Source organism: Carassius carassius, chromosome 6, assembly GCF_963082965.1.
Source record: "Carassius carassius chromosome 6, fCarCar2.1, whole genome shotgun sequence".
Taxonomy (NCBI): domain Eukaryota; kingdom Metazoa; phylum Chordata; class Actinopteri; order Cypriniformes; family Cyprinidae; genus Carassius; species Carassius carassius.
The window spans coordinates 17,702,237-17,846,415 of record NC_081760.1 but is presented as its reverse complement, the minus strand read 5'-3'; the positions used below and the strand labels follow the sequence as shown (position 1 = coordinate 17,846,415).

Sequence of the window (144,179 nt, the reverse complement as noted above, 5' to 3'; positions counted from 1 at the left end):
AGATGTTTCAATTGTCAAAGATTAGGCCATGTAGCAGAAGTATGCAAGGGAAAGAAACGCTGTTGTAAATGTGGGGGCGAACATGGTTATGGAGAATGTGGGGAGCTAGTAGAGCCTAAATGTTGCAACTGTGGAGGTCCACACAGTGCAGCATATTTAGGATGTGTAGCGCAAAAACAAGCTGTGGAAGCAATGAAGTACAAATCAGAGCACAATGTTTCCTATGCACAAGCAGTAAAGAAGGTTCAAAATGAACAAGGAAATAGAAGTTGTGAGATACCTCAGGCAAAGGAAACTCCAAACAAGGGTACAGAAAGGTATAAAACAAATGCTGATGCAAGTATGCTTATGATTAGCAAAGTAAGTTTCATTGCATTTATTGCTGAAGTCATCAACTGTACAGCACAAACAAACAAACGAACAGAGAAATTGAAAATCATCATATCTGCAGCAGCTCGTCAGCTGGGAATAACAGAAGTAACAGTTGAGAAAATTCAATATCTATTAGGACAAGCTGAGAATAATGCAAGCTCTCAGGAAACCCCAGATAGACAAAGACTTAATATATGACATTTAAGATAGTACAATGGAATGCTAGGAGTCTGACTGCGAATGGGCAAGAATTTAAAAAGGTTGTACATGAAATGACAGACCTTCCTGATTTAATATGCATTCAGGAGACATGGCTTAAATCGCACTTAGACTTCGTTATTCCAGGGTACTTATCTATTAGGAAAGACAGATCAAGAACAGCAGGTGGAGGGTGTGCTATATTTATTAAAAATGGGGTGGCATATAGGGAAGTAAAGGTAGAAACACAATATGAATGTATTAAGGTGGAATTGTGGACATCATTAGGAAAAGTAACAGTAATAAATTATTATAACCCATGTGAACAAATAGCTTTAGTGGAGCTGAATAACATCTGGAGTAAAGAAGAAGGGATAGGGATATGGTGTGGGGATTTTAATGCACATAGTGTGGTATGGGGAAGTTTAAACTCAGATAAAAATGGCACAGTGGTAGAAGAATATATGGAAGATAATTTGTTGGTTTGTTTAAATGATGGAAGTGGGACGAGGTTTGACATCAGGAAACAAATAAAATCATGCGTAGATTTAACAATGGTTTCAGCATCAATAGCAGTAAAATGTCAATGGGAGGTGTTAGAGAAGACATCAATCGGGAGTGACCACTTCCCAATAATTTGCACGGTGGGTTTGGAAATGCAAAGGAGTATGATGATAAAACAATATAGATGGAAATTTGAGAAAGCGGACTGGGAAAAGTATAATAGAATATGTGAGTCAGAACTAAGGAGCTATAGTACAGAGGATGATATTGATAAGGGTACAAAAAAGTTAAGTTTGATTTTAGTCAAAGCAGCAGAAGGAAGTATACCTAAGGTTGAAGGAAATGGGAAGAAAAAAGCTGTTCCATGGTGGAACGAGGAATGTAGTAAATCAATTAAAAACAGAAATAAAGCATTTAAAGTGCTGAAAAGGACACTGACACCAGAAGCAGTAATAGAATATCAAAGGGAAAGAGCAAAGGCAAGGAAAACAATTAAACAGGTAAAAAAGAAATACTGGAGAGATTATTGTAGTTCTATAGGGAAGGAAACTGAATTAGGAGAGGTATGGAATATGTTAAAGAAAATGATTGGAATATATAAAACCAGAAATATGCCAGTACTTTCAGGAGAAGGAAGGACAGCTGTTACAGAAAAGGATAAGGCAGAATTATTAGTCAAAACCTTTCAGAAAGCGCATAGTAAAGAAAATCTTGATGAAAGTTACAGAATAAAAAGACAGGAAATTTTAAATCAACATCAGGACATTTATAATAAATGACCTGATGGCGAAGGAGCATTGGATACTGATTTTAAAATATGGGAACTTAAAAGAGTAGTACACAAAATAAAACAATCAGCACCTGGACAAGATGGAATTTATTATATTATGATTAAATATGCAAATGATAAAATACTTAAAGTATTATTGGATTTATATAATAAGATATGGATAGAAGGAAGAGTGCCGAAGTCATGGAAACATGCAATAATAATTCCTATAGCTAAACCAGGTAAAGATGCATCGATAGCAGGGAATTACAGGCCAATTGCACTTACATCAAATCTATGTAAATTAATGGAAAAAATGATTGTAAATAGATTAAATTATATACTTGAGAGTAAGGGAGTATTGGCACCTAATCAATATGGTTTTAGGAAAGGTCGATCAACATTAGATGCTTTGGTAAAGCTGGAAACGGATATAAAAAAAGCTATAGCAGTTAAAGAGGGATTAGTGGCAGTTTACTTTGATATGGAAAAGGCATATGACATGTTATGGAAAGAGGGGTTACTTATTGAAATGAAGAGAATTGGAATAGAAGGAAGAATGTTTAATTGGGTTTTAAGTTTTTTATTTGACAGAACAATTCAAGTTCAAGTCGGTGGTGAAGTATCTCAGATCAAAAGTGTGGAAAATGGAACACCTCAGGGAAGTGTAATTAGTCCTATATTATTTAATATTATGATAAATGATATTTTTGGAAATGTGGCACCAGGAATTAGCACTGGATTATATGCAGATGATGGAATCATGTGGAAAAGAGGAAGGAATATATCTTTTAATACAGATAAAATTCAGGAAGCCATAGAAATAGTTGAAAAGTGGTCAGTCGAATGGGGATTCAAATTTTCAATATCTAAAACGTGTTATCAGATATTTACTAGGAAGAAAATTAAAGGGGAGAAAAGGTTAAAATTATATGGGGCTTCTTTAGAGAATGTGTCAAAATTTAAGTATCTAGGATTGTGGTTTGATGATAAATTAACCTGGAAGGATCAAATAGATTATATATTAAAGAAATGTGCTAAAGTTTTAAACCTAATGAGGGCAGTAGCAGGACAAGACTGGGGGGCTGACAAACAGTCATTAAAGGGCATTTATGTTGGTCTTATGCGATCAACACTAGATTATGGATGCATTGTTTATGAGTCAGCATCATCAACGTTGCTAAAAAAAACTAGATGTCATGCAAGCTAAGGCATTAAGACTTATTATAGGAGCAGTTAAAACCACGCCAATTGCAGTATTGCAAGTAGAAACATCACAAATGCCATTATATATAAGAAGACAGAAATTAGCTATGGCATACTGGATAAATCTTCAGGGACAAAGGGATAATCATCCTGTAAGGGAAGTCCTGAATGACTGTTGGGAAATTTTAAATGTAACCGGTAAAGGATTTGCTTGGAAAATAAAGGGGTGGGTTAATGAAGGTGGTTTAGAATTGATATCGTTTGCTCCAGTAGTGATAATGTCCCCAATTCTACCTTGGCTAATAGCACAACCTGAAATAGATACACAATTACACGAGAATAGAAGGGAAATGAGTGAAGCTGTTAGTTTAATTACATATGTAAGTGAATATATCAAAAACACACATTATTCATTTCTTCAAATATACACAGACGGATCAAAGAATGTAGATAATGGCAGGACAGGGGCTGCCGTCTATGTTACGGAGTTTGAGGTGAAAAAGGCTGGAAGAATAACAAATGGTACATCAATATATACGGGTGAGATGATAGCGATTTTAATGGCACTTGAGTGGGTCTATGAAGTTAGACCTGATAAAGTAATAATATGTACTGATTCAATGGCTGTTCTTAACAGTCTACAATCCTTCGAAACAAATAGAACTGACATTTTAATAGAAATCATGATCAGGTTGTAATATATAATAATAATAATATATGTAATAATAATAATTCGATTTATGTGGGTACCAGCACACGTGGGAATTCAAGGGAATGAGGAAGCAGACAAAGTAGCAAAAGAATCATTAAAAATGGAAGAACCAAATATAAACATATCACTCAGTAGATCAGAAGGTAAACAGTTAATTTTAGAAGCGTGCAATAAAAAATGGCAGACAGATTGGGATACATGTCATAAGGGGCGGTATTTTTATAGGATTCAAAAAACGGTAAAGAAAAGCAAAATAAGTCTCAATTTAAGTAGAAGAGAACAAATTATTTTTTACACATTTACGAACAGGACATTCTAATTTAAATTACACTTTACACATTATAGGGAAGCACAACACAGGTTTATGTGAGGTTTGTTTGGTAGATGAGATGGTAGAACATGTTTTTAAGGAATGTAAAGCATATGAAGAAGAAAGGAGGATTCTTAAGGAAGATCTTCAAGCAGTAGGTTGCCGGGAATTCAATATAACTAATATATTAAATGATAGTTCAAATTCAAGGAAACAGATAAATGTAGTCATAAAATTCATCAAGAAGTGTGGGTTATATTATAGGATATAGAAATTAGTTCATTCTTTTCACACTCCATCACAGTAGGTGGCGGTATGCACCTTTGAAGTTGGTTCGCAACCCGCCATAAAACCAAAAGAAGAAGAAGACATTTTACCGAGCGTCGTTGTCCAGGTGTGTAAACTATTTTATTTTATGTTTTGTTCTTTAATGTACTGTTCTGATTCTCTGCAATTAATGTCAAAGTAAGTGCAGTTTGACGTTTTCTTTTCAAATCTGTTGCGAATGGCAGTGAACGAATGTGTGTCAATCACAACGAATGTGACCACAACACTTACCATGTTATTTACCATGATAACTGTTTTACTGTGGTATTTATAGTTAGAACACATTAACCACAATGCCATGGCTTTAATACCTTTTTGTAATGTAATTGTAATTCAGTGTTTTTTTTATTTTCTGTTTTGCAGTTTCTTCATATCACACACATCTCCAGCTCCTATAACAATATTAGCGGGGTCATGTTGGTTTTGTTTTCGATATTCGTGACACATTCAGCGGTAAACGCCAATAACTCCAAAACGAATTGCCCTAAAAAATCTAAACAGTGTGACCGCCAAAAGGGCAAAGTTGATCATGTTTCACAGCCTTCTTTTTCTATATTTTCCCTCGATATAATAAGCACGGCCCCGTGTAAGCCGTCGCAATGTGCAGAAAGCCGGGAGAGAACGCTCTCAGCAGAGCCCTCAGTTGGGGACCGTGGGGAAAGTGCAAACTTTCTTCGTTTTTTGATATAGCTCAGTAGGCGGTGTTTTTGTAATAGTTTTTTAGTTAAAGGGCATATAGACATGATAACAGTGTCAATCAATAGTGGGGAACCGTGGACGTTTTTCACAACCTCTTTTTTGCCCCTACTGGTAGAAAATTGAATTGCATGTCCAAATTTAACCTTCTTTTTGTAATAACTTTCTACAGCAGTGAGACAGAGACATGAAACTACTGTCAATCAATACAGGGAGAGAGTGGACATTTTTCACAACCTTTCATTTTACCCCAAGTGGCTGATTAGGGAACTGCATGTCCAAAATTAACCTTCTTTTTGTAATAATTTTCTACAGCAGTGAGACAGAGACATGAAACCAGTGTCAATCAATAGTGAGGGACAGTGGACATTTTTCACAACCTTTCCTTTTACCCCTACTGGTAGAAAAGGGAATTCCATGTCCAAAATTAACCTTATTTTTGTAATAACGTTCTACAGCAGTGAGACTAATACATGAAACCAGTGTCACTAAATAAAGAGGGACAGTGGATATTTTTAAAAACCTTTAATTTTACCCCTAGTGGCTGATTAGGGAATTGCATGTCCAAAATTAACTGCCTTTTTGTAATAACTTTCTACAGCAGTGAGACTAATACATGAAACCAGTGTCAATAAATAAAGAGGGACAGTGGATATTTTTAAAAACCTTTAATTTTACCCCTAGTGGCTGATTAGGGAATTGCATGTCCAAAATTAACTGCCTTTTTGTAATAACTTTCTTAAGCAGGGAGACAGAGACATGAAACCAGTGCCAATCAGTAGAGAGAGAGAGAGAGTGGAAATTTTTCACTTCATTTAATTTTACCCCAAGTGGCTGATTAGGGAATTGCATGTCCAAAATAACCTTTTTGTAATAACTTTCTACAGCAGGGAGACAGAGACATGAATCCAGAGTCAAATCAATAGAGGGAGGGAGTGGACATTTTTCACAACCGTTTTACCCCTACTGGTAGAAAAGGGAATTGAGTGTCCAAAATTAACCTTATTTTTGTAATAACGTTCTCCAGCAGGGACACAGAGACATGAAACCAGTTCAAATCAATAGAGGGAGGGAGTGGACCTTTTTCACAACCTTTCTTTTTACCCCTACTGGTAGAAAAGGGAATTGCATGTCCAAAATTAACCTTCTTTTTGTAATAACGTTCTACAGCAGGGACACAGAAACATGAAACCAGTTCAAATCAACAGAGGGAGAGTGGACATTTTTCACAACCTTTCTTTTTACCCCTACTGGTAGAAAAGGGAATTGGATGTCCAAAATTAACTTTCTTTTTATAATAACTTTCTACAGCAGTGAGACAGAGACATGAAACCACTGTCAATCAATAGAAGGAGAGAGTGGACATTTTTCACAACCTTTCTTTTTACCCCTACTGGTAGAAAAGGGAATTGGATATCCAAAATTAACCTTCTTTGTGTAATAACTTTCTACAGCAGGGAGACAGAGACATGAAACCAGTGTCTATCAATAGAGGGGGACAGTGGACATTTTTCACAACCTTTTTTTTTTACCCCTACTGGTGGAAAAGGGAATTAGATGTCCAAAATTAACTTTCTTTTTATAATAACTTTCTACAGCAGTGAGACAGATACATGAAACCAGTGTCAATCAATAGAGGGGGACAGTGGACATTTTTCACAACCTTTCTTTTTACCCCTGCTGGTAGAAAAAAGAACTGCATGTCCAAAATTAACCTTCTTTTTTTAATAACTTTCTACAGCAGGGAGACAGAGACATGAAACTACTGTCAATCAATAGAACAAGAGAGTGGAAACCTTTCTTTTTACCCTTACTGGTAGAAAAGGGAATTGGATGTCCAAAATTAACTTTCTTTTTATAATAACTTTCTACAGCAGTGAGACAGAGACATAAAACCACTGTCAATCAATAGAACGAGAGAGTGGACATTTTTCACAACCTTTCTTTATACCCCAAGTGGCTGATTAGGGAACTGCATGTCCAAAATTAACCTTCTTTTTGTAATAACTTTCTACAGCAGTGAGTCAGAGACATGAAACCAGTGTCAATCAATAGAGGTGGACAGTGGACATTTTTCACAACCTTGCTTTTTACCCCTACTGGTAGAAAAGGGAATTGGATGTCCAAAATTAACTTTCTTTTTATAATAACTTTCTACAGCAGTGAGACAGAGACATGAAACCAGTGTCAATCAATAGAGGGGTCAGTGGACATTTTTCACAACCTTTCTTTTTACCCTTACTGGTAGAAAAGGGAATTGGATGTCCAAAATTAACTTTCTTTTTATAATAACTTTCTACAGCAGGGAGACAGAGACATGAAACCACTGTCAATCAATAGAACGAGAGAGTGGACATTTTTCACAACCTTTCTTTTTACCCCAAGTGGCTGATTAGGGAACTGCATGTCCAAAATTAACCTTCTTTTTGTAATAACTTTCTACAGCAGTGTGTCAGAGACATGAAACCAGTTTCAATCAATAGAAGGGGACAGTGGACATTTTTCACAACCTTTCTTTTTACCCCTACTGTTAGAAGAGGGAATTGCATGTCCAAAATTAACTTTCTTTTTGTAATAACTTTCTACAGCAGTGAGACAGATACATGAAACCAGTGTCAATCAATAGAGGGGGGCAGTGGACATTTTTCACAACCTTTCTTTTTACCCCTGCTGGTAGAAAAGGGAACTGCATGTCCAAAATTAACCTTCCTTTTGTAATAACTTTCTACAGCAGTGAGACAGAGACATGAAACCAGTGTCAATCAATAGAGGTGGAGAGTGGACATTTTTCACAACCTTTCTTTTTACCCCTACTGGTAGAAAAGGGAATTGGATGTCCAAAATTAACTTTCTTTTTATAATAACTTTCTACAGCAGTGAGACAGAGACATGAAACCAGTGTCAATCAATAGAGGGGTCAGTGGACATTTTTCACAACCTTTCTTTTTACCCTTACTGGTAGAAAAGGGAATTGGATGTCCAAAATTAACTTTCTTTTTATAATAACTTTCTACAGCAGGGAGACAGAGACATGAAACCACTGTCAATCAATAGAACGAGAGAGTGGACATTTTTCACAACCTTTCTTTTTACCCCAAGTGGCTGATTAGGGAACTGCATGTCCAAAATTAACCTTCTTTTTGTAATAACTTTCTACAGCAGTGTGTCAGAGACATGAAACCAGTGTCAATCAATAGAGGGGTCAGTGGACATTTTTCACAACCTTTCTTTTTACCCGTACTGGTAGAAAAGGGAATTGGATGTCCAAAATTAACTTTCTTTTTATAATAACTTTCTACAGCAGGGAGACAGAGACATGAAACCACTGTCAATCAATAGAACGAGAGAGTGGACATTTTTCACAACCTTTCTTTTTACCCCAAGTGGCTGATTAGGGAACTGCATGTCCAAAATTAACCTTCTTTTTGTAATAACTTTCTACAGCAGTGTGTCAGAGACATGAAACCAGTGTCAATCAATAGAGAGGGGGCAGTGGACATTTTTCACAACCTTTCTTTTTACCCCTACTGTTAGAAGAGGGAATTGCATGTCCAAAATTAACTTTCTTTTTGTAATAACTTTCTACAGCAGTGAGACAGATACATGAAACCAGTGTCAATCAATAGAGGGGGGCAGTGGACATTTTTCACAACCTTTCTTTTTACCCCTGCTGGTAGAAAAGGGAACTGCATGTCCAAAATTAACCTTCCTTTTGTAATAACTTTCTACAGCAGTGAGACAGAGACATGAAACCAGTTTCAATCAATAGAGGGGGACAGTGGACATTTTTCACAACCTTTCTTTTTACCCATACTGTTAGAAGAGGGAATTGCATGTCCAAAATTAACTTTCCTTTTGTAATAACTTTCTACAGCAGGGAGACAGAGACATGAAACCGCTGTCAATCAATAGAAGGAGACAGTGGACATTTTTCACAACCTTTCTTTTTACTCCTACTGGTAGAAAAGGGAATTGGATGTCCAAAATTAACTTCCTTTTTGTAATAACTTTCTATAGCAGTGAGACAGAGACATGAAACCAGTGTGAATCAATAGAGGGGGACAGTGGACATTTTTCACAACCTTTTTTTTTTACCCTTACTGGTAGAAAAAAGAACTGCATGTCCAAAATTAACCTTCTTTTTGTAATAACTTTCTACAGCAGGGAGTCAGAGACATGAAACCACTGTCAATCAATAGAACGAGAGAGTGGACATTTTTCACAACCTTTCTTTTTACCCCAAGTGGCTGATTAGGGAACTGTATGTCCAAAATTAACCTTCTTTTTGTAATAACTTTCTACCCCTTACGAAAATTAACCATGGTTTTACTACAAATAAAACCAAAAAACCATGGTTACCATAGTTAAACCATGGTAACCACAAATTAACCATGGTTTTGCTATATTAACCATGGTTTAACCATGGTATTTGTAGTAAATCTGTGGTTATACAAATGGTAGTCAACACGCCAAAAAACTATGGGTTACTACAGTTTTACTATAATAAAACCATGGTTATTTTTCGTAAGGGACAGCAGTGAGTCAGAGACATGAAACCAGTGTCAATCAATAGAGGGGGACAGTGGAGATTTTTCACAACCTTTCTTTTTACCCCTACTGGTAAAAAAGGGAATCACATATCCAATTTAACCTTCTTTTTGTAATAACTTTCTACAGCAGTGAGACAGACATGAAACCTGTGTCAATCAATAAAGGGGACCGGTGGACATTTTTCACAACCTTGCTTTTTGCCCCTACTGGTAGAAAAGGGAATTGCATGTCCAAAATTAACTTCCTTTTTGTAATAACTTTCTATAGCAGTGAGACAGAGACATGAAACCAGTGTGAATCAATACAGGGGGACAGTGGACATTTTTCACAACCTTTTTTTTTTACCCTTACTGGTACAAAATAGAATTGCATGTCCAAATTTAACCTTCTTTTTGTAATAACTTTCTACAGCAGGGAGACAGAGACATGAAACCACTGTCAATCAATAGAAGGAGAGAGTGGACATTTTTCACAACCTTTAATTTTACCCAAGTGGCTGATTAGGGAACTGCATGTCCAAAATTAACCTTCTTTCTGTAATAACTTTCTACAGCAGGGAGACAGAGACATGAAACCAGTGTCAATCAATAGAGGGGGACAGTGGACATTTTTCACAACCTTTCTTTTTACCCCTACTGGTAGAAAAGGGAATTGCATGTCCAAAAATAACCTTCTTTTTGTAATAACTTTCTACAGCAGTGAGACAGAGACATGAAACCAGTGTCAATCAATAGAGGGGGAAAGTGGACAATTTTCACAACCTTTCTTTTTACCCCTACTGGTAGAACCCCTACTGGTAGAAAAGGGAATCGCATGTCCAAATGTAACCTTCTTTTTGTAATAATTTTCTGCAGCAGGGAGACAGAGACATGAAACCAGTGTCAATCAATAGAGGGGGACAGTGGACATTTTTCACAACCTTTCTTTTTACCCCTACTGGTAGGAAAGGGAATTGCGTGTCCAAATTAACTTTCTTTTTGTAATAACTTTCTACAGCAGTGAGACAGAGACATGAAACCAGTTTCAATCAATAGAGGGGGACAGTGGACATTTTTCTTAACCTTTATTTTTACCCCTACTGGTAGGAAAGGGAATTGCATGTCCAAAATTAACCTTCTTTTTGTAATAACTTTCTTAAGCAGGGAGACAGAGACATGAAACCAGTGTCAATCTATAGAGGGGGACAGTGGACATTTTTCACAACCTTTCTTTTTACCCCTACTGGTAGGAAAGGGAATTGCATGTCCAAAATTAACCTTCTTTTTGTAATATCTTTTTTTAAGCAGGGAGACAGAGACATAAAACCAGTGTCAATCTATAGAGAGGGACAGTGGACATTTTTCACAACCTTCCATTTTACCTTCCATGAAACCACTGTCAATCTATATAGAGAGAGAATGGATATTTTTTCGTATGACTCGTGCGTTATATTCTGAGGCTTCACAATGGAGTTCAGATGTCCTGAAGAATTATTTTTGTTAGTAACTTTCTACAGCAGGAAGATAGAGACATGAAACCAGTGTCAATCAATAGCGGGAGAGAGTGGACATTTTTCACAACCTTTCATTTTAACCTTTTAGTGGCTGATTAGAGAATTGCATGTTCAAAATAAAAATAAAAATTATTTGCTTGTGTTCATGTGAAGAAAGAAAGTCATAAAAATCTGGGATGACAGAGGTCAGTAAATGGTGATAGAATTTTCATTTATGGGTGAACTATCCCTTTGAAGATGTCAGGGCGTGGTAGAAACGGAGCAGTGGAAAGAACAGGGTCTGGGTCCAAGTGCAGGGAAGAAATTACTTTTTTATAAATGAGAACTAAAAGGCCAACAAGGCAAAACAAAACAGAAACAAATCACGGAGACAAGAGCAGACGCAGCCAAGATGCAAAAACAAGAGTATCCAGGAACACTTACAAATCACAATTTACATTACACAATTAATACAGCCTGACAGAGTGGTGTGAGAGTGGAGAATATATACTCATTGACAATGGGCACTAGGTGTGTGTGTAAGTGTGTGAGTGGATGAAACAGCTGTGCAGAGTGAAGGTAATGAGTCCGGGAGCAATTGAGAAACACAGGTGGAGCAACTAAACAATAATGAGGTAACAAGATGGGTGGGGTCAAAAAAGACAGGAGAGAGCACATGGCACCAAACAAACACAACACTCACAGAAGACAGTGACAGAAAGACACAAGACTGTGACAGAAGAGCAAGATCTGATGGAGAGGCTAGAAATATATTCCAAACAGAAAACAAGAATGTGTTCAATTAATGAGGAGAGTCATAGAATTAGAATTAATACATACAACATTTTTAAAGTCCACTTTATTTGTGTTGTCTATTCAGCGTCACTGTCTAAAAGGACAATTAATCTTTACAATTTTTATTTTGGGCATTTATACAGTAGTTTTTTCCTAGCAAATATTGATAAATTGTTATTTGTGACTAAATAGATTAATGAGAAAAAAATCCCACAAAAATATTAGTAGCATTTAAATTCTCATCACAGATTTTATTTGCACTATTTTGTGTATTCAGTTTATCATAGCTAATGGCTCTATCAAAACAGAACAAATAAGGAATAAACTTTTTTTGTGGGGGAAACGCAACTTTGCTACCTCAATATGCTCCCTCAGATTTGATGGTGAACTTTTGAAGCCAGACATTTACCTGACAAAAGTAATAATTAAAGTAGAAATGTGTGTTTGATGCATGAAAACAATGATTATTAGTTCCCCTGTCAGGCACACATGTTTGACTTTCTGTTTACCATATTTAATGTGCATAAGATAAAATAAAAATATAATGTACTTTTCAAGATTAAATAAAATTGTAAGGAGTAAAAAGCACTGTTTTTTTTCCACAGAAATGTAAACAAGTAAAAGGACAAGTAGTCAGTTTAAATTGTATTTGAGTAAAGTACAAATCCCCCAAAATAATCCTTAAGTACAGTAATCAAGTAAAATGACTCAAGTATTTTACACCGCTGTTAATATGTGCTTACTACTAATAAATGGCTAATATTCTATAAATATGCATACTTATAAGCAACTGGTTAATAGACCCTGAAATATAGTGTTACTAATTATTTTAATTAATTACATGTATTTAATTTGCATGAATGAATAGTTATTTTATTGTGGTTTGGTTACTACATATTACTAATAAAGTGTTTTCACTTGAAACATGGTGATGGTAGTTCTTAAGATCTTAAACTTTTAAAGAACCTTATATTTTGTAGTTTCACACTGAAGCTAGGTTGTAGAAAAAGGTGCACATGGGAGAAGATTCAGAAGGTATTTATTCCACATGACATAGGAAAAGGGTATCCACAGATAGCAGTCATGAGGTCAAAAACATTACCCGACAAAGTCAAACTAAAAGGACAAGAACGTAACTAGACAGAACAAATGAAATAATTAGCAACACCACAGGTGAACTTATGTAATCAAAATGTGAGACAAAATATAGGTCAAATGACAAAGTATGAAAGACAGACTAAGTCCAAACTAACAAATTGTGATAAGTAGAGTTAAGAGTTCATTATGCTTACAAAAACATAAAGGATAGACATAAACCATACACTGTTGACACAATGACAGGAGTTTTGTGTAAATATACAAATTATATGCCAGGTACATGTGGATGGGATAAACTCCACAAATTCCAAGTATTTGTTATTATTATACTTCACCATCATGTTGCTTTACTTCACTTCACTACATATAGTACAATCCTTGTCAACAATGTATGGTTTTATGTCTATGCAATTACAAATAAAGGTACCTGAAAAAAAATGTTATGAGACAACATTAAAATACATCTTTCTGATTTAGTGGATAGAACATGCTATCCACTTATAAAGAACACTGTTATATGTACCTATTTTATATTTATGATGGTATTTAGATTTATTTAGATGGTAGAGTCAGAATTTGGCATAAACAGAATGAGAACATGGATCCATCATGCCTTGTTACCACTGTGCAGGCTGGTGGTGTTGGTGTAATGGTGTGGGGGATGTTTTCTTGGCACACTTTAGGCCCCTTAGTGCCAATTGGGCATCGTTTAAATGCCACGACCTACCTGAACATTGTTTCTGACCATGTCCATCCCTTTATGACCACCATGTACCCATCCTCTGCTGGTTACTATAATGCACCATGTCACAAAGCTCGAATCATTTCAAATTGGTTTCTTGAACATGACAATGAGTTTACTGTACTAAAATGGCCCCAAAGTCACCAGATCTCAACCCAATAGAGCATCTTTGGGTTGTGGTGGAACAGGAGCTTCGTGCCCTGTATGTGCATCCCACAAATCTCTAAGATGCTATCCTGTCAATATGGGCCAACATTTCTAAAGAATGCTTTCAGCACCTTATTGAATCAATGCAACATAGAATTAAGGCAGTTCTGAAGGCGAAAGGGGGTCAAACACAGTATTAGTATGGTGTTCCTAATAATCCTTCAGGTTAGTGTATGTCTGTCTGTCTATCTGTTTGTCGATACACTGGTCGGTCTGTCTGTCTGTCTGACCAAATGGTTAAAATAAAACTTTGATTTGTGATATTGTATTTTCAGTATTTAACCCCAAACAGCATTGCTCCCTGTGTGGAAAAGAGTGTCCAGTTGGAAGCATGGCTCCTTCATTGAGAAATTAGTAATTAGTGAAGTGACATGACATTCAGCCAAGTATTGGGACCCATACTCAGAATTTGTGCTCTGCATTTAACCCATCCAAAGTGCATTTAACACACACCATGAACACACACCGGAGCAGTGGGCAGCCATTTATGCTGCAGCGCCCGGGGAGCAGTTGGGACTAGGCCACAACTTCCCCATGAAGATGAGGTATTATACAATCTGTAGAGCTGAAATGTTAAATTATTTCAACTAAATAGATAATTATTATGCCGATAATTAGTATGCAGTTAATACAGAAATGACTTTACATCAAATATTAAGTAGTATTTTGTATTAGGCCAATACAGATCAAAAGGTTTTATTATTTTTACTATTTGTTCAATTGTCTATATTTCAATTTGATGATTTTAAGCTGAAATTACAATTAATATCTTAATAATGGAGTAATAAAAGAATGAATTACAGTTTATTTTTAACTTAATATGTTGTCACGCTGTCTGGTCTCTGTTTCCCTGAGTCTCCACTAGTGGTCTCACTTCCCCATAGGCACCTCACCACAGGCACTACAATTCCCACAAAGCCTTGTCCCTTCATCACAGTAATTGCACTCCTGCTAATTGCACTCAGGTGTCTTCACTTGATAGTCATTACCCTGCCTATATTAACCGGTCTGTTTCTGTTTGTTTTCATGGAGTCCTTTATTTCCGTCACCCAGTTTCCTCGCCTTCCGAGTTTCAAGTTCTATTCCTATTCCTGTTCCTGTTCCTATTCCTGTTTGTTTGTTTGGATGGATTTTTGGTTTTGACCCCTGCTTTTTGGATTCTGAATTTGGATTACCCATTAAACTCACAGTGCGTTTGGATCTCTCGTGTCCTGTGTTTCCCTGGGTTCCCGAACATAACATATGTTCAATATAATTAAAAATTAAGTTTACTTGTGACAATTTTTATTTCCACTAGATTCAGTGCAGCAACTGTAAAAAATGGTACCACTCTGTCTGTCTCGGAATGAATTAAAAAGAGGTACAAAAATGGAAGACGAGAAAGTGATTGTGTGTTTTCTATAAGTAAAAAGTACTTTACAAGTGTAGGTGTTAAAATATATTGTTTACTCTTGAATGTTTTTTTGTTGTTGTTTTTGTTTTGATCAGCTCCTTATAAATGTTAAAATCAGTAAATTTTAAAATCAGTATACATTTTTGATCAGTGTATAAATACCAGTTCAGTCAAAAAGGCTATTGTACTGTTGGCTGTTGTCATTTTAAATTAGTTTACAGTATTAACAGGATCATTCTGCATTACATAAATTTCGTAATTGTCAGGATGTAAATAAGGTTGTGTAAGTTGATCACTGTCCGCCTCTATTAACTGACACTGCTTTACATCTCCCTGGTGGAAAATGCCATTACTAAATTAAAGTACAAAATGCTTCAAGCTGCAATGACGAGCCCAAGTCACTAGTGCAACCACCATCCTCTAGTGTCATTGGGAAAGAGGTGTGCATGCATTGATATTAACCGTTTGGCAGTCTGGTTTTAAGGGTTACAGCAATGAAATGGTTAAACACCATGCACACAGACAACAAAATATAAACCTTTAATAATGGTTTACAATAAGGTTTAAAGGAACACTCCCCTTTTTTTGGAAATATGCTCATTCTCCAACTCCCCCAGAGTTAATAAGTTGAGTTTTACTGCAGTGATATCACTGTGACTGCTGCGCTCATGTTATGGCTGCACCGTTCCTTGATTATTACACCGGAATGAGTATAGTTTTTAATCATATCGGCCTAGAAAATCACAACTTTACATTCTCCACCGGTCTTAGTACACAATATAACTACAAAAGAGGAAAGTTTTAAATAGGAAAAATATCCATACTCTTTGGTCATTTCTGAATGCCATGCTGCTGGTCTCAAAACCTGAGATCGGCTGAATGGATTCAAAAATGGTATAAACTGGGAGTTTGAGAATGAGCCCATTTCCAAAAAAGTGGAATGTTCCTTTAATATGTTTACAGTGCATGTTAACTTGAACAATATGTTTTATAGTATTAATTCTATAATTACATACTAAAAATACATTATTAACTTTCAGTTGTGTATCTGTTAACATCAGTTAATGTACCGTGGATCAACATGAACAAAAATAAATCAAGTAACATTAAAACATTAAAAGATTGATAAATGCTCCAAAAATATATATTGTTCATATTCAGTTAATGTATAGTAATGCATTAAATAGTGTTAACAAATTAGACCTATTTTTAAAATACTACCAAAACTTGTAATTATGTAAAAACATTATTTAAATTATTTTAATGATCTAGTAGTGCAGTAATAATACTATACTTACAGTACATACTAACATAATTTATGTATTTGTTGGTCATTGTATCTTCTTGAATTTAGCAGGACCTTGCTCACCTTTCTTATCCTATCCATCTAGTGAACAACTACAGTATCACAGCCTTCATCGGTCAACTAAAATGTCTGATATGAATATGAGCAGCAGAGAATTGGTGCCAAGTAATGTCCCACAACCAAATAACAATTGAAAAATGCATTTAAGTATTCAAACATTAGATATTTACCAAGATCCTTGTGTTATTTATTTAAACCCCCCCCCATAAAATGTAAAATATCAGTAAACTTAAAACTGTATCATAATTATAATTTTTTGGGTACCAATTGGCAAATGTTAAATATTTTTTTATTTTAAAAACAAATTTTGGATTTTTTTTTTAAATAGTGATGTTCGAATATATATATATATATATATATATATATATATATGTGTGTGTGTGTGTGTGTGTGTGTGTGTATGTGTGTGTGTGTGTGTGTGTGTTTATCTTTTATTTGTAAATTTGCAAATGTTTTGCTGTATTGGCCGAGATTGATTTTAACTACACCCCTACATTTATGAACAGGAAATATTAATGTGTCCCTCTCTCTTACATAGCTACATTTTGATTAGATATGTCCCAAAAGTTTGAGGCACATGATTTCAAAATCTTAAAATCTGTGTCTAACTTTAATGTTACTGCCAAACACCTGTTTTTCTCCAATTAAGCTCTTTTTTGGTTTTTATTCAATAGCTTTTAGCTTTTATATATGTTAGACTTTAAATATTGTAAAATGTTAATAGTTATTGATATTGATTTACTTCTAAAAACATTTTAATAAAATAGAAAAAAGAGTAATGTATGTATATATACATATATATATATATATATATATATATATATATATATATACACACACACACATACACACAAATGCGATTTTCCAGATAATAAATAAATAAATACAAATAATGTTGTGTTGCAAAAAAAAAAAACTACTAAAAGTTAATGAATAAAACTAAATAAAAATTTCTGTCGTAGTGTTAAAGTATGTTTTGATCAATAGAAAAAAGAGTAATGTATGTATATATACATATATATATATATATATATATATATATATATATAAATATATATATATATATATATATAAAAATACACACACACACATACACACAAATGCGATTTTCCAGATAATAAATAAATAAATACAAATAATGTTGTGTTGCAAAAAAAAAAAAAAACGTTAAAAAAAAAAAAAGTTAATGAATAAAACTAAATAAAAATTTCTGTCGTAGTGTTAAAGTATGTTTTGATCAACCGGTATGTTGAAACAAAACTGTTGAAGTAGGGGTAAAAAGAAAGGTTGTGAAAAATGTCCACTGTCCCCCTCTATTGATTGACACTGGTTCCATGTCTCTGTCTCCCTGCTGTAGAAAGTTATTACAAAAAGAAGGTTAATTTTGGACATGCAATTCCCTTTTCTACCAGTAGGGGTAAAAAGAAAGGTTGTGAAAAATGTCCACTGTCCCCCTCTATTGATTGAAACTGGTTTCATGTCTCTGTCTCACTGCTGTAGAATGTTATTACAAAATGGAGGTTAATTTTGGACATGCAATTCCCTTTTCTACCAGTAGGGGTAAAAAGAAAGGATGTGAAAAATGTCCACTGTCCCCCACTATTGATTGACACTGGTTTCATGTATCTGTCTCTTTGCTGTAGAAAGTTATTACAAAAAGAAGGTTAATTTTGGACATGCAATTCCTTTTCCTAGCAGTAGGGGTAAAAAGAAAGGTTGAGAAAAATGTCCACTCTCTCCCTCTATTGATTGAAACTGGTTTCATGTCTCTGTCTCACTGCTGCAGAAAGTTATTACAAAAAGAAGGTTAATTTTGGACATGCAATTCCCTAATCAGCCACTTGGGGTAAAATGAAAGGATGTGAAAAATATCCACTCTCTCCTTCTATTGATTGACACTGGTTTAATGTGCCTATCTTCCTGCTGGAGAAAGTTATTACAAAAAGGGGGTTAATTTTGGACATGCAATTCCATTTCCTAGCAGTAGGGGTAAAAAGAAAGGTTGTGAAAAATGTCCACTGTCCCCCTCTATAGATTGACACTGGTTTCATGTCTCTGTCTCCCTGCTGTAGAAAGTTATTACAAAAAGGGGGTTAATTTTGGACATGCAATTCCATTTCCTAGCAGTAGGGGTAAAAAGAAAAGTTGTGAAAAATGTCCACTGTCCCCCTCTATTGATTGACACTGGTTTCATGTCTCTGTCTCACTGCTGTAGAATGTTATTACAAAAAGGAGGTTAATTTTGGACATGCAATTCCCTTTTCTACCAGTAGGGGTAAAAAGAAAGGTTGTGAAAAATGTCCACTGTCCCCCACTATTGATTGACACTGGTTTCATGTATCTGTCTCTTTGCTGTAGAAAGTTATTACAAAATGAAGGTTAATTTTGAACATGCAATTCCCTTATCAGACACTTGGGGTAAAATCAAAGGATGTGAAAAATATCCACTCTCTCCTTCTATTGATTGACACTTGTTTCATGTGTCTGTCTTCCTTCTGTAGAAAGTTATTACAAAAAGAAGGTTAATTTTGGACATGCAATTCCTTTTCCTAGCAGTAGGGGTAAAATGAAAGGTTGTGAAAAATGTCCACTCTCTCCCTCTATTGATTGAAACTGGTTTCATGTCTCTGTCTCACTGCTGCAGAAAGTTATTACAAAAAGAAGGTTAATTTTGGACATGCAATTCCCTAATCAGCCACTTGGGGTAAAATGAAAGGATGTGAAAAATATCCACTCTCTCCTTCTATTAATTGACACTGGTTTAATGTGCCTATCTTCCTGCTGTAGAAAGTTATTACAAAAAGGGGGTTAATTTTGGACATGCAATTCCATTTCCTAGCAGTAGGGGTAAAAAGAAAGGTTGTGAAAAATGTCCACTGTCCCCCTCTATAGATTGACACTGGTTTCATGTCTCTGTCTCCCTGCTGTAGAAAGTTATTACAAAAAGGGGGTTAATTCTGGACATGCAATTCCATTTCCTAGCAGTAGGGGTAAAAAGAAAAGTTGTGAAAAAATGTCCACTGTCCCCCTCTATTGATTGACACTGGTTTCATGTCTCTGTCTCCCTGCTGTAGAAAGTTATTACAAAAAGGAGGTTAATTTTGGACATGCAATTTCCTTTTCTACCAGTAGGGGTTAAAAGAAAGGTCGTGAAAAATGTCCACTGTCCCCCACTATTGATTGACACTGGTTTCATGTATCTGTCTCTTTGCTGTAGAAAGTTATTACAAAACGAAGGTTAATTTTGGACATGCAATTCCCTTATCAGACACTTGGGGTAAAATCAAAGGATGTGAAAAATATCCACTCTCTCCTTCTATTGATTGACACTGGCTTCATGTGTCTGTCTTCCTGCTGTAGAAAGTTATTACAAAAAGAAGGTTAATTTTGGACATGCAATTCCTTTTCCTAGCAGTAGGGGTAAAAAGAAAGGTTGTGAAAAATGTCCACTGTCCCCCTCTATAGATTGACACTGGTTTCATGTATCTGTCTCACTGCCGTAGAAAGTTATTACAAAAAAAGGTTAATTTTGGACATGCAATTCCCTAATCAGCCACTTGGGGTAAAATAAAAGGATGTGAAAAATATTCACTCTCTCTCTCTATAGATTGACAGTGGTTTCATGTCTCTGTGTCCCTGCTGTAGAAAGTTATTACAAAGAGAAGGTTAATTTTGGACATACAATTCCCTTTTATACCAGTAGGGGTAAAAAGAAAGGTTGTTAAAAATGTCCACTGTCCCCCTCTATAGATTCACTCTGGTTTCATGTCTCTGTCTCCCTGCTTAAGAATGTTATTACAAAAAGAAGGTTAATTTTGGACATGCAATTGACTAATCAGCCACTTGGGGTAAAATGAAAGGATGTGAAAAATGTCCACTCTCTCCCTCTATTGAGTGATACTGGTTTCATCTCTATATCTTCCTGCCGAAGAAAGTTATTACAAAAATAAGGTTATTTTTGGACATGCAATTCCCTATTCAGCCACTTGGGGTAAAGAAAGAAAATTGTGAAAAATGTCCACTCTCTCCCTCTATTGATTGACACTGGTTTCATGTTTCTGTGTCCCTGCTGTAGAAAGTTATTACAAAGAGAAGGTTAATTTTGGACATGCAATTCCCTAATCAGCCATTTGGGGTAAAATGAAAGTATGTGAAAAATATCCACTCTCACCCTCTATTGATTGACACTGGTTTCATGTCTCTATCTTCCTGTTGTAGAAAGTTATTACAAAAAGAAGGTTAATTTTGGACATGCAATTCCCTTTTCTACCAGTAGTGGTAAAAAGAAAGGTTGTTAAAAATGTCCACTGTCCCCCACTATTGATTGGCACTGGTTTCATGTCTATTTGCCTTTTAACTAAAAAGCTATTACAAAAACACCTACTGAGCTATAGCAAAAAACGAAGAAAGTTTGCACTTTCCCCACGGTCCCTAACTGAAGGCTCTGCTGAGAGCGTTCTCTCCCGGCTTTCTGCACATTGCGACGGCTTGTAGGGGCCGTGCTTATTATATCGAGGGAAAATCAAGTAAAAGATGGATGTGAAACATGATCAACTTTGCCCTTTTGGCGGTCACACTGCTCAGATTTTTTTTAGGGCAATTCGTTTTGGAGTTATTGGCGTTTACCGCTGAATGTGTCACGAATATCGAAAACAAACCCAACTTGACCCCGCTACAATAGCGAGTGTCCAGCAGCTCTTTATGAATCTCTCTCTCTCTCTCTCTCTCTCTCTCTCTCTCTCTCTCTCTCTCTCTCTCTCTCTCTCTCTCTCTCTCTCTCTCTCTCTCTCTCTCTCTCTCTCTGGTAAATGGTAAATTCACCATTTAATTTTGTGAACAACACATATAATCACAATGGTTGTTTTAAGTAAGACATTAATATTTAGTCATATTAATGAAATTCAGTTAGATGAAGAGCTGGCAGAAAGCTGCATTAGAAGAGACTGCATGGACTTCATGCACAACTGAAGGAGATGAATCAAGGAAAGATCAACATGAATCCTGTTCTGTATTATAATGAAGATGATCATGCACATTACTGATGTCTAGCACCTGAGCAGGACAAAGATGAGACATTCTTTACAGAGATTTATGAATTAGGTCTTCTATATTATGATTCTTTGCATTGCATGAATTGTATGACTTTTGCACCATAAACTGCACACTGTCACACATTGTCTTACTGAATGACACATTGGCCTTGTACAATAAGTGTCACAATATGTATTTGTTGTCTTTGTTTACTGTCAGCACTGTATTATTGCCCTTAATCTAATGACATAAATTGAGCCTTTTCCAAATGGGCACTTATGTAGATTTTCTGATGTCTTAATACTAAGATAAGTATGACGTCCAACTTACATAATGGTATGTTTTTGCTAAGACAATCTAAAAATGTGTCTCAACAGTTTGTTGCCAATGATGAGAATAGAGAATAATTTTTCACAATATAGCAATACATCATTGTTAACTGAAGGTATTACTGACGTAATAATAACAGCAAAAATTACTTTGCAACATTAAACGAATTTTTTTTATTTGGGTTAAAAGAAAGTCCAATCACAGAGAGTCCTGTGAGTGCTAAGTGTACTTCAAAGCCAATGGCAACCCAGTTGAGCAGAAGCATCACACTTACTTGTCCATATATGGTCATCCATGACAGGCTCTTCCAGGTTTTTGTGGTGAATGGAAAGGTTCAGTTTATTTCCCCCCACTAAATATAAAACTAAAACGACAGATTTGCATTGTGGGGTAAACCTGATTCAGCAATAGATTTTTTGATTACAGTTATTTATTTTCAAACAAGGGCCTAATATTTCCCATTGTACACATTCTTTACACTATTAATAATTAATGTACAATATTTAAGCTCAACATTTTTGCATATAATGTATAAAAAAATATTTTTAGTGTATTGAATGTATACATTTAATCACTTCTGTGTTTATTGGAGATGTATGTCCGATCTTGCCATTCTTAGCCCTACCAGTTGAACTATAGGAATAAATAGTAAAATAATAAAAAAAAGAAAAATAAATCAAATTAAAAAAACACAGGCATACAAATTACACACATTTGTAGTAATTTCCATATTAGTGTTTATTTATATGCCAAACTTTTCAGACAAACATAATGCCCATAACACCATTCTCTCTCTCTAGTTTTTGTGTCACTATGAAGAAATAAAAACAAAAAAGTAGTTATTATAAAAATTATATTATAGTGGATAAACAACTTTTAAAAAGTACTGATTGATAAAGTAACTGATAGGTACAGACAGGAATATGTAACAGAAAAACCTCTTTAAAACAAAATGGCTTAATATTGAAAATAAATAAATAAATACAAATTTTCAATTTGTTTGCAGAGAATGTAAGATCATAAGATGCCAAATAATATTTTTACAAACCCGATTCAAAGGTTATTTGGTGACGACACACCCAACAAACGAGACTGTCATAAGGCCGCTAGAGGGCGCTTGTTGCTTGCACAAACGACATATGTGGTCGTTTTTAGGACAGTCTTGTTATTTAGATGAAATGAGATGAAATATATGTTACATTTAAACCAAAGACTATAGAATACCCATATGACTTTGACTGCATTCCAGCAAAAAATCCAGTCAGCATAATCAAAGCATGATTGGTGTGTCGAGCATTTACAGTAGGCTATTATTTACAAAAGTATTCAGAACGTTAAGGAGATCGAAATGAAGGTGAAAAAAAATATATAAAAAATATAACCAATAATAATAGTGTAATAATAATAATATAGAAATAATATGCGGGAAAGACGATCAGTTAGTTAATGGACTCACAAGACAATGATCAAATATTTTACTTTAAGTCTATTTTATATTATGCACTTTATATAACATTTATTCATGATAAACTTAATTTGAATGCTGACGATCGCATACAGCCGGTAGACAAGGCCTATGGTCATTATAATAATTTAAAAAAATTATATATTAATATAATAGTCTTAATTCAAAATAAAACATTAATGAATCCAACTCTGACAATACCTTGTTGTTATGGTCTCGCAGGTTTGTTTACGCATGAAACTCGTGGCCATGACATAATATCATTACATGGTGCTACAGAGGTAATGTTAGATAGCAGCTAAAATTAACAACAACTGACATCATGTAGGCTAAACTGTACCACACCACTGATCTATAATAGAGAGTGTATCAGACACATTTCTTTAATGAAGCTTAACAACATACAATTAAAACGTGTCGTTTAAACAACATAACATCCCTCATTATGACTGAGTGGAAAATATATATATATATATGTATGCGGCAGCCATGCCTCAGGCTACCGTAATAGCCCATATATAGCGGACAAAGCATTACAGACTCCTGCCCTATGAAGTGAGCACACGCTTCCGACGTGCCATTTTGAAAACACTATGAGAGCGCACGTTTCTTTCGCCTGTTTGGATACTTCAAAAGACGTTTGCACCGCCAGTTTGGTTGACCTGTTTACACGTTCAAAACGCGTGTTTTGTCCGACTCAAAACGCACGTCTTGGACGCCCGTTTCTATTATGATAAACGCACGTCAAAAACGCGCGTCTTTGGTGACTCCAAAGCGCACGCTAAGAACGTGCGTTTTTACAGTAAATCACACGTCAAGGACGCGCGTTTGGATACACCAAAACGCGCGTTTCTGGCGCGCGTTGTCCACAATCCCAAAGCGCACGCTAAGAACGCGCGTTGTTATGGCAAATCGCGCGTCAAGGACGCGCGCTTTGCTGTTAAATCGCGCGCTTTCGACGTGCCAAGATGCAATCAGACGCCCGAGCAGGCGTTAGTGACTACTTTGGCTTTCCATACTATCTCTCTCTCTCCATCCATGCTTTCCTTGCATTGGCATCTATGACTACGTTTACATGCAGTTAAAATTCGGGTTATGGTCGGGTTAAGGTCAGTATTCGAGTTTCTGAAACACTCGGGATAACCCGTTTACATGCGTGAGCAGAGAGAGTTACTCCTGTATGCATGAATGTGTAATCAGTCGCCAACCCCGATGTAAACGGCGACGCACGGTTAGCGTCTGGACGTACGGACAACAAGACGCAATATGTGTCATTTCCGATTCTTCTTCCTGTATCCAAAGACAACAACAACAGCAGCAGCAGCAGCAGGCGGATAATGAATAGTTTGGGGCAGATGGCGATAGTCTTTGTTTGCGCTTTGGCGCTGGTACTGATCCACCAGCAGCACTTGACACTACTGTGCCTCTATACTGCACGAGGGGTTTTTTATGCGCCGTCTCTACTCAAAAGACCAAGATTCCTTGCGAATAGAACATGCGCAGAACACACATTTTGATGGGGATATGCCGAAACGCGTTTACAAGACCAAATATTCGGGTTAGAAAAGGGGTACCCCAGGTATAATATCCCGGTTTTTAAAAACCGGGATATGAGCATATCCGGGTTTTTGCCGGTGTTTACATGGCCGTGCGCGACCGGGTTATTGCTAATATCCCAGTTTTGAACGGGTTATTGGCTGCATGTAAATACAGTCTGTGTTTAATGTGTGTATGTCTGTGTCTAGTCAGATGTTACATGTTCCCCTGTAGTGTAGTTTAATAAACACCCATATGTATTCACACTTGGTTGTCTGTGTTTGCTGCTCACGGGACGAGGTCACTTTAACTTTCTGGTTTTGTTACATGCTCTGGGGGCAATGTATTAGTAGTAAAATTATTTTTCGTGGGCAGAGAAATAATTTTACTTAATAAACGATTAACACTGTCTGCCCTGCAGACGAACAAATAATTTTATTGTTCTGTTAATGCTATAATGCTACAAGTAATTCCTGAAGATGAATGTAATTAAAAATAATAGTAATTAATAATAACCCGTTATGATTATGTCCATCTCACTTTGAACTAATTGATTACAAACCTTGTTACAAAAATTAGGATCGAGTCGGTGAGCAATACCCAGGGTTCACACAAAACAAGGGGAGCATACTTTTAGCTACCATGCCTCCCACAGTTAGAATCAGCTTCCAGAAGAGATCAGATGTGCTAAAAAATTAGCCACATTTAAATTACTCAAAACTCATCCATTTAACTGTGCTTTTATTGAATGAGCACTGTGATACATCTGAACTGACTGAACTGTATTTTATATATAATCATTTCCTATTTTTAACTGTTTTAAATTCATTTTAAATCCATTTTTAAATAACTTAAAGTTTTTAATTTCCATGTTTTATTGTTGTTTTTTATGATTAATTAACTTCATTTTATGTAAAGCACTTTGAATTAACATTGTGTATGAAATGTGCTATAAAAATAAACTTGCATTGACTTGCCTATTGGGCTTTTAATATTCCTTCTCAATATCAAGCACATCCCTTGACATCTTTCTTTATGCAATTACAACCAACAAACTCCATAGCTGCTTGTATCTGTGCAGGTGTTGTAATTGGCTTCTTTTCTGCAGAAAGGTGAAATCTGGTGATGTGTTTAATGTTTAATCCATCATTTCTTGATAAAGGATGATAGACCTGGTGAGCCACATGCTTTCTGTTAAAAGATGTAGTTTCCCAAATGCTGCTTTATTCTAACGCGTTTTGAGCCGCTGCAGCATGAAATAAAAGTTACAAAAAGTACAAAACAGTGTGATGTTTATTTGACATTCAATAACAAAAGAAAGTGAACATAAAATTAGTTCTAAAAGTTGTGAACTAGCATGTTTGACAGGATTGTAGAGGAACAGGTGCATTCCGGTAGCGGATGGTTAGGATACACTGGACAGTGGAGGAAACGGATTCTGCTTGCTGACAACCAGCTTCTGGTGCTGATGGGAAATATAACCCTTGATGTGACCCTGAGATAGAGAGGAACACGTTTTCCGTATTCAGAATCACACTCATAGACACATAGCAGCAGTACTACAACATGTTTAATCACTGAAATAAAGCTGAAATAAAATACAAATAAAATAAAAAATTTGATAAACAAAAATCTAAAACTAAACAAAAATCAGAAATGTTGCCTTGACAACAAACTGAGATAAGTGCAAGTTAAAACACTAAAATTACTTTCACCATTAAAATAATTACTTTTATTACAAAACAATTACTATTATTTTGTCGAAAAACAAAAGTTAAAATTTAAATAAAATGAAAAAGTAAATTAAGCATAAATATAAAAACTAATGCCAAATATGCCAATTCAAAAAATGAATAATTTGGCATTAAATGGCACAATGTAACTTATTAACGCACTGTAACTGTATCACAGAATTGTACACTCTAATGCTTTAATCTGTAACTATTTCCCGTTTGTTTAAGAATTACATTCAGTGTCTAATGATCAACAAAAAGTGACATGTGCATCTTACCATGTAGATGAGGTTGGCAAGGATGCATTGAACCTCATCGATGTCCACATCATCCACCTTCATCATCTTCAGTGCCACCAGGAAGGCATCCAGAGGAAGCTGATGGGTCTTCAGCAGATGGTACCTGCAGATGGACAGGCGAACGGATGTCAAAGAAACCACACAACAGATCAGAGCTGTTTGAATGAATCACTCACACTTTCTTGAAGAGGTTCCTGTAGGTGATGATCTTCAGCTTCTCCAGAATGAGGAAGATGCCGCAACGGATGAAGAAGGTCTCATGTTTGACTAGAGCTTCATTGAGGAGCAGGAGGTTCCCCTCGCTGACACACACAAACAGAGGATGATCATGGTGATCTACTGAATCTTCACTGTAAGTGTGACGTGTGTGTGTTTTACCTCACGGCTTTGGTGACGTCAGCAAACTGCATAAGGTCGTACTTCTTCAGCAGCTGATGTGTAGGCATGTGACCCTGAGAACAGAAGATCCAGAGAACGTTGGTCAACACTAGGGGTATTATCAGTGACTACAACCGTAAAATCGCTTTTTCATTTAGCTAATATGTCAAGACAAAATTTTGAATTTAAATTTATTTTAAGCTGATGTAATTAAATCACTAAAACTTTTTTTTTTTAAGTAAAATGTTTTACAGTCAAGGAAGATAAAGGAAATTCTTCTTTCAATAAATATACATGTGTAAGTCTAGTATGAAAAAATCTACATCTGGTATATATGGTCTAGTCATCTGTATTTTTAAAATAAAACCATCTGTCAAATATAACTGGATATAATTTATGTATATTCATTCCATTCACCACTTTTTGTAAATCTAACTTCGTATTAGTTAATCATATGATAGGTTCTTCATGATCAGCTTCATCTGCCTGTTTATTTCCAGCCAGACCCACATGTATCCCAAAAAGAAAACTCAATTCTAAAATCTAGCCTTTAAATGGTCCAGAAGAAGTGTTCATACCAGCAGCATCTTGACGGGCAGCAGGTAGATGAGGATAAGCCTCTTGTTCCTCTGACAGGAGCGATGGCAGTGCGTGAAGGAAAACGACAAATACTCCTCAGCTGGACACACGAGAGACAAGCGTTCTTCATTAATGACCTCACATCATCATCATCATCATCATCACTGTCATGTACCTGCAGAGTCTCACCTTGTTTAAAATCACTGTCAAACATGGCTTTCCTGCCCACATAGTATTTGTATGTGACACGCTGAGCCGTGCTGTAATCATCCTTCAGGTTTGAGCTGTCGATGGCGCGGATCAGTGGCTTACAGAGGTGCAGCTTATTAATCTGAGACAAACATGAGAACTCCACAATAACCTCATCATTTAAAACGTGTCAAATACAACAACATGGAAATATTTCATGAAAACCTAAACTAAAAGAGAACTAGAAATGTTTCCTTGGTAACTAACTGAAATATGTGTTAGATGAAGCTCTAAAATTATTATCTGTGAATAAATAAAAACTAACACTGAAATAAATGTAAATTACACCTAAAAAGTAAAAAAAAAAAAAAAAAAAGGGAAAAGATAACTGAAAATAATTAATAAATATAAATAATATATAAAACTATATATGACTATTATATAACTATTATATACACACTATACTCACTATATATATATATATATATATATATATATATATATATATATATATATATATATATATATATGATAAAAATTATTTCCAAATTAGTTAAAGCTATAATATACAAGTATATAACTATAGCATAAATAATACTATATACGAATCTATAGTATATAACAACAACACTGGACAGAGGCAGATAATGGTTAAACCTAAAACCATAAAAAAACAATTGTTATTGAAATAAAAACAAATGTTAACTGAAATAAAAGAATAAAATATAAAAACAAACTTATTTTATTTTAGATAGTAGTCTAGGCAACATTTTTAATTTCCATTAAGACATATTTACAACCAACAAAGACGAATAAAAATGACAAATACAGCAAAATTATTCAGAACCAGTTTTGTTCTTTGAAAAGAACCGGAACCGTGAGCAATTTCTAAGTTTCGGTTCCGAAAACGGTCCTGTGCAACACGTGACCAAGCGCTGTGAGCAGCCTTGCGCCGGTGTTCTGAGTATTCAGCGTTTCCCGTAAAGGATGTCATGAACCGAATAACAGACACGCCTCCCTGCCTCTTTAATTACTGTGCACATCGTTTTGTGTGACTGTACATCTAACAGCAGCGCGCTGCACCTGCCGCCACTAAATGACATTTTATTTGTCCCATATTGTCATTTATATACATACTGGCTTCTACTTGGACCACTAAATAAATAGACTGCTATTGTTATGCAAGTATGAGGGTTAGATTATTTAGTGTACAGGTCATTTCAAGAGTGATAAGCAAAGTGATAGAAAATATTTATTTAAATGCATTTTAAATGTTTAAAAATGTGGAAACCACTCATTGCATCACACCATCTCCTGACTGCATTATTATTTGTAAAAAAGGGACTTTATGGAGAGTGTGTATACGTTTAACCGTTTATATTTCATTAATTAAGGGAAATTAACAAGTGTCTCAGCCCTCAAGGGACTATTTGGGCAACAAGCTTATTCCTGCTTGAAAAGCAAAACGTTATTGATAGTGTAAAAACATCTTTGAAACACTTACTTACTACCTTCCAGCAACGCTACATTCAGTGAAGGTAAAATAGTAAAAAAAAAACATAATAATAGTTCATTTAAATGGAACCAAAAGAAAAAATACCCAACCCTAGTTATGAAGATCTGTACACTGTAATATATGTTGCAGTTTGACATTGCCAACCTTTAAATTAAGTTGAAAGTAAGTAATAAACAGTATTGAGCATTGAGTAGTTGAGTATTGTGCATTTTTCCTTACCACTATTTCTTAATAATAGTTTAATGATTTTAATGGAACCAGAATCAGAACCGGAACCATTAGGTGGAACCGGAAAATTTCTAACGATTCCCAACCCTAAAAAATTACTATAACTAAGATTAACATGAAAGCAGAAAACTTAAAAAAATAAAATATTCTAAATATTAACAGTATCCCAGTGATACTCAAATAACATGGGTCAGAGGTCAGCACTCCAGACTCTTACTTTGAAATAGATCTTGAAGAGCTGATTGATCAGGAACAACATTCCCCATTTCTTCGAGTCATCGATCCCAGCGCGACTGAAACACACAAACACGGCACATGACCATACAGACACACCACTCAGACTTCTACAGCACAGGGGTGTCAAACTCAGTTCCTGGAAGGCCCTGCAAAGTTTAGTTCCAGCCTTGCTCCAACACTCATACCATGTAGTTTTCAAAATAAGCCTGAAGCACTTAATTAGTTGGATCGGGTGTGTTTAATTAGGGTTAAATCTAAACTCTGGAGGGTTCCGGCCCTCCAGGAACTGAGTTTGACATCCCTGCTATAGCGCTTTATACAGTCCAGATCTATTCAACAGCTGGATAGCTGACAGTGTAAATGACATGATGGGATAGAAATTAATTACTTATTTACAGTACAGTTCAAAAGCTTGAGGTGAGTACAAGTTTTCTTTATTTATTTTACTTTATTTCCTTTTCAAGTTCTATTGAACTTTCTATACATCAAAGAATTTTGAAAAAATAAAATCATGATTACCTAAAAAATATGAAGCAGCACAACTGTTTTCAACATTGATAATAATCAGAAATGTTTCTTAAGCAGCAAAACAGCATACTGAATGATCTCTGAAGGACGCTAAAGACTGGAGTAACAATACTGAAAATGCAGCTTAGATCAAAGGAATAAATTACAATATGATCACATAGAATACAGCTATTTTAAATTTTAATAATATTTAACAGTTTTTACTGTATGTTTGTGCTTCTTGTGTATCGTGATCAGAATCAGCTGTGGACAACAGTCAGAGGTGTGTGTGTATCACTGTGTGTGTAACTCACTTGTCACTGGCACACACTCTAAAGCAGCTCATGAGTTGTTCAGCTGCTTTCTCCAGCATGTCTCCAACCTTCCCCTTCCCCTTCGACTGCAGCTGCTGCTCTGCCTGTCCATACACACACACACACACACACACACACACACACACACACACACACAATGACCCGCTGCTGCTCTTACAGATCCACAGATGAATGATAATCTACTCACATTATTGGCAAATATCCTAAGGTCAAGCGTCACAGCAAACATGATCGGCAGTGCCCTGAAAAAACACAGTGATCATCAGCAGCTGTCGTTGTGTTTGTGGTTTAAAGGGTCATGAAACACCAAACTACTTTTTCTGAGATTTTAGCAGAAGTTTTGCATATTGTAGAAGACAATGTTAGCATCCGTTAATTGTAATTGTTGGAGAAAACCTGGTTAAGTTTGTTCTTTTTTGTGCCATTTTCATTTTATCGGCTTAAAATCTACATCGTGTTGACGTCACAGTCTGTGACATAGCAAAGGACTGTACTACTTCAATGACACGTCAGTGTCTCATAATTATTCATGAGACTGCATGTTCTTATCCTATGCAACAGCGGGTTCATATATTTTCGATGCAGGGTCCAAATGCAAATGGTTCTGCATTTATTTGTGTTTTTAACTCAATGGGGGTGAAACTAAACTATCTGAGAAAAAAAATTGTGGTGAGAACTAACCAGTGCTGAATCGGGGTTTCACGACCCTTTAATACAAAACAAACAAATAAGCCACATCTCACCAGTTCTCCTCTTTATGAGCCTGAAATGCTTTCAGAAATGATGTTCAGCTGCGTTAAAGATCAAACACTGAACAACTGCCCATCTAACATACAGTAACACCAGAAGATCCGACATAAAGGATATTGAACGACCACCGTCTGACATTTGTAGGCCTCTACAAAGTCATGATTGGACACAGCGAACGTGCATCTGCAGAGAAAGAGACGAGACATCAGACAGTGAAGATGCAGTGGATCACTGCATCATTGATGAGGAATCAGTACCTGAGATGAGCAGCCACCATCTCATCATACGGTGGCTCCAGCAGCTGCTGACACTTCTCCTCTGGACTGGACAACTGCAATTGTTTAGAGAAACAGGGTAAAAATAAATAAATAATAATAAAAAAAAAAGAGTAAATAAAATATCTAAATAAAAAGAAATATAAAATAAAAATTGTGTAAAAAAAGTGTGCTTATTATTAAAGATTAATTTATAATAATAATAAAAATATATTAAACTACATATCTAATTTTTATTTTTAAATGATGTGTTTAATAAAATTTTCACATATTTATCATTTTAAAGTTTTAAGGTATCAGTTGTGTATTTATATATGAAAACACATTTTAGATGGGGGTTTGGATTTGGGCATCTGAAACACTGAAACATCCTTCACAGGACAATGGGGTTAGTGGTGTTTGTCTGAATACTGCAGCGCTTGACCTGTAGACGAGGGTTGGCCACATGTGGATGTTTGAAGGACATCATCTCTGCACAGAACGCCCCGTCTCTGCTCTCTATGGCCTCCAGAACCTTCAGGAAACACACACAAGAGTCACATTACATACAGAGGAGAAAGCATACAACAATACCACAGCTATGAAAGAATATATGAAAGATAACAGACAACAGCTCGTTTACCTGCTGCAGATACTGATTCAGTGTGATATGAGCCATCCTGATCTCCACAAACACCGCTATGATTTCTAACGTTAGTGTGCTGCCAACCGAGAAAACAGCAGCACGATTGAGACAAATTGACATCTGACTAAGCAGCAGAACATTTAATTCACATCAGAATAGGAAACAAAACTAACATGGCAGTTAATTACTATTTAGTGCGTGCTATTAAACGCTAGTATTTGAAATTAGCTCTAGCGCAGCTGCTACTTTATTTATTAATTAATTATTCGTTTCAGTAACCCTCATAATGCTCATGAAGCATTATAATTAAAAAAGTGATATATATATATATATATATATATATATATATATATATAATATAATATAATATTTTTTAAGAAAATCACTTGTATTTATTTAACGTTACCCAAATGAATTCACATCACTTCGCGCGTGTACCTCACTGCAGAGCCGCTGACGTCAAGCAGCACTTCCTGTTTACATCTGTGAACACACAGCTGTGGATTCCAATTTGCACTTTCCATAAATGTAAATATTACTAAAATACACGAGTTAAAGCAACATGAGCCTTTGCGTAAACGTATTGCATTTTAGAGTCTCCACATCGCACATTACAGGGTGGTTTATAACTATTCTACTAGGTAGGTTTTTGTTAATGTTTGTCAAAAATAAAATAATGTCAGCTTTCTTTTTTGGTTTCATTTACAATTGCAGACATATACAGACATTTACAATTTGCTGTATTCTATATATAAAGTAATAAAAGTGTCACACTGAGTTATATTAATGTAAAATTTTCTCAGTGGCATGTGAAAATTAAAGTACTTGTGTATTTAGTTTATTTTTATTCTTACATATCTAATGATGATAGATGTTTTGTCAAAGAAGTATGATTTTATTAATTTATCTATTATTATTGTTATTATTTTATTAGCACCCATTAACCTGAGGTGGCTTAGTTTTATTTCATTTAAAATGTAGGCTCTATTTGTTTTATTTATCATTTTATTATTTTTATTTTTATTTTTTGTATTTGTTGTTCTGTACAGAATGTGTAGCTTTAGTGTGTGTGTGTGTGTGTGTGTGTGTGTGTGTGTGTGTGTGTGTGTGTGTGTGTGTGTGTGTGTGTGTGTGTGTGTGTGTGTGTGTGTGTGTGTGTGTGTGTGTGTGTGTGCGTGCGTGCGTGCGTTGCGCTGTCTGCTGTTCCTCCGGCGGCAGATTCGCTGTGGGTTTGCCATCTTGTTATGGTTCTCGATGCAGTCAGAGTGAATATGAAGTTTATACGATGAATTCGAACAGTATACGATGAATATTTTCGGATATGTCTGTAGGCGTGTGTCATGTCAATCCACAGCAACAGCTGAACTCACTCCATGAGGTTTGGATCCGGTTCCTTGGTTCTGGTTTTGGTTTAGAGCTAATAGCTAACAGCTAAACTCTCTGCGTTTATTGTATTTATTTTGTGAATTTAAATGCACTGAGATCAAATCTTACTCATGATGGCGGAAGACATTCAGAAATCAAACTTTAATGGACTCAGCAAATCAGCCAAATCAGGAGCGTCTAAGAAACTCGTCATAAAGAACTTTAAAGGTGAGATGAACACAACACTAACGTTACAGCTAGTACACAAACGACCAGCAGTGAATCACATGTCTGTGTGTCAAAACAGTGAACTTCCTACACAGCACAGTTATGTAGAGTGTGTTCATTTGGCAGATCACTGGACTTATTATTATTGTTATATAGGTATGTCTATTCAATAATATTATAAATAATATAAATAAATGATGTGTGTGCATTTTACAGACAGACCGAAACTAACAGACTCCTACACTGAAGATACATGGATGAAGCTCAGAGATGCTGTTAGTGCCATTCAGAACAGCACCTCAATCAAATATAACCTGGAGGAGCTTTACCAGGTGAGACCGCAGTAAACCAGATCATGAGTCCATTCAGATTAAATCCTCATATTAACCACCTGAGAAATGAGGATTTGAGATCCAGGTAGTGACACAAGGTCAATATGTGCATTCACCTGTTAATGAAGCACTGCTACTTAAAATTATTATATAGACATACACTACTGCTAAAAAGATAAACGTCTCTTTTGCTCACCAAGGCTGCATTTATCCAGTAAAAAATACAGTAAAAATCCTGGAATATTATTACTGCAGAATGTCACCTTTTTTTTTTGGGGTGATTCAACACATACATGTTTTGCCAGCTAAGAAGACTAGCACTTTTAGAGTTTCATCCCCCATGTGATGTGAGCATAAGTATTGGGACAGTTGACTCACAGGTCTTTTTAAGTGATCAGCTGTGTCCTGTTGCATTAATTGCTCAGATATTAAAAGCAGGGAATGTGTTTTATTAGTTCTAGACATTGCTTCTGCATTCCAAGTCTTTCATTTGATGATGACACACACAAACCAGGAAGAAGACAAGGGAGCTGACTTTTGAGAGAAAAGCAATTTGGATTCTGAAAGAAAAGAGGAACTCAATTAGAGCTATGTCAAAAACAGTGGGCATGGAGAAAAAACAGTTTGAATATCCTGAAAAAGAAAGAAACCACCAGCAAATACAGCAACCAACAATGACTTGGTCAGCTGAGAAAAAAACAACAGTCGTTGATCAGAATCAGAAAGAGCTTTATTGCCAAGTATGCTTGCGCATACAAGAGATGACAGACAAATCATGAAGGCTGTGGAAAAGAACCCTAAAATAAGTGTCTGTAAAATCACCAACCACCTCTAGAAACCTGGAGTGATGGTCTGAGTTCAAGAAAATGCCACAAGACCCATCAGAAAGTGCTTTATATTGCAACAGGAAAATGACCTAAAACACCCTGCTAATTCAGTCAAGCAGTTTATCAGGGCCAAGAAATGGAAGGTCTTTGATTGCCCAAAACAGTCTCCAGATTTAAATACTATTGAACATGAATTTCACCAGCTAAATAGGAGACTAAATGCAGAAACTCAGCAACAGTTGAGTTGCTGTATTAAAGGTTGGGAAAAGTATTTCAATGGATGAAACCAAGAGTCTGTTGATGTCTATGGGTGGCAGACTCACTGCTTTGATTGCATACAAGTTGCTTTAAGTTCAGTTGTCCTAATACTTATGCTCACATTAGATTAGGGAATTAAATTCTAAAAATGTTGTCTTTTTTTATTTGGTAAAACATAAATCTGTTGAAACGGCTAATAATAAAATGAGACATTCTGCAGTTCTGTCTCATATTCATATTTTAATCGGAATATATTGTGATTGGAGGCTGGTTTAGGAATGACAGAGGAATGACAGACACATGCTTTGCATGTTCACTTGTTTACTGAGTGCCCAAACGTATAGGGAAAACTCACGTACATACAAATGGGCGTGGCTTAACATACCAGTCAAACAGCACTTCTATTACACTCCTTCCCTTTAAGATTTAAACATCTTTTTTAGAAATATATATAAAACAATATTACACATTACATCCTTCAACATCTAAAACTATTACACTGAAAACCAAAAGTATTAGAAAACAACTACTAATAAAGCTAACCTTTTTAGGGCAGCACGGACCCTCTTAGTTATCTATGAACAACCTTTTCTGAGAGTGTGGTGTTCACTGGACTTTTTGGAGTCAGGTTCTCTGTATTTCCAGTAATCTCTGGCTCAAAAACTGGCATAGGGTTGCCACCGACAGAAGGAATGTTCATGGCTCCATGTCATCAACATTGACAACTGTCTTTGGTATCTCTAATACACCATGCACAAGAGATCTTTCTGCAACATTTCCCGGCAGCATATGCAGGGCTCCAAACTGCGACTAAAACGGTCGCATTTGCGACCATAAATATTAAAATGCGAGTGAAGTTTTTGCTGAGGTCGCCACTGGCGACTAGGCCTATTTGTTGACATGCTATCTCTTAAAAAATTGCATGTAATGCCTTTTTTCCTTATTGTTTTGCATTCACATCTTTTGTTATGTTTGCGCATTGAGAGAATGCGCATCGAAGTTTTAGTGGGAAAAAGAGTTTTAAACAGTCCTCATCTGCCGCGCAGCAGCGCTGACACACACCTGATAAACGCGCGCGAGAGAGAAATGATGGAGACTTGAAGAGAAAGTGCAGAAAAACAGCGTCTATTTCGTTCATAACTTGAACCAACTACAACAGGTAAAGCTGTCATCTGTGTGGATATTGGTAATATCGTTAACTGTTCTCGTTTATAATCATAATGTCACAGTGTCTGGGTTGTGTTCCCTGGGGTTCCACTAGGTGTCCTCAGTTCCCACGGTGTTTATCATATTATCACTTCCTGTCTCCTTATTTGGACACCTTCCTCCTTGTTTAGTTAATTGATTGTTCCCCACCTGTCTCCTGTTTCCCCATTATCCTTTTGTGTATATAACCCGGTCTGTCTTAGTATGTGTCACGGAGTCGTTGTTTAATTCATGTCCGTCATCTTGTCGTGCTCTTGCCTTGTGTCCTTGTTTGTTTATGTTTGGTTTGGTTTTGTTTGGTATCGACCTCTGCCTGGACTGTTTACCCTTTTGGATTGCCCTTAATAAAAGACTTACTCGCAATTGGTTCTATCTCCGTGCCTCATTGGATCCCTGCCGTGACAGAACGACTCCGTCCTTCTAGGAACCAGCGGTATGTCGTCTTTCCGTTCCCCAGCCAAGATGGCGGAGCGGCGAGCCAAGTATCTTCGGTTGATCGCCCTCCGCCAAGAGGGAAATGAAGTGGGTGCCCTGGCTCAGGTGTTCTGGTCCCTGGCCGAGGGCATGGGCTACAATGATGCGGCCCTCAAGGACTATTTCAATGGCGGGCTGGATGATCCAGTGACTCAGGAGGAGATGGCGCAGTTAGAGACACTGGAATTCTGGGAATTCGTGCGCTACCTGCAGCATCGGCTTCGGTGGGATGCCCCAGCCACTTCTGTCTCTTCCGGCGGGGTGGTCGTCAGCCCAGCACCACTGCCCAGGATGGCAACCAGCCAAGCGCCACAACCCAAGATGACCGCCAGTCCAGCACCACTGCCCAGGATGGCTACCAGCCAAGCGCCACAGCACAAGATGGCCGCTAACCCAGCGCCAATGCCCAAATTGGCCACCGTTCCAGCGCCACAACCCAAGATGGCCGCCAGTCCAGCACCACTGCCCAGGATGGCTACCAGCCAAGCGCCACCATCCAAGATGGCCGCCAGTCCAGCATCACTGCCCAGGATGGCTACCAGCCAAGCGCCACAGCACAAGATGGCCGCTAACCCAGCGCCAATGCCCAAATTTGTCACCGTTCCAGCGCCACAGCCCAAGATGGCCGCCAACCCAGCGCCAATGCCCAAATTGGCCACCAGTCCAGCGCCACAGTACAAGATGGCCGCCAGCCCAGCGCCAATGCCCACTTTGGCCAACGGTTCAGTGCCACAGCCCAAGATGGCCGTCAGCCTAGCGCCACAGCACAAGATGGCCGCTAGCCCAGCGCCAATGCCCAAATTGGCCACCGGTCCAGCGCCACAGTACAAGATGGCCGCCAGTCCAGCACCACAACCCCAGATGGCCGCCAGCCCAGCACCACAGTACAAGATGGCCGCCTGTCCAGAGTCATGTCCCAAGATGGCTGCTTGCCCAGCGCCGCTGCACAGGATGAGAGTCTCAGCTGACCCTCCAGAGTCGAGTCAGGTGCCCGTGGACCCTCCGGAGTCGAGTCAGGTGCCCGTGGACCCTCCGGAGTTGAGTCAGGTGCCCGTGGACCCTCCGGAGTCGAGTCAGGTGCCAGGGGACCCTCCGGAGCCGAGTCAGGTGCCAGTGGACCCTCCGGAGCCGAGTCAGGTGCCAGTGGACCCTCCGGAGTCGAGTCAGGTGCCAGTGGACCCTCCGGAGTCGAGTCAGGTGCCAGTGGACCCTCCGGAGTCGAGTCGCTGATCCTCCAGAGTCAGGGCTAGTCACCGCTGATCCTCCAGAGTCGAGTCAGGTGCCAGGGAACTCTCCAGAGTTAGGGCTTATCACCGATGACCTTCCAGAGTCAGGGCTTATCACCGGTGACCTTCCAGAGTCAGGGCTAGTCACCGATGACCCTCCAGAGTCAGGGCTAGTCACCGATGACCTTCCAGAGTCAGGGCTAGTCACCGATGACCTTCCAGAGTCAGGGCTAGTCACCGATGACCTTCCAGAGCCAGGGCTAGCCACCGATGACCTTCCAGAGTCAGGGCTAGTCATTGATGACCCTCCAGAGTCGAGTCGGGTTCCAGATGACCCTCCAGAGTCAAGGCTAGTCACTGTTAACCCTCCAGAGTCAGGGCTAGTCACCGCTGATGCTCCAGAGTCAGGGCTAGTCACCGTTGACCTTTCAGAGTCAAGTCAAGTCACCTTTGACCTTTCAGAGCTGAGTCAAGTCACCGGTGATCTTCAAGGACTGAGTCAAGTCACCTCTGATCTTCATGATAAAAGGCAAGTCACCTCTGATCTTCATGAACAAAGGCAAGTCACCATTGATCTTCATGAGCAAATGCAAGTCACCAATGATCTTCATGAGCAGTGTCAGGCCAGCACCGATCTTCTGGAGTCCAGTAGAGACACCATGGAATTACCAGAGTCTCGTCCTCCCGTTGATCCGGCCGCACGGAAGTGGTGGGCTTCTGATCCGCCCTGGGGGCTTTGTGCATCGACCACAGGGATGTGGTGGTCTTCTGCTCCGCCCTGGAGGGCTTCCGCTTTGACCACAGGGGGGTGGTGGTCTTCTGCTCCATCCTGGGGGCCTTCCGCCCTGACCACATGGTGGTGGTGGTCTTCTGCTCCGCCCTGGGGAACTCTGGCCTCGACCACAAGGTTGTGGTGGTCTTCTGCTCCGCCCTGGGGGGCTTCCGCTCTGACCACACGGACATGGTGGTCTTCTGCTCCGCCCTGGGGGGCTTCCGCTCTGACCACACGGACATGGTGGTCTTCTGCTCCGCCCTGGGGGGCTTCCGCTCTGACCACACGGACATGGTGGTCTTCCGCTCCGCCCTGGGGGGCGCTTGCCCTGACTACACGGTTGTGGTGGTCTTCCGCTCCGCCCTGGAGGGCTCTGGCCTTGACCACAAGGGTGTGGTGGTCTTCTGCTCCGCCCTGGGGGGCTTCATGTTGTTTTTTTCCTTTGGTTTTTGTGTTAATGTCTGTCCCTGTTCCTTTCTGTTAGTCTGGCCCTCCGTCCCTCCCCCTGAACCTCCTCCTGTCCTCCTCCCTCCTGGTCTTTCTGTGTTGTGTTTACATTCTGGTGCCTGTTCCCCATATTTTTCTTTTCTGGCCCTCCGTCCCTCCCCCTGAGCCTCCACCTGTCCACCTCCCTCCTGGTCTCTGTTTTGTGTCTGTCTTGGAGCGTCTGGGAGCCGCTCCGTAGAAGGGGGGTACTGTCACAGTGTCTGGGTTGTGTTCCCTGGGGTTCCACTAGGTGTCCTCAGTTCCCACGGTGTTTATCATATTATCACTTCCTGTCTCCTTATTTGGTCACCTTCCTCCTTGTTTAGTTAATTGATTGTTCCCCACCTGTCTCCTGTTTCCCCATTATCCTTTTGTGTATATAACCCGGTCTGTCTTAGTATGTGTCACGGAGTCGTTGTTTAATTCATGTCCGTCATCTTGTCGTGCTCTTGCCTTGTGTCCTTGTTTGTTTATGTTTGGTTTGGTTTTGTTTGGTATCGACCTCTGCCTGGACTGTTTACCCTTTTGGATTGCCCTTAATAAAAGACTTACTAGCAATTGGTTCTATCTCCGTGCCTCATTGGATCCCTGCCGTGACACATAAGGCTTCTTCTTAACAAGATCTTAGTCCATACTGTGTTCTGTTAATGCATGAACTTTATTATTTGAAGTGCACTTGCCGTCCAGTAATCGCAAAAAGCTTTGGGCTTTGTTACTTTTTAATTTACAAAGTATCAGCTTTAAAATTATTCAAAATTCATAACAAAATTCAAACAATAAATACAGTTGGTGCTCTTTAAGCGGCCGTTCACATATCGCGCCTAAAAACGCGTGGAAAAACGCTAGGTGCGCCGCTTTCTGATTTTTTTCCAAAAGCCTTAGGCCGGGTTCACACCGCAAGCTGCAGCAGAGCAGAAGCAGCGCGTATTTTTTTCGGTGCCTATGTTAACAGATGAGAGCGTTCACACCGCACGCAGAGGCTGCGCGGCAGAGCGTAGCAGAAGCAGAGCAGAAGCAGCAGTGCCGCGATCGTTTCGGCGCTGGGTCTATTTTTGCTGCGCTGCTGACGCTCAGTTAAAGTGAAAGTACACATTTGATGGACAAAATAAATATGATTTCACACAAAAAGTGCTCTAAATGCACAAAAAAGCACATATAGGGTGTTTTAACAAGAACTGGAGTATGTTAGGAAAGAAAATTAATATAAAAAAATATGTATAGAAGATAAAGTGACAATGATCATGGCCAAAATACACATGTACAGAAACGAAAAAGGATTAATAATTAATGATATCTACTGTGTTTTTTTAGCAAATTACATAAAAAATTTATGATATTTAAAAACACATTTTTCTATTTTTTATTATAATTTTTATTTTTATTATTTTATAATTGGTTTTTTTTTTTTTTTTTTTTTTACAAAATCTGTTAAAGTACTTACAGTTCTATCCAAAAATATTTTTTTTTTGCCAAAATACAAATACAAAAACAACTTTAAATAATTTATATTGCTAGTTTAGCCTTGGAGATTTATTTATTATTAGTAGTAGCTAATGGCAGAAAAACGGATGTCGTGCTGACAATCATAAACAACAGCACGTGGTGTCACAGGCGGTGGTCTTCAGAGTGCACCTGGAAAGACAATAAAGGACGACACTCGTCTCATCGTGAAAGTTGAGAAATATCAAGTTCTTTATGATCCACACAATGTACTTTACAAAGACTTGCAGGAGAAGGAAAAAGCATGGGATGAAGTTGCAGCGGCTCTTATTGCAGATGATAAGTAATTTTATAGTGTTTTTGATGCTTTCGCTGGCACACGAGCGAACAACTCCTATTTGATTCAAAATTGATTCAATTGGAACCATTTATTTACAATTTCTAAATTACACAAGCACACAAATAACAAAAGCAGGTGATACATATAATAAACAAGTAAATGCTGATTTCAAGATGAGCAGGAAGTCAAGGCTGTGAACCATTTACAATATACACATACTTTAAAACCGTTTATTAAATTGGTTTTCAGGGTGTCCTTTGGTAAATTTGATTACAAACAAACCCAGTGACAAGATGGTAATATGCACCATGTTCTCTCGTCGGTTAATGGGATGAACCCAAAGTATGCGTCTTTTTAGTCTCCTTAATAACAAATATAGCGCGATGGCCTTTCTTCTATCAACAACACGTACTGCACGGAAAACAAAGACAGCAAAACAAAGATGCAACAAAAGTAACAATGAAATTATTCATTAAAAAAAGCTTCTTGCCAAGTGTTTTTATTTAAATGGAAATAAAGCAATGCGAACGTACCCATTATAGAGTACTCTGACCAAAATCCGCTGTTCAGTTGCGCGCTTCCTCCGCTGCCGGTGTGAAAGCAAAATAGGCGCGCGCTGCTTCTGCTCTGCCTACCTGCTGCTAACGCGCTGCTTCTGCTCTGCTGCAGCTTGCAGTGTGAACCCGGCCTTAGGGCTCTTGCGCTCCTGAGATGTCTGCCGTTGCTAAGCAACCATGACCTGCTCTCTCCATAAATATCAGCAAAGGATAAATGGATTTGCAGCACTAAAAATCGCTTGCAGCAGCTCTGTTACTAAATTTATTTTAAAATGGCAATCCATATACAGCTATGATCAGCTGTTCCTTCATCTTGGCTGAGCTTTCAACGTTGGTACTGGAAAGGATAAAGCTGATTGGTTGGTTCTTGTCACATGACCTGCGGTGCGCTTGCGGGATTCTGAAAAGTTGAGATGTTTTTAACTCGATGCGGTGCGGGCGCGCCTGGAAAAAAACGAGCGCGTCGCTTTCATTATGAGCACGCACGCATACCGCGCGCCTACATTTGAAATAACGAACTTGAGCGCGCAAAAGACGGGACATGTGAACGGCCCCTAATGCGGCAGGCGCGATCGCGAGTAGTGCCTCAGTTCAAGCAGCACGTGAACCTATCATACCTTGCTCTTTACTACTAGAGTACATAATGAACATGAATTAACATCAAAAGGTAGGCTATTTTATAAGAGATTCTACAGTACAACACTTTCAAACTGCGGTAAACGTGTAAAGCTTGTAAACATTGCAACGTAATATTAACCTCAGTAACCTTTCGGTGTCCATAAGCTCATCATTCAGTTAAAAAAATAACTATAAAGAGGAGCATTTTGCTATATTTATCAGCTATTGAATTTTTTATATTTTTACTTAACCTGTTGTCTACATGATTCAACTCCTATAAAATGTAATTTTACTATTTAAGAAAAACAGACTGAAAGTGTGAAAGACATGCACTCTTAAAAATAAAGGAGATTAAAAGGTTCTTCACAGAACAATTTTGGTTCCACAAAGAACCATTCAGTCAAAGGCTCTTTGAAGAACAATCTCTTTCTGACCTTTTCATAATCTGTTATTGTCTTCAAATGTTAAAGGTTCTTTATGAAACCATTTAGACAGGCAAAAAGGTTCTTCTATGGCAGGGCTATTCAATTGGCGGCCCGCGGGCCACATGCGGCCCGGAAGCAACCTCCAAATGGCCCAGCCCGTGGTCCCGCCAAAAACGCACATCCCTATGTAAACTCATTCAGTAGTACAGACCGAGTAGCCTAGCAACAACGCAAACAATGCAGAGCGCGTGCCGGTAATGTTAGTAGCCTAGATTACTATCAATATGTCTTTCTCAACACTGAAACGTAAAATTGCCAATGAAAACCGCCAGTTTAACCCTGTCTGGACTGACAAATACTTGTTTATTTTGCCGCCACATCCAAACGCCAAACCGATGTGTTTAATTTGTAACGAGTGCGTCGCAGTATTTAAAGATTACAATGTGCGGAGGCACCACGTTGAGAAACACCAGACTTTCCGCACCAATTTTCCCGAGGGATCTCAAGAGAGGGCAGCAAAAGTGCAAAGTTTGATTGCATCTTACAACCGGAGCAGTACTACCATGGTGCGGTCATTTACTGCCCAAGAGAGAGCTACCGCAGCATCCCTTCGTGTTTCCTGGATTTTGGCAAAAAAGAAAAGGCCATTCACAGACTCTGAAACCGTGAAGGACTGTATGCTGGCTGTCGTGGATGAGGTGATAAATGACGATAAAATCAAAACGAGCGTGGTATCTGCTATAAAAAACGTACCCCTGTCAGATACTTCCAACATTCGTAGGGTTGAAATTCTTGCTGCAGATGTGTATGAAACACTGTTAGGAGACCTGGTGAAAGCTGATACTATGTCTATAGCAGTAGATGAGTCCACAGACGAAACTGATACTGCTCAGTTGTGCATATATGTCCGTTTTTTTGACAGCAAATGCTTCAGAGAGGAGCTGCTCTGCCTACTGCCTTTAGAAGGACACACAACTGGCGATATAGTCTTTGGGAAAATTTCTGCTTTTTTTAAAGACAATGGTCTGGATATGACGCGTGTGTGCATGCTTGTGACAGATGGGGCTCCATCCATGACAGGGAAAGTGAATGGTTTGGCAGCACGTTGGTCCGCTGTTGCACCTCAGTTGATCTCGTTACACTGCATTGTGCATCAGGCGGTGTTGTGCGCAAAACTAAGCGGGACGCTCAAAACGATCATGGACAACGGGATGGCTACAATTAATTTTATTCGCTCCACATCAAGCCTCCAACACCGCTTGTTCCGCATGCTGCTGTCAGAAATGTCTGCTGAGCACCACGACCTGCTTTTGCATAATGACGTGAGGTGGCTGTCAAAAGGCAAAGCACTGGAGCGTTTCTGTGGTCTCAGAGAGGAGATCATAACTTTTCTCCGCAACAGCAAGCAAAAAAAGGCAGAAACGCACTTGAGTCGCATACTGGACGACAACTTCATGGCAGATGCCTGCTTTCTGAGCGACATATTCAAACACCTGAATGATCTCAATTTGGCACTACAAGGCAGAGACAAAACTGTAATCGACCTTGTGGAACAGATGCGCGCATTCCCAGTTAAACTGGACCTTTTCGCAACAGATTTGAGCACAGGCCAAATGCTGCATTTTCCGACACTCCGCAAATGCATCTCATCCCCCACACAAATCACGGATGTGATGACAGAATTCATTGCGAGGTTGAAAATGAACTTTGCTGCTCGATTGGATGGACTTGTTCTGCCCACAGAGATGGCAGTTTTTGTCAGAGACCCGTTCACTGTTGCAATAGAAGGGGACTTATCCGCCAGAGCAAAGCAACTGGTTCCTTCCATTGACGAGGGGAAATTCGCACTCGAACTTGTTGACATGCGGTCATCTGTAACCATGGCACAGGAGCTTTGCACTAACGGGCCTACAGTGTTTTGGACTAATGTCAACGTACATCAGTTCCCTAACGTTAAGAAAGTAGCGATCGTCATGCTCAGTATGTTTGGATCAACTTACACATGTGAGTCAAGTTTTTCACACATAAACTCCATAAAAAGCAACTCTCGTTGCTCCCTGACTGATCGTACTCTCCACCAATGCCTTCGGATTGCATTGACAACTTACGAGCCTAAAGTCACTGCTCTCGTTCAAAACAAAAAATGTCACTTCTCCCACTAAATTAGGTGGGTAATTGTAGCCTACATTAATATAATGTTGGATGTGTAACAAATGCATGCCTAATCACAAATGTGGAGATTTAAAATATGTTCCCTCTGTATGTGCAATATGTGCAGTAGTCCACCTTGTATTCATGTGTTAGTTATAGCCTAGTTGTGAATACTGTGCACTTTTTATTTTATGCACTTTGAGATGTTCCTGGGTCAAATGTGAGCAAGATGAGTATTTTGTTTCAAAAGGAAACTTAATGTTATTGCTTATCTACTACAGTGCAGTATTTTTTTTTTTTTACTTTTTTTTTGCACTTTGAGATGTTCCTGGGTCAAATGTGAGCAAGATGAGTATTTTGTTTCAAAAGGAAACTTAATGTTATTGCTTATCTACTACTGTGCAGTATTTTTTTATGCACTTTGAGATGTTCCTGGGTCAAATGTGAGCAAGATGAGTATTTTGTTTCAAAAGGAAACTTAATGTTATTGCTTATCTACTACTGTGCAGTATTTTTTATTTTATTTTTTTTGCACTTTGTGATCAGATAGGTCAGATATGTAGCCTAGGTAGGCCAAGGCAAGAGATGCTTAGGTCAGTTTTTTTTTTTTTTTGTAAGTGGAAAAATTAGGGGCTACCTCAGATTCTGTTCAGTTAGCTCTTTTATTGTATTTGTATGCACCTTTTGATATGCAAACTGACCAAAGTTAAAAGAGAAACAATGAATAAACCTTACATGTATTCAATACATTTGTTTGTGTTGGTTTTGAAATGTGTCATTACGAGTTTATTTCGCCGCTGAAATAACTGGCCAAGCTAACCTTCTTGGTTTGAAAATCTGGCCCAATTGAATTTGTAATTGAATAGCCCTGTTCTATGGTATCATGAAGCACCTTTATTTTTAAGAGAGTATGACAACATTTACAGGATGCATTGAGGAGGACCCCAAACTATACTCAGGGGCCAAGTGATGCTTATGGTCCATGATATTGGTACAGATTTTGTGTAATAAACAATGCATGACTGTATGTTTCAAGTTGGAAAAGACATTTAGCTCCCACTTTAAGTGAACCTTCATTCCCAGGTCATCTACAAGATGGATTAAAATGCTGATAAAGTCAAGAAAAGATGAGACATAAACACGTCAGTATGATTAAAAAGTTAAAATGTAAAAATAATTTAAATAAAACGCATAAAACATGTTTATTCTGTGGCACCTAAAAAAATCATTTGGCACCTAAGTTTTTTTCTTATAGGAGCCAATGGCTCCTTACTCGATTTTTTTGTTTGGAGCCCTGATATGGTCCACAGGCACAGTGTGCTGCCTTTGACCCTCCTGTACCAAATAATTTATAGGACCCTTCCGCTCAGTTGAAGACATCAGCACCACCCCTAACCATTTTGAATGACTGTTGACTTTTTCTGCAAAATAAATGTGGATTCTCTACCATGGCCACTCTGGCCATCTCCACGGGGGAAGGGGTGCCACTGCAGGGGGCAATAGCTACAGCTCCTCACTCTTTCTTCAATGCAGCTAATCTAAGGTAACAAGGCCACCACAGGTAGCTGCGAACCAGGGCCTTCTTACGGCAAATTCCCAGATGCTCATCATAGCTCGTCTAGTAATCTGGGTCTTTATTTGGGTGGAATTATGACATGCATACCCAATAACAAAGTCAAAGTCAACTTTATTTATATAGCGCTTTAAACAAAATACATTGCGTCAAAGTAACTGAACAACATTCATTAGGAAAACAGTGTCAATAATGAAAAAATTATAGTTAAAGGCAGTTCATCATTGAATTCAGTTATGTTATCTCCGTTCAATTAAATTAAATTAAATAACACACAGCCTTGGTCCTTTGACAATTCATTTCAGAATGTAAAGTATGGTTTCAGCCTCTTCTGAGCCTCTCTCTGACATTTACAGTATAATTCCACACTTTGCATAGTGTTGGATCTTTCTATGTTGCTTGTCCTATGTGCTTAGCAGACAAAGGGAGCTCATCCAACTGGGAAAAGTAGAACACACTTCCTTCTTCTCCGATACAGTCTTTGCCCGTAGTTGGTAGTCTGGACATTGCATCAGCATTCATGTGGTCCGCTGTTTTGTGGTACTCAATATCATAATTATAAGCCATCAGCACTAAAGCCCAGTGCTGCATTCTAAGGGCTTCCAAGGTTGCTATTGCTGCCTTCGGTCCAAGTATTGCAAGCAAAGGCTTGTGGTCGGTAATGAGTGTGAACTTCCGTCCATAGATATATTTGTGGAACTTTTTAACCCCATAGATGATGGGCAAGGTTTCATGTTCTATTTCGGCATACTTTTTTCTCATTTTCAGTCAGTGTGCGGTAGGCAAATGCTATAGGGCACTCTTCAGCATTGTCCATAATGTGCAAGATCACGTCACCCATCCCCTAAGGCACAGTTACTCATTGCGCGGCTTGCGAGCCGCATGCGGCTCGTCAAGCTATAACTGGTGGCTCGCATAGTAGCTTACAGTATCACACTGCCACTTGCCTTCAGAGCATGTGAGGCGGGAGCGAGCGGGAAGCGAGCGGGCGGATCTTGGACAGAGCGCAGAGCGGCAATTTCAAAAGGACGGTGGACGGAGCGTCGCATTTCCCGCTCCAATTTCACTCTGCTCACACCACAAGTCTGAAGCATGCTCATTCAAGCCTGACCCTGAATCCATTAGTCTTGCACAGTCATCAACAGTAGACTATTTTCAAGCAAAACTCGGCTCAATAATGGAGTTCAAAAAGTAAAATGAGAATTCATACAGGTGTAGCCTATCAATATAAGTCGCTCCGGAGTAGCCTATAAGGCGAATCAGTCAAAAAATGCGCCATGAAGAAGAAATAACATATAGGCCTAGACTCGCACTGGACTATAAGTCGCATTTATTTAGAAATGTATAAAAAAAAAAATCTTAAGGACGGGACAGTTCTCCGTTACGGACGTGAGCGCTCTGACAGCGGCACTAAGACTGCTTTAAAACTTTCACTGAGACCTCAAACAGAAAGCACAAAGCCTGTCTTTAAAATTTGATTTCGTTTTGTATTAATTGTATCTTAATTTTAATCAAGGTTTCATCAACCAATTGTCTGGATTTAATAAGAAGTAAATAGAAAATAGATAACCACGATACGAAGGAGCCGGTGTGAACCTGGAGTTTGTCTCATGAATGAACCGAAACTCAGCGTATAGCCTACTTGCCTCACAGACCCGACAAATAGGCTATATATAAAGATTGAAATGTCTACTTTTAAACAAAACAATTCAAAACGAAAGAAAACAGACTGCTCTCCCTCCCGTATAAAATGTGCATTTCTCTCAGGTGCGTTCACTACTGCGAAGATCACGAGTCAGCATCTTTCTAGCCGACAGACATAAAAAAAAATTAAATGTCTTCTGCTATATTTTACATATTCATAATCATTAATTTTGCCGGTTCGTTGTGACAGCTTTTAGGTGCCCTTAAATGTTACATGAATGCATCAGCACTGAAAACATAGAGATTTTTTTTTCTTTTGGGGGCATTTTGTTTGACATGCATGCCAGCTTTCACTCATCCCACTATTAAAGTAAATCTGTTCTTAAACGAAAATGTATTGGCCGTGTTATTTCTTTTTTGTGGGATGTCCAATTTATATGTAGAAATGCACATTTGCAAAGGTGACTTAGTATGTTGTCGTAAAAGTGGCTCGCCTTTTGATTTTTCTCTGCCAATGTGGCTCTTGTGAAAAAAATAGTGAGGATCACTGCCCTAAGGTGAGACATTGCTTGCTAATTTAAGGGGTCGGGTCCCGTCATAATGTACCAGCACTGTACTATTGAGCAGCAGTTGTTTAATAATAATAATTCATTACATTTATATAGCGCTTTTCTAGGCACTCAAAGTGCTTTACATAGTCAGGGGGTATCTCCTCATCCACCACCGGTGTGCAGCATCCACCTGGATGATGCGACGGCAGCCATATTGCGCCAGAACGCCCACCACACACCAGCTTACTGGTGGAGAGGAGACAGAGTGATGAAGCCAATCAGCAGATATGGGGATTGTTAGGAGGCCATGATGGTCGGAGGCCAATGGGCGAATTTAGCCAGGATGCCTGGGATTTTTAATGACCACAGAGAGTCAGGACCTCGGTTTAACGTCTCATCCGAAGGACGGTGCTTGTTGACAGTATAGTGTCCCCATCACTACACTGGGGTGCTAGGACCCACACAGACAACAGGGTGAGCACCCCCTGCTGGCCTCACTAGCACCTCTTCCAGCAGCAACCTAGTTTTCACAGGAGGTCTCCCATCCAGGTACTGACCAGGCTCAGCCCTGCTTAGCTTCAGTGGAAACCGGTCTTGGGCTCCAGGGTGATATGGCTGCCGGTTTAGCTTCCTCAAAAGCTGTGTCACATGCCGAAGGCCAGTTTCAAGTTTGCTTGTGTTTTAGCCAATTGTGTAAAGGCTGCAGCCAGCTGGACAGAATTTTCAAAAACCGACCATAGTAGCTCAAGAAGCCTATTAAAGTGATCATCCCTATCCCCTTGGAGTGGAGACTTTGGAGTGAGCAGGGCATGCGGTGTCATTAAGTAGTCATAAGGAATGCACTTTGCAAAAGGAGCGACATAATTTCCTCATTATCTTCCACTGACATGTTCCCGTGACAGCGCAGTACGTGTCCGTCAGCAGATCCCTACTGCAATTTTTTCCTCAGTTGGGTATAGACCCTCTTTGTCGATGCGGTTGCCTAAATACTGAACTCTGGCTTGCATGAACCTACACTTGGAAAGTTTTACTCAAAGTCCATACCCCTCTAGTCTGGAAAGCACTTCATCCAGTCTCCTAAATTGAACCTCTTTTGTACTGGCAGTGATAAGGATGTCATCAAGGAAACAGGTGACATGATCTAGCCCTTGCAGGATTTGATCCACGACAGCCTGGAAAATAAAAGGAGTACTGGCCACTCCATAACTGAGGCAATGATACTTGTACAGGCCACGGTGAGTATTTATTGTGAGGTATTTTTCTGAGTGCTGGTCTAATTTTAATTGCGGATATGCATGCGACAAGTCGAGTTTGCTAAACAACGTTCTGCCCGCCAACTAAGTGAACAATCTTCTGTGTTGGACAGCAGATATGTTTCCTCTTAGGTTCTGGTTTATAGTGACTTTATATTCATCACAGATGCGAATGGACTTTTTTGCATGACTACAATTGGGGCTGCCCATTTACTTCTTTCATTCTTGGATATTGTGCCTATTTTTTCCAGTCTTTCCAGTTCTTTTTCCATCGCTTCTCGTAAAGCATATGAAACAGGTTTTGCTTTCTGAAAGATCAGAGTTGCATCAGGACCAACTAGGATGGTAGCTTTAAAATTTGTAACTTTAATCTCTTAACTGTCACCCGTCTTCTCTGTGGGACGACTAAGTTTACTTCACTATATTACAGTAAACTCCTAATCTAATCATGACAAACTACAGTACAGACCAAAAGTTTGGACACACCTTCTCATTCAAAGAGTTTTCTTTATTTTCATGACTATGAAAATTGTAGAGTCACACTTGACGCGTCATCAAAAAAAAAAGCATGGAGGCTACAGCAGCATGTAGCAAGGAGGCGTATGATCATTTAAAATAATTTTATGATGTTTATGACAAGGTCGGTGAGGATGGGAGAAATCTCACTTTTCTGTGCAAACTTTGCCCGTCGTCTTTCAAAAAGAAAATCCGCACTTCAGTTACATCCACAGCAAACCTGAAACGCCACATTTGAACTGAAGCACCCGGCTAGCCTTTCAAGGTATGTGAAAGCAAATAAAAAATCAAAAGACAGTCAGGACAGATCCTCGACCCAAACCCCATTAACTGCGTACTGTAGCGGCTCCGTTGTCATCTCCCAATTTTGAAAAATAATAGTTCGCAGCAACATATGGAAAAAAAACTATGAATTAGTTCATTTTTGGAACTGTGAACTTAGTTCAAAATTTTGAAGTTTGAACTATAATCTGAACTAGTTAATTTTCAAATTTGTGAACTGAACTTTGAACTAGTTCATGTAGAAAGTGAACTTTCCCAACACTGCCATTATCATTATATTAGTTGAAACTGGTCTTAGAACGACAATATTATCGTTTATCGCTATAATTTCTTGGACAATTTATCGTCCAGCAAAATTTTTATCGTGACAACCCTATTCTATAGCACATTTAAAAGCAACACAGTTACGCCAAAGTGCAGTACAAAAACACACTATATAAAAAGCATAATATAAAAAAAAAAAAAAAAAAAAAATATATATATATATATATATATATATATATATATATATATATGCATTATATGAATTATATGAAAAAAAACTCATTATAATAAGAGCAAACTGACATCAATCAAATGCCAGAGAAAACAGACTTAAAACTGGCTAGTGAAGGAACAAGTCTCACATTTACAGGCAAACTATTCCAAAGTTTAGGAGCTACAGCTGAAAAAGCCGGACCACCCTATGTTTTACAGCGACAACGTGGGACAGTTAAGAGAAGTAAGGAATCAGAAGGTCACTGATATATTTTGGTGCAAGACCAGATAAAGCCTTGTACACAAAAACAGCTATTTTAAAATCAATTCTTAACTTTACAGGGAGCCTGTATGTAGGGCCTGTAGGGACGTAATGTAGGCAGTAATGTGATCCCTCTTTTTTGTTTGAGGAAGGAGCCTCACTGCAGCATTTTGGACAATTTGCAGACGAGAAATCGCAGTTTGAGGCAGGCCACAATAAAGGGAAATACAGTAATCCAGGTGTGATGTTATGAAGGCATGGACTACAGTCTCCAGATCTTTGTGAGGCAAAAACTGTTTCAGTTAAGCAATTGATCTCAGATGGAAGAAGCTGCCCTTTACCACTCTGCTAATTTGTTTCTCAAAGTTGAGTAACGAATTAAATTTAACCCCAAGATTTCTTACATGGGTTTGAGCATTGGCAGAGAGAGACCCTAAATTAAAAACAGATTAAGTCCTAGAGTGGCCTAAAATCAGAATTTCACTTTTGCTTTTGTTTAATTGCAAAAAATTATTAGCCATCCAACCTCTTATCTCCTCAAAACAGTTGTAGAATCACATCCACAAGCACATCCAAAGAATCACTGCTGTCAGTTTTTGCTGGAAGATAGAATTGTGTATCGTCAGCATAGCAGTGGTATTAAATCTTATATTTATTAAAAATGGCACCCAAGGGAAGCATGCAAAATGAAAAAAGAAGAGGGCCTAAAATGGATCCTTGGGGTACATCACATGACAAAGGAGCTGACGAAGAAGAAAACTTCCCAATGCTCACTGAGAAAGTTCTGTCTTTAAGATAATAGGCCAACCACTGCAGAGCGACACCCCGAATACCCACCAACTTTTCCAACCGATGTAACAGAATACTATGATCAATTGTATCGAAAGCTGCACTTAAATCCAACAAAATAAGAACCTCATGTAAACCAGTATCGAGCACTTGCAAAAGGTAATTGCTTACTTTCAACAGTGCAGTTTCTGTGCTGTGCAGTGATCTAAAACCCGACTGAAAAGTATCTAAAGTATCTTGTAGATATAGGCATTCAACTGATGATAAACAATTCTCTCTAATAGATTTGAGATGGGGCTGAAGTTACTGAGGATAGATGAGTCAAGATGAGGTTTCTTAAGTGTGACGTGACATACAGCCAAGTATGGTGACCCATACTCAGAATTCGTGCCCTGCATTTAACCCATCCAAAGTGCACACACACCGTGAACACACACCCGGAGCAGTGGGCAGCCATGCTGCGGTGCCCGGGGAGCATTCGGGGGTTCAGTGCCTTGCTGAAGGGCACCTAAGTCGTGGTATTGCCGGCCAGAGACTCGAATCAACAAGCTTAGGTTTAGGAGTTAAACTCTCTAACCGCTAGGCCACGACCCCCCCCCCCCCCCCCAAAAAAAAAAAAACTCGTTACAAAAATTGCAAACCGACCGAGTTTTGACCGAGTTTAAGACAATTGATTTGGTGCTAAATCCCTTAACTGCCCCTTCTCTTGATCCGTCTCGGGAAAACTGTGATAAGTTTAAACAAATAAAAATTATAATAAAATATTGAATATTAAGGCTTCATTAAGCAGAGGTGAACCACAGCATGTTTGAAACTAGCTGGTACAATTCCATTTGCTTTGGTACAGTTCATTTTCGCTCTGCCTTATGACACTCTTGTCTAAGAGTGCAGGTTTTATCATTTACATTGCCCTTTCCCTTCGCTTTCCTTAGCTTAAGCGGAGCAACAGACAACTCCTTGTTGAATTTCGGAGGCCTATAAACCAGTGCAAATAATACAGGACCCCCTATACTGACTCTCATTAACTGCATTTCAAAGCTGGAGAACACATTTGTATTGAATTTTTTGTTTTTAAATTTTAAAACAGTAGCAACATCACCACCATGACCAGAAAGTCTAGGAGTGCTAAAAAAAAAGCACAATCAGGAGGAGAAAGTTCACCAAGAGATGATAGTTCATCCTGTTTCATCCATATTTCAGTCACAAATAAAAAATCAAGTGAATTTGTGATGAAAAGTCATTTAAAATAATTTGTTTGCTAGAGACCTCCCATTTATCAAGACCATCCTCACCTTCTGCGGCATATTATGCAGATCTGAGGATGATTAGAAAATTATTATTATAATTAGACAAATATAGTAGCCAAGATCCAAAGCAGCAAGGTAGAGAGAACTAAGAACATTAGCACAGATGTAACATACAAAAGCAGTGATCTTCATCCTTGTAATACCTCTGCAGCCTGCAGTCAATCCCAGGCCACTGCAAATCCAAACCATACAACACTGCAAATCCAGACCATACAACACAGGCAATAAACATCGAGCGTCTCCCAAGGCTCATCAGCAGATCATCCAGCCGAGAGCAGTAGAACCCAGGCTGTCATGAGTGGAACCTCATTGCTACCAGCAGCAGATCATCCAGCTGAAAGCAGACCTGTCCCAGACCGCTGCGAGCAAAACCCCACCGTAATCAACAGCAGATCATTCAGCCGAAAGCAGACCTGTCCCAGGCCGCCGCGAGCAAAACCCCACCGCAATCAATAGCAGATCATCCAGCCAAGAGCAGTAGAACCCAGGCTGTCATGAGTCGAACCTCACCTCTACCAGAAGCAGATCATATAGACGAAAGCAGACCTGTCCCACTCAGGCTGTTGCAAGTCCATCCAGCGCAAGCAAGCGGTGTGGTATTTTAACGGATGAATAGGAAGGCAGGCAGGCACGCCAGCATATACTCTAACCCAGTGGTTTTCAACCTGTGGGCCGCAATGGTATTGCAGGTGAGCGGCCAATTGCTATTAAAAGAAATAATAATATTGTTAATATATGTAAAAATGTCTAAGTCATAACATAATAATATCATTTCATATCATATCATCAATATCACAATGGTCAGGACTAGGTAGGGCTGGGCAATTTTATCGATTCTGCGATATAAATCGATATTTTTTTTCCAAAGAAAGTATAGATTTTTTAGGCGCGAGTATCGATACAAAAGTCCCATTATAAATTCCCCATGTTTACCCCCGTTCGCGTTGTAGGAAGAGCGATCTGGTCAGCCAGCCACTAGTGTTGCTGTAGAGCAAGTTCCCCGTACTAACTTTACACAGACGCAGATGTCTACCTCTTCCTGTTTACCAAGTCAGAGCAAGGATATTCAGAGAATGGTAGCGAATATAAATCCGGCACCCGTCTGCTTAAAAGCAGATGTGTGGGAGCACTTTGATTAAAAAAAAAAAAGAAGGAAAGCAACGACTTGGATAAAAGCGTCGCATTTTGTAAGCTATGTGGCACTAACGTTAAATATTCCGGCAATACCACAAATTTACGAGCGCACCTAAAACGTCACCACCTGGACAAGTTTATGCTTACGGAGGACCCAAAGCAGCAGTGGCCGTGTGACCCAAAACAAACTACGCTGGACATCGATGGCGGTTTTTCCCACAAGTTTCCATCTGCTTCACCAACGTCGCAGAAAATTACAGAGTCCATTGCCTACTTTATTTGTCAGGATTTGAGCACGTATTCAGTGGAAAACCCCGGCTTTAGGCGCATGGTGAACGCGATGGAGCCCCGCTATCCTATTCCAACCCGCGAAACTCCTCACCAAGGTTTGCATTCCCGGACTGTACGCTCAGACCAGTGCACACGTTAAAGCCTCCCAGCCAATTATTGTCTGGCTGCCATGGTTTATTTTTTTCTGCTGGCTAGACTGGCTACCTCACATAGGTGAAGGCTTACAGGCCTTAAAATACTCAGGTAAGTTTTAAGTTAAATGTTCTTAGAGACTTGAATTATTTGATGTTTTGGAGAAGCCATGGTACTACTATGTTTACTTACCTGGCGGCTAGATTGGCTACCTCATGTTCAGTGTCAAGCTATAAAGCTTTCAAAGAAACTGTTCAGAACAGGCCACTTGCACTTTAACTCTCCATTGTTAATTGCAAATTGCAATGTTGCACTGTATTTACTTTTCAAAGGCTTGTAAGCTACAGTTTGCACTGTTTCAATAAATGGAACTAATTTTCTCAACACATCTTTGATTAATTTTGTCCAGCATTTATTTTGCAAGCTATCTGATGTTTTTTTGAGTTTTCATTTAAATTATTTAAATCCAAGTAAATGAAACGGTCACAAGATGTCACCAAAATCACTCTGTCCCCTTTAAATCTACCAGAAAATGATGTAAGCGTATCAAATTATATAGAATCGTATTGAATTATATCAGATCGTATTGTTGGCTGAATATCGTGTATCGTATCGTATCGTATCGTGAGATTTGTGTATCACTACAGCCCTAGGACTAGGGTTTGATCTTTTTCTCAGTTCTGTGTTTCCCTTGTGTCTTTGTTTGAGTTTTTCCCTTCAATGCAGCAGTTGCATGCAACGCAGCAGCTCATTGGTTTGCGCTTGTCACTTGAGTCTGACTCCATAGTCTTGCTTTGTCCAGTGCTCCAGTTCTCTGCCGCTTTTGACTGCTCGTCGCAACCAGGGTGGGAATTATGTAATTTTAAGGGCAAGGCCATTTGGCCTCCACCTTTTCTTTTTATTTAGGGGCACCAAGGCCATATGACAGGGCACAAAGGCCATTGAGTACAATTCGATGGTTTTCCCATTCAGATTGATACCATAACATCCTAATTTGGAATAAGACATGGATTAGGGCTTTTTTAATTAAAAAAAACAATTTTTAATGAGATAGAGAGAGATAGAACCATTTCATCCAGAAGGTATACACCCTCACAACAATAAAAAAAACATAAATGCCAATAAAAGCATTCAGAAAGTTCATTCAGTCCATTACATCATGTGAGAATGAGAAAGATAGAGAGAGAGAGAGAGAGAGAGAGAGATAAAGAGAGAGAGAGACAGTGTGTGAGGGAGAGAGTGAGGGAATGCAGTGGATTATTTCAATCAGACTCATCACTTGAAAGAGAATCTGACTCAGGGTCAGGGTTGGAGTTCAGTCTTGACCCATATGGACGAATGCCTGGTCTCCTCAGGCAAGCTCTCCACCACCTTTCCACATCTTTTTCACCATTATACTAGTGTTGTCACGGTACCAAAATTTCAGTATTCGGTACCGATACCAGTGAAAATCCACGGTTCTCGGTACCAATTTCGGTACCAAAGCAAAACACAAAAATATGCTAATTAAAAAAAAAACTTTTTAGCACTAAAAATAAAACCAATGCCATTCTTTATACTTATTTACAATTGTGTTTAAAGTTTTTCTACAAGTTATATAATTATGAAAAACAGTAAACAAGTTTCACCCAAATTTAATTTGTCTTTTAATTTATGAAATTTAAACACATTTTATTTCTGGTAAATAAAGGGGATTTTCTATTAAAATTAAAACATGTAAGAAATATTGTGATTTATTTCTTTAAAAAATAAAGTTTTATAAATTTTTTCAACAGTAGTAGCAGTATCACATACATTTTACTAAATAATAGTAATATTTCTAGCACAATGCCTTTATGTAAAAATTAACTTTTAGGCCTAATGAATGCATATTTGTCATTTTAACTGAACTTAAAACTGGTGGTGATGCTTAAGATATTTTTTGTCATTGATGGTTTCTGTAAAAAAAAAATAGTAATGGATCATATTAATTATTATTAAAAGATAATACTACTACTAATTCTACTATCATACTAATGTATATCCAATGCACTATGAATTGATGAGCTGCTGGGTTCATGAATATTAATCACGTTGTCTGCGTTCGGTCAAACTGATTTGCTGAAATCAAAACAGGGACGGTACTAAATCAGCGCCAGCCAATGAAATTGCCATTTGCGCATTAGCTCCGCCCACTACCGGAGAAACCGGTATGTCTTCTGCTTGTTCAAAAATGAATATGAATAATTCTAAATGAACTCCATTACAGGAAAAGACAATAAAGAATAGTTTACATATAGCGTGTCGATTCAGCGTGGTAAGACTCTCGCTCTCTCTCCCTTTTGCATGTGTGAGAAACTGAAAAGATCGCTTGATGGAGAGAGAACTCTGAAGCTCAGATGCTGAAATTAATGCAAGCGTCATGCGCTTCAGTCTATGTAGTAAACAAACCCGCACGTCTCTGTCATTCATTAATTCACACAGAGACGCGCAGAACACGGATTCATATTTCAAACAACTTTTGCGGCTTAACATTTACAGATACTGGTCCATATGGAGATTTGATATGATTAATTTATGCTAACTTTGACAAATTCTATGACTGTCCATATTAAAATGTAAGTTTCATTTTCATGACTGGATTTTGAGATTCCGTCCTCATTTTCTGCTTCGCGGAAATCATAGTGCTGAACCGGGTTTGAACGGGTCCTCGGTACTACCGGTACTTAAAGAAACCTGGTACCGTCACATTTAAAAAAAATTTGTACCGACTTGGTACCGAAGTACCGGGTCTTTTGACAACATTACATTATACTCCAAGGGATCACAGCCTTGAGACTTTATGAAAAGAAGATCCTCAATTGTGGACAAATTCAGTCTCAAGCACCAGTCTCCTTGCATTCTTTTAATCGTTGAAAACTGCCGTTCCACCTGGGCTGTGGATACAGGGAACACGAGAACAATTCTGATAAGGTGAAGCAGGTTGGGATAGATGTTTTCCTTCTCATTGAGCATCCTGTTCCACAGCACAAGGAAAGCCTCCTGCCTGTGATGCTGAACGATGTCAAATTTTACCCTAAGCCACTCTCGCTCCACCTCTGCCACATTGCAGCCATTAGATACGAGCAATGGCTCAAAATGCTCACAGAGCCTTTGTAGTTCAATGTGCTGGTCTGCAATGTATTTTCTATGGAGGCCTATGCGATTGTACAAATAAGAAAATTCAGCTTGAGATCAGGGCTTGTCAAATTCAGCAACCCTTGAATGTATTGAAAGAGGTCTCTGTTTCCAACTACAACCTGTTAAGCTGCAACCCCACTTTTGAAAAATCCCCAGAAATGGCATACCCAAACTGAAACAGATACAGTTCATGAACCCTTTGTACTAAAAGCATAAGTATGATCTCATTTGAAAGCTGACACCTGGTAGTTTATTGTAAATGTAGAATTAATTATTGTCATAATGAAAAAAAAGTTATAAATAGATTTTAAAAAAATTAAGTTATGAGAATTTTTTTTATGAAACATCTTCATGAAAATAAAATTGAAGTTGGCATTGTATCAATCTAGAAATGCACTGCAGCTAAAGCGACATGTCTGACCATGTTATACTTAAAATCTGAAGATGATGTCTAAAACTCTCTATTTAGGTAAATGTTTTTCAAGATCATGTCATATGACTTTATTTATTATCTTAGCACACCATCAATACACAACAATTTATGAGATTAAAACCATGTTTGTGCTCCAAACGTTATAACGCAAGTCGAGTGTTCTAAATAACCTTCTGTGATCTGATTTGGCTTCAGATAAAAAAAAAATCAGACAGAAAATATAATATTTTATGTAAAATGCAACGATGATAAAGTCTATCGATTAGCATAACATTATACATATAATCTATTATTATGAAAATGCCTGACATGGCTCGAAGAACGAAGAAAGATGATTTTTTTTTCACGGGGCATGAAGGCCAAAGTGTAGGGCAACGGCGGCCATGTCCGCGTGGCCGCGGTATAATTCCCACCCTGGTCTCAACACTCCTCTGCATGTTCCCTCCTGACTGCTTGCTCTGCTGACTGTCTACCCGCTGCTGAGCACTGGCAGGATCTGGTTTTCCTGTTTTGCTGAGCGGTGCCAGCCCGAGTTATTTTCTGTTCATTGCCAGTTCTTTCAATAAAGACAGTTAACAATCTAGCTTCTGAGTTAAGTCATTTACCCAACAATAGTGGGGTCAGTACATTTTTTTGCAGTGGGCTGCGCAAACGTATGTGTTTGGTTGTGTGGGCCGCGAGTTAAAAAAGGTTGGGAACCACTGCTCTAACCGGATGTTAATGATGATGAAAAAATGGTCCACTGGCTTACCAAGAATTCACTAAACTGGCCAAACATGACAAAAGATGTTTAACAAAAATGTTTAACAAAAGATCAAACATGCTTCATCAACAAAGCTCTTTTCATTCTCTGACTATTGTTCATGATATAAGAGAAATCTCTTCTCCAGTAGACATTTGATAGAGTAGAGACTCAGCTCAACTCAAGCTGTCCTGTGCGTATGTCCTCATGCAGCAAGCTGCGGGCCCATCACCTTTCATTCACTTAGATGGCAATGATGCGCAGTATACACTATACACTTCAATTCACTCGCAGACCACCCCACTTTTAGCAGCATGATTATGACAGAAGTGTCAGAACAGAGTGCTCCGCTGCTACAGGCAGAAATCTCCTCTCTCCTGGCTGAGCAGGCATTAGAGATTGTACCTGAGGAGCAGAGGGAGTGCAGGCTATACAGCCACTACTTCCTCATCCCGAAAAAGGATGGGGGCATGTGTCCAATATCAGAGTTATGAAAGTTAAACAAAGCGCTGGCGAAACGCACGTTCAAAATCATTGCAGTGAAGCAGATCCTCATGCACATCCAGCCTGAGGACACTTCATTGCAGTGGATCTGAAGGATGCTTATTTGCATATTCATATAGCCCCTCATCACAGGTGCTTTTTGCTATTAGCATTCAAAGGTGTTGCGTACTACCTTTCGGGTTGGCTCTGGCCCCTCGCACATTCACAATGTGCATGAATGCAGTGCTTTCTCCCCTCCGACTCAGGTGCATGCATGTGCTGAACTACCTTGAATACTGGCTCATCATCGCTCAATCGAGGAGTGTGCTTGAGGACCACAAACACAAGCTCCTCACATGTATATCACATCTAGGCCTGCCTGTAAACAGCTGCTTCAGCCCTGCCAGTCGATTACATTCGTGAGGATGGTTCTAGGCTCACGCACGATGCACGAACGCTTATCAGTACAGAGGATTCAGTCCATTCATGATACACTGCCCTTTTTCATGCAAGGGCAAAGCGGTCCACCTGAAAACATTGTAACGATTGCTGGAACTGATGGCTGCTGCAGCCTCTGTCTGCTGCCTTGGCTTGCTGCATATGAGGCTGCTGTAACTATGGTTACAAAGTTAGGTCCCACTTCAAGCATGGAGAGCTGGGACAGAGCGCCTTGTCATAATGCGCTCATGTCTCAAAGTGCTGAGTCTGACACCCTGATTAGAGATCGACCGATATGGGTTTTTCTATAGCCGATGCCGATGTTTAGAGGTCAGGGTCAGCCGATGGTCGATATGTGGTGCCGATTTTTATGGCAGATATCTTGAAGTTTTCCCCTTCATTTGCATGCAAAAATGTCACACTAATAATAAGTGGAAGCACAACATTTCTAAACTTATCATCATTTATTGAGCACTGACTTGAACCATCTCTCGAATCTTAATTTTGTGCACTGCACGGTATTAAAATAAAAAATGTATCCAAAGTTAACCAAACAAAATCAATAGACTGACCAAGTATTAAATATATAAAACAGGTTATATATATATATATATATATATATATATATAAAAGTCAATCATTTACATAAAAGTTTTAGAGCATTTATCAAGTAGAATTTTTCAAGTTTGTTGGAACATAAATGTAAACTTAAATATACATTTAAATAAATACAATTTTAAAAATAAAAATCTAAAAAATATAAAAAAATAAATATATAAAAAATAAATAACAGTAGTGCTGCAAACACACTAGCAACAAGCAACATTTGTGTTTGGTATAAATGACACAGAACATCTAAAGTGCATTCTAATTTCAAACTTACATCGCAGTCTGTTCATTATTAAAATAAAGTACAGTCTACCAAACATTTAAAAGGTTACACTGGTCAGTTTAAATAGACCGTAGTATACCGGTCCACTCTGCTGTTATGCCAAGGACGTTTTTGCTCATGTGTAGAGGATGATCTTTATCGTCTACTTTACATTAAATAAATAAAAAATATTATAGTTTAACATTCAGATACATTGGGAATATGGAAACATTTGGATATGTGCAGAATGAGACATGAGCAATAACCTCCAAATACATCTAGCTGATGTTAATCTACATCAAACCCGCGCTCGCTCGTCCTCGTATGGATCGGATCATTTTTCGGATCAGCAAAAAAAAAAAAAGGCCAAGACAAATAAACATACGCTTTGTCTTTTTTTTATTAACATTAAATTATTAAATTAAAATATATGAAATCAACTTAAAGTGCACATAATATCTTCTTTTTAACATAATAGCCCGACTTCTCATCTTCCAGTGTGCTGTGATGAAGTGAGCAGTTATCGTCAAAGAGCTCTCCGTCCCCCTGGACATCCACCCTTCTGTCGTGAGCGCAACAGAGGATGCTCGGGATAGTTCATCCACAACTGTTTTCTTCTCCTGTTCATAAAGATCTGGCACAATATTTTCACTCTAACCTCTTTTCTTCATCATTATATCTGACAGGGAATACAAAATGCGTGGGCCGTTCAAGCTCCTCCGTTCCTCCGCTCGCCATGACCACTGAGTGTGGACTGAACATGCGCAACCTTTTTTTTTTCATAAATCAAACCACGGGTCACGTGTGTGCCGATCCGAAGATATTGATCCGAACGGATCACGGATCAATGATGATCCGTTGCACCACTACTATAGTGTGTCATTTGAAAACATTGCAGATGTGTTTTAAAATACAACAACGAGCACTACGAAACCATTTAAAGAGGCGCATTCAGCGGTCCCCTTGACGAGAAACAGTCAAAAAAAGAAATTATCTCCAACGTATGGCGCGCTCTCTTCATTTTATCAAATGATCATAATCACATCTATTCATTTTACAGTCCTGCTACTAGCATTTTATTCAGACTAAAACCCCTTTAATTCGGGTGAGAAAGCTTTTTTCCCAAGTGGCTTTTGCACATAATAATAATACCGCTGCAGACTCATTTTGCAGCATTAAAGTAATTAATTGATCATTAATTTAAACAACGATCGATCATGGAAATTATCGAATATTGACATACCTAAATACAAATGAGTTGGATGGAAAACTGGTTATTGTCTGCATCAAACCATGCTTCCGAATAAATGTGATTCACCATTCTGGGCAGCTCCAGGACAGCTGTCTCTCCGAGCACGGTGCTGTCTTTGAGCGGGGCGGAGTAACGTCAGAGACAGTTTACTTTGGTAACGTCACGCTGCAGTGTTTGTTAGAGCTGCCAACTTCTCCACCCCATTTACAGAGTGAAATTATCTGACTACCTTTATCTTCCAGGACTGCTGTTGAATCTTCCAAAAGTTTTGGCTTGGGGTGCTTCACATGCAGTGGCAGCAGCAGCACTTTCCACCGCACCAATAACACGGGGCTACCCGCCGACGTGCCTGACTTTAAATCGGCGCTACTAAACACGGATATCGGCCGATGCCGATATATTAAAAAATGACAAATATCGGCCTGATATATCGGCCGACCGATATATCGGTCGACCTCTAACCCTGATTTGGCACAGCTATGTTCGAACAGGGGGACTGTGGGCAGAGTGGGCAGACAAATAGTGGTTACCATGGCATCTCTGTCAGGCTGGGGAGCCCTCTATGATAGCAGAACAGCAGTTGGTAGTTTGTGGACAAGCGACCAGAAGCGCAGACATATAAACTGCTTAGGAATGGAAGCTGTTCACTTGTCACTGCAGGAATTTCTCTGATTTTTGGTAGACCATTAAATTCTGACCCGAACTGACAAAACAGCTGTGGCGGTGTACATCAATCGCCAGGTAGGAGCGCATAAGCATGCCCTGCAAAGCCTGGCACGCCGCCACCTCTTTTGAGCGGATCAGACATTCCTCTCAATTCAAGCAGTGTATGTACTGGATAAGGATGCTCTGCTGCTGATGTCGCCAAAATGGCCCAACCAGCCATGATTCCAGAGTTGGTAAACCTATTGTCTACATCCCCACCCCACCCTTAAAATCAGCTGAATCAAGTAACTAAAAAGTGCTGCCTTGGCTCTTTGACAAACTTGCATCTGGGTCTTTCAACTAGGTCCGGTAGCCGACCTAAGGGAGCATGCTGCTATGCATTTGCTTGCTTGCTGCAAGTGCATAGTCTACTGTATCAGCATGGTTTTCACACAAAGGGGTTTTATACTTTCCCCATATGTAATGTCGAGACTCCAACTTGATAAGGGAACGTCTTCGGTTACTCAATGTAACCGTGGTTCCCTGTGAGGACTGAGACATTACATAAACTGCCATGTGGAAAACTCCTTCAGAACCACAATGACTTTGTGAAAATTTTTGTCAACATTCTTGCCAATCAGGCGAATGCTTGAACGCTATTAGCTATTCCAGAGCAATAGATTGATTCAATCAGGTTTCAGCATTTCAGAGGAAAAGAGTTTTTCCACACGTACGTAACTCATTCCCTCCTCTCAGGGGAACCACATTTATGTCGAGTAACTGGAGATGTTACAGTAATAGCAATGCCTTTGTCCATTTTAGGTATTTCTTGCAGCGTCATCTGTTCTATTACTTCTGTGATACATATTTAGAGTTTCTGCACAAGAACACCCTCTGGTGTCCAGATATGTTTTAAAAATCTAATTTTTAATTGCAAAAAACACTCTGATGCACCAAGCCAAGAAAACTAAACCAATTGAACCATGGGCTAACTGTATTGTTGCATCCCTAATACATATATAGAAAAATGAATGTTTATATGTGTATTGTATTAAATATTGCAGTGGCAGTAAATGTACAGTGAAATGCTAACCTGTGTTCAGACTCCAGTTGGCTTGATGTGTTTGTTGTGAAATTGGTCAGTGAATGTAAATGTCATGGGACATGTGTCTGTAGCCCCTTTCACACTGCGATTCCGGCAAATACACGGGTAAAGTGTTCCGCCAATTGTTCCCGGGTCGCTAGATTTTGCACTTCCACACTGCCAGTGATTACCCGGATATGTGCGTGCTTTCACACACACCCCGTAAAGGTCCTGTAACGACACGTGACAACTGGGCATAACGTGTCATGTACAAATCGAAAACGCTAGGCATGTTATACTTTCACTGAAGCTAACGAACGATCTCAGCTTCAGCACGGAAAGCGAGGAACTAACTGATCTCTGCTTCATTACAGTTTGCGCACATTTTTTGACGCGAACGTTTTTCTTCTTTCAAAACAGCCGGTAAAAGAGTCGAGCGATAACGTGCGTCATCACTACAACACGCCATTAGATCTGGCTTTTGTTCACACAGCGCTCATCCCGGGACTGAACCTGGCAATGTTACTAGGTCCCCGACCCGGGTTCAATGCCGGAATCAATGTTCCTGCAATTTGCCGGGTCCGACATGCAGTGTGAAAGGGGCTTGTGGTATTGTTTAAAGTTTTCAAAGAAGCATTTAAATGTACTCATTAAAAGTTTAAATCATTTAAAGTTACATAATCATTTGATTAAAATATAAAGGAATCCTTTATATTTCCTTGAACGGTGTTTTGTCGTTTGATGTAACTGAGCAGTTCCTCTCTTTCAAATGTGTTTATATTATAGAATGGAGGACTGTGATGTTTCAGACCATTTACCCATGATTCTTAACCCACATGTGTATTTATGAGCTGTTTTTGTCTCTCACAGGCCGTGGAGAATCTGTGTTCGTATAAAGTATCACCTGTGTTATACAAGCAGCTGCGTCAAGTGTGTGAAGATCACGTTCAAGCTCAGATCCATCAGTTCAGAGAATATCCTTCATCAGTAATGGGACATTTGTGTGTCCGTGTATGATGATTGTGCGTTTCAGATAACGCTTGTTTTGCTGATGTTTGTGTCAGTAGATCCTCACTAGAGGGCGCTGTGACACACAGATCACACTGAAGTAGCCCTTAACAGAGTTGCACAGAGTCACTGGACAGCCTGTCATTCCTGAAGAGGATGAACCGCTGCTGGCAGGACCACTGCAGTCAAACGGTACATGACATTCTCCTTGTGTGTGTCTCTTAACATGTCTATGATGAAATGAATGTGTGTGTTGCATCTCATCTCCTTCAGATCATGATCCGCAGCATTTTCCTCTTCCTGGACCGAACATACATCCTCCAGAATTCACTGCTGCCATCCATCTGGTGAGCTGACCAATCAGACACTGATGCGGTATTATCTTAATCTCAATGAAATGCTATTAAAGTTTTATTAATATGATTTATAATAGTTTATTATTATTATTTAATATAAAGTAGTTTATTAATATTAGGATTTTTTATTTGTTTTTAAATAAGTCAAAAATATTTTTAAGGAACAGTTTTCTCAAAAATTTAAATTTACTGAAAATGTCCTGGCCTTCAGGCCATCCAAGATGTAGATGAATTTGATTCTTGCTCACCGATGCATTCTCTGTAGTGAATGGATGCCATTAGAACAAGTCCAAACAGCTGATAAAAAATCACAATAATCCAGAAGTAGTCCACACAACTCCAGTCCATCATTGAACGTCTTGTTAAGCCTAAAGCTGTGTGTTTCTAGGAAACAAATTCATCAAGACATTTTTAACTTTAAACCAAGGCCATAATCCATAAAAATGCTTCCTCTAGTGAAAAGGTAACCTGGTCTGAATCAGGAGAGAAATCTGCACAGATCAAGCACCATTTAGAAGCCCAAACAATCCAAAACAGTTCTAAACAATATATGGGTGGAAATTGATGTGCAGGGACAACAGGGGATGGACTTTCCAAGGGAGGAAGCGTTATTATTGATTATGGGCCCGTATTTCAGCAGGGAGATGTTAATTGATGGACTGGAGTTATGTGGATTACTTATGGTTTATTTTTGTCTTAATTTGCTGTTTGACTCTCATTCTAATGTCACACATTCACTAAAGGGGATCTACTGGTCAGTTACATCAGTGATGTACGCTTTAGTTACAAGGGGCAGCTTTAAAGGGCAGTTGTGGCCTAAGGGTTAGAGAATCGGACTTGTAACTCAAAGGTCACATTTTGGAGTTTTAGTGCCGGCAGGAGTTGGTATAGGTGGGGGTAGTGAATGAACAGCACTCTTCCACCATCAATACCCATGGCTGAAGTGCCTTTGAGCAAGACACTGAACCCTCAATTGCTCCCCGGGCGCTGCCCACTGCTCCGGGTGGGTGTTCATGGTGTATGTTTGTGTGTGTGTTACCTACTCACTGCTGTGTGTGTGCACTTGGATGGGTTAAATGCAGAGCACCAATTCAGAGTATGGATTACCATACTTGGCATATGTCAAGACTTTCACTTCCTTTCAGTTTTTTTCACTTTAATTGTAGTTGACTGTAATAACCCTGAGCTGGTGTTGCTATAGTAACACACTCATGTTGTCAGGGACACGGGGCTGGAGTTGTTCCGAACGCACATTGTGAGCGATGGTGCCGTTCAAAGACGGACAGTGGAGGGAATCCTGGAGCAGATTGAGCGTGAGCGTAACGGAGAGACGGTGGACCGCAGTCTGCTGAGGAGCTTACTGGGCATGCTATCAGACCTGCAGGTGATTGCATAGAAACACTGATGATGTCAGCTTCCTGTCAGGTTCTGGAAGTGTCTTTTAATAATGTGTGTTGGTGTGTGTTGTCAGGTGTATAAAGACTCATTTGAGCAGAGGTTTTTATCAGAGACGAACCGTCTGTACGCAGCTGAGGGTCAGAGGCTCATGCAGGAGAGAGATGTGAGAGCATTTCTACTTCATTCACATATTGACGCTCTCCACGTGTGTGTTTTCACTTGTGATCATGTTCTTCATGTAGGTTCCTGAGTACCTTCATCATGTGGCACGGCGTCTAGAGGAAGAGAATGACCGTGTCATCAGTTATTTAGATCAGAGCACACAGTAAGTCTCTCTTGTACCTGGATCTGATGTTCCTCACACATGATCCTGTAGATCAGTCTCAGATCTGTTCACCTTTATACCTTTGATAATCTTTATTCCTTCTGTGAAACGCAAGTTGAAGTTTGAAAATCTGTCAATGACTTAAAGGAGGCTTTCCCATTCTGGGATTTGTGTGTTGATAAAAAATAATAATATTAATAATCAATTAAAACATAAAAATGTAAAGTCATTTTTTTTATAAAAGCAGTGAAATAAAACGCTAAAATGAAATGATTATTAAAAAAAAAAATTATTAAAAAAATGTATAAAAAAAAAAAATATATATATATATATATATATATATATATATATATTAAAATAAAAAAAGGCTTTTTTAAAATGAATTAAATGATAAAAATGTTAAATAAATCATTTTAAAATAAAATTGGTCTTTAAAGGTGCCATAGAATGCAAAATCGCTTTTATAAGGTGTTTGAGCAGAGTTGTGTAGCTGCAGTGTGTGAAAACAACCAGCCTATAATGGTAAAAATCCACCCACTCATTGTTTTATAATCCAAATAAATCATAAACAGTCTCTCCACACAAGCAGTTCGAGATTTCTCACTACTATGACGTAATACATACAGACAGTTGGTCTGGGAACGCCCCCGGGAACGCCCCCTCACATGATGTGAATTTAGCCCGTGGGGGAAAACTTTGCCTTGTTGCAAATTGAAATACACTGGACAATCATGCCGAAGAGTTGTGTCGTTTTCTCTACTTCCAATAAACTAACAAATTATAAATTGAAGTTCTACATCGTTCCTAATAAACATACAGAACCAGAAAGGATGACAAAATGGCTACAAGCAATAAGTTGTGAGGATGATCAAGGGAAGTTGTGGAAATCCCAAGACTAAGCATGTGTATGTGTGCAGTCGGCATATCATCACAGTAGGCTACATTAACATTGTGTTCATTATAATGTTATCAAAACTGTGTAAGGTTGTTTCAGAAAGTGGCATGCATATATAATTAGCCTTATTATTGTACCTGAAGCAAAACTATGTAACGTTAGTGTCGGACCTAAACTCGCATGAAAACGTGTCTGCTAAGAGGTGTAACGTTAGTCTACGTGATACCACTAGAAAAGGCCAAGGATTTCCATATACCCACTTAAAAAAGCGGATATGTTACAACTTAGTTTTGTGTCAGAACTTTTACACTTTCATTCATAAATTCACCCCGTCTGTGTTTGCGAAGCGACATGGATAGAATCGCGGAATCCAGTCAAAAATGGAACTGGCTATATAAAGCAGAACGTCACGAAATTTGGCTTTTTTTGAATGAATACATCTACAGTAGGGCTGTAAAATGAATCAAATATCGATATGGACTAGTGTATATGAATATTAAAGTTAAAAGAGACTACAATTGTTCTATGCGTCTCTGGCAATGAGCGCTCAATATGTGCATTTTTGTCATTCAAATGACAAAACACACGATGTTCGCTGTGTTTTCCCCCATGCCGACTCCGCCCTCACCACGCCCCCAACTATGACTAGATGCCGACTGTATGTATACTCTGGGAATGTCCGCCCATTTGCGACGCTCTCTGACCTATTAGCATATACAGATCCCTGAGTGAGAAGCAGCTGTCCGCCATTACTGTTCTCTTGCTGTAGCTGCTGGAGATACAGTGTCCGCACCAAAAAGCTAAACGTGTTGTGTGTTGGAATGCTCCAACAAACATAGGTGTCTCCTTAGACTGCTGTGGACACAGTGGTTAACTTTCATTTTTGAAGGAACTATCCCGGGAAAAAAGGAAAAGGGCCTATACGTTTGTGCTAACATTTTATGACGGACTGCCTCACAAACGAGGGTCCTGGAGTTGTGCAAACATTGTTCCTGAAAGGGGGATCGATACCAACACTTCATGTGCAAACGTCCAGATTCCAGACAAAGTAAGCATCAAGCCTCATATTTTGTTTTCTAAAATCCCTTCTTGGCTCTTTGTAAGGCTAATGTTGCTAAAGCTACCATTGTCTTTGCCTGTTTTCACTAATTCTGCCTTCACATGCTACCAGAATGATCATAAATAGGAATGTGGTAGTTTAAAAACTGCATTTGGAAGCAATGTGAGGTCGGTAACATGGTCACCACAGTAAAACCGTAACACCGGTATGCCCGCGAGCATGAGCTCTAACCCTAACATCAGCCTATTTTCATTTAAATGGGAAAAACAGTGCATTTTGGCTCATACCCTGAAAGTGGCAATTTTAACAAGCCATAAAAAATCATCTGTGGGGTATTTTGAGATTAGACTTCACATATACACTCTGGGGACATCACAAAACAATTTAAAATATTGTATCAGTGCATTATATGGCACCTTTAAGGTATCTATGGATTACACACATAAGCTGATTGATCTATAGATCCATCTCTTATTATTTCATGTGAATTATTATACATCCATCTGTCTGTCGGTCCATTATTTTGAATCTCTGTTGTTGTGCTTTTTGTTAGTGCTGCTGTTTCCTGCAGGAAATGAACATCTGTTCTATAATTTTTCCTCTAACACCTGACTGTGTCTGACAGGAAGCCACTCATTGCCACAGTGGAGAAACAGCTTTTGGGCGAACACATGAATGCCATTCTACAGAAAGGTCTGGATTATGAGTACAGATCAGAGACTGAAGAAAAATCGTAAAACCCACACAAAGCTGATGTGTGTATGTGTATGCGCACTGCTTCTCCTCAGGTCTGTGGATGCTACTTGATGAGAACCGTGTTTGTGAGCTGACGCTGCTCTATGAGCTCTTAAGTAAAGTCAAAGGAGGGCTGATGACGCTGCTGCAGGCCTGGAGAGACTACATTAAGGTAAACGCACATCAAACCTCAGGGTTATTATTGTTTACTACAACTAAAACCATAAAGCAAACAATCTCATTGCTTGATATCAAATTAACGTTAACTGAAGTAATATGAAAACATTTTATTTTAGCTAGATGTCAATCCAATATTTCTCGTTCTTTTTTAGTAACATGTACGAAAACAGCTAAAATAAATTTTTTAATAAAAATAATAACTTCATAAGCTTATTCAAAAACCTAATAAAAATGGAAAAAAAGAATGAATCCAAATTAATTAACATTAAAATGAAAAAACAAAACAATGCAAAATATTATTAAATACTGGTAATAGTATCTTAGCTATACTAAAATAACACGACATCTTGCAGAGTTTTGGAGGAGAGATCGTGAGTTCTCCAGAGAAGGATAAAGAGTTGGTTCAGGAGCTTCTGGACTTCAAGGACAAGATGGACCACGTGACCCAGCGCTGCTTCCAGAGGAACGACACTTTCATCAATGCCATGAAGGAAGCCTTCGAGAGCTTTATCAACAAGAGACCCAACAAACCTGCTGAGCTCATTGGTGAGTGACAACACCACACCAGACCAGACTATCACTTTAATTCTGCTCACCAAGGCTCCATTTATTTGATCCAAAAAAAACTGTGAAAACAGTAATATTGTGATGTATTATTACAAATTAAAAATTGTTTTCTAGGTGAATATATTGTAAAATGTAACTTATCCCTGTGTTCAAAGCTGGATTTTCAGCATCATTACTCTAGTTTTCAGTATGCCTCAGAAATCATTCTAATATGCTGATTTGCTGCTCAAGAAACATTTCTGATTATTTATATATATATATATATATATATATATATATATATATATATATATATATATATATATATATATATATATATATATTTTTTTTTTTTTTTTTTTTTTTTGTATTTATATATGTGTGTGTGTGTGTTTCTATGTCTGTATATGTATGTATATACACAGGTCAGGCATAGCATTATGACCACTAACAGTTGAAGTGAATAACACTGATTATCTCTTCATCATGGCACCTGTTAGTGGGTGGGATCATGTAGGCAGCAAGTGAACATTTTGTCTTCCAAGTTGATGAGTTGAAAGCAGGACAAATGTGCAAGCAGAAGGATTTGTGCTAGTTTGAGAAGGGTCAAATTGTGATGCAAGGCTTGTGGGGTGTTACCGGTCTGCAGTGGTCAGTATCTATCAACAGTGGTCCAAGGAAGGAACTGTGGTGAACTGGCAACAGGGTCAAGGCTCACTGATGCACATGGGGAGCGAAAGCTGGCCTGTGTGGTCCAGTCCAACAGACAAGCTACAGTAGCTCAGATTTCTCAAGAAGTTAATGCTTGTTCTGATGGAAGGGTGTCAGAATGTACAGTGCATCACAATTCGTTGCGTATGGGGCTGCATAGACACAGATCAGTCTGGGTGCCCATGCTGACCCCAGTCCACAGCCAAAAGTGCCAAAAGTGGGCTTGTGGTAGGGCTGCATGATATTGGAAAAAAAATGACATTGCGATATTTTATTTTTCTGCGATATATATTGCGATATGAAATGTAATCAAATTTTTTCTTACAAACAAAAATGGGGTGAGCACACTTCCATTCTCCTTTTAAATGATTTAAACATCGACACCATCGTGTCAATTATGCGCGAGGGAGAGAGAGCAAGACAGCGCTCGTGTTGTTTGAAGACTGTGAGCGTGCGGCCGGGTCTCTCTCTCGCGCTCTCGCTCTCTCTCACGCGCACTCTCTCTCGCTCTCTCTCTATCTCTGTGCCCTGTCAAAACTTTCACTCTATGATGGTTAAGCTGTGCAATTAATCCGCGAATCACATTCTTCAAGGGTCGGCGAGCAGCTGGCCCATACAGTTAATGAATAACGGATTAACTAGGACAGCCTACATCGCACGTCCTGCGATGTGACAATCGTGGATTCGTACATCGCGATATTGATGCTTAAAGACACATCTTGCAGCCCTAGCTTGTGGGCATCAGTAATTATCGCAGATGATTTAAACAAGTTCAAAATCCTACGATTATATCATCTGTGATTTATGAACGCAATTTTGCATAGCTTGTCAGAGAATTACAGTTCTGTGTAGTAAATGCTGCTCCACCAGAAAGCAGGTGATGGAGATTTACTACTAATCACAGAACTTCTTTACTGACAAAATGTGCATGACTGTCACATATATATATATATATATATATATATATATATATATATATATATATATATATATATATATATATATATATATATATATATATATATTTATATATATATATATATATTTATTTATTTATTTGAAAAAAGTGCTTCATACAGTTTATGTTCAGGATTATTTGATGATCTGGTGTAAGTGTACTTACTGTGTCTCCTCAGCTAAGTATGTGGATTCTAAACTGCGTGCTGGAAATAAGGAGGCCACAGAGGAGGAGCTGGAGAGGATTCTGGACAAGATCATGATCATCTTCCGGTTCATCCATGGTAATCTGGAGCTCCAGCTTCAGTTTAAATGAAAGTTACACACAAATGAAGCTGAACTGTGCCGTGTGTGTTTGCTGCAGGAAAGGACGTTTTTGAGGCTTTTTATAAAAAGGATCTGGCCAAGCGGCTGCTAGTGGGCAAGAGCGCCTCGGTTGATGCTGAGAAGTCCATGCTGTCTAAACTCAAACATGGTTTGTTCTCAATCGGACTTCTCATTGGTCGTCAGACGGTTGCTGTGGAAACTCCACTGATCAGTTTCTTGGCAGTGAAGTCACATGGTCGTGTGAACAGGAAGTGACCACGCAGCTGTGGTTGAGTTGCTGTTTTGCCTAGATTTCAGTGTAATCAGACACATCCAGTAAAAACCCTAGTTAGTTTCATTGTGACTAGTGAAACTGGTGAACTACTGAAAAATGCAGTTTGTAATTTTTGTGTAAAAAAACTGAATTGTACAGTTTTCTGAATGTTCCCCCATCAGTCTCAGTGCTATTGTCAACTAAACAGTTAAACTTACTAAAACTAAAAATAATAATTCTTTAAAAAATTTAGTAACTTAAAGGTGTAATAAAATATAAACACAAGTTAATTTTATGGACTTTTTAAATTTAAGTGCTAAAACTGATAATAAATTGTTTGATAAAGAACTTTTTGCTAACGTTCCAGTTTAGTTATAAAATGTTATTTAAAAATGTGCAAAATATCAAGTTTTCACAGTGTTTTAAAAGTATTTTTTCTGTGTCAGTGGTATTGGCGATATTTTGTCTGTGAAGTGACATCTGTGTGTGTGTGTGTTTGTGTTGTAGAGTGTGGAGCAGCGTTCACCAGTAAACTAGAAGGCATGTTCAAAGACATGGAACTCTCCAAAGACATCATGATCCAGTTCAAACAGGTGTGTTTGCGCTTAAATACTCCTAGACACACAAGGTGCATCCCGAATGACGCACTGTGCACTTATACACTATGTACTTATGTGCTAGACTCAACTATGATATTTAAACAGCAGTTTTTCTTCTTTGATTTTTCAGTGTGAACACTCTACTCACACTATTTATACTACAAAAAAAATCAAAGAATAGTACATAAGTATGTGAATTGGGATGCACCTACACTGCATTTTATTTTAACTTTGTTTTACTTTTCATTCATTATTGAGCAAGGGACCAATGGAACACAAAAAGTTTCATTATATATATATATATATATTTATTATTATTATTATTATTATTATTAACTAGTTGCTATTACTAGCATATTAGCTGTTTATTATTACTTATAAAGCACATATTAATGCTTTATTCTGCATGACCATATTTTAGTTCCCTTAATCCTAACAATAACTAAACTTAAGAACTACCTTTCTAACTATTAATAAGCAGCAAATTAGGAGTTTGTTCAGAGAAAATACTTATTTAATAGTGAATATGTGTTCCCTATTCTAGAGTGTTACCTATTTCAGTGGTTCTCAATTCCAGTTCTTGTGACCCCCTGCTCTGCACATTTTGTATGTATCTCTGACGACTTCATACGTTATTCTATTTGACCGTAAGTGTCCCTGCGAAATGGACTTCACAGGATATTCTGCCATGATTCCAGTCCAAAAGGAAGTTTATATGATCCATTCAAAGGGCATTAAATAGTGCAAGACGTGAATTTAAATTGTATTTAATTATAGAGGTATCTTATGTCACACTTCTCTCGTCAGTATGTAAAGACGCTGCCGGCAGTAGTGCTGCACAAATCTGTGAATTAATGTTTCGAAGTGAAGTGAACTTTAACATATGTGTGCAGGGAGTAGGGAGCAGTGAACACTGTGTAGGGACTTTGTCAATCGGAAAACAGTTCATGCATGGAGCTCTCTTCTAACAAGCTCATGATCTGAATCAGGTGTGTTAAATAAGAGAGACATGAAAAATATGCAGAATGGGGGTTTGCCAGGACTGGAATTGAGAACCACTGACCTATTTGATCAAAGATAAAGTAAAAAGAGTAATATTGTGAAATAATATTATTTTTCTAAATCATTCTGATATGCTGAAAATTCAGCTTTGTACCACAGGAATAAATTCCATTTTGAATTATATTTAAATTGAAAACAAGGTATGGATTAAGGAAAGCGAAAGCAAAGTTTTTTTGCAGTCAAATGTTGACGAAGAGATGAGTATTCAGCTACTGTGTGAAAAATTGTCAGGGATTCAGCATTCCAGATGAGGGTAAGAACTTAAGAAGATCATTCCACCAGCCAGGAACAGGGAATGAAAATGTTCTGGAAAGGGATTTTGTTCCACTATGTGATGGTACCACGATGCATTGCACACTCGTAGATCTCAGGCTTCTTGAAGGAATGTAGATTTGTTAGAGTGAGTGGAAGAAGGAGGGTGCTGAGCCTGTGCCTGTTCTATACACAAGCATCAATATCTGCGTTTCCACTGTTAGACCAAAAGCGGGTGTGCTAGTGAGTGCTAGGCCAGTCGCATTTCCACTGTCATTTACAGGGCTTGATCGTGCCTCATCGGTGCTTCCTTGGAGCCAACAGTCTGGGTTTTTTGGCCCAACAAAAACCTTGGACCAAAGCGGGCCAGCTGGGGCTAGAGGAGTGGTTATGAACAAAGGAGGAGTTTCTCCACGTCTGGAGAGCATCAGCGACGCTGACTTTTTAAAAATAAGTTGATCTCAAAACTCACTTTCAGTTAGCAGCGAGTGTTTGAAATAACTTGATCCAATGTGGATTAAAATCACCATATAAGGGAGAGATATTTATAAGCGATGCAAAAGACTATGCGCGCTATAGCCATTAACGTTACCGTAGTAAACATGGTAAATGCGACCACTTGAAGAAATCAGACATCAGCTTCTTATTCTGTATCACAATCATGTATTTATTTAGGACCAGATTTTATCTGTCATAAGTCTCGTCTCTAGAGTTTAGCTCCGCGTAGCCTATGTCATAAAAATATAACAGTGGTTTTTGTTCAGGAGCTTTTATAAAAATATTGAAATGATTATTCTTGTGACAACAAATAAACAGAAAAAGACTCGACTGAACAAGCAGGATATGTTCGTAGCACTTTATTTCTGTGTGACTAAGTTTCAACCCTGATAAATTAATTAAGTATGATTAATGTATCATGTATTATAGTAAAACATTGATGCTTTTGGATTTAAATATTTAACAGAGCTTGCAAACAAACACTTATCATGTTAGTTTTGTGATCGCGCTAGTTCATGTGACTTCTTTTTTATTAGTTTTCTGATAACTTCTCTTTGTTGGTTAAATGATGGGGTTGCATGACGTTGTTCTTGAGAGGTGTCTAAAGGGCAGGTTTTTGTGAAGCGCAGAGGAGCTTCTGGCCCGACGGTGGAAACGCAGTGCTATTTTGGCCTCGGTGCTACAGGTCCGTTGTGTGGGAGTCACACTCATGGTCTTCGTGCTCAAAAGTGACCGGACGCCTGAAATGTAACTTTTCTTTTCTTCAGTAAAATCAATCTAATGAATTTTTGTTCAATAATATTTTTTCTTTTATATTTCTGATTAAAATAGAGACTAGGCCTTTAAAATAATTTTTGAGGCAGATTAGCATCTTCTGAGAGCAAAGAAAGAAAAATCTGTAATTTCATAGTGTAACCACTAGATGCCTGTATAGGAATTTATAGAGATGCTTGTGAATTCCCTAGTTTTTTTTTTTTTTTTCATAATTGTTTACTTTTATTAGGTTGTGAATTGAAATGTATATTAAGGCATTCTCAAAGACTACTTTTTGTCAAGATTTATATATTTTTTTATGTTTTAAATGTTGATTTGAAACATCAGTTATTATTACTACAGTCAAACCTGAATACAGGAAGCATTTTGTTATACAAAACATAAAAATCTATAAAAATGTAACAAAAATGAACAAGAATGCTTTATCAGAGCTAAATCCTTCTGGGCCTGATCTGATTTTAACCTCTTTTCAGTTTTCTGACTCATTTTGGCTATATGGTTATAGACACAATGATTAATTTGATTGTGTATAGTTGTGTGTGTGTCTGTGAGTGAATGTGTGTGTGAGTGGATGTGTCTGTTTTGCACTCTTGATGTTCTAGAGTGTTACCCCTTCCTTGCTGTCCACTTTTTTACAAAATTGTAGTTGAATTATGGATTTTATTTTACATAGTTGCTGTGTTACAGGCACACCAGTTCATAGGGGGAGCTTTTCAAATCATGCCCTCAATTATTTGGTGTTTTCACATACCAAGTGCCATAAAGGTCACCAAGTCACGATTTTTAAATATTCAAAATGTAAAATTATTTGGTCAAAATTGACCGAAGACTGCACAAGGAGCACTGGCCCGCATTGGCCCAACAGGGAGGGTAAAGAGAGGTGTGAACAATCACAGTCATTCATGGAGTTGTACAAAAGTCACTCTTGCATTTCCTCTAGCTGTGTGCTTAGGGTCATTGTCCTATTTGAAGGTGAACCTTCTGCCTAGTCTGAAGTTCTAAATGCTCTGGACTAGGTTTTCATTTAGGCTATGTCTTTATTTTTCTTTGTTGAGCTTTCTTTTTACTCTGATGAGTCCCTCAGTCCCTGCTGCTGAAAAACACAGCATGTGACTGGTTTCCTCAATACATATTCGTCAGAAAAGAGAATCTTGTTCTTAAGAACAAGGTCACTAGGTGTTTTGTTTTCAGTGATGTTTATCCTTCTGTAACTTTCTCCCATCTCCTTATATGATCACGAAGCGCAGATAGAGTGGCCATCAGCTTCTTGGTCACCAGTGTAACAAAAGGCCCTTCTCCATCGATTCCTTCTCAATTTGGCCAGGAAGCCAGCTCTAGAAAGAGTCCCTGTTGTTTCAATCTTCTTCCATTAAGAATAATGGAGGCTACATGCTTCTGTGAACCTTCAATGCAGCAGATTTTTTTCTTAACTCTTCCTCAGATCGGTGTCTTGACACAATCCTGTTTTTGAGCTCTATATGCAGTTCTTGGACCTCAGGGCTTGATTTTTGCCCTGAAAGACATCTTAATGGAAGTTGTGTGCCTTTCCAAATCATACTCATTCAGTTGAATTTGCCATATATGAACTCCTACAAGTGATAGTAACATCTACACGCAATAATGGAATGCTCCTAAGCTAAATTTCAATTTTCCAGATTTTTTTAGCTTTTTATTTCTAATAAATGTGCAAAGTTTACAATTTTTTTATTTTATATATAAATATATACATATACATATATACACTTTTTTTTGCTCTGTCATTTCAGTTGATGTGAAAAAAGTAATTTAAAATAAGTCAACATTCGATAGATAGATAGATAGATAGATAGATAGATAGATAGATACAGAAGTAGATAAATAGTAGTAACATTTTAACTAAGCATATCAGAACTTCCTGTGAGGTGTTGCAACTGCCAGGTTCAGTTTGAGCTCCTCACACGTGGTTTGATGTGTTCTCATGAGGTGTTAAGTGTGTTTTATTTGTGTGTCATTTGAGAGTCCTAATGCAGTGTGTGTTTGTGTGTGCAGTACATGCAGAACCAGAGTGATCCCAGCAACATTGAGCTGACCGTCAACATCCTGACAATGGGCTACTGGCCCTCATACACACTGATGAATGTCCATCTGCCTGCAGAGGTGTGTGTGTGTGTGTGTGTGTGTGTGTGGGTGGGGAGGATGTGTTTGTGATTGTGGATAATGCGGTGGACACACAACACCCTGTCTGATAGATGTGTGTGTGTGTGTGTGTGTGTGTGTGTGTGTGTGTGTAAGTGAGTGAGAGTTTGTGTGTGTTTGTGGCTAATGCAGCGGACACACAACACCCTGTCTGATGAGTGTGTGTGTGTGTGTGTGTTTCAGATGGTGAAACTTCAGGAAGTGTTTAAGCTATTCTATCTGGGGAAGCACAGCGGGCGTAAACTACAGTGGCAGCCCACACTGGGCCATGCAGTCCTGAGAACTGAGTTTAAAGAGGTGAATGCAGCCCATACACACACACTCAGTACAATAAAACCATAAAAACATCATATAGAGCCAGTATAGTGACGCCTGAACACTGACAGACACAGCAGAGGCTCTGCGTTCACCGAAGAACACCAAATCATAATTGAGACACAATGTTACAGTTATGAAAAAAAGGCTAAATTATCAGATGAAAAGTCATAATTGATAAAAAAAAAACTAGGGGTGCACCGAAATTTCGGCCGCCGAAAATTTTCGAAAAATAAAAAAAAACAGGCGAAAACGTAAACCTAAAATGAATGTCACCCGCCCCTCCCATCCGTGAGCAAGCGCTTAGGTTTCACTCACGGTCGAGCTGTTATCACGCGTCTGCCTATCAAAGATTAAGCATGTCAAAGGGCTGTCACAATCAAAAAAAGCTTGTCACAAAAGCTGCACAATCGATCGGACCAACCAACACAAGTTTCGAAAACGAAAATAGGGAATCGATTTTAACGGCCTTCTCTCGGAGCGCGTCCAGCTCGTCACTATACACTCGCAGCGAACGCGCGTCACACAGCAACTGCAGGTTCTGACACACACACACACACACACAGCCTATTAGTGCATAATATCAATGTAGCCTTCAGTAATGTTTTTCATTGATGTTATGGCAGTCCACATTGCTGACTTGTGCGCGTCTCAAGCGCCCTCTTTACGTTCGCCCTAATGCCTGTTTAGTTGTCGGTGGATTTGCCTATATTTGGCGTTGAAAAACGGATCAACGCCAAATATAGGCAATTTACTAATGATTCATTGAACACTTTGCCTATGTCTCAAAAATCGAACAGGATTTTTTTTCACAAAAGTGACAGCCCTATACGAGAGGACACCAAAGTTGCAATATGTAACATTTGTTCTGCAAAAATCCCCAAAATTGTGGATTTTTTTGCACAATTTTTTAAAAACTATTTTATTTGATGGAGCATAAAACTTGAAGAATAATTATTATTTATATTTATTGTAAAAAATATTTTATGTTTTGTTATGTAACTGTTAATAAAAGTTTGATTATTATATTGTGATTTTTCAATTCAGATCCATTAAATCCAAGCAATATATATATATACGTTTTTAAAAGAAGCCATTTTCGGCTTCAGTTTTGGTTTTCGGCCAAGTGCATCCTAAATTTCCGGTTTCGGTTTCGGCGCAGAATTTTCATTTCGGTGCATCACTAAAAAAAACTAGTCTTTAATGAATAGAAAGTTCAAAATAACCCCATTTATTTAAATTACAAATCTTTTATAACATTATAAATGCCTTTACTGTAACTTTTGATCAGTTTATTGCATCACTGATAAATAAAAGTTTTTTTCTTACCCCAAATAATTTACGTTTTGAATAGCTGAATATTTCAATTATTTAATAGTATATCAGTTTTGAGCAGCAAATCAAAATAATAGAATGATTTCTGAAGGATCATATGACACTGAAGACAGGAATAATGATGCTGAAAATTCAGATTTGATCACAGAAAAAGATTACATTTTACATGGAAAACATCTATATAAAATTTGAATTATATTTCATTTTATTTACTGTATTTGTGATCAAATAAAAGCAGCCTTGAACGAGCATTGAGTGATACTGACTGTGTGTCTCTCCAGGGTAAGAAGGAGCTGCAGGTGTCTTTGTTTCAGACTCTTGTCCTGCTAATGTTTAATGAGTCTGACGAGTGCTCAGTGGAGGATATCCGTACAGCCACAGGCATCGGTACGTTCCCCTGGTCTGATATGTATGTATGTGTGTGTCAGCAGTCAGTAACACTTGTTTTTGTGTCTGTTAGCGTGATTCAGCAGCCAATGACACATGTGTACGTGTGTGTGTGTGTGTGTGTTTGTGTGTGTTTCATTGATCGTTAACACTTCTGTTATGTGTGTTTTAGTGGTCAGTAGCGCTTGTGTGTGTGTCAGCGGTCAGTAACATTTGTGTGGTGTGTGCATTAGCGATCAGTAACGTGTGTGTGTGTGTGTGTGTCTGTCAGAGGATGGTGAGCTTAAGCGCACATTTCAGTCTCTGGCCTGTGGGAAAGCACGAGTGCTCAATAAAATTCCACGTGGGAAAGACGTGGAGGATGCCGACCGCTTCCACTTCAACAGCGACTTCACACACAAACTCTTCCGCATTAAAATCAACCAGATCCAGATGAAGGAGACGGTGAGTGTGTGAATGTGTTGCATCTGTCCAGCTAATTCTTTTGTAATTATGCTGGTAATGGCTGATGAATGTGCAGTGTGAATATGCAGATGAGCTGATGGTGATGTGATGGTCATGTGATTGTCAGGTGGAGGAGCAGGTGAGCACAACCGAGCGCGTGTTTCAGGATCGTCAGTATCAGATCGATGCAGCGGTGGTGAGGATCATGAAGATGAGGAAGACTCTGAGCCACAACCTGCTGGTTTCTGAACTTTACAATCAGCTCAAGTTCCCCGTCAAGGTGACACATGTGACACACATGTTCATCTGTTTTACTCATCAACATCTACACTATTCTAGCAGTCACTTGTATTTCTATAGCGCTTTATACAATACAGATTCATTCAACACAGCTTCATAGAAATAAACAGGCAAATAACAGTGTTAATGCTGTAAAATTAATAAATTATAAAAAACAATTCAGTTTCAGCTTTAATGCAGCTCTACAGAAGACAATAGCGTCATTATTCAGATCATGAATAATGTTCCATAAATGTCAGGGCCCTGCAGGCCTGGAAACTCAGAAATGATTAAACTCTTGATAAATCACAGGAGTGTTTCACTTGACTTGATATATTATGATTAATACATAAAGGATTCGAATGCATGAATTGTCTTCTTATTCACCTTATAATGCATTTTATGATGTCAAAGCACATTTATAATACATTATAATACTTACCTGAAAAACACATGACAAACAGCTAATTTCAGATGTAACATGAATCTGTAAATATTATTAGGCACTTTGAATTGGCTTAACATTTTTTAATAATAATGTGCATTAGAGCTGCATATGCAAAGGTGATAGACCCTGTCGGGGGATAATCTGCGATAACAACCGGCTGGATGTGCATTATCCCGCTTATTACACAGCTACTTGCCACCTAAGTAAATAATTAGACATGAAATATTGATTTGAGTTGAAATATTTGAAAGCAAAGCTTCCGTGAAGAAAGCAGTTGCAAGTAAGCGGCAATTTAAACTAAATGGACTTTTATGGTGCAGTCATACCACTTATTACACGACATTTCACTTTATAAATAATTAAGGCAATAAAATATATTGATTTACAATCTTACCACTTTGTTAGTTGTATCTTATAATCCATTACGGTATATAAATCATGTATATATTATTTTTTTTATTTAAAAATGAATGGTAACACTTTATAATAAGGTTAATTAGTTAAATGTATTAGTTAACATGAACTAAGCATGAACAATACTTCTACAGCATTTAATGATCTTAGTTCATTTCAACATTTACAAATACATTATTCAATTCAAAAGTTGTATATGTAAACATTAGTTAATGCAATGTGAACTTACATAAACAGTGAACAGCTGTATTTTCATTAACATTAACAAAGATTAATAAATACTGTAACAAAAAAAAAATCACTCTAATCAGGTCATGTAAACCAATTGTAGGAGTCTCCCAAAACAATGTTAGGAATCTAAAAAAAAAAAAAAATCATAATAAGAGGAGCCCTTTAAAGCTTCAAGTAAAGTCTTACCATTTAATTTTTTGTAGTCTATTAAACATTTCCTTCGCTAATATATATATATAAGCTCTACTAAATAGATTTTACATCATTGGTCAGATGTGTGGTCATATTTCCCATGATCCCATGTGTTGATGATTCGATCTCTCTCTGTGCAGCCGGCTGATCTGAAGAAGCGCATCGAGTCACTGATCGACCGTGATTATATGGAGCGCGACAAAGAAAACCCAAACCAGTACCACTATGTGGCATAGGAGCGGCTCTGAGGCCGTGATTCTTGACCTTTCACCCTCCTCACAAGGGCTTTTGAGCCGGACGGGACATGTGATGGCGTAAACCCCTTGTGACCCTACAACCGCTTTGCACTCTGGGATTGAGGATGATTTTAGCATGATTGTGAATGATTTTCACTTAAGATGCACTTTTCTTTGACTCCTCTGTGTTCATTGTTTTTGAGTTTAGCGCGTATGACGAGCTTGTCTGCTATAGCATCACAAGTGTGTGTGCGTGTGTGTTTCTTCCTCCCTGATGCCAGAATCGTGTTGATGTGAGGTGTGTTATGAGTGACATTGACACTTTTGGCGGTTACCCACTCAGGCAATGGAAATAACACACACACAAGTGTAAGAGTGTGTGTGTGTGAGAGAGAGAGATCTGTCACTCATCACCTGTATTCTGTCAGATATACAGTTTTGTAGAACAGAAGATTCTATTCTTTGTAATTGGGCAAAGATATGAAAGAATAAATCATATTTAAGATATTATGAGTGAACTGTATTACTTGCTATTATTTCTTTTGTGTATGATCAAACTCATGAAAGAACACCGCCAGCTCATATTTTCAGCCCAAAATCACACATTTTGAACATAAATGACAATTGTAATACAGTGATTTTACTGAAAGCAGAACTATAAATACTACCATTATTTCCAAATACAATTTAAATAATTAATGCTAAATCTATAATTAGAAATTTCAAGAACATATCCAGGACATATATCCCCACCCCCAAGAAAAAAAAAACAGCATGAATATTGTTAGCTCTGTGATGAATTACTTTTGTTCCTCTATTGTAACTTTGGAAGTATCTGCTAAATGTATCATTTTAAATCAAATTTTTCAAAAAGAAGCTTACTTTTATGATTTACAATTCAATTTTTTTTTTATATATTTGTATGACATTTAACAAAAAAAACTCAACGAATAGTACAGTACATACAAAAACATAAATCCGTACAAATTAAATAACATAATTTTTATTAAAGTAATAATGAGAATGTGATCACTATGTTTGTCTGACTTCCCATTACATATTACGCTTACATCGAATAAAAAAAGGTAATTGTGGCAATCTCACAATTCAAAAAAATATTTCTTGTAAATCTGAGATTTAAATTGTGAAATACAAACTTAAAGTTTTAAAGTTTCAATTCCCCTTTTAATTTTGTATTATTATTATTATTATTATTATTATGTGGCAGTAATAAAAACAACTAAATTGTAAACTGAAATTCTGAGAAAACGTTCCAAATTATGAGATCTAAAATCTAAATTCTGAGTTTCCTTTTTTATTATTATTATTTTTTTATTATTATTATTCTGTGATGGAAACAACCATTCATTCATTCATTACATGAAAGGAACCAAGTTTCAAGTAATTGCTATGAAACTAATGTCACAATGCAACAAGTCTTCGAGGTCTTAAGATAGTCTTCAGTAACTTCATGCAAAAGATGGTTATTTATCAGTTGGTTTTAGTGGCAAAATATGAGCGTATTTCTGTTTTGTTGCTGTTCTGTATCTTCATGTTGAGGGAAGCCGTCAGTCTGGATTCTCCTCCCACTAACACAAACACTCTCAGACTAATGTGATTTCCTGCCTCATTCATGGAGTAATTCCTTAAAGAAACAAATTACGGCCCAAGAGCATGACACAGCAGACAGAGACACACAGAAGCAAACACATGTGCTCACTGACCTCTAACCTGCGGTTGCTCTGAAATACCTCACCAGTGCATTCAATACTGACACAATTCACATGGTTTAGCTCCAGCTTTCATCAGAGCTTCCGTCTTGATCAGATGCATGTATTGTAGGACGGTGTTGTGACTCACTCTGACTCATGCTGAGATCTAGTAGAGGAGTTGAGTTGAGTTTGAGATGAGAAAGTAAGTGTACCTGTAGTTTCTTGGAGAATGGCCAGTGCTCATCTGAGGTAAGAGGAGGTCAAACCTCGGCTTTCTCTTGTCCCAGATGCTTCCTCGAATGCATGTACATTCATGCATTTGGCAGATGCTTTCATTTAAAGGGACTTACAATGGATTATAGATATACATTTTACTAGTTCATGCATTCCCTGAGAATCAAACCCATTACTTTGGTTTTGCAAGTACTAGGTTTGGCAACATACATATACATGTCACTTTGGAAAGTTTAGAATCATAACTATCTAATTTTACTGTTGAATGTATAATAATATAAATTATAAAATATATAACAGACTTTTAATAAATTATATTTTATAACATAAAATTAAGTTCCACAATTGTACATTTGAATAATAAATTATAAAATTTAAAAAATGAATATAATTTCTTGTCTTTTTCTATTAACAGCAAGCAATCAGCTAAACAGTATTTAAAAATAAATTAAATTAAACTTATACATTAATCAATTTAATGTATGTTGCTTGCTGTTAATTACAATAAACATGGCATTAATATTATAACTTATAATATTATTTTTAATGTCTTGTGAAATCATGCATCTGGATGTAGTTATGATTTAAACTGTCTAAAGTGACGTCTCTATTCCTGTAGCTTTAACAGCGTTGTTAACAAATAACGCTTGTACTAAAATTTATTTTAAAATTAGCATCTAACAACTGTTTAACAGTTTATATAGCCAATAAACACAGTTATAGTGAATGCAATCATGTCAGTGTTATAAAGTGACACGCAGTTCTCCCTCACGTGACTGGTGTGGGCGGGGCTAAAACGTTCACATCACATGACTGGAACATTCTTCCTCATGACACAGTGAATCTGCAGCCAGACACTGAACGAACGTCGTAACTCCATTTATAACTTACAGACAGTCGTATAAACGCACAGATACGCGCTGATAGTCTTCTGTACGCAGGCTTTAGTACGTAGTGTTCAGCGCTCGGAGTTTAACGCTTCTTCTGACAGACGTCAGTACAGACTGTGGCATGATGGTCAAACGGTGTTACGCTGCAGGTGTCTGCTGGACTCTTCTGATGGGTAAGTCATTATAACCGTTATAACCCATTCAAAGTTATCATTACACATCATCAGGAACGAACTGGCCATGTTCCCGGTGGCCCGGCGGCTGATTTGGCCCGCTGCCCGTTTTATATATTTTTTAATTTTTTAATAGTTTTATTACTTAACGTTATTATTATTTTTGTTATTATTATTAATTTATATTTATGCCTTTTTAATGTACCAAAGTGATCAGTGATTATTAACGAGAGCCAATAATGATTTTGTCTGAGTTTTGAATAAAATGTAAAAATTAAAGAATTCAAATTTTCTCATTCTATTTGTAACGTTATAAGCCCCATACCATCGCGACTCATGATTCTCAGATTGAGAGGACGTGACTAGGATCTTTTGGTTATTTTATCGCTTTAGCAAGTTAACAAATATCCGTTATTGTTATATATATATATATATATATATATATATATATATATATATATATATATATATATATATATATATAACCCGGTAAAAATGTGGTGGACTGAATCATCTCTGGCTGGACTGGACAGAAGATTTGCAGCGATGGTCTTGAGTGTGGCGTGTGATGCAGGATTCACTTAAAGCATGTCACGTTACGCAAGCCTCAAGATTCACCCTCGGCTTGTGATAGCTGAAGTGGATGTTGTGAAATGTGCGATCGCATCGCCTAAAACTCTTGAGAAAATTAAAGATGAGGTATTGCTACGGAAGAACAAATCTCAAAACTTTTTCCGAGTTCTGCAGTCTGCACTCACACTGCCTTCTGGTTCGGCTTCATCGGAGAATCTGGCTCCGATCTTCAGTGCACAGGACAGATTCTCAGATCTTTATGTACTGCACATAGAGAACTATTTGAGAAGAATATCAGAAGAAGAGATAGTGAAAGATAGACAATGGTCATCTACGTAATTCGGGAAAAGAAGTGGCTTTTCTGCATTCGGTATGGTTTTCTGTTGTTGATTTAATATTTTTAATGTCGAATACATGTTAGGCTATATAACTATATGAAATGTAGAACATATAAAAAAAGTGTTCGTTGATCGTAGCACAGTGGGTACATTTTCCCCCAAAGCATAAAAGAGAAACTCTTGTGTGTAGCCTATTTAATTTTATCAGACGACGACACAATTATAAATCAGGATTTTTGTGCAGATTAACATCTTGGAAGGGAGAGCTGGTTCGTCTTAATGGGTCGCGTTTTAGTCACTAATTCATATTCATCCCGTTGTCTGACAACAGAAACAGTAAAATATATCAATAAAAACAGTTATTAGAATTTAGCTGCATTAAAATACAGTATATGCAAAAGAATGTAATAATAAATGTACATTTTGCATGTTCAGAAGAAGTGAGTTGCCGTCTTGCGAAAATGCAAACAGGGTTGTGTAAGTAAATTGCTCAGTGTAAAGAAAGAGAAGTAATGGGAACCTAGTATTTTTATGTTGTTGTTTTTTTCTTTCTTCATGTGTCTAATAGACATGAACAAGTTCTTTGAAAAACATCTCCGTTAACTATTGTTTCACTAATAATAAACATATATTACATAAAGCATCCATATTTGTCAATGCGCATGTTGATTAGACTGAAAACTTGAAGGCCTGGTTTCACAAACTAGTCTTATCTTAAGCCAGGACTAGGCCTTAGTTAAATTAAGGTATTTTAGCAACTTTTAGAGAAATGCCTTATAAGAAAATGTTGCAGGTGTGCATCTTGACACAGAACAATGACACTGACATATTTTAAGATATGTCAGCGCAAGATATTTTCAGCTAAAACATATTTTAGTCTTCGACTAGCTTAAGCCTTGTCTGTGAAACCATGGGCAAAAGTATTAATTTAAGGTACATTTAGAACAGATAAAAATGTGCAATTAAATTGTGATTATTCACGAGTTAACTCCTGACAATCATGCGATAAATCGAGATAATATATTTTAATTAATTGACTAAATTAAAATAACTAAAACAATGGTAACTCATCAGTGGACTTTCCTCGTCAATATATGCTATATTTTTTCCACACTTTTCTCATTCTCACTTATTAAAGGTTTTATATGAATAAACCTCTGAAGGGAACTGATTGTCTTCACAAAAGTTTCCATCGCATTTTCATTTTACCTAAAAAAGTATCAGTTATGCTGCTATTACCAGGGAAATCACAATGGGCCCTGTCATACACCCGGCGCAATGCAACGCAAGGCGCAGGGCAAGTGTGTTTGCTAGTTTCAGTCTGGCGCCATTCACATTTTTCCATCCAGCACCACGTCATTTAATTAGCAAATGCATTTGTGCCCATTTGTGCGCCCATGGGCGTGCTGGTCTAAAAAAAGATGTGTGTTCAGGCGCATTGCTGGCGAATTGCTTTTTTAAGGAGCTGAAAATAGACTTGCGCCATAGACCAACTCAAACCTGGTCTAAAGTATGATGTCAATGGCGCAATATTTTTTTGTTATTTAAAGAGCGCGTTGGTAGAAAATGCGCCTATGGGCGGGTCCACAGTGCGCGTTGACTTATTGCTTATTAAACAGGGATGCACATCACACAAATATTTAAAAAAAAATGTATTACAGTGTAAAATAATATTATTGTGTAGCTACATAAATATAAAAATGTAATGATGGATAGTCATTGCGTGTATTAGAATTAGGCTACCTATTTGCAATTCAGCCTATGATTTATAATGATGAATGAAATTCTACTTCATCCCACGCCTTCTTCACCTCAGGAAGCTTTGGTGGATTCCTGCTTGTCCCGTAGATGATCTGCTTTTACTTATTAAGAGAATAGGGACAACCCATTCCAAAAATGCGCCCTGGCGCACAGACCGTTTTTCCGTCGTTAAAATAGCAAAAGTGGATTTAGACACACCCTGAGGGCACCTTCGCCGTGCGCTTTACATTTTGCATTTAGATCGTTAAAATAGGGCCCTACATTTCTAAAAGCACCTCCTACTGGCAGAGAATGAATGTGCATTTTCAGTAATCCAGTCAACATAAATGTTATTATCAGGATCAGTATTTTGGGTGGAGAATCCCCTCAGTGACCTCTCTTGAACTTGTGACATGCTGTAGTGAGGGGAGACTCAATATGTTATTCTGAAAATTGCAGTCCTCAATAAATAACTTTCTCTTTTTCTTGCTAAAGGCACGTTCACACCAATTACGATAACTATAATAAAGATAAAGATATAGTTTTAAAAAATCATTCTAAATTTAAAAGAATAGCAGGTTGCACAGCACACGATAACCGCACAGAGAAATTATATTGTTAGAATCTGCGGGATTTTTCTTGTTTTTATTTTATTTATTTTTAACAGCTATAAATGATAAAGCATTGAAAGCCAATCAGAATTCAGAGTTTGAGCATTTAAAGTGGCACATGATAGACTGCAGCGCATTCTTAGATCAAACAGTGCTATCATTCATTGGTGTAAAGGCTAATATATTTCCTTTTTTTATATATTTTATAGTTATTGTTCTTGGTGTGAATGTGCTTTAAGAGTGCCACCCAATCTACTGGGTCTGTGCTTACTTTATTAGCTTTTTGGCTTTTTACAGTGCCTAGCAGCACTCTCTGTTTGTGGGCACCTAAAATTAATCAATAAATAAATTAAAAATTAAAAATGCATTAAAAAATGTATATTTATTACGTTTAACACATATTTGTCAATGTTGAGCATTCACCATTTATCTGTAATATGAATAAGATGCTAAAATTATTAATTTAATGGGGATACTGTCATACAGTGTAATAGATGAGACTGTGCTGTAACAGAATATTTGCATTACACCACATGACAAAAGATTTACCCTGAATGACGAAACTTCTACTTCAGCTTATATTGCAGGCAATCAACTGGCCACCTATTTCAAACAGTGAACTTGTAAAATTGATCACAATTGATTAAAACATTATTATGTATATAAAATTATTTTTTAAACTTAATTTTATGTGGACACCAAAATGGTAGTCTCACATAGCCAGACCTTCAAACTGACGGCTGAAGGTCTGGAATTCATGTGTCAGTCTGCCAAAATATCCTCAAAGTTTTGCTGATCTCCATGATAATGGTCAGGTACTAGGAAATGGTTATACCTCACTGTTAATTCAAATTAAAAACCGAACTGAAAATCTGAACCGCACCACCAGCTTTCACAAACACCGTTCATCTGGTGATGGACTAAAGAGAGGGCCTACTGATACATATGGCTGCACCAGATTCCAGCCTTATCTCCCACCAGAGGACACCGATGAAACCTTAGAGCAGAAACGTCAGCAGCTGGAGATATACCATACAGGTGGAATATCTGACGGTAGAAAATTAATGTTATGTGACTGCCTGACATTGTTTTTTCTTTGGAATATTTTAGGTGAAAAACGTACTCGGTTACTAAACGTAACCTCGGTTCTCTCTAGAAGAGCGAACGAGTACTGCGTCTTAGCTAAGACGCTACGGGAAAAGTCTCTTTTCACGAAATACTGAAGCAAAAAATTATCCTTAATTTTGTATTTTTGTAAAGCGCATTTGCAGCAGTACACAGCCACAGGCGAGACGGCTCGTTCGCTCATTGGCTTGTTCTGCGGCAACTGCACAGCCTATCGAGCGCGGGCTGATGCAACATCAGACCAATAAGGGCGCTTCGCGCCCTTCTTGCCACTTCCCGCCGAAACGGGTGTGGCCCAACCTATAAAAGGAGCTCGAAAAGGCTGACTCACCTGATTTTTCATCTCTTCAGCGAAGCTCACGCATCGCTGGATCACGGAGGAAGCAAGCGCCGTCTGAGAAAGCACATCAGCAGGACGAGCCATTCTGAAGCTGCTGGCATCGCCGCCTTCCATTGCCGTTCCTGCTGCGCTATCCGGCGCCTATATCCTTTCAATCCTGTTATATACAAGCTGTTCTTTATGTGTGTGTGTGTGTTCGCCCTGCGACACACACTCGTAAAAGAGCTCGCGTCTTTTTTAAGATGCCTTCCTGCGGCTCGTCAGAGCCCCACTCAGCGAGGGAGACCGGTACGTCATCTGTGTCTCCTGCCTGGGTGAAGATCATGCAGCGCTCGCTCGCTGACGGCGGATGCCCCCACTGCGAGCTGTTGCCATGGTGACTCTGAGGACTCGCCTGGCCTTTTTCTCTGAGCCTGCATTCTCCGCTGCGCTGAGGCGCCGTAAAAGCATCGCTTCCAGCGGATTCCGGAACCGTCTTCAGCTCAACCGAGCTCGCCGGTTCGCCCTGCTTCACCGGCCCCCCCTGCATCGCTTCCCGGTGGGCAGCGCCCGCTGTTTGCCGGCGCGTCGTCCGAGGAAGTCGATCTCAGGGCCGCGTCGGGGGAAGAGGACACGCGCTCTCTGCTAGCTTCGGGCAGTGAGGGCTGGGCGAGCTCCGAGGATCTCGCGCCTTCTGCTCAGAAGCCCAGCAGACGAGCTGACATCGAGAAGGAGCCGGGGCGAATGATCGTGTTGGCCGCGATGAGTCTCGGCCGCGAGTGGTTTGCACCAGCGCCCCCCCCTCTCGTTCCCGGCTGGATGGTATTTCCCTTTCGGATGAGCGTACTTCTCAAAGCCCGCCTCATTTCTTCCTGAGCTTCACGAAGAGGTGGCGAAGGCTTGGAACGCTCCATATTCAGCACGAACTCGTTCGTCTGTCTCACTAGCATTCTCCACACTGATGATGCTAAAAACAGGAACTACCACTCACTTCCGCCGGTGGAACAGGCGATAGCGACGCACCTTTGTCCGCCCTCTGCTGGACGGCGGCAAAAGCGGTGTTGCCATCTAAAGCCTCCTGTGTGACGCTGCGTCGGCGCTACTAACGATGGCTGCTTCATCGAAGCGCAGGTGTACGAGTTCCGCTGTGGCCGAGCTCTCACCCAAGCGCGCCGCTGTTTCAGTTCCAGGAATTGTGACTGTCTCAGCGTTTTCTGCAATGCGCAAGCCTGCACAGTTGCCCGCTTGCCTGCACACAAAAGCCGTTATCACAACAGCTTCAGCAACGCAGCTCGAGACCCCCGTTCTCGCTCTACTGGCCGTCGCCCCGCGCCGCGGGGACCGCGGCAGAGGATTACGGTGAGGCCGGGAGCCCCGAAGCCATCCTGGGAAAGCCATCTACGCATGCTGCATGACGCTGCGTCGGCACTACACACGATGGCTGCTTCATCGAAGCGCCAGTGTACGAGTTCCGCTGCGGCCGGGCTCTCACCTAAGCGCGCCGCTGTTTCAGTTTCCAGAGATTGTGACTATTTCAGCGTTGTTTGCAATGCGCAAGCCTGTACGGTTGCCCGCTTGCCTGCACACGAAAACCGTTATCACGGCTACCCAGATATTTCCCGAAAAAGGTGTAATTTCTGGTGTCCCGGCCACGGCCGATGGTGCTATAAATGTAGTGACGATGCCCACTGCTCAGTGCCCATCTCCGCATATAAGCACAGCCCTTCACACAGGGCTCGCGCCTATAAAAGCGACTCAAGTCGATCACGCGCACTACATAGTAGACGTGCCCACTCCTCAGTGCCCACAATCACTATGTCACACGCGTCATGTGGTTTCTGTAAAAACCAAACCCGTGCACGTTCGTCCGGCCACGGCCGATGGTGCTATAAATGTAGTGACGATGCCCACTCCTCAGTGCCCATCTCCACATGTAAGCACAGCCCTGCACACAGGGCCTGCGCCCATAATGTCGACTCAAGTCGGTCGCGCACACTGCATAGTAAACGTGCCCACCCCTCAGTGCCCACAATTACTATGTCACACGCGTCATGTGGTTTCTGTAAAAACGAAACCCGTGCATGCTCGTCCGGCCACGGCCGATGGTGCTATAAATGCAGTGACGATGCCCACTACCCAGTGCCCATCTCCACATATAAGCACAGCCCTGCACACAGGGCTAGCGCACATAAGATCGACACAGATCGGTCGAGCGCGCCGCATAGTAAACGTGCCCACTTCCCAGTGCCCACATACACTATGTCACATACGGCGCGGGGCTTCTGTAAAAACGAGGCCCGTGCACGTACATTCTGCACAGGCAGACAGCGAGTTTAAAGTGGTAAAAGTGCACACATGCAGCCCACGGTTACTCGCAGATATGTCGAGTCCCACGGGACCCGCTCAGCCTCCCTCCAGTCGGTTAAGCGCCGGAACGGGGTCGAGGAAGAGCGATCTGCCCGCTGTGATCAGCGCGCTCCCCGCCTCAGATGCGCAGCACACTCGAGCGCCGCCGTTGCCCAGTCAACAGAGCGCGTTTCGCATCCAGCCCTTAGCCATTCATGCAAATGCATGGTCAGTGCTTCCAGGGGTTTCGGATTGGGTGCTAGGCATTATAAAGAGAGGCTACACGCTACAGTTTTCTCGACGCCCACCGTGCTTTTCAGCGCGCGTCGAAACTACGGTCAAAACAGAAGTAGCACACATACTTCGGGCCGAAATATCAAAATTGTTGAGAAAAGGGGCTGTAGAGCCTGTGTCTCAAAGCGAGGGGGGGCTGTACAGCAGATACTTTCTGGTGCCCAAGAGAGACGGGGGTCTCCGGCCCATACTGGATCTAAGACAGCTGAACAGGCATTGATGAAACGCAGTTTCAAAATGCTCACGACCAGGAAGCTCCTCGCGCAGATTCGCAGAGGGGACTGGTTCATGTCAATAGATCTGAAGGACGCGTATTTTCAAATACAGATAGCGTCAAACCACAGGCGATATTTGAGATTCGCCTTCGAGGGCCAGGCATACCAGTTTGCAGTCCTGCCATTCGGCTTGTCCGTAGCTCCTCGTACGTTTACGAGGTGCATGGATGCAGCGCTCGCTCCTCTTAGACTCAGAGGCACACGAGTGCTGAATTATTTGGACGACTGGCTGGTTCTGGCCCGATCATGAGCGGAGCTCATGGACCACAGAGCCGTTTTACTCGATCACCTCGAGAAGCTCGGCCTCAGTGTCAATTGGGTGAAGAGTTCGCTGAACCCCAGTCAGACGATCCTGTTTCTGGGTATAGTTCTGAACTCGTGTTCCATGATGGCGCGGCTGTCACCACAGCGCGCGATGGGCATTCAGCGTGCAGCGAGTTCTTTCCGCTGTGGCGCGACTGTGTCGCTCAAACACTGTCAAAAGATGCTGGGTTTCATGGCCTCAGCATCTCCGGTTCTGCGGCTGGGCCTGCTCCGCATGCGCCCCCTGCAGTTCTGGCTGAAGGCTCGGGTGCCGCGCAGAGCGTGGGCGTCTGGCCGGCTGCATTTCAAGGTCGATCAGAGCTGTGTTGCGGCTCTAGCACCTTGGACAGCGAACGGCTGGTACCGATCAGGTGTAAGCCTGGGGACTTCCCCGAGTGTGAAAATGGTGTCGACGGCCGCCTCCACTTTGGGATGGGGAGCGCTGCTCGAAGGCAGACCGTCCTTTGGCCTATGGTCAGAATGGGAAAAGCTCCATCATATCAACTGCCTGGAAATGCTGGCAGTGGAGAACGCGCTGACGCGCTTTTGTCCCCATATCAAGGATCACTACGTCATAGTCCGTTCGGACAACATGTCCGTGGTGTCCTACATAAATCGCCAGGTCGGTCTCGGGTCCCGAAACCTGTGCAGGCTGACGGAACGCCTCCTGATTTGGGCTCAGCGCAACGTGTGCTCGCTGAGAGCAGTGCATGTGCCTGGACTGCAGAATCTGGGTCCAGACAGGCTGTCCAGAGGCAATGTTCCTACGGGCGAATGGTCTCTACACCCGCAAACAGTCCGGCTGTTGTGGCAGAGATTTGGCATGGCGGAGGTGGACCTCTTTGCGTCCCACGAAGACGCTCACTGCCCCGCGTTCTTTTCCAAGAACGAAAGCGCGCTGTCACGGAGATGGCCGTGCTGCCCGCTTTATGCGTTCCCTCCCGTCTCCCTCCTTCCGCAGGTGATAGAACGGGTGAGAGAAACGAGATGTTCAATACTGCTTGTAGCACCTCTTTGGAAGAACCAACCATGGTTCCCAGATTTGATGCAGTTAGCAGATGTCGCCCCGTGGCCGGTACCATTGAGGAGAGACCTCCTCTCGCAGGCCAGGGGCTCGATTTGGCACCCTCAACCGGAGTTGTGGTCCCTCTATGTATGGGCACTCAATGGTTACCCGCTGATCTCGCAGTGAGAGTGCTAAATACCATCACTCAGGCTAGAGCTCCGTCGACACGACGTCTGTATGCCTCGAAGTGGTCGGTGTTCTCCAGCTGGTGCACAGCTCGAGGTTATTCACCCCTTAGTTGTGAGGTGACGGAGGTCCTCTCCTTCCTTCAGGAGCTGTTGGATAAGGGCAGAGCCCCATCCACGCTCAAAGTTTATGTGGCTGCCATCGCGGCGTTTTCTGAAACGGCGTCCGGTCAGTCAATAGGAAGGAATGATTTAGTCATCCGGTTCCTCAGAGGAGCTAGGAGGCTGAATCCTCCCAGACCTCCGTCAGTCCCTATGTGGGACCTCGCGGCGGTTTTGGAGGCCTTGAAAGGTCCCCCTTTCAAGCCTATCCAATCGATTAGCCTTCAGCATCTGTCGTTCAAGACAGTATTCTTGTTGGCTCTCGCTTCTGTGAAGTGTGTGGGTGATTTGCACGCGCTCTCGGTGAGCCAGTCGTGCTTGGAGTTTGGGCCCAATGACTCAAGAGTCATACTCAAACCTAGGCACGGTTATGTGCCGAAATCCCTCAACACACCGTTTCGGGCTCAGGTTATTGCCCTGTCTGCCCTGCCGGTGTCAGGGGAGGATGGAGACTCGAGTCTTCTTTGCCCTGTCAGGGTTTTAAGAGCTTATGTGTCTCGCTCTGCTGCCTTTCGGCAGACGGAGCAGCTATTTGTCTCGTTCGGTGGGCGTTCCAAGGGAATGGCTGTTTCGAGACAGACTCTATCCAGATGGATAGTTGACGCCATAGCGTTAGCTTACGCTTCCAGGGGCCTTCAGTGCCCGTTGGGCGTCAGAGCACACTCCACAAGAGGCATCGCCTCGTCGTGGGCGTGGTCTACTGGGATCTCCTTGCAGGATATATGTATGGCGGCAGGTTGGGCCTCGCCGTCTACATTTATCAGGTTCTATAACCTGGAGGTTCCCGCCTTGCAAGCAAGGCTGCTGTCGGTATAGGCGAATCAGGGCCCTGAGGGGAATTCTGAGTTCACGAGCGCTATGCGCTGCCGACTGTTATATGGGCAGTATTGCGTAAGACCCGCATTGCCACATTGGTCAGGCCTTGCCTCGGCTGTGTGACGTCATATTGCCGCATCTACGGATGCTGCTAGATATGGGACGGAGGGCTTTTTCCCTTTTCTGTCCTGGACTCTCTGTGAGTCCCTCAGGTGACTGTGCACTGTAAATCCTGGGCGTTGCTTCAGGTTTATTGGTGTGTGATCCCTGCGCGCACGGCGTTTTACATTGGGTTCCCGTAGCGTCTTAGCTAAGACGCAGTACGAGAGAGCTCTCGTAAGAGAACGTACTCGGTTACTAAACGTAACCTCGGTTCTCTCTAGAAGAGCGAACGAGTACTGCGTTCTCTGCCGTGCGCACGATTCACTCTGGTTCGCTTCGGCGATGAAATAAATCAGGTGAGTCAGCCTTTTCGAGCTCCTTTTATAGGTTGGGCCACACCCGTTTCGGCGGGAAGTGGCAAGAAGGGCGCGAAGCGCCCTTATTGGTCTGATGTTGCATCAGCCCGCGCTCGATAGGCTGTGCAGTTGCCGCAGAACAAGCCAATGAGCGAACGAGCCGTCTCGCCTGTGGCTGTGTACTGCTGCAAATGCGCTTTACAAAAATACAAAATTAAGGATAATTTTTTGCTTCAGTATTTCGTGAAAAGAGACTTTTCCCGTAGCGTCTTAGCTAAGACGCAGTACTCGTTCGCTCTTCTAGAGAGAACCGAGGTTACGTTTAGTAACCGAGTACGTTTTTCACCTAAAATATTCCAAAGAAAAAACAATGTCAGGCAGTCACATAACATTAATTTTCTACCGTCAGATATTCCACCTGTATGGTATATCTCCAGCTGCTGACGTTTCTGCTCTAAGGTTTCATCGGTGTCCTCTGGTGGGAGATAAGGCTGGAATCTGGTGCAGCCATATGTATCAGTAGGCCCTCTCTTTAGTCCATCACCAGATGAACGGTGTTTGTGAAAGCTGGTGGTGCGGTTCAGATTTTCAGTTCGGTTTTTAATTTGAATTAACAGTGAGGTATAACCATTTCCTAGTACCTGACCATTATCATGGAGATCAGCAAAACTTTGAGGATATTTTGGCAGACTGACACATTTTCCGCGTGTTGGCCATTTGTCGCCGTGCTGCCGGTGAAGGTCTCTTGCCATCAGCCACTGCTGAATGAATGTCCATAACCATTGCAGTCCAAGGAATCTGAAATGTTTCTGGCCATGTTTTTTGATTTGGGAGGATGGACCACAGTCTTCAGAGCTGCTAGATTTTTTATTTGAGAGTCCACTTGATGCACTGGAGCAAGGAAGGACTGAAGGCGAGCCGACTATTGGTGTAGGGGAAGATGATTTTGTAGGTCTATTAAAGTATAAGTCTATTTATAAGTATACGTTTGTATAAGTCTATTAAATAGGAAAAGTAGAGGTGACCTGTACTTACTGTAGAAGCTTTAAAGGAGTAGTTCAGTTTCAGAACAAATATTTACAGATAATGTACTTACCCCGTTGTCATCCAAGATGTTCATACCTTTCTTTCTTCACTCGAAAAGAAATGTTTTGTTTGTTTGTTTGTTTTTTTTTGGGGGGGGGGGGGGGGATCAGGAATCTCCATATAGTGGACTTCAATGGTGCCCATGAGTTTGATCTTCCAAAATGTAGTTTCAGTGCAGCTTCAAAGGGCTCTAAACGATCCCAACTTAGGAAAAAGGGTCTTATCTAGTGAATCAATCTGTCATTTTCTAAAATAAAATACAAATTTATATATTTTTTTATTTCAAATGCTAGTCTTGTCTAGCGATGCGATGCGATGCGAATGCGTACTCAGTGTAATCCTGGTAAACACAGTTAGGGTAGGTCGAAGAACTACCATCTCATTTTCTCCTCCAACTCCAAATCGTCCAAAATAAAAATAAAACTGAGTAAGTGTAACTTATTTGGCACTACACAAGTCAACATGTAATGCAAGGTCTACTGCAGGGCACAAATGTGATGTTGGCCCCACGACACACTCATTGTGGTGTCTATAAAGATGTGATTTCAAAGCTGCTAATTTTGCAAATTTCCTGTTACAGTCCTGGCTGCAACAATGAAGAAACAAGTAAGGGGTATTGCTGTGAATCCTCATTTGCTTCACATAGGCCTCTGGAGTATGGCATTGCTGTCCATATAACTGACACGTAAACATGCTTGCCAGTCAAAATGGACAGTCTTTGGGCACGTAAAAACTTAACTCAAAAAATCTCAACAACAAAAAAATCTCCACCGAAATAAAATGTTCATTAGCCTACTGTACTAGATGTAGTAACATTACAATACAAGCCAACAACAGAAAAAATTTGAACAGGAAATATTCTTACTGCATATTCTATCGTGTAACTTATTCTATCAAGCTAACTTGGATCGTAGCAATTAGGGCTGGGACAACGCGTCGAGGTCATCGATGACGTCGACGCAAAAAATACGTCGACGCAAAATATGCGCATCGATTCGTCGACCTGTTTTTATTTCGCTAAAAAACGTTTGCAAAACGTTTACCTTATGTGCGCTGAATATACGCGATGGCCGGATCAACATTCTGTCCAACGTTATATAACCAATCCAGGGGTTTTTCTGCATTGATCTTTTTTTGGCGGCTGTCAAAGCCTTATTTGATCGGTGAGTGATGTAGAATAGAATGACTGTGCTGGGCCTGACAGGGCGCGTACGAGAGAGAGCCCCGGCTGTGCGCGCGCACTCACAGTCTTCAAACTACACGAGCACTTCTTGCTCTCTCTCTCCCTCGTGCATATTAACCAAAATCATTAGACACGATAGAAAAAGGGCGGAACGCCAAAGTTTCACGTGGAGCATTCTGAGATTTTTTTTTTCTACATGACAGGCTGCTGGCTCCCACTGTTAATTTTTTTTTTTTTTGGAAAAGCACTCTCTGTATTAGCTTAAAGCATTAAAGTTTACATTGGTTACTGTATTCTTTCAATTGCTCTAAACAAGTATTTTGGGTGAACTTTTTTATTGAATGCTAGACATCAAGTTGTTGCTATTTTCATCTGAAAGAAGAACTTTTTTTCAGTAAGCTAGGCCCTATGTGTTCAGTAAGCTTGTTTCAGTAAGCAATGTGTTTTCAAGGCTTCAGGGTTTTATTGAATGCTATCTCTATACAAGTGCAAAGTAATGCATTCTTAGTCAGTCTTTTATTTTGTATTTTTAAGAGCAATAAACATATATTGCAATGTTAAGGAATTCATGTTTTTTTCATTCAGATATGTAAATCAACATGTATAAATTGTTAGTAGTCAATTAATGGGGAGTTAATCGAAATCGAATCAGTCTGGAAAAATTAATCGTTAGTTTAATCGATGCATCGAAAAAATAATCACTAGATTAATCGTTTAAAAAATAATCGTTTATCCCAGCCCTAGTAGCAATCCAAAATAGAGCCAACATTAAAGAAACAAAACAGCAACACTAGTAAAGAAAAACTTCTCTCAGAATACAGTTATGTACAAATTAGAACCACCTTACCCAAATTTGCAAGCACAACGTTATATAAAATCAACATTTTGTCTAATATACAATATTAAGCAATAAATGAAAAGATGACAAGCTAAAATTAGCAAATTTCCATCATGTTTGATGTGCTTGCAGAACACAAGCATTTCCTAATTTCACTTCAGAATTTTGTTACACTTAATCTGTTGTTATATTTTTGTGCTGTCATCATTTGTAAAGAAAGACTTTTGAGGATGGTTCTAGAGATTTTCTGAGGGAGGGGTTTGGCAACACTAGTTGAGAGCCATTCGCTGAAGTGAGGGAGACCTCCCCCGCATTAGGAACTGTTTTTAAATTACACCAAACTGCAAAAAGCGAATAATGCAAAAAGTGGTAAGGGGCGCTACACAATGCATCTGGCAGCCGAGTGCAAAAGCAGAGTCTCCCCCACAGTGCTGCGTTTGCGCCATGGTGTAAAGTGATAAACAACGCAAGTTGCTTCTTCAGACGTGACACAGAATTATTGTTATAGTCGTGGCGTATGATACAGTATATGAGAACATTAAAGGCTCTTTAGTGATTCTGGCTGAAAACAGCCACAATAATGAAATCTGCATGAAGAGGTAAACTGGAAAACGCCAACAGGCCTACATAGGCTTGTCAATTCAGCACCATAGTAATTTACCATTGTTTTACTTCTAGTGACCACCCATCTTACTAATAGGCATAATTTTAAGCAAGAACGTCTCTGTTTAGATGTTTAGTTCTAATTAATTTTAATAGAAATAAAATTATGTAATTAATTTTGTAATTAATTATGTAAGTGCCCGATTAAATATAAATGGCCTATCAGTGTCTTTTAAAAATTAGGTATGTATTATTTTCAAATAATAATGTCATTAAAGGGATAGTTCACCCAAAAATGAAAATAACCATTTACTCAACATCATGTCATTCCAAACCTGTATAAAATTTCTTTCTACTGTGGAACATAAAAAAAAGAAGATAATTTGAGAAATTCAAGACATTTTTGTCCATACAGTAGATATCGTACATTCTACAGAAACATTCTACAAAATGTCTTCCTTTGTGTTCCACAGAAGAAAGTAAGTCATACAGGTTTGCAGTCACTTGAGGGTGAGGAAAGGATGACAGGATCCAGCAGAACATTCATGGGGGAACTCGTGGGCTGGATATGTCCAGTGCCGAATTTGAACCCCAGTCTAGTCCTGCCTACATGCTGAAAAATCCCCTTGCAGGAAGTATAATTCCCTTCCTAAATAATACAATCAGTGTATAAAAGCATAAAATAAAACATAAAATTAAGATGAACATAAAAATAAAAAACATAAAATTCAGATGTGTTTCTAAAGCACATTTCAAAATGAATATAATTCCAAAGAAACATGTTGAAATTATAAAGAACTGTAATAATGCATCGACAGATGGACTGGAACAACCTGGAAGTCATGCTTGTAGAGTAGACTACTTGAAAAATAATCTTTTGATCAAATTTAAAGTGTACTGTATTGCTATTACTAAATTACTATTTAAATTATTAATAAACCAACAACAATAAAATGTGTGGTGTTGTTGTTTTTTTGTGGTGGTTGTGGTGGGTCAGGGGGGTTTGGGGGGCAACTGGGTAATAGTAAACCACTTTTTTCTTTAGGACTACACCACGGCCCGTAGTTCACTGACAAGTTACGCAAAAGTCTCATGTAGCCAGACCTTCAGACTGATGGCTGAAGGTCTAGAATCTATGGCAGCTTTATTTGGCCAAGGCCCGCAAATGAGGCCATTTTGAAAAACAACCAATCACAGTTCGTTTTGTTCAGGGTCACGTTTCAGGGCATGGAAATGAGAAAATACATTAATAGGAGAATTAGCCTAATATTGCCTTGAATATCAACAAAGACATCTGCTATAATCGGTACACAATACTTTTGTCTATCGGCACAACCCTAGAAAACAAGCAGCAGTGACACTGAGGTCACTTTATTAATCTGTACCTCACTCAGTCTTCATGTGAATATAGCGCACTGCAGTAAACACTAGGGCTCATGGAGATGTAAGCAGCTGTCATGATGTTGAGTTAGCTGCAGATGTTCATCATACACGTGACTCACAAGGAACCAAGTGATATCTCATCAGCTTCTTTGAATCATTTTTCACTTAATAGTCAGAGATAGTGTGTGTGTGTGTGTGTGTGTGTGTTCTTGTTTTTGTGACATATCAGGACACAGCTCTGTATAATAACATGGGTATGACACAGGTATTACAAGGAGAAGGTGACTTATGAGGACATAACCCATGTCCCCATTTTTCAAAACGCTTAGAAATCTTAGAGAATTATCTTTTTTTTTTTTTTTAATAAAAAATCGCGCTGACATACATCAGGAAACCAGAAGCGGTAACGCTAACTTGAAACCATGGTGTTGTGGTAGAAATAGTCAAATGCATCCAATACATCGTTTATTTCAGGGTTTGTACAACCTTTTGAGAGAGAAATTCAAGCACTTTTCAATGACATTCAAGCATTTCTCACAAGTATTTCCAGCATTTTAAAACTCTTAAAATATCCTGTTTCAATTTTATTTTTAATGGGATGAACAAAATATACTTTGTGGTAAACAAACACTTATGTAAAATTTTAAAATACATCAAATCACAATTATAGGCAGTAGACAGCAGCAGAGGAGCACTTATTGGCTTATAAGTCATTCATTTATTTTTCTTTATATTTTGAAATTATAAAATCACTATTATAAAATATCAAATAATCTGATTTTGTCAGAATTTTACACTTTTCTGTATGAAGTAAGAAAAGTCACAAACTTTTCTTCAATTTGCTATTACATAATCACTGAAGTTGATCTGTTCCATATGCTAGAAAATAATGGTACATTTAATAAGAGTGGAATATATACATTTTCTGTGTATAAAAAGTAGATTTTTCACCTGTTACTGTTGTTAATAAAACAAATTTTTTTATGCATCTTAACTCAAGATTAGTCAAATCTGTATAAACAATAAACAAAAGAAAACTATACAAGAAATTAACATGAAATAGTTTATTATTAAAAATTTAGTAATTATACAATAAATGCATATAATTAAAGTCTACTGTTTCACAGTCAACACTTTGCTTTTTGGCTAGATTTAAAACCAGGAAAAATGCACTTAGATAAACAAGGCAATTAAAAGATGGCACTTGTGGAGGAAGGACAACAAATATATATTTATTGAGTTTAAATGTGAACATGTCTATGAAAGATTGTATTACTGTACTGTGATAAAATAGAATCACAATGCTGAAAAGGCATTTTCAGAAACAACGTTTGGATCTGAAATCAAAATAATGGATAAATGTTGTGTTTGTGGTAAACAGCCGCAGATCAGGAGCGGAATGCAAAGATGATTTGATGAAGAGAATTATGGCACTGATGTGATTGGTTGGATCAAAGATCCCTGTGAATGTTTGATAAATGTCAGATCTGGTTTAGAATCAGAATGAGCTCCCAAGTGTGCACAACCACACAAGGAGTTTGTTGTGGTTTCCAGGAGCTCTGGTTAAATGGATACTTACATATATAACACAAGAGAATAGAAAGAACATTTAAATAAGATGAATAAAAATAAAAGCAATAAAGCAATACACATATAGATCAGATGGTTTATGTACAGATGCGTGTATAATATACTATATATACAACTGTACAAATAAAAATAAGTATTTACATAAGTAATAATTTGCCTTATTCTCAGGTTGCATAAACACCATAAGAGTACTGGATTACGGGTTATAAAAAACAGGTTGTAGTTGGTGTGCTAGCTATTTAAGGTGGAGATGACATGGGAAAAAACTTGTTATGCCTAGATGTTCTAGTGCACTGAGATCTGTAGCATCTGCTTGAGGGTAGAAGTGCAAAAAAAGCTGTGGTTGAGAGTGATCTGTGATGATGTTACCCACTTTTTTTTTTTATTCTGTATATGTACAGGTCATGAAGGTTGGGCAGGTGACCACCAGTTATCCTCTCTGCTGTCCTAACAGTCTGTTGCAGTCTTCTTATATCTGATTTGCTGGCTGACCCAAACCAGACAGTTATAATGCGCATAATAGTGCACAGAACCGAGTTAATAACAGCTGAGTTAAACTGTGTCATCTGCACCTGTGGCAGATTGAACTACTTCAGTTGACAAATGAAGCACAACCTCTGCTGGGCTTCTTTCAATGTGAGTGTCCCACTTCAGGTCCTGAGAGATGGTAGAGCCCAGAAACCTGAATGAGTGTATGCTGTTCATGATGTTCAGTGGGGGGAGTGCTGAGGGGTTTCTCCTGAAGTCCACTGCCATCTTCACAAGAGATCTTCTTTGTTGTAGAAGTGAATCATGGGAAGCAACAGATGCTCCAGTATCAATGGGAGCTTTGATATCAGTGTGAAATGTTTCTGGTTCAGCATGAATGCAGTGTGTTATGGTGCTGCGATTGTGATCTGATGTGAACTTTGATGAACCATAGACAGTTCAGCAGACGGCAGTGTGACAGCACTCTCTAGTGGACACTGAGGGTCACAACTCATTCACATCCTGTGATGATGATGATGATGATGATGATGGTTGTGTTTCAGGGTGTGTGTTTGCGGCTCATGCTGTGTCGTTTGAGGTGACTGATGGAAACTCCACCTGCATTAAAGCTGAACTCAGCGCCAACTTCAGCATCTCCTACAACACCACCAATGGAACGGTACCAAACACACATACACACACACACACACACACACATGCAGACACGCCCGACACACAAACACACACACAAAAACATACAATTTTTTTGAAGCACCCTATATATATATATATATATTTGAGTGTGTTTTTTTTTTTTTTTTTTCATTTATAAAGGTTTTGAAATAATTTTCGGCCGTATGTCTATTGCATGCCATATCAGAGTGAATGAACAGCGCTTATTTCCACCCACTGCTTTGAGAGTGTGTTCATGTGTGTGTTCATTACTCATTGCTGTGTGTGGGCACTTGGATAGTTTAAATGCAGAGCACAAATTCTAAGTACGGGTTATACTTGGCCTACACGTCACATCAGTACTTAAGTAAGGAAAGGAAAGGAAAGGGAAAAATACATATTTGTTAAAACAGATATGCTTATTTGTGACCCTGTAATTATATTTTTCTTCACATGTGGACCTGGGAGACACTGTCTGACTTGAGTGGAACAACGTCATACTAGGGCCAAAATGAAAATCTTACTTTTTTTTTTTGCTAATATATATATAGGGCATTGTCCTAGATGCGACACAATGCATTTTGTCCAGTGTGTGACTGGCATATGTTATTTTTATTTAGATAATCATCAAGTGTTCTAAAATACAAGCACAAGCCAACAAACAGTCAAAGTATACATCCAATATACATACGTATGTGATTCCAATTGTAGATATTTAAAAATAGCCAGGATGTCAATGCCTGACATGAAATCGTAACAGTTTACAATAAGATTTGGTTTGTAACATTATCTAAGGTCTAATAATAAAAGTTGTAGAAGTATTGTTCCTTGTTACAGTGTGTTAATTTCAACAGTTAGTAATGTAATATTATATATGCATCTATTAACATAAGTGAATGAACTATGAACTAACATTAATGAAAAGTGTACAAATAATATTTCATATTTATTAGATTTATTATTTATTTATTTATATTTTGTAATAAATTTGATTAATCGGTTATTGGCCAGTGTGGTCCTACCTTGTTATCGTATCAGTAAAAGCAACTGTCAAATGGCCTCTAATATATATAGTCAGGGAATGTTCTAGTTTTAGTCAATGAAAACTTACATTTAAAAACTCCAATTTAGTTATGCTTTTTATAATGGTTAAACTGATTATCAAAATAATTTAGTAATTGTGATTACTGATCATGATTATCATCATTCAAGATATTATTTTATTTACACTAGTCTAGATTCCTTAATTAAATTATAACTATAAATAACGGATTCTATACATTATAAAAAAACAGTAAAACTCGAAAGCTCAAGCAGTGAAATTCCTGATAATTGATTCCAATAATTTTATGGTTGCTAGATTATGAACAGTAAGTTAAACTCTGGGCAGAAAATGTATCCTTTTAAGAGGATTTAAACTTTTGACATCTTGCAATCTGAAGCATGAAAACTCATAGATAAGCAGTTAAATTTTTTTTGATTGTTTTCCTTTTTGTTGAAGAAAATGTTAAGAGATTTTGGTGAAGTATTTATCATTTTTTAAGTCTTTTTTTTATTCATGTTTTAAAAAAATCAGTGTTTCATGATTTCACTGTTGTCTCTCATTATTTTGTCTTATGCTGCTGATACAGGGGGCAACTTTGGGCAATGTTGCCGTCAACAGGCAACCAGGTGAGACACAGGGCCCACGACTGATCTAAAGTATCCAGATAGACATTTGTTACCCATTCTCAAAGGGAAAGTGCCCAAGCAACATTGCTCAAAAATCACCCTGTGTATCATCAGCCTTAGTCATGGAAAGGTTGTCAGTGAACATTTTTCACCACACTTTTCATTTCTCAAATGAATACAGCATGTTTGTGTTTTCCCTCTGTTAGAGTGTGGTGAGTTTTGCGCTACCGTCCTCCGCAGTGGTGGGAAGCAGCAGTTCCTGCGGAGCCGGTGATGTTCCTCCAGAGCTGGTGGTGTCGTTCGGTGCAGGTCACGCTCTGGCTCTCGTGTTCTCCAGCGACGGATCGCTGTACCGGGTCACCAACATGAGCCTGCAGTACAATCTCAGTGACACCGCCACCTTTCCACAATCCTCCAGCTCAAGTGAATCTCTCTCTCTCTCACACACACACACACGTTGCTATGGTGGATGAGTGTCTGCTCACAGGTGTTTCTCTTGCAGGAATTGTGTTGGTGATGACAAACGTGTCGGAGATCTCTGCGAGGATGAACAGCACTTACAGGTGTCTGAGCTCCATGCCCGTCAGTCTGAGCAACGAGGTCAACATCACCTTCTCAGGTGTTCGCATGGAGGCATACATGAACGGAGCAAACCTCAGCTCAAACGGTACATAATGGTAGCATGTGACCTTGTTGACATTGAATTACGTATTATTTTACTTGTTCTTGTTAATCCAACATCAAAAGTTGCCCAGCATAGACAGTTGCATGAATCATGCAGTCCTCCTACGTGCAAATGAATTGTCCTTTCGAACTGGTTCTTTTCAATGAACAGGCTGAACAGGTTATTTAATTTATTGTTTGAACTTCATTCTTGAATCAGACTGGTTGAACTTTAAATTGGTCTTTCATTCATTTGTGGCTGCTAATGGGGGCTGCTGGGTAAACTGATGCTCAGAGCCGGAGTGAATGGAGTGCCTGACTCATGCAGGAAAATAAGCTTGCTCTAATAGTGCATAGGTTTACAAACCAAAAATGTGCATTATTTAAAAAGTAAGGACAGCAAATAAAGGACAGTTTTGTTATTTGTATCTAAAACTTTTTTAAAACACTTTGTTAATTGAAATAGAGGTAAAATAAAATATAAATATTAGATAAAAAACCTGAAGATGAAACCTGAAAAACCTAAAAAAGAAAAGATACATTTTGCCTTGGCAAATACTTGGAATAAAAGTTGAACTATAAACTGAAGTTAAATAACAATAAAATAAAGGAAATAAAATTAATGAAAATGACAAAAGCACATAACAAAATTACTAAAACTTAGAAATTTAAAGGAAAACTGAAAATAAAATCTCTCTCTTTTGTGGGCATTCCCAGCGATGCCAAACATGTCTATATATCTATCTATCTATATATATATGTGTCTGTGTGTGTGTGTGTGTGTGTGTATGTATGTGTATACTGTATAGCTAATTTACATTACTAATAAACTTGATGATAGTATATAGGGGTGGGGGATCTTCCAAAAACATCTGAATCATGACCTTCCTAATTTTGAGATGAAATATCGAGAATATCCAGAGTGTAACAAGCCTATGACTTCCCTATTTGCACAGTTTAAAAAACACAGTATTGCATTAAACAATCAGATGTCAAAATGTTCATTAAAGTTAAACATTTTTTTTATTATTTTTTTATTTAACTAAAACACTGCATGAATTATACATTTGTCTCTTTTGTAAATGTGCTCCGGAGCTGTTAGTTATGTGTTGCATTAGTTAGTTTGTGACACTGTCACTGAACTACATTGATCTGAAGAATGACACTATTGTCTTCTGTAGAGCTGCTTTACTGCTGAAATGGAATTAGTTTCATAATTGATGAATTTTGCAACATTAACACTGTTATTTTCCTGTTTATCACTGTGAATCTGCTTTGAATCTGATTTGTATAAAGCACTATTTGAATATATTTGATGTGTTTTTTGTGTAGAGAGTGTTTGCAGTGCTGATCAGACGGTTACGACCGCTGCCCCGACTCTATCACCCAGAACCACCGTTGCTCCATCACCTGTCCCACTGCCCACACCAGAGCGTGGAAACTACACCATCACCAATGGGAATGGCACTGCATGTCTGTTGGCGCTCATGGGGCTGCAGCTCAACATTACGCACCACTCAAAGTCTCTGAACAAGGTGACAAATGCTCACGGTCACTTCCTGCTGATGTTACCTGTTTGACCGCCGCTGATATTTGATCTGATCCTCCACAGACCATCAGTGAGGTCATGAACCTGCAGCCCAACAGAACCACAGCCTCGGGGTCATGTGGGGTCCCGAGGGCCACGCTGGTGCTGTCTGAGGATCTCACCAACCTCACCTTCACCTTCACACTGGTGTGTGTGTGTGTGTGTGTGTGTGTGTGTGTTTGTGTGTCTGAATGTCTTGTAATCTTAATATGATGATAATCATATCATGTTTTATCTGTTGCTGCAGAACCTGACCACACAGAAGTTTTATCTGAGTGCTGTGAATGTCTCGGCCTTCTGGCCTGACATGACAGGTACATTTTCAGTTCACTAGTCAGTAGGATTATTAGTCATTTAAATCTATTAAATTAATATCTGACGTACAGATAGAGATGTCCACATATCCTTAAAAAGCATTCAAATGTCTTAAATTCACTTTTCAAAATTTAAAGTGATAGTTTGCCCAAAAAAACAAACAGTTGGTGGTAACTTCCATGGAGAAAAAAAAGAAATTAAACAGTGCAACATTTTGTAGTGTATATACAGCATTTCAGATTTTTTTATTTTAGTGTAAAGATGGTGATCGATGACAAGAGAGGCACAGCCATCATTCCAGCAATGGGGGGACAGAAATGTCAAATGTAAAACCATTTTTGTCCAATTGACAGGTTTTATTTTTTCTCATCTCTTTTTAATTGGCTAAGAAATCAAATATACTGTAGGAAAATAACCAATAATTTGCATTCTATAACTTTTTCCCTGTATCTTCCTAATGACAATTTTATAATTGGTTTATATACTATAAACACTTTTTTTCCAGTGTTATCACAGGATAAGGAAAAAAAAGTATAGTTTCTATACTGTAATAAATTGTCAGTACTGTAATGAAATGTCATTTAGCAATGCATTATTCATATACATTATTTATTATTAAATTTCTGGTTTTTATTCAGCTTAGCTCTAGCCATAGCTGTATTCCTTTGTCCATATAAGGCGTTTCCTGTTACATCATCGGCCATGTCCCAACTGGCACACATCATGTGCACTTGGGGTGCTTTAGAACTTACAATGGCTGCCACGTGCACATGTCTGTTTAGTCCATGAGACCGTAAGGTGTCCCATTTTAGCTTTCAGAGGGGCAAGTGCCCCCCACATCACACTTCTACCCAACAGTCAAAGTGGTATTATGTCACGAATGTGTGGACTCCGAGGAAGACCACGAGGGATTAGGGTGCGATTTGGGAAAGGGCCATAAATTATTACTTCCATGATTATTTTTTTAACTTTCTGTGGGTGAGTGCCCTCCGGCTTCGAGCATGAATGAAACATAGACTGCGTGAGAGTGTCAAGCACCCTATACTGTTCACATCGCCTCATTTTGGATAGAAATAAAACATCAGGTCATGCATAGACTGTCTTGTCTCTATGAATTTAAATTTAGATTTATTCCCACTGGTCCGTGAGAAACTGTGTGTGAACACTTACACGAAAAAAAACGATTTACTTTTTATTAATATTTATTAATAGTGGGGGAAACACTTGCCCTGCATATTCTATGCCCATGGTTGACATTTATTAATCACATCTGGGGTTAAAAACCATAATGATAGGTCTTTAATAAAAATCTCTGGTTAATCATTAAATATACATATTTACCTTTGTTTTGCTACAGATTGGCTTAAATTCTTTTTAACATATTTTTGCATCTTGTCTCAATAAATTTATATTTTTTATATGATTACTGTAGATAGGTTTGTGGAGGAAAATGGCTCCCTGAACTTCCTGCAGTGCAGCGCGGGCCGCTCGTACATGTGCAGTGCGGAGCAGAAGCTTGCTGTGGTGCCCACCTTCTCCATCAACACCTTCAGACTGCAACTGCAGCCTTTCAACGTCACTGCAAACCGCTTTGCTGCAGGTACTGGCCAGCGGTCATGTGATCGGATGATCAGTCGGTCTGTTTCATGTTCAGAGTCACTGTCAGACAGTCATTCCTTCCGATTCCTGAAGGGTGACACACTAGGTGCGTTTACATGGACACTTTTTGCTTCCATCGGAATGAATTCATTCTGATTGACGAATCCGAGCGTAGTGTTTACATGAACGGTAAATAAAGTGATCGGGTTGATGTGCGCGTTTACATGTCACAAGCTTCTGATCGGATTTACTCTTTTGACATACGCACACTGCATGAATATAGAGCTCGGGGGTATCCGTTATGGAATGGTGCATTGTGGGTAACGGCGGCCATTTAAGAGGCAACGCAAAGCCGGTTTGTAATAAGATAATAGCCGGTCTCCAGAAAAAGTTATAGAACGTGACAAAAAAAGTTGCCTATACCTATAAGGACAAACTTAATAATGAAGCCAAACAACGCTACTTAAAAAAAAGAGGTTGTAGGCGGAATCGATCCCTATGAACACATGAAAGTTTACCAAGCCTCAGTTTCCCTGATAATTTCTCCTACCGGGTCTGTGGAGTGAGCGCTTACACCTCCGATCAATTAAAAAATTTTAAGTCACTGGAGGCTCACCTGCAGTTCACAAATGGATCTGCAAATTAAACTTGGAGAAAACAATCGTTCTCACGAAGGAAATGTTAACATTAACCAAGCATCAGTGGTGACACACACACACACACACACACACACTTCTCAGATTCTGCGAGCTATGAAGCTTGTCTATGCCGGTTTCTTACACTTCAGGAGTAATTACTCACCTATCATAGGTGCAAAACGGTAGGTTTTCATTCGGTAGTTCTGTAATCCGGCATAATATTGACGAACATTCACCTCAGACACAACCCACCGTTCACCAAAACAAGACGCTTAACTTCCTATTTTGAAGTTCGTTCCAGTTTTTTTATTTTTTAAACAAGTTGTTCAAATTTGTAAATACAGTCAGCACAAAAATATCAAAAAGCTAATTAAGTTTAGGATTGGGTCAAAAGAAAATTTTTAAACAAAAAATACAGACACTAAACTGACTCCCTTACTGGCCAAAAACGTAATGTGTGTCTGAGTGTGTGTGTGTGTGTGTGTGTGTGTGTGTGTGAGAGAGAGAGAGAGACACCATACACAACATGTCTCATCATAACTATGTATTATAATATTATCGAAGGTGATGGTTTTCCTCCGTACAGCGGCGACCCAAGCCATCTGACGCCTCTTGGTGATTTCAGACACCTTGTGTTTTTTTTTCCAAGTAGGAAAATGTTGAAAACTAATATGATTCACGAGGCGTTTGCCCTGTCGATCATGAGACCGACCGATTACAGCAGTTCTGAACCATTTTCCCCAAAATAATCAAAATTAATGACCAACTGACCAACGTTACCTAATGCCTACTATACAGTACATCTACTTCCGTACCGCGATTCCCACAATGCATTGCAATGTGACGCAACAATCCCGATCTCTATACAGAATTTACCGCTACTGTTTTAAAAAGCACACGTTATATTTATCTACTTCGGGTCCTAATTAGGCGACGACCAGCACATGAACTGCTGTGCTGCTTTACTTTAGCAAAAAAAATTTTTTTTTAAGTTGTAAAAGTGCCTCTTCCCACACTCAAAACTAGTCATCTGTTGATGAGAGTCTTAAACGAGGACTGGTGGGACGTGGTCGTGTTCCACTTCACATTGTGTATGAAGAAAGGGGAGATTTATAATGACAGGACACTTATGATATTTTATTCACCAGGAAGAACACCTCGTTCCGCGCGTCATACTTCATTACGCTATTTCTACTTTCCCGTTTCGGTTTTCAATCCGATCAAGTGTTTACATGTCCTCTCGCTAAAAAGGAATAAACCACCCCTTACAATCCGATCGAAATTTTAGTCAGATCGAGCCAATTCAATCTGATTGACGTGTTTACATGTGACATTTTTATTCTGATTGTGCTTCTAGTCTTATTACAATCGGATTCCATGTAAACGCAGCTACTGACACTCTCACAACACTGATCTGTTTGTTTGAGCTAACAGACAAGTGTTTGAAACATTCATAAATGTTGTAATTCAGTGTGTAACAGAAATCAAATTCAAATCAAATAGAATGACATCACTAACCAGTCGCATGGTTTCTGCAAGTTCTTACAAAGTATTTAAAAGTCTTACATTTGTTTTAGGAGTGTTGCATAATCCTTCATTGAAATTTGAAGAAGTCTTACATTTGGAAACGGAAAAAGAGTTACCATGATATACAGTTCTGATTATTAAGCTTTTAAAGGCGACACTTCAGTTCATTAGTGGAGTGCTGTACATTTCAAAGTCAATTGCAGCGCTGTTGCACTTTCAACAGGATTGCCATTTTAGAGCCGTTCACAATCAGTGAATGCTGCACATTTTTACAATTGCTTATGATGCACCTTTAAGTAATTTACAATGTTTACGTTATGGTTTTTAATAAATCTTGGAGATGGTTTTAAGATGCCTCTTATCTGTTTAAATAAGCAGCTCAAGTGTAGCCTGTTCAGAAGTGTAGACATTTTAAAATAAGTTATTTTTTTAATTTGATTTAAAAAAACTGTGTGTGTGTGTGTTTGTGTGTGTGTAGCGGAGGAGTGTCGTATGGATCAGGAGAACATGCTCATCCCCATCATCGTGGGAGCATCTCTGGCCGGTCTGGTGCTGATCATCCTCATCGCGTATCTGATCGGCAGGAAGAGGACACACGCCGGATACCAGACCATCTGATTGTCTTTATCATCATCATCATTCTCAGTCTTCACTGTGATCAAACTGCAGCTGGACACACTGGAGTGAGAGTGAGTGTTTGTTGTAAGGTCAGAGGTCAGCTGCAGCGGTCACTCGTATGTGTTTCGGTGTGGTGAGGTCAGCTGCAGAAGCATTAGTGTGTGTGTGTGTGTGTGTGTGTGTGTGTGTGTGTGTGTGTGTGTGTGGTCTGTTATGAATGATTGAATGTGTTTGTGTGAATGATGATTGCTTGAGTTCAGACGTTCAGCACAAACTGAACAAACCAGTTACTCTGACAAACCTTCACTCATGGACATCCTCATCAAAGTCCTCAAAAATAATGTTTTAATTGAATGTTTTTATTATGTTCCTTTTGTTCTAAACATGCTAAATGTTATCTTTGTGTATGTAGTCATTTTAATTGGCTTTAAATAATATAATTTTATGACTTCAGCTCATTTTCATAAGTGTGTGAGTGTGTGTTCAACAATCTGTGTGTTCTAAAATATTAGCTCAGTATAAAAACCATTACTGTGTGTGTGTGTGTGTGTGTGTGTGTGTGTGTGTGTGTGTGTGTGTGTGTGTGTGTGTTTGTGATGCTGGCATAAAATAACACCTGATATAAATAATAGATGTTTGTTCTTGTTGTTTCTCGAAACATGAAACCTGAAAAGAACCGCTGGTGAATTACCCATGATCCTTCACACGAGCACATGATCAGCAGGTGTAAGGGGCCATTCACACAGAAAGCGTTAGTGCTGAAAAACACGAGACGCTGCAGTGGAATGGGAAAACATGCGAGGCCTTTTAAAAAGTTGAGCACTGCAATTTTAGAACGGTGTTTCATGTATGAGACGCTGAAAAAAACGGTCAAGCACAAAACAATGGAAAGGCAGTGCAGTCGAATGAAAACATGTTCTGTGTGAATCAACCCTAAAAACTCACATGACTGATGATGATGGTTTAATAAGTTTTTTGAGTGGAAAGTAAATCATGATGGTCTGAATGGATGGATGAATGAACGAACAATTGTTTTTTTGTGCTTTTCGAAGACATTTAAAGGGTGGGCCAATGACGTCTTCATCAGCTTCCTGACAAGATTATTATGATGATAGTTCATCTGTAGAACAGCATGTTTAAGTAAATATGATGATGATTATGAAGCACACCGGTCATGTTTCATGGGATTGACTTCACTGGAGTTTCTTTATCCTGGTGATTTGATTGGTCACAAGCCGTTTGCTTCGGTCACTGACGCTCACTAATCAGGTTCACTGGTTTCTTCGGCAATGCTGTTATTTTTGTAATTAATGTTTGTTTAATTTTATGCATCAGGTTTTGAGGTTAATAAATAAATAATGACTTGCCCTCGTCAGTGTTTTATTAATGACTGCGTGATGAAAACAACAGCTGAATGTGTCACTCATCATGAGCAGCTCCCATCAGTCTGGATCATTTCAAAGACATGATAATATACGCAAATATTGTTGAGAGTAAATAAAAAGACTAAAGCTCCAAAATAACTACAGATTAAAAGATTATTTTAGTATTTATAATATACTATAATAATATATAATATTTTAAGTTGTGTTTTTATTTTCATTTTTTATTTCATTTATTTCAGTGCTGTCAAACGATTAATTGCATCCAAAATAGAAGTTTTTAATTATATAATGTGTGTCCTGTGTATATTTATGTCTATATAAATAAACAGTCTATATTTTGAAAATATTACTATGTTTATATTTATATTACTATAATTGATATCATATATAAATGTTTAAACATTACATAACATTTAAATATATACATGCATTTGTGTGTATTTATATACATAATATACACAGTACACCCATATTATCTAAACAAAAACTTTTATTTTGGATACGATTAATCATTTGACAGCACTAGTATATAGATGTCTATACAGTATTCATTTTTATTTCAGTTTTAGTTATTTTGGCATATCAGGTTAAACAAAATGAACATGAGAAATGTCACCTTGGAAACTATCTTACAACATGTTTTTTTTTGTACTTAATTTTATTGCAAACATCAAATATTGTTTATAAAACCCCACAATATTCAATTGACTCTGATGGGGGGCACACAAAGCCTGATTGGGACATCCATTTTATATATATATATAGCGCTTTAGATTTATTTGTAATTTTATAATTCAACTTATTTCAGTGATATTCCAGTTAATAAAATAGATTTTTATAGTTAAAAATGTTTTAATTGTCTTTGATACAATTCATATTTTGTTTAGCTTTTTTGGTTTTTAGCGTTTTGAATATTTTATTTAAATAAATAAAAAAATAATAATAATTAAAATGCTAAAAACTAAAAAATATTGAACCTTCAAAACGGAGCACTTAAAATGCTTTAAAAAATTTTTTTTTAAACAAATCTAAATTAAATGTAATCATTCCAGTTAACAATAATGACACTGTTTGGACACAAGCTGAATTTATTATGAGCTTTTAATTTTGTTTTTATAGGTATTTGCTTAAATGATTTAAATACACTTTGTAGTGAAAGTATCAATTGTACTCCTGACAATATAGCTTTAAAGAAAGTGAGTTCTTGGGATTGGAGCAGAATGTAAAGAAGCATCATGAAGTTCCTTCAGTAGTGTAAAACCCTTCATGATGCACCTCATGAATCAGGTAGTGCTAAAACACGTATATTTAGTCTGTAAGAGCTGCAAGTCAGTTTTATTTCACAGTAGTATTGGTCTTAAACTAAGAGAAAGAGAAAGTATTAAAGACATCGATTCCAGCACCTATGATTCTTCTACATTTTTACATATCTCTACAAACATAAGAAAATACATCTTTATGGTTCTTTGAGTGCAAACTACTAAGTGAATGCCACATCTGTGTGAGCGACAGACTCTAGATCGAGTGCAAACTATCAGTGGGAATGTTTGAGTGTCAGGATTCGTCAGCCGTGATCCGTGCACGGCAGCTCTCGCGCAGTTTAGTAACTGTGGACATGGAGAGACTCCCGGGCTCCTGGAAGATTCTCTGAGAGGACCAGAAGGAAACCAGACTTCAGTTCAACAGCTTGAACCAGTTTTAGAAGAAACATGATCATATACATGCCCAAACCTGTTGCTGGAGATCCAGTTTTCTGGAGTTCAGTTTCAGCTAAGCTCCAACAAACTTCTCTGTGATGATAAAGTGTTTTCCTGACGATCTTCAGGTGTGATTGAACAGGGTTGGAGCTAAACTTTGCAGGAAGGTGGATCTCCAGGAACAGGATTGGACAGCCCTAAGGTGGCCTTCTGTCTGGTTTTTAAACACCATGCCCCTTTACTGGCGCAGGCTTGAGCCAGATGCCCATTCTCCCTGCTTTTAAAATCATCACTATTTTATCCTTTATCTAATGGTATATAAATTAATAAATTTAATACAATTGATAGTTCAAGTTTAAACTAATATAAAGTTACTGACATTTTAGACAAAATATTGTCATTATCGACTATTTTTGCTCCAAAATTGGACTCCACAGCAGGACAGCAGCCTATCCATCAAAACTGGTGTTTGTTCTTGAATGATTCAGTGAGCGATTCAATGATTCATTCATAAAGACAGTCACTTGCTTCATTTCTGGAAGAATCAGCCATTTGGAAAAGATTGGCTGAATTTCTGAATGAATCAATGACTCTCTCATTAAGACAGTGACTTGACTTGTTTTAGTTTCATATTTAAAGTATAAACATTTCACATTTCTATATTCATAAAACATAAATCTTATCACTTTAAGCAGTGTTGTAAACAGTCTGAGTAAATACATCTAAATGTTACTTTAGATGCAGCTTCTGCAGTGCAAAGATGGATATTGTCTGATTTCATTTGATTGGTAACGATCCTATAATGTCTTATTATTAACTATTTATTAAATATATATAAAAATGTACATGGAAAGGAGACGCATAAATGTAAAAAGGTTAGAAATGTTGCCAAAAAAAGGCCCTGGAATTTATTTTTAAATTCCACCCCTTATTTTTTATCCTGCAAAATATCCTTCTTCCTGGTGTTCACCTCTGATGTGGATGAATGTGACTGACCTGCATGAAAGCGTGGCAGTCCTCCATGAAGGCTCCTCTGGTGATGCGTTTAAAGCGCTCGCAGATGTCCGGCAGGTTCTGCGCCTGCAGGATCACATCCTGATGGTGGTGGATCAAAGTCAGAGCCACACGGAACACGATCTTCGAACCCTCGTAGAACAGGCAGTCCCAGATCCGCAGAACTGTCTAACAGAGCCCAAACACAGGATCAGTCGTGAGCCGATCGATCACATGATCACACTGGGATACTTCATTACCTCCACTGGCAGGATGTCGATGAAAAGGCAGATGAACCAGCGTGAGACCACCAGAGTCCACATGACGCCTTGATCCTGCATGAGCTGCCACACCGCAGGAACCTTCATCCGCACCAGCTCGCCCAGAACCTCCTGATCCGCCTTCAGACCCAACATTGCTGGAGTGTAGTAATCTGAGAAGTGAGCCAGAGACCAGTGGTGAAACAGAGGTGAGGGTCAAAGGTTACAATGATGCTGCTACAGTGTTTGAAGAGACATTTCCTCCTTAAAAAGCTTCACTGTGTGACACAGTCTTGTTTATAGTTTTATACAAACCAGATTACAAAAAAGTTGGGACACTGTACAAATTGTGAATAAAAACAGAATGCAGTGATTTGGAAGTTTCAAATTTCAATATTGTATTCAGAATACAACGTAGATGACATCAAATGTTTAAACTGAGAAAATGTGTAATTTTAAGGGAAAAATACGTTGATTTTAAATTTCATGGCATCAACACATCTCAAAAAAAAGTTGGGACATCCCCTCTTCTTTTTATAACAGTCTGCAAACATCTGGGGACTGAGGAGACAAGTTGCTCAAGTTTAAGAATATGAATGTTGTCCCATTCTTGTCTAATAAAGGCTTCTAGTTGCTCAACTGTCTTAGGTCTTCTTTGTCGCATTGTCACCTTTATGATGTGCCAAATGTTTTCTATGGGTGAAAGATCTGGACTGCAGTCTGGCCATTTCAGTACCCAGATCCTTCTTCTACGCAGCCATGATGTTGTAATTGATGCAGTATGTGGTCTGGCATTGTCTTGTTGGAAAATGCAAGGTCTTCCCTGAAAGAGACGATATCTGGATTACAGCTGTAATCGGGCCTTAAAAGTTAGGCCCGACAGATTTCGACCCGAGCCGACAAGTAAATTTTGATTGACAGCTTTTCAAAAGCCTGAACCCGTTTACAGCCCGACATTATTCAAATGTGGGCACACACACAGCTCTTTTGCCTTTTGAGTCATTTATACATGTTTTAACATAATTTATTCATGAATAACATAGGCCATAGGCCACTTGGAAGTTGGCACAAATAAATAAAAGAAGTCCTCTGTAACATCATAACATCTCAGCACTCTAAATAGGCATAGGCTCATTTAGCTTATAAATAGGCCAGCACACCAATAAAAACGAGTCTTTCTTAAATTAAATTAAGATAAATTCTAAAATAAGATGGGTATTTGGCAATAACGAAATTAAGATAAAGGCTCCGCCGGATTTGCTTCGCCGCTAGCAGCTGAAATATAATAGAATAATGCCAACATTAGCCTATATACTCTGTCAACATTATGCATTTAAGATTAAATTAATATTTATCTATAATTTGAAAAACCTTTACTTACCAAGATTAGGCTAGGCCTACATGTTTTTGTGGAGGAAAATTATTGAATCCACTGTAGATGGCTTCAGCGCGTTCCTGCACTCACTGATGGTGCGTCCAGCAATATAACCCACTGACCCATTATTCTCATTCTAAACATGGTCAAAATTTTTCCACACCTCAGACTTTGCTTTAGTTGCTGGGGCAACCAAAACATTATCGCCAGAGGCAAGCCTCCATTTCACATACTCAGCATCTATTTTTGCATCTTTCTCGCACTAATCGAAACACATCACATGACCGCTCATATACCTCGTAAACTGGAGCGCAAGCCTGAGCCTGTGTAAGATGATATAATTTAAGCCTGAACCCATCGGGTCCCATCTGCTTCAGGCAAAGATCTTCAGCTCTAGTTTGGATGGGAGCGTATGTTGTTCTAGAACTTGGATTAACCTTTCAGCATTGATGGTGCCTTTCCAGATGTGTAAGCTGCCCATGCCACACGCACTCATGCAACCCCATACCATCAGAGATGCAGGCTTCTGAACTGGGCGCTGATAACAACTTGGGTTGTCCTTGTTCTCTTTAGTCCGGATGACATGCCATCCCAGTTTTCCAAAAAGAACTTTCCACTTTGCCACAGTCCATTTTAAATGAGCCTTGTCCCAGAGAAAATGCCTGCACTTCTGGATCATGTTTAGATATGGCTTCTTTTTAGACCTATAGAGTTTTAGCTGGCAACGGCAAATGGCACGGTGGATTGTGTTCACAGACAATGTTTTCTGGAAGTATTCCTGAGCCCATGTTGTGATTTCCATTACAGTGGCCTTGACCCTTATGCACAGAGATTGTTCCAGATTCTCTGAATCTTTGGATGATATTATGCACCGTAGATAACTTAAAACTCTTTGCATTTTTTCTCTGAAAAACTCCTTTCTGATATTGCTCCACTATTTTTTCCCGTAGCATTGGGGGAATTGGTGATCCTCTGCCCATCTTGACTTCTGAAAGACACTGCCACTCTGAGAGGCTCTTTATACCCAATCATGTTGCCAATTGACCTAATGGTCCTCCAGCTGTTCCTTATATGTACATTTAACTTTTTTGGCCTCTTATTTACTACCTGCCCCAACCTATAGCTCTCATGAAATCCAAAATGAGCCAATATTTGGCATGAAATTTCAAAATGTCTCACTTTCAACATTTGATATGTTATCTATATTCTATTGTGAATAAAATATAAGTTTATGAGATTTGTAAATTATTCCATTCCTTTTTTACCCACAATTTGTACAGTGTCCCAACATTTTTGGAATCGGGTTTGTAGTAGTTTCACTACTTTAGGAGTAGTTTGTGGAGGAGCATCTAAACCTGTGGTTCTCTTCTATTAAAAATAATTGACTATTAAAACACTAAAACAACAAATTATTATATTTAAAAATTCTTAGAACATCAAATTCCAAAAAAACTAAAAATGAGATAATTATATTACAATAATTAAAACTTTAAATGCTAAAAACAAATTATATTATTAAAAAATGCTAAAACCACAATTATTCAACTAGATTTATTAGAATTAACACCAAAACTAATTTCTAAAAACAAAAAGATTACATTTTGAAGTGCTAAATAATTAAAATAATATTCCAACACTCCCAGTTTCAGTTTAAAATAAATTTGAAACAAGCTATGTTTTCATACAGCTGAAATACCAAAGAAAATATCTATATTGTTTTGAACAATGGAGGGCCTTCAGATCAGCGCATTTGAGAAGCACTGGACTGGAACAGTGTTGAGACTAATGGAACAACAAACACTGACTATATCTGGATCTATACCTCACTAAACAGACAAACATTTGTATTAATTTTTCATGATCATCTGTCATTCAGATGTTGCTCTGAACTCTATCAGGAACAGGAAACGCAGCACTGAAGGATCAGACCATGTGATCGGAGCACGGTTTATTCATAGACGTGAGCTCAGAATAGATCTACTCATGTCACACACACACATACACACACACACACACACACAGACACACACTCTATGACCTCTAATGATGTGGTTTATTTTCATGAATAACCACTGTTATGTGATCAGGAGAAAACAGGAAACACACCTGGCAGAATTCTGTCCAGCAGGGCCTCCATCAACCAGAATGACATCTCCTCATCTTTACTGATGATGATCAGATATCCTGCGATGAAGTTCATTCCCTAAAAGAGGGAGAACATCATTAAACACCTGAGACACTCATGTAATACCAACCAGATGAGCTTCAGGCATCTTTCCATTGAATCTGAATCATGAGCTGATGTTCTTTCAGTAACTCGCATTTCGCAGCAGCAGTGTCAGTCATTCATTTGCATTGCAAATATTGTGCAAACTTTGCATTGGATAAACAAACTGAAACAATGACTGACTATAGAACAGGATAGACAGGAGCTCGAAGTATTCCAGCTGGTTCTGATCTAATGACTCATCTGAATAAGACGAATTCACCTGTCCTGAACACACCAGTAGCCAGGCTCCAAAATGAAGCCGTATGAATCACACTAAAGCAGCATCATGTTTGTGTGTTGAATCAGGTGTGTGATCATGTGACCGTACCTGACAGTAGCCCACAGCTTTATTATGGTGTCCATATGCCACCAGCACATTAAACAGTGCCTTCTGCAGACACGGATCCGCCGACTTACGGAAGTGAATGTTATCTGGGAAGGTTCTGTGCAGATCTACAGGAAAGCACAATGGTACAGGTGAATATATGGTAAACACTGCAACTAACATGTGGGGTGTAACGGTACGTGATGGTGCCTCGGTTTTGACATCACTGTTCGTTATGGTTTCGGTACAGCAAGGGGGAAAAAAAACAAAATATAAAATATCTTATTTTTTATTAAACAGTGGTTAACTGAACTAATTGCTCTTTTTGTTACAGAAATTTAATTCTAATTATAATTTTCATAGCGATAAAAATCTTCCTCAGATTATGCTCTAAACTATAAAAGGAGCTCTTTTACATTACTAAAAGGTTACAACAGAACCCAAACTTAAATGATACGTAACATTTCGTTTACAAGTTGTTCTATTGACGTCTTTCTGCGGTTGAAACACTAAATGAGCGAATACATGAGGCATGATGAGATTGTCAGACATGTTTATTTCATATTAAAACTAGTAGTAAAGAGGAAGGGATGATCACGTTTACTCGCGCTCCACGCTGCCAATTTGACAGCGATCTTTCAAGCATCAAAACTGCATGTATTGTATACATTTCCTCAAATATTTTTACAAAATTTGAAAGACAAAACTTTGTTTTTATATCAAAAGTAACAATCTACAGTAGTTACTCCCATGCAGTGAATAAAACAACGCTGTAGTTCAGTACACATGCGTGTCGAACCGAAAGACCTGTACCGAAAACAGTACGAGTACATATACCGTTACACCCCTAACTAACATACAGTATATCACCATAGTTCACCAGTGGATTAATCACAGTACATTAAGACACTTGTTCTGTATCTGTTTTCTGAAATGTTTATATATACAAATGAGCATACATTGCATACATTTTCAACACATAAATCACATCATTGGATAAAGCCAGGTTCAAAATTCATGTTTGATTTTGTGATGTTTTTCATATTCGAGTTAAAGGTTTTTTCCAGAGGGGATTTTGGATTTCTCTTCTATCACTCCATAAATCAGGAAATACTGTCAACAGACAGAATACAAATACATTTACACCATGTTTTTATGAATAAAATGTTGTATAAATCAGTGAATGATATATGAATAAACCCCTCAGTAAAAGTCATAAAGACGAATAAAACTGTAAAGTTTGGTGTATGTAAGAGAAAACTCTTTAATGATATGGATTGAAATCTAAATCTACAGACGCAAATAGATAAAATGCTATGAAAGAAACACTCGAATGTTTGTTTAAGATGTTTTCATTCCACTCATTTGAAGACGAAACATCGGCAAAACAGACCAAAATCTCAAAACTGCCCACCACATGGAAAAATCTGGTTTAGCCTGTAGTTTCTCGACTTCAAAGATAGGGTAGGGGATTTTGGAAAGGTTAGCAATAGCAAGCTAGCCTTGAAAGCAAGATCCCCACCCTCCCTGCATAATCAATTTGCAAAGCCACGCCTCCTCAGAAGCAAATCAGCGACACGATGAGACGGCGTTGGTGGAGGATTGAATGCAACGCTGTCAGATTACCTTATGTCTCAATATCCGGTGTGAAAACATTACAGTAAAAGGGCATAATATTACAATAATAACGCCTCTCATTCTCGCTGTAATGTGCTGATGACGCATCATGTCTGCGCAAACAGTATGCAAATAGATATTTTTACAGGCAGGCCTGACACCCTATCGTAATCTTCGGACCGAACATTTTGATTGGACGAACATTTTATGGTCCAATGCCTTCCAGAGACGATACAACTAGATATAGATCAATTTAGACCACTTAACTTAATGATTGCTATTGGGGTGTGAAGAGACTTTCAACAAGCACAGCAAAACATTTTATTGAACCAAATCACCTACACCACCTTTAAGTGTGTAAAAACATGAAAACACTGTTAGAGTTTGCATGATCAAACTGTCCATGGTAACATTTTATAATAACTTTAATTTATGAATCATTAATAAACATTATATAACGCAGATCATTAGTTAATATATATTCACATAGCTAGAAATATGAGATAATGTTCTTGTTAATGTTTACTAACCTTTTCCTTCGAAAGCCACGTTTCTAGCATTTGTAAAACTGCATTTTTCCATCTCAAAAATATATCTAAATTACGGCCTATGCTCTCAATGTCAAATGCAGAAATGTTAATCCATGCATTTATGACCTCAAGGTTAGATTATTGTAATGCTTTATTGGGTGGTTGTTCTGCACGCTTAGTAAACAAACTACAGCTAGTCCAAAATGCAGCAGCAAGAGTTCTTACTAGAACCAGGAAGTATGACCTTATTAGCCCGGTCCTGTCAACACTGCACTGGCTCCCTATCAAACATCATATAGATTTTAAAATATTGTTTATTACTTATAAAGCCCTGAATGGTTTAGCACCTCAGTATTTGAATGAGCTCCTTTTACATTATAATCCTCTACGTCCGCTACGTTCTCAAAACTCAGGCAATTTGATAATACCTAGAATATCAAAATCAACTGCGGGCGGCAGATCCTTTTCCTATTTGGCGCCTAAACTCTGGAATAACCTACCTAACATTGTTCGGGAGGCAGACACACTCTTGCAGTTTAAATCTAGATTAAAGACCCATCTCTTTAACCTGGCATACACATAACATACTAATATGCTTTTATTATCCAAATCCGTTAAAGGATTTTTAGGCTGCATTAATTAGGTAAACCGGAACCGGAAACACTTCCCATAACAACCTATGTACTTGCTACATCAGTAGAATTATGGCATCTACGCTAATATTAGTCTGTTTCTCTGTTGTTCCGAGGTCACCGTAGCCACCAGATCCAGTCTGTGTCCAGATCAGAGGGTCACTGCAGTCACCCGGATCCAGTACGTATCCAGACCAGATGCTGGATCAGCACCTAGAAAGAACCTCTATTGCCCTGATAGACAGTAGAGACCAGGACAACTAGAGCCCCAGATACAGATCCCCCCGGAAAGACCTTGTCTCAGAGTAGCACCAGGACAAGACCACAGGAAACAGATGATTCTTTTGCACAATCTGACTTTGCTGCAGCCTGGAATTGAACTACTGGTTTCGTCTGGTCAGAGGAGAACTGGCCCCCCAACTGAGCCTGGTTTCTCCCAAGGTTTTTTCTCCATTCTGTCACCGATGGAGTTTCGGTTCCTTGCCGCTGTCGCCTCTGGCTTGCTTAGTTGGGGACACTTCATCTACAGCGATATCGTTGACTTGATTGCAAATGATTGCACAGACACTATTTAAACTGAACAGAGATGACATAACTGAATCCAATGATGAACTGCCTTTAACTATCATTTTTGCATTATTGACACTGTTTTCCTAATGAATGTTGTTCAGTTGCTTTGACGCAATGTATTTTGATTAAAGCGCTATATAAATAAAGGTGACTTGACTTGACTAACGATCTTAACTAAACATTATGTAATGATTAACATATGATTAATGTAAATTAAAAAATGTTTACAAATGTCAGTAAAATTTCAGTTCATATAATCTTCATTTGTTGGTCTTTGTTTGTTGTATAGACATCTTTTCACACATTTTTACTAATCATTTATTAATCATTTGTTCATGTTTTTGCAGTAGCGAATCTAAAGTGGAAATTATTCATCATTTGTAAATGTTTATGAATGATTACTAACCATTTAGTATCTTTATGGGCGTTGGACTTTTAGTTGTAACAAGGTTTGTGAAAGGGGTGGCTGGTTAAGTTTAGCTAATTGCTTGCTAAAGACACAACAGATTGTAATTTTGGTGCAAAAAAAAAGTTTTCTTTGCCTCAACACTCACATTAGATTACTACTCTTCAGTGTCTCATTAAACAGGATATTCCTTGAATCATAAATAAACAGGACAAAATATATTTTTAAAGAAAATACTTTTTAATTTATCAAAACAATTTAATGTAAACAGATTGAACCGTGTTCCCTTATAATAATCAAACTGACCCCTGTACACTTTTGACCCTTTAACCAACTCTTAAACCCACCCAGAACACCAAACCAGTCCAGAAGTGTTGTGCAATGACAAAAGTTTAAATCACTGTATAACATCTGTTCAAATCATTTGTAGATAAGTAGATATTTTCAATAAGTGCTTGATCATATGGAATTTAAAATTGAATGACATTTATAAGCATTTTAACTTGCATGAAATATTTTTTTTTTAAACATGATCTGATGCTAAGTTTATTAGCAAACATTAACAAGCACATTATCTCAAGTTTCTAACTCTTTGAATATATAAACTACTGATCCATTACGCATTATATAATGTTTTTTAATGATTTATAAATTAAAGTTATTATAAAATGTTACCCTTTGCAATGATTTGACCCCCACCCAAAATCAGTGATTTATGCAGGACGTCTGTGTATGATTTTGTGCATCAAACAGAAGAGTGTGAGATCTCACCGGTGCGGATGGTCTCCACGAGTCTGGGGTCGTGTTGTGCTTCCAGCAGAGACTGAAAGTACCCAGGGTTCCTCTCCAGCCGTTCCTGTGCTCCACTGGTCGTCATCCACACCAGTGGCCGGTGCTCATTCGGGATGCCCTTCCGCACATACCTCTTCACTGCACACACACACACACACACACACACATGTTTGTTTTTGTGAAAAGTGGGGACATCCCATAGGCGTAATGGTTTTATTACTGTACAAACTGTATATTCTATGGCCCTACACCTAACCCTAACCCTCACAGGAAACTTTGTGCATTTTTTCTTTCTCAAAAAAACTCCTATGTTATGTCCTCATAAGTCACCCTCTGCTTGTAATACCTGTGTCATACCCATGTCATTATACAGAGTTTTGTCCTGATATGTCACAAAAACACGCCCACACACACACACACACACACTAATGACTGAAACGACTCATTTCTGAATATACATTTTCTTAAAAAAGTACTTGTCTATGCTCCTGATGTGTGTGTGTGTGTGTGTGTGTGTGTGTGTGTGTGTGTGTGTGTGTGTGTGTGTGTGTGTGCAGTCAATGGTCAGCAAAACGGTTTGGTTCCCAACACTCTTCAAAATATCTTTTATGTTCAACAGAAGATAGAAATTCATACAGTTTTGGAATAAACAATAACAGGATAATCTTTCTTTTTTTTGTGGATGAAATGTCCCACATTGTTGAATGTTCTTATTGAAGTCACACACCCTTCAGGTTCCTGTCCACACGCCGCTTCCCCTGCAGTAGTTTGGACCACTTGATTGACCTTCTAGTGAGAACGGCCAGATACTCAGACATTAGCTCCTCATAGGACTCATAGTCAAAATCTTCTGAGCGCTCGAACCCATAAGGATCAACACTGAAACACAAACACACTCAAATTCTGTGATTAATGACACCGACGCAGGAACACAAAAAATCTTGAGTGGTTTCTCAGGTGTGTGTTCAGGTCCCAAGACCATGTGACTCATGAAAAAAAAAATCTCAACCCTGAGGCTACATTTACAGCAACTTATCTACCACTGGTTAACTGGGTAAACAGAGTCATGGGTGAATCTCACACATACAGTCCAACAAACAGGTTATGAAGGTAAATTTAAACCTTTAAAAGTCAAAACAAATAATGACAATATGGTCTCTATAGGTAGATGTCTTTTATTAGCAACACTATATATATATATATATATATATATATATATATATATATATATATATATAATTTTTTTTCTTTTTTAATTTTCTTTTTTAATGTCTTGTTTTCCAAGAAACTGGTCAAAATTAAATGAGTTTCATAATAAACAAGAACAAATGTCTGCCAATGGAGTCAGAAAAAACATCTTAATAGAAAGTTTTTATTTCGCGTTGACTTATTTATTGTTTTAATCATAAGCTCGCTTTATTTTGTTCGTTTCTCTTGACTTGATATATTCATTTTGCATCGCAAGTAAATGTATCCTAATTTAACTTTCTTTAGATATTTATAATGATAAACAAGACAAAAATACTCAGACTGACGAATATTTTTTTTCAATACATTGAACATTTAAAGCTATAATGACTTTATGAATTTACGATTTTTAAGGCGAATTAAGGCTTTTTTAGAAAGATCTGTGTGTCATTAGGAAACACCTGGGGAAACTGACACCTGTGGGAGTGTTTCTATTCTTGATTTAATTTTTTTATCCACATACTGCATCAAACGGAAAAGGGATTCATAAATTAAAAATCGCGTTAATTTTATTCGATTTTTCTAAATCTTTGTATTATGACGAGCATGTAAGCTTGTGTTGTATGTTGTGTAGTTAGGACAGTGTGTAGTGTGCAGTATGTAGTGCAGTTACCTGGCCGCTCGCTCTCTGGCGGTGCTCGGCACGTTGATACGCAGCTGCGGCTGATTGGAGCTCCGCGTCCCGTTGCGTTGCTCCATAGTCAGACCTCAAAGGTACGGGACTCCATTCACAGCAGCTCCGAGTTGCTCTGTCGCTGCATGGAGGCCGATTATTCCAGACGCGACGCTATGCAAACGCCTTTCTCCTGCGCGTCACGTATGTGAAACTTTTCCCACGCCGCCACAGTAATGGCCCCTTCTCCTGCGGGACAGCGAGCCGCCGATCAACCTGTCGTGCGCTCCAGTAATCACACCCACTCGGCTCACCAGCACTAGAACTTTATCACATCCGCGCGTATAGTTATTGTTTTAAGCACGTGTTTGGACGCATCATCCATGTCGAGCACTTTGCAGAGCAACACTTGCGATTCATTTCTCCAGGGAGCTCAAGGGCACACGACACGTCCATCAAATGGAGGGCGTGGCTTTGATCGCAAAGTCCACGCCTCTTAGCACGCAATCTTTCGAACGTCAGTCAAACCGAGGGGCGGGATTTGCGCGCCAAGGTTACGCCTCTTTGTCATACAATGTTTTACGAGAATTATGAGGAGCGATAATTAGACTCCTGTCTGAGCCTGTCTTTAATTGTAAAAAGAGTTTGTAAAAAGGAATACTACAAAATGGTCCATGGAGGTATTAAGCACCAGAAATCCTAATATTTAAATATCATGGTATACAGGGAGTCCAAAAGTCGGATATAACCTTCACATTGAAATGTAAACCTTTAAAAGTTTTAAAATGTTGAAGATAGTGATTTTTCAATTAAAAACTTTATTCAATGAGGGGGCCTCTTTTTTATTTACTATTTTTGTTATGTTCACTATTAGGTTATTTTTGAAAATATATTAATTAGAATATCAACATATATTTCAGAAGCATTTAAAAATATATTTTGCCCTCCATATATTTCAATACAAATAATAATAATAATAATGTCAGGGTTATTATAATTCTTTTTTATTTGAAATAAAATTAAATATTAAAAACCTGAAACAAAAATGTACATAGAATTAATTAATAAACTATATAGATAGAAAGAACTAAAACTAAATATTTTAAAAATACAAACTAAATTAAACTAAACTGTGACATATTCTAATGAAAAATTTTTCTTACAGTGGACTACAAGAAATAATTAATAAAAATTTGGGACCAAAAATTCTTCAGACACTTTGACCTGAGCATGTTTTACTTAAGTGTTTTCTGACATTATCAAGATGAATTTGTTCTGACAGTTTAACTCTTGAGTTTATTTTTAAAAAAACATTTTCTAAACTATAGCGAAAAAAAAATGTGATAATGTGTGAAATGTTGAAGGTGTCTGAATACATTTTGGTCCGTCTATATATGTGTGTGTGTGTGTGTGTGTGAGTGATTATGATTTTTTTTTTCTTTTTTTTTTTGCGTCTATAGTGTGTCCAAGCCAATCGTGCTGATCCTGGACCAGTTGTGGCCAGTGAGTAAAGTGGATTAACCACAGAGCCACCCGTCCTTGATGTTTTATTATTCCAAGAACACAGACTCCATGTTTACTTTTTCCAAACCCTTTTTCCACATGTTTTCTTTGAGAAGTTTGAACGATTTGAATGATGTAAATCTACTGCAGAAAGGAAATGAGTGTTATTGCTAATTTAAGTTTAGGTTTGTTCCATATTTACCCTGTCTATTTTGATCAGTACTAGACCGTATTAACCACCTCATACTGTTTCCACGACTTGTTTTTTAAACAGGTGAAATGAGGTCGGTCGGTTGAACATGCAGCATGTGCAGCACGGCCTCCTTAAACCAGTCCCTAAACTAATCCTGATCAGATTAACTAGAACACATGGTGTGTTCTTCTGACAGATGAGATGATCAGCAGATACACAGCAGTCTGACATCCGGAGAATCATGAATCTCTTTGACACACATATAAAAATATTCCCTTAGTGTTTTCTGAGTAAAATCCTGCCATTTTCTGACACACCTTCATGATCCGGGTGTGTCTGTTTATTGAGCTCACGCTGGTCAGCAGCTGAGTTTAATCCATTTACCCACATGAAAGCATTTGGTGCTCTGTTTGCCTGCATTTCCATTGACTGTGAATTAATTCAGATCATATGCACTATAGCGTTTAAAAGTTTGGAATAATCAAGGATACTTTAGAAATATGTTTCTTCTGCTCACTAAGGCTGCATTTAATTAATCAAAAATGCAGTAAAAACAGTAATATTGTAAAATATAATTACAATTTAAAATAGCTCTTTTCTACGTGAATATGTAAAATGTATTTTATTCCTGTGATCAAAGCTGGATTTCCAGCATCATTTACTGCAAGAAACATTTTAGATTGTTTTGTGGGAAACTGATACACTAGCATTCTAAAGTTTGAGGTAATCAATTTTTTTTTTAACAAAATTAATTTTATTGATCATTGTTGCGTTAAATTAATCAGTATAGACAACAAATCAGGATATTAGAATAATTCCAAACTTTTGATCCGTAGTTTTGAGTTTTGTTTTGTAGAAGCAGACGTTGTTGATTGATCGTATTTTTGATGGTTTCTATCAGGGTGTCCGTGGGTCCTTAAAAAGTCCTTAAAAATGTAGTTTTATCAAATTAAAGGCAGTAAAAAGTCTTCATTCTCATTTTAAAAGATCTTAAATTTGGGGACGGAAAGACAAGAATCGTGATAGACTTGGTCTGTGTCCAGTCATAGCTGGGGCGTGGGCAGGACTGGCCCAAGCTCTGTTGGTGCCAGGCGAGATTTTAGATTGCTGGCTTTAATGATAATTACTTTATTTTATATGATTTATAATTATTATCATTATATTGTTAATTATATCTATAATTATTATGTGATTTATAATATTATTAATCTGTTAGACACAAGCAATTTTAGTTTAACAATTATTATAAAGCATTTATTTTAATTGCACACTAATATATAGAGATCATATGTAATAAGCTGTAGAAACAGATAACGCTTGAAAAATGAATACATGTGACCTTACATGTTCTCTATACTATATATATATAACTTAACTAAACTACTGTATATAAAATAAATTCACAAGTTTCACTTGTGCTGCACTGATAAAGCAAGAAAATGTATTTGTCCTCTTTCTTGGACAAGTACTTTCTTCAGTGTAAATTTGTTTAAATTCCTAAAATCCTTCAATCTCTTAAACTTTATCAAAAGAGTTTTGAATCTTGCTTGCTCTCTCGTGAGAAGTGAATCACACTTTCTCTGTGTTGAAAGACATGTGACTGTCTGCCACTGATGTCACACATCCATGCGCACACACTCCACAAACTCAGGATCAAAGCCTGAATTGACAAAGAAAGTTGTTACCAACAAAGCCGGATTGGAGTGGTTTGGTTTTGTCAACTCAAAACTAATCCTGTAACTCTTTTTCAACTAGCATCATGGTACAGGCCCCAGGTAAAGACAGCTAATCTTGTAAGGAAAGGCCCATACTCACCGATACATGTGCACACACACAGAAGTGAGTAGTGATCAAGTGTAAAACTGAATTTTATGGGTTGTATTGGCCATTTAAAGGTATTTCAACAGGTAAAAAGAACTGAATAAGCTATAATCTGTCAAATATAACAACCATGAATGAAAGCAAGTCATTTTGAGGCAGAAATTACGTTACTTCATATTTCACCTGGTAAAAAGTACTGGATTGGTTGGTAAAATAGGTTTCTATTACTGCATAATATCACGTAAATATAATGCCAGATTACGCTATAAATGGCAAACACTTCTTTTTGATTATTCCGTCACAAGAACATTTCTTTGCTATTAGCACTGTTACGGAATACCCATAGACTGTAAAAAATATGGACAAAGCGTCTGTGCCGTCACCCATAGACTTTCTGAAGAACGGGTTTGAAGCCGTTTATGGGGGTATGGGCTGCGCCATCTTGGGAAATCCTGACCCCGCCCACCTTCTGATGCAGCGCGCTTCACTCAGCTCGCTCTGCAAATTCGGTTATCTCTGTGTATATTTTAGGCAACGAAATATGTTATAAAACACCATACTAACTATTTTCGTTTTCATTAAAAGAAATCTTAAACATTATAGCCACACAAATGTGGTTCAGGCAACGCATATTGATTATATTCAACTACACATAACGTTTGCCTATTTATGAAAAAAACTAAATATAAAACACAAACCTGCCTCTTTTCATTTTAAATATAATATAAAAATATTAAACATTTTATGGTCCAGGCAATATGTGCATTTGTACTAAACAACAGATTTTGCAGTAAACAACATTACAGATCATCTTCGTTGTATTAAAATTTAAAATGACAAAACTCAACCCAGTCTCTTTTTGTTAAATTTCAGTTTTATCAATATTAGCCATTATAAAAGTATAAGTAAAAGGTATAAGAAGCTATACAAATAAAGCAAACAATTCAGTTAAACATACAAAGTCAGCGCTCTAGTCTAACCATACATCGGTAAAGTTAAATAGCTTATAAAGTTATGAAACTTCCCCTCAGCCAAAACGATTGCCCAGGGAAAAAATTATAGATTTACGAGACCAAAAATCGGCCATTAGATATACACAAGATGAATTATATCTCATGTTTAACCACTACAGAGACGCCAGAGTCCGCGGCATTGGCGGCAAACTTTAGAAGGTCTAGCCGAGGAAAGACTGCTTCAGGCGAGGTACATAAACGCCGAGCGCCTGGTCATCGCTGGATCAACTGGATAAAATTTTCATAAATCTTTAAATAAACCACAGATTTGAGCTTTAAACAACTACATTCTCGCCTGAAAACCTCTTAAAACTACATTTCATGATACAGAAACAGTAGTATTATATGTCAACTGTATTAAAAAATGGCGCTTCTTGTTGTCATTCTCCGTGGCGCTGCCTTGTCAGCTGTCAATCAAGCTGTCACTCAAAGTTAACCACACCCACACCACAAATGTCCCACGGACATTTTAACATGGGGGCTATGGATATTTGCTCCCTTTTGGGACCTTCCCCTGGCGGATTTTCGACGTATTGCAGTTTTTCACACTTCCGGGTAGGCTTCATTTTCCAGATCAGAATGTTGCCGCTTGGGAATACCACAGGAGGCTGAGGATAACAGAAAGACAGTTTATTGAGGCACAAGCAGAGGAGCGGGTAGTGCTGGGTAAAGTGATATGGAGTATGGCTGTGATGAGGTCATCCGTAGTAGTAGGGTAGAGACTTTAAAGGAGGGAGGTGTACCACACACTCGCACGGAGATGGCTGGGAACTTCTGGAGATCGCTGTAGAGAGGTAAGCAGAGATAGAGTTAGTCCTTAGAGTTAGCATACAGGTAAGACCTTGTTGCAAACGAGACCGGACGCTGGTGCGTGTGTGTGGTATTTGTAATGCAGAGGTGATTGGATGATGATGAGGGTAAGGTGGAAGTCCTCAGTACTCAGGTGAGGGCGAGCGTTTTGAATGAGTGGAGGTGGAACCTGGCATGTTTGTAACAGAAACCCCTTCCTACGGCCCGCTCCTGAGGGCCGAGGACCCCGACGACGTGGTGGACGTCCTCTTCCTCTAGGAGCTGGCCGGTTAGGATGACTGGAGTGGAAGGTGTTTAGTAAGTTCGGATCCAGGATGTCGTTGCGTGGGACCCATGAACGTTCCTCTGGACCATATCCCTCCCAGTCCACTAGGTATTCAAGTTGTCCACCACGCCGCCGGGAGTCCAGGATGTCTCTTACTTCGTAGGCAGCACTGTCTTCAAGGAGGAGTGGAGGGGGGGGCTTCAGCTTCACCAGGTTCTGTGGAGGGAGAAACAGAGGGATGGTGAGGCTTAAGGAGAGACGCATGGAAAGTGGGGGGAATCCGGTACTCAGGTGGTAATTGGAGTCTGTAAGTGATCTGCTCAAGGATGGTGAATGGGCCAATGAATCAATGTCCCGGGTGGACAGCCAGACCTTCTGACCGGGTTGGTATGTAGGGGCCTCGGATCGGCGAAGGTCGGCTGTCATCCTGCGCCTGCGTAAGGCCCGCTGGAGTTGGTGGTGGGCCGCGTCCCAGACCCTCTCGCTCTCCCGGAACCAGTAGTCGATGGCGGGGACATCCGAGGGTTCACCTGACCAGGGGAAGAGTGGAGGTTGGTAGCTGAGCATGCACTGGAATGCAGTGAGTCCGGTGGTAGGTTGTCGCAGGGATTTCTGTGTGTACTTGGCTCACCCTAGGAACTGGTTCCAGGAGTTCTGGTGGCCGTGACAGAAGGTATGGAGGAAGTGTCCAATCTCCTGAACCATCCTCTCCATCTGCCCGTTAGATTGTGGATGGTATCCGGAGGACAAACTGATGGCCACACCTAGGAGCGAATGGAATGCTTTCCATACCCGGGAGATGAACTGAGGACCTCTGTCTGAGACAATGTCTTATGGGATGCCGAAGTACCTGAAGACATGGTTAAATAGTAACTCGGCCGTTTCCATGGCCATGGGCAGACCTTTCAGGGGGAGAAGACGACATGACTTAGAAAATCTATCCACTATGACAAGAATGCAGGTATTATTATCTGAAGGAGGAAGATATTAATGTTAAATAACATTAAAGAGGTGTGTGAACTTGCAAGCACGATGTCAGACACTGTAATATGCTCTGGTCCCCTCCCTGCTTACCGTGGTGATGAGATGCATAGCAGATTGTCATCACTCAATGGCTGGATGTCTAAGTGGTGCCCACAGAATAACATAGGTTTCATAGACAATTGGACGAGCTTTTGGGGCAGACCTGACCTGTTTAAAAGAGATGGTCTTCATCCCTCCTGGGGTGGCGCCACTCTTCTCTCTAGAAATATGGCAAATAGTCTTAGTGTTTATACTTGACTAACTGGGGCCCAGGTCAGGAAGCAGACAGACTGGCTAAACCGACCATCTGCTAGCTGCCTCCCGTCACAGAGGTCAGTTAATTCTCAGCACATAGAGACTCTTTCACCTAGATATCACACTATAGAGACTGTCTCTGTTCCCCGAACTAGAAAATACAAAAAACGTCCAAACCAAGTTAAGATTAACAATTTAATTGAGGTTCAACAAATAAAAAACAGAAGCAATATGGATAAACAAATGATAAAGCTTGGCTTATTGAATATCAGATCCCTTTCTACGAAAACACTTTTTGTAAATAATATGATCACTGATCATAATATAGATGTACTCTGTTTGACAGAAACCTGGCTAAAACCTGATGATTACATTATTTTAAATTGAGTCCACCCCCCAAGATTACTGTTATAAACATGAACCACGTCTAAAAGGCAAAGGTGGAGGTGTTGCTTCAATTTATAACAACGTTTTCAGGATTTCTCAGAGGGCAGGCTACAAGTATAACTCGTTTTAAGTAATGGTACTTCATATAACATTTCCCAAAGAAACAAATGTTAATGATAAATCCCCTGTTATGTTTGTACTGGCTACTGTATACAGGCCACCAGGGCACCATACAGACTTTATTAAAGAGTTTGGTGATTTTACATCCGAGTTAGTTCTGGCTGCAGATAAAGTTTTAATAGTTGGTGATTTTAATATCCATGTTGATAATGAAAACGATGCATTGGGATCAGCATTTATAGACATTCTGAACTCTATTGGTGTTAGACAACACGTTTCAGGACCTACTCATTGTCGAAATCATACTCTAGATTTAATACTGTCACATGGAATTGATGTTGATGGTGTTGAAATTATTCAGCCAAGTGATGATATCTCAGATCATTATATAGTTCTTTGCAAAATTCATATAGCCAAAATTGTAAATTCTACTTCTTGTTACAGGTATGGAAGAACCATCACTTCTAACACAAAAGACTGCTTTTTAAGTTATCTTCCTGATGTATCCAAATTCCTTAGCATATCCAAAACCTCAGAACAACTTGATGATGTAACAGAAACTATGGACTCTCTCTTTTCTAGCACTTTAAATAAAGTTGCTCCTTTACGCTTAAGGAAGGTTAAGGAAAACAGTTTCACACCATGGTATAATGAGCATACTCGCACCCTAAAGAGAGCAGCCCGAAAAATGGAGCACAGCTGGAGGAAAACAAAACTAGAGGTATTTCGTATTGCTTGGCGGGAAAGTAACATATCCTACAGAAAAGCATTAAAAACTGCTAGATCTGATTACTTTTCTTCTCTTTTAGAAGAAAAAAAACATAACCCCAGGTATTTATTCAATACAGTGGCTAAATTAACGAAAAATAAAGCCTCAACAAGTGTTGACATTTCCCAACACCACAGCAGTAATGACTTTATGAACTACTTTACTTTTAAAATCGATACTATTAGAGATAAAATTGCAACCATTCAGCCGTCAGCTACAGTATCACATCAGACAGTGCACTATAGACCCCCTGAGGAACAGTTCCACTCATTCTCTACCATAGGAGAGGAAGAATTGTATAAACTTGTTAAATTATCTAAACCAACAACATGCATGTTAGACCCTATACCATCTAAGCTCCTAAAAGAGGTGCTTCCAGAAGTCATAGATCCTCTTCTGACTATTATTAATTCCTCATTGTCATTAGGATATGTCCCCAAAACCTTCAAACTGGCTGTTATTAAGCCTCTCATCAAAAAACCACAACTTGACCCCAAAGAACTAGTTAATTATAGACCAATCTCGAATCTCCCTTTTCTGTCCAAGATACTAGAAAAGGTGGTATCCACACAATTATATTCCTTCTTAGAGAATAATGGTATATGTGAGGATTTCCAGTCAGGATTTAGACCGTATCATAGTACTGAGACTGCTCTCCTTAGAGTTACAAATGATCTGCTCTTATCATCTGATCGTGGGTGTATCTCTCTATTAGTTTTATTGGATCTTAGTGCTGCGTTTGACACAATTGACCACAACATTCTTTTGCATAGACTTGAACACTTTGTTGGCATCAGTGGAAGTGCATTAGCATGGTTTAAATCGTACTTATATGACCGCCATCATTTCGTAGCAGTGAATGAAGATGTATCCTATCGATGACAAGTGCAGTATGGAGTACCTCAAGGCTCAGTACTAGGGCCGCTACTCTTCACGCTTTATATGTTACCCTTGGGAGATATCATCAGGAAACATGGTGTTAGCTTTCACTGTTATGCTGATGATACTCAGCTCTATATTTCTTCGCAGCCCGGTGAAACACACCAATTTGAAAAACTAATGGATTGCATAGTCGATATAAAAAACTGGATGACGAGTAATTTCTTACTGCTAAATTCTGAAAAAACAGAGGTGTTAATTATAGGAACTAAAAACTCTGCTTGTAATAACCTAGAACACTGTCTAAGACTTGATGGTTGCTCTGTCAATTCTTCGTCATCAGTTAGGAACCTAGGTGTGCTATTTGATCGCAATCTTTCCTTAGAAAGCCACGTTTCTAGCATTTGTAAAACTGCATTTTTCCATCTCAAAAATATATCTAAATTACGGCCTATGCTCTCAATGTCAAATGCAGAAATGTTAATCCATGCATTTATGACCTCAAGGTTAGATTATTGTAATGCTTTATTGGGTGGTTGTTCTGCACGCTTAGTAAACAAACTACAGCTAGTCCAAAATGCAGCAGCAAGAGTTCTTACTAGAACCAGGAAGTATGACCATATTAGCCCGGTCCTGTCAACACTGCACTGGCTCCCTATCAAGCATCGCATAGATTTTAAAATATTGCTTATTACTTATAAAGCCCTGAATGGTTTAGCACCTCAGTATTTGAATGAGCTCCTTTTACATTATAATACTCTACGCCCGCTACGTTCTCAAAACTCAGGCAATTTGATAATACCTAGAATATCAAAATCAACTGCAGGCGGCAGATCCTTTTCCTATTTGGCGCCCAAACTCTGGAATAACCTACCTAACATTGTTCGGGAGGCAGACACACTCTTGCAGTTTAAATCTAGATTAAAGACCCATCTCTTTAACCTGGCATACACATAACATACTAATATGCTTTTATTATCCAAATCCGTTAAAGGATTTTTAGGCTGCATTAATTAGGTAAACCGGAACCGGAAACACTTCCCATAACACCTTATGTACTTGCTACATCATTAGAAGAATGGCATCTACGCTAATATTTGTCTGTTTCTCTCTTGTTCCGAGGTCACCGTGGCCACCAGATCCAGTCTGTGTCCAGATCAGAGGGTCACTGCAGTCACCCGGATCCAGTACGTATCCAGACCAGATGCTCGATCAGCACCTAGAAAGGACCTCTACATCCCTGAAAGACAGTGGAGACCAGGACAACTAGAACCCCAGATACATATCCCCTGTAAAGACCTTGTCTCAGAGGAGCACCAGGACAAGACCACAGGAAACAGATGATTCTTCTGCACAATCTGACTTTGCTGCAGCCTGGAATTGAACTACTGGTTTCTTCTGGTCAGAGGAGAACTGGCCCCCCAACTGAGCCTGGTTTCTCCCAAGGTTTTTTTCTCCATTCTGTCACCGATGGAGTTTCGGTTCCTTGCCGCTGTCGCCTCTGGCTTGCTTAGTTGGGGACACTTCATCTACAGCGATATCGTTGACTTGATTGCAAATAAATGCACAGACACTATTTAACTGAACAGAGATGACATAACTGAATCCAATGATGAACTGCCTTTAACTATCATTTTTGCATTATTGACACTGTTTTCCTAATGAATGTTGTTCAGTTGCTTTGAAGCAATGTATTTTGTTTAAAGCGCTATATAAATAAAGGTGACATTGACATTGACATCAGTAATAAAATCCACCCCTAGGTGTGACCACAGGCGATTAGGGACGGGCAGAGGATGGAGCTTGCCTGATGGTAGATGGCGTGGGCTTTTAGAGACAGCGCAGTCTGTACATCCGTTCACGTACCTTCTGACATCCGAGGCCATGTTGGGCCACCAGAAGCATTCCCTTAGCAACGAGAGGGTTTCATTGACCCCTGGGTGCCCAGTGCCAAGATATGTGTGAGCGAAGTGAATGAGTAGAGTGCGCCGTGTCCTGGGGAGGTACTGGTGTCCCGGTGGGCAACCCGGCAGGGTGTTGGTAGCAGGATCGGATGGAGGAAGGGTCTCGGCAGACCAGGTAATAGGGCTGATGATGACCTTTTCTGGGAGTATGGTTTCGGGTTCCTCTAGGGTTTCTTCGGGGGCGTGACACCAGGACAGAGCGTCAGCCTTCACGTTCTTTGCCCCTGGGCGATACGAGATGGTAAAGTGGAAGCGGGTGAAGAATAGTGCCCAGCGGGCTTGTCTTGGATTTAACCTCTTGGCGACCCGAAGATACTCAAGGTTCTTGTGGTCACTGAGAACCAGAAAGGGGTGTTTGGCTCCCTCCAGCCAATGCCTCCTTTCTTCCAGGGCCAACTTGATGGCCAACAGCTCACGGTTACCGATGTCATAATTGACCTCCGCCGGGACATTTATTTATTTAGTCGTGAAGCCGGCTCTGTCTGTTTGTTTGCCAGGATATACTTCATGTTGTATATTTATTTATTTATTTTGTTTTTTACTCATTAGAGGTGTAGAATGCTACACAGTCACTATTCATCAAGTAATTCAAGTGATCAGAGGCGTAGCAGCTGTTTTAAAATTTTGGGGGACAGTTGTAAGGTCATTTATCATGATTTCAGGTCAAACATAATGCAAAATGGACACAACTCTTTTTTCCCACCTTGCTTTTTAGGAATTCCGGTCAAATAACTATTTGACTCTCCGGTTCATCAATACCAGTCCACTCTACCTTGATATCCAGTCACAAGTTCTTGTACAGATCACCTGGGTGAGAATGTCTTTTAAAGGAGATAAGCTTTAATAAGCTTTCACTGACTGTTGAAAATGCCATCTTTTCTTGATATTATGAACAGAGAAATGTACATGGATAAATTGAAACACTGGGTAGCTACCTTGCCATTCTGTTTACCTCACAAACCACTGTCAAAACAACCAAGACCAATCAATGAAGCATCTTAATGTTCTGCAGTGCACCTTACAAAGAAAACCTGATATGAACAAACACTTTGTGGGGTTTAGGCAAAACATTTTAATCAACAAACATGCAGACTAGCTCCCCCATTGCTTCCTGGCAAAGAATGCTGGTAGTTACCAATATTTGGTGTGTACCACCCCTTGAAACCTGGGAAGATTAGGGTGGTCTTCAATTCTATGGCTCAGTGTTGTTACAAGCTCTCCCAGTCTAGGGTTGGGAGAGGGGGTAACAGGAAAAATTAACCAAAAATAAGGAAACAAATAGAAAACGTGGAGGATTACTACATTCAGTCCTCTGCCCCAGAAATGTGACACCCACTTGTTGTTTTTAAAGAAAGTGGAAGCAATTAATCTTCAGGAGAGGGTCTTAGCCAGAGCAACAAACAAAAGAGTTACTAACTACCGGGAGGAGAACTAAATGACCTACAGGTAAAAGAAATAAACAACATAAGCTTTCCCCTACTTCCTTACTAACCAAAAACAGGGATAAACACGTTTCAACAGAAAAAGTGGCACCCTCTCCCTTCAGCTTCCTATGACACACTTTACTGCTCCGGGTGTGTGTTCACTGTGTGTGTGTGTGTGTGTGTGTGTGTGTGTGTGAGTGTGTGTGTGTGTGTGTGTGTGTGTGTGTGTGTGTTCCCTACTCACTGCTGTGTGTTTGCACTTGGACGGGTTAAATAAAGAGCACCAATTCCGAGTATGGGTTACTATACTTGGCAAATGTCACGACTTTCACTTCACTTTTCACATAAAGCTGCATTTCCACTGCTGGGACTTTACCCAGGAACTAGGGACTTTGGGATGGTACTCCATGTGTTTCCACAGCAGGAACCAGGATCTAAATAAAGTTCTGGGTAAAAAAAATTGCCCCTCAGAAAAGGTCCCTTTGCACCGCTTTAGTTCTAGAACTAAATGTACAGTACAAAAGTACTTACGTACTTACGATTTTGCGTGAACTATTTCCCAGTACTATATAAAGGGTTGCATTCGCACCGACAGTGTGTACTAGGACGAGACATAAGCCAGTCGACAGCAATGTCATTTGTGAGTTGTGAAGTGACATTCAGCCAAGTATGGTAACCCATACTCAGAATTTGTGCTCTGCATTTAACCCATCCGAAATGCACACACACAGAGCAGTGAACACACACACTGTGAGCACACACCCGGAGCAGTGGGCAGCCATTTATGCTGCGGCGCCCGGGGAGCAGTTGGGGGTTCGATGCCTTGCTCAAGGGCACCTAAGTCGTGGTATTGAAGGTGGAGAGAGAACTGTACATGCACTCCCCCCACCCACAATTCCTGCCGGCCCGGGACTCGAACTCACAACCTTTCGATTGGGAGTCCAACTCTCTAACCATTAGGCCACGACTTCCCCTTGTGCGTGGCGTTCAATAACTTTAACAAAGAATAACAACATTAACAACAGGAGGATGGACGATGCTGTGATCAGAGCTGTGTTAGAATCTCCAACAATAACTAGCAGTGCTACATTTGCTACAAGTGCCTGCACTTCAGCATCCATATATTTATTGCTGTTCATCATACTTGCAAAATAAGTTGACACAATGTTTACAGTATGTTACACGATAGGGGTGTAACGGTACGCAAAAATCACGGTTCGGTACGTACCTCGGTTTTAAAGTCACAGTTCGGTTCATTTTCGGTACAGTAAGGAAAAAAGCAAACATTAAACTGCAGGTTGTTTATTACTATGAACTTTTTTTAACAATTTGTTTACACTTTTTTAAAATACTTTTTAATAAAACATATATCAAATAAAAAAAGAATAAGAATTAAAATACTGCTGCAAAGTTCTCCACTAAATAAAATACTCTCAGTCTCAAACCAATATTATATAATAAAATATAATGAAAAATATAAATAAATAACTATGATTACAGTGCAGCATTACCAATCCCAGCTTGTAGGCCTGCTCATATTTAAAATATATATATATAACTTTTCCAAAGTGTAAAGTGCAGCATGAACAGTTTCAGTTCCCTTTCATAGGTCACTTCGATGCTGCGGTGATGTCACCACGTATGGGAACACCTTCGGTGTGACGAATGTCTGAAGCCCTATACCATCCCGCCAATCTTATTGGCCAGATAGCGCGTGGCACCGCCCAGCATGCGTAAGCATATATATACCTGGTGCCGCGCGCCATTTACCTCAGATTTCATTCCTTCAGTACGAAGCGAATCTTCTGTGTCCTATTATCTCGCGTTCTCAGTGATCATCTACGAGCAGTATACTCCTCTCCGCGGACGCGATGAGTCAACGAAAGGTAGGAGCCGTATGATGGGTTATCACGAGGAGGCACTTATGAGAGGTTCGTTGCAGCCTCTCTACAGGTTCTCTCCTTGATAGCCTATGGCTACAGTAAAATATGCATACACTTCCCCTGTGCACTAACGCCAATAGGATGTATCCGCGCTCTGGAGTGTATTTCTTAAGTCGCCTCGCGTCTAACCCCCACCGTTTCGCTTCTGCGGTCGCCGAGGCCCCGCACGAGGTGTTGGTTAGGGGCGATATGTGCGGCTTGACTATGAATACAGTGATGCACTGGAGTTCCATGTGCTCGCTCTCCCCCACTCGAGCGCGTAATCAACAGTTTTGCTCTTCAAATGGTGGATTACGGCTCACACAGCCGCCGCGTTTTCGCTAGCGGCTTGGCCCGATGTTATCTTGTTGGATTGAATCCTGCCGTGGATACGCTTCAGGATTATATACAACGAAACGCAGCGAGTTTGACGCACACGCTTTTCTTCATGTTAATATGCCAGGGACTATGCCCTTCACTGAGAGTGCTGTTAGACTGCTAATGCACATTTACCCTCTCACTGCAGTCCCCATACTCTGACTTTGACTGTCTCGCAGCAAGGGCACCTCGAGCGTCATTGAACTGAGCTATCATTCGCGCGCCCCCTCAGACACTCTGCACAATCCAGTCTTCAGAGTTTGAGGGACGGCGCGGAGGCTGGCAAAGATGGCCAGCGTATGACGGTTCACACAGCCGCCGCGTTCTCGCTAGTGGCGTGGCCCGATGTTTATCTTGTTGGATTAAATCCTGCCGTGGATACGCTTCAGGATTATACACAATGAAACGCAGCGAATGTGACGCATGCGTTTTTCCTTCATGTTTGCCTAGGACTGTGCCCGCCTCCAGAGAGCGCTGTTGGACTGCTAATGCACATCTAAGCCTCTCACTGCAGTTTCCACACTCTAACATTTGACTGTCTCGCAGCAAGGGCACCTCGAGCGTCATTTAACTGAGCTATCATTTGAGCACCCCCTCAGACACTCCGCACAATCCAGCCTTCAGAGTTTGAGGGACGGCGCGGAGGCTGGCAAAGATGGCCAGCGGATGACGGTTCACACGGCCGCCACGTTCTCGCTAGCGGCGTGGCCCGATTTTTATCTTGTTGGATTAAATCCTGCCGTGGATACGCTTCAGGATTATACACAACGAAACGCAGCGAGTTTGATGCATGCGTTTCCTTCATGTTCTCTAACATTGACTGTCTCGCAGCAAAGGCACCTCGAGCGTCATTGAACTAAGCTCTCATTCGCGCGCCCACTCAGACACTCTGCATAATCCAGCCTTCAGAGTTTGAGGGACGGCGCGGAGGCTGGCAAAGATGGCCAGCGTATGACGGTTCACACAGCCGCCGCGTTCTCGCTAGCGGCGTGGCCCGATGTTTATCTTGTTGGATTATATCCTGCTGTGGATACGCTTCAGGATTATACACAACGAAACGCAGCGAGTTTGATGCATGCGTTTTCCTTCATGTTCTCTAACATTGACTGTCTCGCAGCAAAGGCACCTCGAGCGTCATTGAACTGAGCTCTCATTCGCGCGCCCCCCTCAGACACTCTGCACAATTCAGCCTTCAGAGTTTGAGGGACGGCGCGGAGGCTGGCAAAGATGGCCAGTGTATGACGGCTCACACAGCTGCCGCGTTCTCGCTAGCAGCGTGGCCCGATGTTTATCTTGTTGGATTAAATCCTGCCGTGGATACGCTTCAGGATTATACACAACGAAACGCAGTGAGTTTGACGCTTGCGTTTTCCTTCATGTTTGCCAGGGACTGTGCCCTCCACCAGAGAGTGCTATTGGATTGCTATGCACATCTAACCCTCTCATTGCAGTCCCCACACTCTACATTGTCTGCCTCGCAGCAAACGGTGCTTCGAGCAGCATTGGATTGAGCTGTAATGCCAAACGTTCCCTCAGACACTCTGCGCAATCCAGCTTTCAGAATTCGAGGGGCGATTCAAGGGTCCTGCACAGA

At 39.2% G+C, this 144,179-nt stretch overlaps 4 protein-coding genes across 4 annotated transcripts; 2 read left to right on the top strand and 2 right to left on the bottom strand.

Moving 5' to 3' along the window:
• Nucleotides 1–26,283: 26,283 nt before the first annotated feature.
• Nucleotides 26,284–32,840, bottom strand: pcid2 (PCI domain containing 2). The gene is made up of 14 exons (XM_059552342.1): nt 32,728–32,840; nt 32,530–32,619; nt 32,088–32,161; nt 31,948–32,013; nt 31,824–31,865; nt 31,268–31,322; nt 31,060–31,163; nt 30,219–30,294; nt 28,258–28,399; nt 28,068–28,168; nt 27,490–27,563; nt 27,288–27,413; nt 27,091–27,214; nt 26,284–26,574 (listed from the first exon to the last, which is right to left on the bottom strand). Exons 1-14 carry the CDS (start codon nt 32,761–32,763, stop codon nt 26,485–26,487), a joined length of 1,200 nt encoding a protein of 399 aa, XP_059408325.1. The 5' UTR covers nt 32,764–32,840; the 3' UTR covers nt 26,284–26,484.
• Nucleotides 32,841–33,929: 1,089 nt separating this feature from the next.
• On the top strand, nt 33,930–83,653 carry cul4a (cullin 4A). The gene is made up of 20 exons (XM_059552328.1): nt 33,930–34,323; nt 34,540–34,655; nt 65,624–65,728; nt 65,885–65,953; nt 66,035–66,108; nt 67,339–67,501; nt 67,589–67,678; nt 67,758–67,840; nt 70,421–70,488; nt 70,584–70,702; nt 71,064–71,256; nt 73,104–73,208; nt 73,289–73,399; nt 74,012–74,097; nt 78,718–78,825; nt 79,048–79,161; nt 80,796–80,901; nt 81,173–81,345; nt 81,473–81,625; nt 83,050–83,653. The coding sequence occupies exons 1-20, from the start codon at nt 34,227–34,229 to the stop codon at nt 83,143–83,145; spliced, it is 2,229 nt and encodes a 742-aa protein (XP_059408311.1). The 5' UTR covers nt 33,930–34,226; the 3' UTR covers nt 83,146–83,653.
• A 2,229-nt stretch (nt 83,654–85,882) lies between these two features.
• On the top strand, nt 85,883–114,514 carry lamp1a (lysosomal associated membrane protein 1a). Its single transcript, XM_059552327.1, has 9 exons — nt 85,883–86,154; nt 104,420–104,535; nt 106,406–106,622; nt 106,702–106,866; nt 108,195–108,397; nt 108,475–108,597; nt 108,698–108,764; nt 110,198–110,365; nt 113,008–114,514. The coding sequence occupies exons 1-9, from the start codon at nt 86,103–86,105 to the stop codon at nt 113,145–113,147; spliced, it is 1,251 nt and encodes a 416-aa protein (XP_059408310.1). The 5' UTR covers nt 85,883–86,102; the 3' UTR covers nt 113,148–114,514.
• Nucleotides 114,515–115,617: 1,103 nt separating this feature from the next.
• grtp1a (growth hormone regulated TBC protein 1a) lies at nt 115,618–128,338 on the bottom strand. The gene is made up of 8 exons (XM_059552326.1): nt 127,860–128,338; nt 126,726–126,877; nt 125,978–126,136; nt 121,455–121,579; nt 120,964–121,060; nt 117,483–117,655; nt 117,226–117,411; nt 115,618–116,179 (listed from the first exon to the last, which is right to left on the bottom strand). The coding sequence occupies exons 1-8, from the start codon at nt 127,943–127,945 to the stop codon at nt 116,087–116,089; spliced, it is 1,071 nt and encodes a 356-aa protein (XP_059408309.1). The 5' UTR covers nt 127,946–128,338; the 3' UTR covers nt 115,618–116,086.
• Between the last annotated feature and the right edge of the window lie 15,841 nt (nt 128,339–144,179).

Excerpts from the sequence above, each read along its gene's own strand:
- cul4a (XM_059552328.1), top strand. The coding sequence starts at position 34,227 with ATGATGGCGGAAGACATTCAGAAATCAAACTTTAATGGACTCAGCAAA. Across the intron at positions 65,954-66,034 it reads AGGACCACTGCAGTCAAACG|ATCATGATCCGCAGCATTTT; the intron begins GTACATGACATT and ends CATCTCCTTCAG. Across the intron at positions 71,257-73,103 it reads CAAACCTGCTGAGCTCATTG|CTAAGTATGTGGATTCTAAA; the intron begins GTGAGTGACAAC and ends GTGTCTCCTCAG.
- grtp1a (XM_059552326.1), bottom strand. The coding sequence starts at position 127,945 with ATGGAGCAACGCAACGGGACGCGGAGCTCCAATCAGCCGCAGCTGCGT. Across the intron at positions 126,137-126,725 it reads TGTGGACAGGAACCTGAAGG|TGAAGAGGTATGTGCGGAAG; the intron begins GTGTGTGACTTC and ends GTGTGTGTGCAG. Across the intron at positions 116,180-117,225 it reads ACTGCCACGCTTTCATGCAG|AGAATCTTCCAGGAGCCCGG; the intron begins GTCAGTCACATT and ends TGGTCCTCTCAG.
- lamp1a (XM_059552327.1), top strand. The coding sequence starts at position 86,103 with ATGATGGTCAAACGGTGTTACGCTGCAGGTGTCTGCTGGACTCTTCTG. Across the intron at positions 86,155-104,419 it reads CTGCTGGACTCTTCTGATGG|GGTGTGTGTTTGCGGCTCAT; the intron begins GTAAGTCATTAT and ends GTTGTGTTTCAG. Across the intron at positions 104,536-106,405 it reads ACAACACCACCAATGGAACG|AGTGTGGTGAGTTTTGCGCT; the intron begins GTACCAAACACA and ends TCCCTCTGTTAG.
- pcid2 (XM_059552342.1), bottom strand. The coding sequence starts at position 32,763 with ATGGCTCATATCACACTGAATCAGTATCTGCAGCAG. Across the intron at positions 32,620-32,727 it reads TGAATCAGTATCTGCAGCAG|GTTCTGGAGGCCATAGAGAG; the intron begins GTAAACGAGCTG and ends TGTTTCCTGAAG. Across the intron at positions 32,162-32,529 it reads TGGCCAACCCTCGTCTACAG|TTGTCCAGTCCAGAGGAGAA; the intron begins GTCAAGCGCTGC and ends AAACAATTGCAG.